The following is a 125938-nucleotide window of genomic DNA, read 5'->3' as shown; positions in this document are numbered from 1 at the left end:
GGGGAGGGGGAGGGAAGGGAAATATTTTGCTTGCTTTCTCTTAGTCTTCTTCAATTTCATTGAGATGCTACAGAGAACATATACTTTGCAGTCACCTTCTTCACACTAGTTTCTATACATACTTCTTTCACCTCCTTCTTAAATTATCATTTTTTCCTGGCTGAAAAGGACTTCTACTTTGTTTTTCCTCCTATGAAAGTTTTTGCAGAACTTCACAATGTATAGAGTGATTCCTGCTGACCCTATCTACACTTCCATAAGTTCAGTGGATCATTCACTGAAAGCAAGGTGGTTGTCAGTGCATAAAAAGCCAGTGGATATTAGATGAGCACATGAAAGTTAATTTAGTCCGCATTAGCCATGTATGTACAAACTAAATTGCTCACTAAATCAACACTGGTACAAAATCAGAGTAAGTGGGAAGCACAGAAGGACCTAATGAGTATGAAAAATACCACTGCAGTAGATTTTTTTACAGTCCCCAGGGGTCTTTATAAGGAAAAAGAGGGAACAAGAACTTTATTACTAAGTGCAGTTGGAGACCTGCCCCAGCCTATTCCCCCAAGACTCTGTGTTTCCTTTCGATTTGTGCTTTGTACCACCTCCTGGTCCTGAGTTATTCCAGTTTGTCTTTCAGGCTATATCATGTTTAGCATATTCTTGGAAGACTTTTGATAGAAGGTTTCCTTTTGTTCAGCAGAAAAAGCAGTTCCTAGTTTCATAAGCTTTCTCAGAACATTTGGTCTATCACCTTGTAATCTTTGGACTCAGTTAAGACATCTGAGCTACATAGGGGAATTTAATCTACTGTGTGCTGTAGGAATTCAGAAAGCAATTTCAATAGACACATTTGATCATGTTCAATGTAAAAAGAAATACAATGTTCAGTGTTTTTCAAACAGCACCATTTATATTTGTTCAGATACGGAAGCAACCTGAAGAGGGGAAAAAACACACAACTATATTTCAAGTTCAGCTATAAAATTTGAGTTGCCTTTGCTGACAAAGGGACAGAAATATGACTTCCTTTAATTCCATAATTCCTGTTCTTATCTGAATGGACACCAAAAACAAAAAGTAAAATGCTAGTTCAGTAAAGAGCTCCTATTTTCTCCAGTACAAACTGAACTCATCACTCTAAATATTTTACAAGACATAGATTTTTCTTTAATTTCTCTTCATCTTTCTCTTGAATTCATTATTTTTCTACTGGGAACAAATGTCAGATTTGTTAGAAGTTATTACTTTCCCTGTGGGTCACCTCTAAGCTTTTTTATCATGTACTTTTTCCTTATTCTGACAGAATATGAGGCATTATCAGATATGCCCTCTGCTTATTGAGTTCTGCCTGATACTATAATTATACTATACATGATCTAGTACTTCATGCTTACATTGTGCCTTACATCCAAAAATCTAATAATAATTCAGAAAGAGGTATAAAATACTAATGGCCTGTACAAAGGAAAAAGAAATATGAAATAAAGAGGATAGGGGAAAAGGAAGCAAATTTTTAATCTTATTTTATTTTGATTCTTGAGAAAGAAAAGAATATTCCAGTTCAGAGGAAAAGAAAATTAAAAATACAATTTCATTTGTAATTTAAAAAAAAATGAAGATTTGTAATGATAATTTTGATTTTCAGATACTTCCAACTTCTGCATTTATACATATCATTCAATTCATTCACAAAGGAAGGTCTCTAGACAAGTGTTATTCTTCATGTCTCAGAGGCTGCAAGAACTGTGTATGTCAGAGAATGTGCTAAGTCACACATTAAATTTGAATAAAAGTCTGAACAAAGAATGCAAGACTCCTGAATACAAAAACCAGCCTTTTACCATGCTACATGCAAACTGACACGTACAGTGCTTGTTGTAGCCTCAAGAGGTAATTTTAACTGTAGAACAAAACCAGGAAGCTTAGTCTTGAATTTTGCTACCTATATTCCATTACTTGATATCTCCTTTGAAAAGAGGACACACACTTTTATTCAGGATGAAAAATAATGCAAATACATCTGAGATACTAATATCATCTCTTAACAGTCTCTTTAGGTAAACAGAAGGCTATGCTTATAAAGTATTGTTGTTTCATTACAGATTGCCTATATAGTTATGGAAGACAAAAAATAAAACGACGTGTTGATAACAATACATCAATCTGTCATCACGTTTTTCTTGATTCGGACTCAAAATCTAAGGTGTAGCTGATGCTGCAAATGCCTTTCGCTGCAAATACCTTCCACTGAAAAAGGTGTGTTTTTTTTTTAAAGCCACCAGTTGAGAAGTTACAGCTTTCACTACAGACTTACCACACAAGGTTTTATTGAGGTGCTTTTGACAGCATTTCACACCTCATTTGCTGCCAAAGGTATTAGATTTTAGTCAATGGTCAAAGAGTAAATTGACTTTAAAGGGCTCCTTTAAAGCAGTGAGGCATGAGATTAGAACAATTTAGAAATTATCTTGATCTTTACTTCATATTGTGCTTAAAGCAGGGGTGCCAACCTCTTCGAGCTACCTTCCCGCTTATTTAAAAGGAAACACTTAAGGTAACTATAAGCATTGAAATGATTGCCATTTGTATCTGGCTTCTGGCAGTCGAATTATTTGGAAGAGTACTTTTGTTTGAATGTAGATTGGCTGTAACTACTTACAATGACAAGAAAAACTGGGCCAATCTGGAATGAAGGTTGATCACCGATGCCAAGTGCCCTTCCCAAAAGATGAGTTCAGCAAGACTCAGACAACTCAGAACAAATGTAAAACTGAGTCCAGGGAGACACATCTTGAACTCTAAATTGTTAGCACCAGGATCTTGTGTTAAAAAACTTATTCTCCCCTTTAATACCTATCTTGAAGTAGTATTACCTTCTCATTACTCACTTCAGAGAGAACACCAAGTTTCTTTTTTTTTTCTGCTCCTCTTTGTAAATGTTGCACAATAGTAAGCACTATTGCATCCCTATTTCTTCACAACATTATGATTAAATCCTTTCGTGATTTTCCAGTCCTTTTGAAGATGTATCCACTGCAGAGTCCACCAGGACTTCATATCCTGGAACGAAGTAGTCAGTATCCCTTGAAGAAAGTATTTGGTTCTTCCTCTCAATTATAGACATGTGCAAATCTTCCAGATCACTTAAACTGAGAAACTCAGTACTGAGTTGTTTCAACTAATGCTACAAGTGTGGGAATCGAATGCTTTTTCTGCATTAGAACAAGATAAGAATTTTCTTGATTTCATGGCCTCTGCTGCCATTTGTGTCCTTTATTAAAACTAGCTAGCAACAATTTATACATAGCCAGCATGAAAATATATGTTATAATTTGTCATACACATTGCAAGAATATCCTGCACAAATTAAAAGGACAAGTCATGACATGCCTTAGGGAGGGCCTGATGAAGGTATTGAGGAAGGCCTGGCACCTCTCCACCCGCCTACGGTGCTCTCTGTGTAAGAAAGGAAGCGTCCTCCAGACACAATGGAAGAAGCTTTGGAGAAAATCACCATATCAACCCGATAAAGAAGAGTACGGAGACATCTTGGAAACAGCAGGATGGTGACTGACTGGCACAAGATAGCACATGAATTAACAAGTGTCAGAATGTAATTAACAAATGTAAACCTTCGATAAGATCGTGAATCTGGAGTACCCAGCCAATGGGGAAACAGGGGAGGGGGTAGACAAGGGGTGGAAACAAGGTACAAAAGCTGTCATACTGTGTCCATAGGCGCGCTCCTGCTTGCAGGACACCTGCCATTGCAATTGCGAATTAAATCTGCTTTTATCAGAGATACCGTCCTGATAAATTATTTGGGTATTTCCAACACAAGTATTCAAAATTGCTTCTTCTAGATGAAGTACTTTCAGAGCATTGTCATCAATCATTGCCAACTTAGAGATAAAAATAAAATTTCAGATTGCTTGGTGTTCTGAAGTTTGAATGTATCTAGACTCCATGTTGTGAAGGGCATAATTATGTCTAGACATGCACAATAAACGGGCTGTGCATTTAGATGCTACAGGTCTGAGGTGAAAGTCTCACATCTCTTTGCTGCCTTAACTCTGTCAAATACTCATTGTTCATTTGGGTACATGCAGAAACATCAGTTTGTCTGCTATGGAATGTTGGAAGACATGTTAGTTTAAACTGTGTGCACAAGGGGACAATTAGGTCTCCAGATTTTTTGCCTGTCTCCTTGCAGATATTTTCAGTTTCCTGGAGGAATTCCTTCAGTTCAAGGCACTTAGTGTCAACAATGATAAACACCCCACTCAAACCATTTAGCCTCTGGGAAGTTGTCACAGCACCTAAACTGGTTTCACGACTCTGTGTTACCTAAAAAAAAGCTCTGAAGTGGCTAAAAACAGGAAAGGTCCTCCATTTATCTTCTCCTTTGTAACACTCATTTGGTGTTTAAGGACACACTTGTTCAATACCATCGCAAGACACTTTCTAGTAAATGAATTTCTGTGTCAGATAGCTTACTGATGGCAAACTGTCTTATTCCTTAAAAGCTTCCCGGTTGAACTATTACTTCTCTTCCTTGGCACCAAGAAACCATTGGAAAAGGATGGTTGTCTTTGTGGGGAAAAAAAAAATATATATATATATAATATCCCTTTTTTCACTCTATAGCAGAGTTGCAAGAAACTGTTTAGTTAAATCAATTGCCGGTAATTAGAGTACTACTTCTAACTGTGCCTAAATAATATTTGATTGGGGCTATTGTGTTAGCTCTTGCCATGAACTGTATTTCATTTCATCTGAATTATTCTAAGTGATCCTCTAATCCTCTTCACTTTCCATCGTTTCAAAGATGAATGTCTTAGCATTACACTTCTGTATTATCAAAACCTCCTTTTCTAGACTAATGTGTTGGCAAGAGTCATTTTTCATTGAATGTTAGGCCTGACAAAGAATTATTATTCTAATGTGTTGGGGAGATTAGCTCATTTTCACTCAAATTCTGCCTTCCCATTCATCACTCTCCTGCTGTTGGGACTTCCACAATGATTTATTCAGGCAGAAAACTCAAGTATGGTGGAGGAGAGATGAAAATACACAAATGGTATGGGAAATGCCATTTCTTTCCAATATGCTCTGCTAAATGTTACTCACAAGTTGACAGTGTGTCTCTTCCTTTCAATTGCTATGAACTGTGACCTTAGTGAAGTCTCTCTTCTTAGACCATTTTATCTGTTACTAGCAACACCTCTCTAATGTATGTAAAATAAAGCCTCTCTTCTCTACAAGTCAATCAAAATCTTTTTTTATTGCCGTATGTTGCTAGCATCAGCCCATATTGCTGATATATCACTGTCTTTTAATTAGATTTCAGCTTCTTTAGAGCTATCACAGAGCACAAAATACGTCCTTGTTTATCCCATGAATCATCTGGACAACAATCCACGAGGCTGTTAAAACTATGAATAAAAATAATGTATTTATGATAACTTACAGTGATTAACAGAAATCCCTATGTCATATAAGAATTTCTAGTGTCCTTTTCAATTGTATTATAGTCAAATTTATGCAGTGAAAATCTAGCCTGACTAGAAGATAAGGACTCCAGACCTTGTCATGATGTTAAATAGAAGTCATTCAGGATGATGAAAGGAAATAAGAAAAAAGGTTGAAAATGTTGACACAACAAGAACTAGACTGACTAAAAGAAGAATGCGGTAGGTTGAAATGCAAAGAGCTTGGGAAGCTAAGATAAAACTTGTGAAGGAGTTAAGGACACATCTTAAGTTTCAGCGAAATTTGAGCAGTGAATAAATTGGAAGTTTTCAGAGATCGCTCAAAAAATATTAAATAACATTTCTTAAAAATATGCCATTTGAAATACTATTATGGACAGAAAGGAAGCACAGGTTATACACAGCTCAAGGAATTTCCTGACACACGGCTCATTTATAGTCAAATCTAATAAAAATATTTTATTAGTTCACTGTATAGGAGTTTGTCTCTGAGGCGTCCAGCCATCCATTTTAATACAAAGATTAATAGAATATACGATAGTCAGACTTCAATTCAACTCACCAAATGTAGATGTCTCTAGAAGGTGACAAAAACTGTGCCCTAAACTCCTTTTACTTTATGACTCTTATCAACTATAAAAGGAGACCATGGTGACCTGCTCAAGACTGTGCTGTAGTGCCCTCATTAAACCAAATGAGACTCAAAACTGATGTAAGAGATTAATCCTAATGTGTACTAGAGCTCTGTCTTTGTCATCTTGGCAGCTTATGATATTCTTCACCAAATTTAGTAACTGAATGTTTTCCTTCACCTGACTATCACATTCTCACACAGGCTGTAAAGTCAATCTTCCTCCTTCCCAGTTTCTTCTTACTTACTTCCAAATTTGCAGTCTGCCGTACTTCTTGCTCCCGTAGCTTGAGTACAAAGTTGTCTTTTATTAAAGTGTGTGTCTCTGAGAGGACGAAGTATTCGTAAATCCACTGTGAAGAAGAGATTCCTTTAAAACAACCTTCTACAGCTGTTTCCCATTTCTGCTCCCCATGATTAAGTCTGGTTATCTTCTCATCATATCCTGCTGGTTTCCCTGCATTAAATGGAAAGCCCTCCCAGCAACATGCCATAATCTGGATGTTAGCACCTGCATATATTTAATCTTGAAAAGGCAGAGGCTGATTTAGAGTTATTTTTTAAAAATTTCCTGGATAAACCCAGATCAATACAGTGTAACTTCAAAGTTGGCCATACTTTGAGAATGCGTTAACCTAGCTCGTCTCCAGAGATCCCTTCAAGCCTAAAAAGAGTAATAATTCTATATTTCTAAAGTAAGGACAAAAAGTACAAGTAGCACAGAACCGCATTTCTCAGAAAATCACTTAATCTGGTCACATAAAAGCTAAGGAGGAATTCTTTATGAGGAGTAAGTTATCTTTTGGCAAGAAGCATTTTGAAATTTATACATTAGTTCCTGTATTCGTTATGCTGTCTTCAGTTTTGTCTTTTCTCCATTAATTTTGGACTTCATTGCCACCAGCTATCAGCAGAGAGTGGATGGTGTTCCCTAACATATCTATAGCACAAGAAGAAAGAATTTATCTAAGACATGCAAATGCCCAAAAGAATGATCTTGCAGAAAATCCTTTATTCTTGAGTATTTACACCTTGGTAAACAAAAATTGTAAGTCTGGCACTGAGGGCTTCCCCCGGGGTATTCCTTATCTGCAACATATTTCCATTCATCCTGCTCCGTTCTTGTTTCTCTCCTCAAAGAAAACTGAAGACTTACAATGACTACATGCAACCTGGCAGCTGGAAAAGTCCTGATCAGTTCAGATTGCATTCCCCGCCGGCTGAGAGAAAACATAGGAGTTTACAGATTGAGTGTTTGTGGCAGGGATGTTTCCCTTCTCCTTGCCTAGATGCAGCTGATTAGATCAGAGCACAAACAGAAGAAAGGGAGCACATCTAGCCTGACCTTGTCATCGTAAGTGGTTGTGGCATTTCCAAGAACGCTCACCCCACTCCTGCAACAGTAAACGAAAACAAGAAAAAGAATTCCTAGGAAGGAGACCCCAGACAAACATTCTTCTTCCTAATGACCCTATACTGTCCCATCTTCTCTGGTATCTTTTCTTAATACAGTAGGTAAATATTTCTCTTCCCAGTAAAGTGTTCATATTTCCTGAAAAATTGACCATGGTCAGGTAGCGGCTACAACTTATGTCCATACACAGCAAGTCAGAGGTTCAGGTTGGATATTAAGAAAAAATCATTTTTAGAAGGAGTGGTGGGGTATTGGAACAGGTTGCCCAGGGAGGTGGTGAAGTTACTGTCCCTGGAGGTTTCCAAGAAACATGTAGGTGTGGCACTGAATGACATGGTTTAGTGGGAGTGGTGGGGATGGATTAATGGCTGGACTAGATGGTCTAAGTGGTCTTTTCCAACCTTAATGATTCTATGATTCTGCAATTCTAAGCCAGAGATCATAGCTATCAGAGATCACAGCATGGTGGTGTGCTAGGCAATGAAGGCACTATCGTGGAAAGACAGTTTTAATAAAGTCAAATATTGGGTAAATATTGCACCATATGGAAAGGCTTGATCATCTGGAAGAAAAAAAAAACAGCAACGACTATTGTTACCTGTTTGGGGGGGATTTAATTAATTCCTCAGCATCTTACTTTAGCCAACTTTCTGATGAGTATATTGCACAGTGAAGTTGTGGGATTCATTAATTTGTGTCCTCTGTGACTCTCATAGATCACAACGAGCAATACACTGCCACAGGAATACTTAACATGTTTTACTAGAAATACTAGTTTGATTTCAGTGTTTGCTTAGGTGATTAGTAATTTATATTACAGAATCATAGAATTGTTTGAGTTGGAAGGGCCCCTTAAAAGTCATCACGTCTAACTCCCTGCAATGAACAGGGACATCTACAGCTACATCAGGTTATTCAGAACCCTGTCCAGCCTGACCTTGAATGTCTCTTAAATATTCTATGGCTCTGTTCCTCACAGAAGGAACTTGAGTACCTCAGTGTTGTTCTCTGGTAGCATTTGAAATGTCCCTGTGTATCCTGCCTAGCAGCCATTTATTAACAAAAACTTTCACATATCTCCTGCAGTACGCATTCTATATTTACTTGCAGATACCTCAAATAACCAGGAGCCTCTAAATTGCTTCTGGACATTTCTGTATAGGCACCTGAATTCCTCCACAGGTATGGCTGAAGTTTATTGCCACCTTAAGCTAACTCCAAGGCATTTCCTTCAGATTAATACAGCACAAAAATACATTTACTTTTCCTGGGATATAAGAGTAAGATGTGGAGAAAGGCCATCTTAGCCGCCACTCAGAAAATGCAAGGTTTAGTTAGGAATGTTTGCAAATAACATTGGAATGTTATTTGAGTGTGTGAAAATGGTCACCTAAGTTGCAACTCCAGACACAAATTCTGATTTATCCTCTGTTCCTTGTCTGTATCGAAACAGAATGGGGAAACAAGCTGAGCAGATTGCCATATTGACAGCTTTATTTTGGTTTGTTCTAAACACAGGGTTCACTGGTGTTGAGCTGCAGCCAGCAGCATGTACTAGAGCACCAGAAACAGAGAAACAGCATATGCAAGCCCATGGCTGGTCCTGCTCTCCAGGACAGAGTTTTTAGACTAACATGCATGCTTTCGTTATTCACAGTCATCTCCTGGCTGTTTTTCCCATAGTAAATGCTACAGTTGCAATCCATATTGCAAGCTTGCATGTTATTGTTTTAACTCTTTATCAGTAATGATTTTCAAGGAGGAATATGGTCTTGCCTCTTTATAGAATCATAGAATCGTTTGAGTTTGAAGGGACCCTTAAAGGTCATCTAGTCCATTTAGGTGCCCATGACCCCTGTCAGCACAGGAGAGGTTCCCATCTGAAAGCATCAGAGATACTAAAATACAATATGAATCATAGCACTCAAGTTGCAGGAAGACGAACAGCAGAGTTGTTTACTTTGTATGGTGCGTTATGATTTGGGCTTTTCCCCTCAATTCCTAATGTATCGAGTCCCTTTTAAAAAGTGCATGTACTATGCATTAAAACTTCACTTATTACTACTATTATTATTAACTCAAAAAAATAACTAAACCTTTGGGTTTTACACCTAGCCACACACCTACTTACTTATTCGTGACTGAAAGATTGACAGAATCCTGCTGGGATTGCTGAATTCCGTCACAGTTCCATCTGGTTATTCAGTTCACATGTCTTGTGGCAGAAAAAAAACCTGGTCTCAAGTATTGTTCTTTACCCCAAAATGTATGTATTCTATTTAGATCATAAAAAATATTCACAGTGTGTCTTGGACTGGTCAACTGCATTTCATCATTTTTTTTTAATAGTTGTTTCTAAGAAAAACAACGGTCACTGAACCACAGCTTCTAGGTATTTGTCTCTCTCCTTGTTAACATCATGGCCAAGCCTCACTGCCCTCACCAGCGATGCTCTCCGTGGTTTCATCAATGCTACAAGACAAACTGGTCCTCTGTGCATCATAGCCATTGACTTCATTAGGACAGTCTCTAAAGATGCATCAGTTTACATCAGATGACAATATGGATCAGCATATTGGGTAAGAAGATTCATTTCAATATTTTTATTCTCAAAGTGGAAATATAAATACAGAGTAAAGGAAAATAAAAAGAAGGATAATGTTTCCACTCCCAGTTTAGGAGAGAGAAGAAAAGATCATTCATAGAAGTGAGCTGGATGGAAAAAATGTCAGATCTAAAGTAGCACTTCAGCACTTCAGAATGTCAAACAAGACACGGTGAGGACCAGATCCCTCATCAACTTTATGGATAGCTGCTTTATTTTTGAAACATAATCAAAGGAAAAACTCCTGCTGCTGCATCAGCTTTGTGCTAGAGCACACCCCTGGCCTCCATCATGACTGGTCATGATACCTCACAGACTTCGTACCCACATCACCCACTTCAGAAGCACAATTAACACCCAAGGTGGAAAACGCTGTACTCTCTTTGAATCCCTTTCTCTTTGGTGGAGTTTGCACAGTATTCTGTACCACTGTGGTAGCCTTGTGGCAAGAGAACTCCCACAGGCCCTACAAGTCAAGTGTGATCAATGGTTCTATGTTAGGGTGAAGGCCGATCATGAGTGGTGTCCCCCAAGGCTCAGTCTTGGGACTGGTGCTCTTCAACATATTTATCAATGACATAGACAATGGAATCGAGGGCACCCTCAGCAAGTTTGCAGATGACACCAAGCTGAGCAGTGCAGTTGATACACTGGCGGGAAGGGAAGCCATCTAGAGGGACATGGACAGGCTGGAGAAGTGGGCCCATGAGAACCTAATGAGGTTCAACAAGGCGAAATGCAAGGTGCTGCACTTGGCCAGGGCAATCCCAGGTATTTATACAAACTGGGGGAAGAACTCCTTGAGAGCAGCCCTGCGGAGAAGGACTTGGGGGTCCTAGTGGATGAGAAGCTGGACAAGAGCCAGCAGTGTGCACTGGCAGCCCAGAAGGCCAACTATGTTCTGGGCTGCATTAAAAGAGGAGTGGTCAGCAGGGAGAGGGAGGTGATTGTCCCCCTCTACTCAGCTCTTGTGAGGCCCCATCTGGAGTACTGCGTCCAGGCCTGGGGCCCCCAGTACAAGAAAGACACAGAACTCTTGGAAAGAGTTCAGAGGAGGGCCACCAAGATGATCAGAGGGCTGGAGCACCTCTCCTATGAAGAAAGGTCGAGGGAACTGGGCTTGTTTAGCTTGGAGAAGAGAAGGCTCCAGGGAGACCTCATTGTGGCCTTCCAATACTTGAAGGGAGCATATAAACAGGAGGGGGAATGATTGTTCATGAGGGTGGATAGCAATAGGACAAGGTGGAATGGTTTTAAACTGAGACAGGTGAGATGTAGGTTAGATATTAGGAGGAAGATTTTCACACAGAGGGTGGTGACGCACTGGAACACGTTGCCCAAGGAGGTCGTGGATGCCCCGTCCCTGGAGGCATTCGAGGCCAGGCTGGATGTGGCTCTGGGCAGCCTGGTCTAGTGGTTGGTGACCCTGCCCTCAGCAGGGGGGTTGAAACTTGATGATCTTTGAGGTCCTTTTCAACCCAGGCCATTCTGTGATTCTATGATGATTCTATGATACGTCAGTCTTTATTCTCACAGTAACATCTATTTACTCTCCTACCCCAGCCCTGATTGTTTAAAGGATTCCTCACTGAGCATACAATATGTAAAGTCATAACTCAGATCTTAATCAAGCTCAAGGACATCAATGGAAATAATTGGACTGATTTAAGTATCTCGTTCTTGTGATCGATGTACTGAGCGCAGGGCTGGGAGATCTGGGCTGCGTTCTTGAAATTGCTCAGAGATTTAACTCCCTGCTCTCCACTGCTGCTAAAATGAGGTATTTTTTAAATTATTTTTTAGGGAGTCCTCAGTGAATATCCCTTTAGGGTTGTTACCTAAGCACAGTCCTGGAAGGGCTGCTCTTTTGCGCCTGAGCTCCCCCACCTGTGCAATAGGCTACCTACACTAAACCAATCAAGAAATTCCACTTAAAGTCATTTACTTGATGCTTAGATTTTCTTTCTTTCTCCTCACCGCTAATGGTGATTTAATTGTCCCCAAAGTATTCTACATTTGGAACAATGTTCTTTAGTAAGATTGGTAATACGGTTCTTTGCTCACTGGGGAGTAATACTGCAAGGGTTTCACATTCAACATTGCAATGTCTGAATTTCTGATGAGGCAAGGGGTCACTTACAGCATTTCTTCTCCCTGATTGTGTGTGTCAATTGCAAATGTACACCCAGTAAAGTAATGCAAGTCTGACTTAAAATTCATCGCTCCTCTATTTTTTACCATTGAAGCTGGAATATGAACTGAGGATGGCATCAGCACATAGAGAACAAGATCAACACTTTGAGATAATACTTATACAACATTTACCACATTATTTTCCCTGAGGCACTCTCAAATGATCCATGACTTTATAATGTATGTAAAGTGGTTTGAACACACACACACAGAAAACGACTATTGCTTTCTTATTATTGAATTTCGACTATTATTACCATAAGTGCCTGTATTAGTATTATTAGTAGTAGATGATAGTGCTTATTATGGAAAAATTGTTACAAGTTTTAGTAATTGTTAAAATTACTCCCACAAGACACTTTGTTCAACTGTCCATTCATCCTAGGTTACATAATGTTCCAAGTTTCGGGCTTTGTTTTCTGCCACAAAAATAATAATAAGAAGAAGAATAAAAATAATTGAAAGCACTGCTTATTCATAGTTTGGTGAATAATGAAGACACTGAAATGGTTGTACAACAGTTTAGTCAAACACAGATGTTAACCTTTCTCCTGCACTCACATACCTTTGCATCTTTATGATCCCATAAAGACTGGAAATTAACACTCTCAAACAATTTCAGAAGGAGGGAGGTTTCCATATAAAATAAAAGAAGTGATTTAGGTTCAAACAGCTCTTGCAGTGAATAAACCTATATTTAAAGTTTCATTTCAATTGTGTCAGTTCCCATTTCTCACCACTATTTAACTCCTAATGCTGTTCAATTTGCCACCAGTGTGTTCCCAATATTTATTATTTTTTCATTGTGTGTTTATATCAAGCATGGAAATATAACTTTGGTTCAGAGATTGCTTGTCACTTGTCTTACAGAGAACAATCTCTTTATTGCTGTGCGTGATTACCTCTGATGAAACTTGGGTTGAAGTGAAGAAAAACTGCTAACATTCCTTGCAAGATAATACATTACATGTAGCCTGAGTCTTAGGTTAACTTACGAGTGACTTCGTTAACCACTTGTTCATGGTAGAGAAGACTGGGCCTGTAAAAGAGTTTATGTGGGAAGCAGACCAATAGAGGTATATCCATCATACCTTAGTAAAGAGACTCACAGTATTGATTAATGAATCTGTTAGAAGAAAAACAAAGCAATCCTGTTATCTGCTGTGGTATTCAGCCTGGATATTAGGACATTCTTCTCTGAAAGAGTAGTAATGCATTGGAACAGGCTGCCCAGGGAGATCTGGCATTGAAGGACATAGTTTAGTGGGCATGGTAGGGATGGATTCATGGTTGGACTAGATGATCTTAGTGGTCTTTTCCAACCTTAATGATTCAATGATTCTATGATTCTAAGAAATTCACCTATTAGGCATTTGCTTGAGTCCACTGACTTCAAAGAGTATGATTTGTGTGGGCTGGAAGGGGGACATTTTTCCAAGCTGATTTATATCTCTGTTGTTCAAAAAAATCAGTTAGTTCCACTTCACTTCCTTCAAGGCCAGGAATGTATGGGAGAGAAACATGTTAATTCAGATCCATGCTCCATATATTTCCTACGTTTTAGTGAATAAGCCCTGTAAAGCACCATTTCTAGGTAAAAAAAAGCTCTTCCCATGTCTCACTATGATACATGAATATTCAAACCCAATTTTCTACAAGATATGATCTCCATATAATACTTCATTTTGCATCACATATAATCATTGGTGTTTCACTACAGGAGAGCAATGGGCATCTAATTGTGGTGCTAGAATGTGGCTGAGTAGAGGTACAGCTGAAGAAGCAGACCACTACATTTGTACTTACAGGATTTCCAGATTTGTGTTGTGGCATTCTGATGAATTCTTACTAGAAATTATGCACTGATGATTCCCAAAGAGTACTGTAGTAAAGAATTACAGAAGCACTTTTCATGTAGAATTGCCTAATGTGTCTATCTCTTCTTGTGCAGTCTCAGAGATTTGAGCTGAACAGACATACAAAAACAGCATGGTTCACTGCTCTCAGTGATGCTATTGGAAAGGGTGAAAAGAAATGCAGGAAACATGGGAAGAATTGCTTTCCCTTCTTTCTCCCATGTGAATTAGGCCAACTCTTGACTTGTTTCTGCATGTGAAATTGCACATTATTTTCTACATGCTAACATGGAGCAATTTTTGTTGTATGTTAATCTAGCTGCAAAGTTCAATCTTGATCCAACTGATGTTATCTTGCAAGTTTATAGGAAGAAAAAGAGAATGTAAGAGAGATGCAAAGAGAAGTGGAGAAGGAAGGAAAGAGGAAAAGGAGGAAGAGGAAGAAGAAAAGAAGGCAGGAAGAAAAGAATTTTCACTATTAAGTTCTTCAGCAACTAATATCTGTAATGATTTTTCATTCCAAAATTTGCTTCAAAACATTTCAACTCCAAACAAACAAACAAAAACACTAAAATGTCTATTGCAGTCAAGCAAAAGGGTTTCGTGAAATGAGAAGGTTTATTTTTTAGGATTATTTAACAGCAAAGTCTTTTCATTTAATTGGTCCATTTTGATATATTTCCCCCTTTCATTTTTTCAGCTTGACTGGGAATTCAAAATGCGTATACTCACTGAGCTATATGAAAAATATTTGAGGTGTCCAGTCAGAATAATAAGGATCTACAAGTCAGCTTTCATCTTACGTGCTCAGTTACATCTTGATATGCAGTCTGTACGTTAAAATGTCAGAGGTATCTAAGAATATTCACAGCTAGTTCCTAGAAAAGTGTTTATTTTTATTTTAGCAAAAGACTCAATTTTGCCTTAAAGCAATTGATGCGTGTATTGTTGTACAGGTGCCTGACACAGTTTCAGAGATCTTGGCCATCTAGAAGACACATTTCCAGGTACCTCCATCACTATGTGATAATGGAAAAACTTTAAGCTCCTGTAGAGCTGTTTTTGCAGAAATTAAAACAATTTGGCCTGTTTTAATTCCCCTTCTCCATTTGTGTAGCTGTTACATGCCTACCATGTCACTTCAGAAAGTACTGTATTTTCTGCCCCAGTGCAATTTTAATGTTGTTAATCCCAGCAAAATCAATGGCTGTCCAACAGACTCTGCATCAGGGAAAGCCTAAAACCTCTATTTGTTTGTTATAAACCAATAGTCTGGAAATCATGAGAGCTACAAATAAGGATTGATGTGCTGTGCAGTCTGGCACAGAAAGAAAAATGGCTTTGTATCAGTAGGGGGAAAGCATGGAATGAAAAAGAGCAGCAGAGGAGACACTTATCAGAGAACTGGGACTGGAAACATGATGCTGTGACCCTACCACCTCATTGTACTGGTTTATAGTTCTGGCCCTTCAAAATGTTGCCAATGAGATTATATAAATATATAAAAATATATTGGATGGGGCAACCTAATCTAGTGCCTGATCTAGTGGTTGGCAAACCTGGCCATGGCAGGGGGATTGGAACGAGATGATCTTTGAGGTCCCTTTCAACCCAAGCCATTCTGTGATTCTTTGATTCCATGATTCTATGAGAAATGCATATTTTCCCTTGCATGTTAATGCAACAGAGACTTAATGATAGAAAAAATTATTTTTAATAATTAATGTTTACTTAAAAAAAAATCAATTCAAAGTCTAGCTCTTGCTGGGAGAGACTCTAAAACACTAGTAATTTCTTATCTGATTGATCTGAGGCTTTCCTCTCTAAACCTACTATCTTCCAGTTTAAAGCCATTTCCCCTTGTCCTGTTGATAATATCATAAGTATTGTTCAGTATCTTCAGGACCTCACATGATCAAACCTGTGGCTGGAGAGGTGGCTGAAAAATCCCTTTATACAACAAAGACAAAACACAGTGGGGGATTTCCAGTCTACTTGAAAATGTTCTGCATGGGTGAAGTCCACCCTCTGCAGCCTTTTTTTGTGAGATTGTAGTAACCAACTGGAAACAAAGCCATGTCAGTTTTGACTTTAAAACACATTCTTATGTTTAAAACACACACTCATACACACATACCATTGGGCATGAGGCCATGAATCTTGTTTAGTAGGTGGTTATAGTTGTATGTAAAGAGTGGAGATTAAATTAAGCATTGAGGGACGGTAGTGCATCTTTTCTGGGCAATTACACATACCTTGTATAATCTAATGAGCTGTTACTGGGCCCTAATGGAACATTTAAAGAGAGTTATTGTATTTTTTCACAGTTTGCTGGATTGGAGAAGTTAATTGATTTACCAGGGATAATACCTCTCTCTTTTCCCAGGCTCCCACCTTTTTATTTAAAAAAAAAAAAAAACATACAGAAATAGAAACTCAGGAAGGAGAAAGACTAGAATAGGCAGCAATTTAGTCCACCATAATTAAAAATAGATCAGTTACACCATATCATCTCAGCTAGCAATGCACAATGATAACAGTAATACTCAGCTCTGCAATAGCTCTGTAAATCAATAAATTATTTGAAAATGCTCTGAAGATCTTTTTCTCAGTCAGTACAGCTCTACAGTTTTTACATAGGCTGTCCTGTTGCTTATCCTGTTGCTTATCGTGTTGCAAGAAGTACGACGAGAGGTATTGGTGTCAAGTTGCACCGAGATTCAGGTTGGGTATTTGGAAAAATTTCTTCTCAAAAGGAGTGGTGAGGTATTGGAACAAGCGGCCCAGTGAGGTGGTGGAGTCCCCGTCCCAGGAGGTGTTCAAGAAATTAGTAGATGTGGCACTGAAGGCCATGGTTTAGAGGGCATGGTGGTGGGTTAACATTTGGACTAGATAATCTTAGTGGTCTTTTCCACCCTTAATGATTCTATGATTCTATGATTCAATGAAGTGACAGGGTAAAAGCATAGAAACAACAAAACTCTGTGATGAGATTGAAAAATAAAAGGAGGAAATGGACTGGGAAGAATCAAACTGAATAAACAAAACAGAAGATTAAAACACAGAATTTGATAAAACAGAAAAAAAAAGAAACCTGAAGATTATATGATCAGTTAGCTGGGTGGATATATTAGGATGGGGCAGACTGACAGGAACGTCAAGCTTGGTTTTGGAGCTGGGATTAGAGGTCTGAAGCCATAAGGTTTCAAGATAAGGGAGAACATTAATAATTGTTCAAGAAAAAGGATAGAGTGATAAAGACCAAAACTAGATAGGAAAAAAATGGAAGTGGCGCTAATTTTGGAGAAGATGTGACACAACTAACAGGCTTGAAAGGAGTCAGATGATAAGATCACAGTGAAACATGGTCTGGCTTGTACAGAAGGAACTAAACTAGATTAAAAGGGAGAGGAGTTGCAGGGAAGTACAGGAATGAAAAATAAAGAAAACTCAATGGGGAGGAATGTTCAGATGTGGAGTCCTCAGTAGAGGAGAGTTGTGGACCTGCTGGAGCCTATCCAGATGAGGGCCACAAAAATGATCCAAGGGATGGAACACCTTCCCTGTGAGGACAGGCTGAGAGAACTGGGGAGAAGGTTCTGCGGGAGATCTGAGAGCAGCACTTCAGTATCTAAACAGTGGCTATAAGAAAGAAGGGGACAGACTCTCTAGTAGGGTCAGCGGTGATAGGACAAGACAAAGTGATTTTAAACTAGAACAGTGGAAATTTAGGAAAAGTGAGAGAGATGAGGAACTGCATCAGGTAGGGGTCAGGACTAATTAAGAAAGAAAATAGGAATTCAGCTAAGAAATCTACCCAAGAAATTCTGAAACTGAAGACTGGAGAATGGGAGTGAAAAGTCAGGTGAGAGTAAAAGCAAGTAAGAATGACGAGGCTAGGTGTGAGAATTTGCAACCATTCATATCTATTCCCATTGATGGATGTGAAGGGATGTCCAGTGCCATGCTTTCCTCTGTGGCCAGGGCAGACCTGTGAAATTGTCTCACCTCATTTGGTAATATGCTCTGTCCTTCTGCAAGTGTAAGTGGCAGAGCTGGTGTGTTACCCCCGCAGTCAATGGATGAGGGACCAGTGAGACGCTTGTCAGATTTGCAAATGCAATCAGTCAGACAAAGAAAAGAAAGCTAGGAAGCCACATTTCAAAAACATAAGACCATAAGTAACAATCCCAGATATACCATAGGCATTTTAAAGATTTAAGAAATCTGATTTCCAGATTGGATCTGTCAACTTGAGATAGATTTTGTTGGTTGATGCTGTTAAGGATACTCACACAACCAAGAAGTATTATTTGTATATATTCATTTCTTTATTTGCAGAAATGTTGTCCATTAGGAATTTCAGGTTTGGTAATCTGGCAAGGATTTCCAGATGTCCATCAGTGTGACCAGATAGCCAGGTGAGTAGATACTAAAGAAAGATATTGTATACAGTTCAGTGAGGATGCAATTCATTTCTCATACGCATCTCAGTGAACATCCACAAATTCCAGAAAAATAGTGCCTCAGTCTGTTCTTCAATACACAAGAACAAAGAAACCTTCCATAAAGGGGTTTCTTCTTTGTCCTGTACAACTGTCTTATTCTAAGATGAACTTTAGTCACTGCAGTAGCTGAGGCAGAGGTCCTTTGGAGATGGAAACTGTGATCATCTGTATGAAGACAGTATCTCACTGCAGTGTGACTGCAAGGGTAAGGTGAAGTGCATTGAGTAACCTTAGATTAATTCAGTCGTTTTCAAGTTTCGGAGTTAAGATTTTATAACTTTAATAATGCTATTTCATTATTCCGTTTTTGGTTTGCGTGGTAATTTTTTGCCTTTTTTTGTTCTTTTTGTTGTTGTTTTTTTTTTTTTTTTTTTTTTTTTTTTTTTTTTTTTTTTTTTGGTTTGTTTGCTTTCTCCTTGTGTAGACTATATGAAGAAGATACATCTGCATTTCTGGGTGTGTATGTCAGTAGTTCATAGAAACAGTGCCATCTACTGTCACAAGAATAACTCATATTTCCCTACAATTATTTAAGACCAATAAAGCTACTGCTGATTAACACCTCCAGTAATTGTTGACTATCCAGTTTTCATGCTTCAGGGATGGAAGTCTATAGGGCCAAGATATTCCACCTGAACCTTCTCTTGAGCACTGAGATCCATATCTCAGCATATCAAATACCTGTCCTTTTTCATGCTACACTTTCACTTCCTCTCCCCTCAGATTATATGCCCAGTCTTTTAATTTGTTTCAAAAGTCTTGGGATACATACGTCAATCTTCATTGCCTACTGACTCAAAAAAAGAGGTTTGCTTTTGCTCTGGCCCATTATAGCCAAACTAGCACCCTGTGCGGAAATTATTTGCTTTGGTTTTGTCCTTGCTCTGGCCTGTTATAGCCAAACTAGCACTCTGTGAAGAAGTTGTTTGTTTTGGTTTTGTCCTTGCTGGTGAGATTTTTATTTGCAAGAAGCAGGAACAGAGATGGAGAGAGAAACAGACCATAAGCTAACAGTGCCAACTTCTTCATATGTATGGGCAGAAGTATATAGTTTCAATGGCAGTTTCTGCCTCTGCCTGGCCAACATTTTCTCTTCTGCCAACAACAGCAAGGTCAGTTCATAAACACAAGCTGGTAAGTCAAGGTGGTGCTAGTCTTACTTTATGACTGCTGCCTGCAGAGACAACAATTTTCACTCTGATAATTCAATCTGAGCTTGCATCACCATCAACCAGTCAGGATGTTTGCATTCCTGACATGAACTCTTCTGTTATTTGGGTACTTTCTGCAGGGAGTTGGAGAAGGGACCAAAGTGAGATGTTATTTATTCCACGTGCAGGAAATGAGAAGGACAGCTAGACTGCATTCAGCAGCAGTGTAGCTGAGTACAGAAACGTGCCAGAACCATCCTTGTTTGTGACCCTGGTTTGCCACACAAATGAACATGCATTTGTGTAAGCAATAAAAATGTAATTAAAAATCAGCAGCACATTAAACTCACGTTGAAATCCTCAGAAATATTGCTGCCATTGGGCAAAGAGGAAAATACTATAACAAGATACTAGTAGTTAAAAGCCAATTAAGCATGCCTATTACTTGTCCATTATCAGCACCAAGTACTGTAAATAAAAAATACTAATTGCTACAGGCCGTGTTGTTAACTGTCAAATAAATCCATAAATGTTTCTTACAATGTTAATAATAGTCATTATGCAGTTCATGTATTTATTTTGTTAAAAAAAAATAATAAGGCCAACCAAATTCCGTTGCATTTTGGAAATCAAAACCCTTTGATCCTGTCTCTATCTGAATTCCCCATCTTAAAAATGGAGACACTCAAAATCATGTATATATTTCTAAAATCCTGGCTTTATTGATACTTATCATCCAAGTCAAACGCTTCCAAACAAATGCTTACATTTCCCATGGTGGTGAGGATCTGGCAGTTCATTTAAACAGGAGTGGTAAATGCCCAGATCTTTGAAAATCAGGCCACATATTGTGGGTAACTACATATAGATTTTGAAACTTCTGAGAGAAATTTAGGCAAGATGTGCTTCCTACTGAAAAATCAGTCTTTAGGATGGGTAACATAGTGTTAATGAACCAGATCTGGAAGGGCTTTAAATGTCACCACCCCAGCATTGGACTTTAAGAAAAAATCAATTGAAGCAACACAAGTTATAGCCATAGCAAAATCTCCTTTTATAGTCCTTTCAGCTGAGTTCTTTTTTAAGGTCTTTCAGATACATTCCTTTCTTAAGTTTGGGAGGAAAAAAGGGAAAGTAAAGCAATAATGGATTTTATGCAGGATGACTGAAATAATCCCATAGCTGTTACTACTAAGTTGTTCCAGGGGAGGTCCAGGTTGGATATTAGGAAAAATTTCTTCTCATAAAGAGTAGTAATACATTGGAACAGGCTGCACAGAGAGGTGGTGGAGTCACTGTCCCTGCAAATGTTCAAGAAAAGGGAAGATGAGGCACTGAGAAACATGGTTTAGTTGTATTTTGGTGATGTGTTGATGGTTGGACTAGATGATCTTAGTGGCCTTTTCCAACCTTAATCATTCTGTTATTCTGTGATTCTATACTTTCCCCTCTATCCTTAGCCTGAGCAAACCACCCAGGCTCCCTCTATTTTCAATTGCTGGAAACATGCACACTTCTAAGGAAGACAACCCCCAACAAAAGCTAGCCACTAAGGCAGGTAAAATGAGATGTTTTTCATCTCCTTCGTTTTATCTTAATCAAGGCTGTCCTAAGGTGGTGTGTGGTAGCTACATCCACACTATCCACTGGTCCTTGTTTGGGGCCTAGTTCTTGAGCTCTTTAAATTCTTTAGGAGACTGAGGTAGATGAGACCCAGAGATGATCCAAGACAGTTTAACAGAGTCATTGGTATACTTCTGCTTGAGTCTGTGCCCAAACACTGCTAGATTTATGCAGCCTTTGAGTCCAGATCAGTGTTATCCCTAAAACTTTAAATCCTATCCCTAAAATTAAGTCTAGGGCAACAATATAAATCTAGGAACTACAAAACAAATTTATGTCCTTACTGCTTCAAGTATTAGAAGTTTTTCAAGCACTGACTAGGTAACTGGAATGCATTTATCTAAAAAGTAAGATCAAGATCAATTCTGAAGTATGACTTCACTTCAGAAGGATTGGGTCACTATCCACAGTCCTAAGTACATGGTTACTGTGCAGAGAACCCAATGGTTTACTCAAAACTATGACAAGTTTCATAACCTGTGCCTGCTAAACCTCTTTAATTTGTAAGCAGATTACAAATTCAATGCTGTGATACGCTGAAACAGCAGTGTGCATGATTTCCCACTACATTGGTAGGTTTGCAAATCTAAAGTCAGGGTGGATTATGTAGTTTCAAAAGGTCTTTGGCGTAAGAACAATGTAACAATAACAAAAAGAAAACAACAACAGCAACAACAACAAAAACAAAGAAATCTATCTGTGAGATTGATTGGACATCCTCTGTATTAATGTTCTGAGGATACTTCATTTTGGAGATATGCTCCATTAAAGTTGGTGTTAGCTTCTTTACAAAATTTATAAGGATGAAAACATATTTAATGTCATGGATATATCTGCAATTCCCTAAAACCAGGTTAAGTTAATCCACCGCATAGGCAGATTGTTTCTTTTATGTTGCAGTTTATTTATCTCTAAATGATTCTGACAGCTTCAGTGTAGACATCCATTTCCTTGTTACTTGGAGCAGAGAACAAATGACAGGATTGAAGGGCTTTCTGTGATACAGAGAATAAGAGAAGGAGAATGGGACAGAGCAGAGGCATCATTATTCCTGAAAGACAAAGAATTCAGAGATGTCACCCTGACTTGTCAGACTGCCATGAAGTGGCCTTACCAAGGATGTGTTAGACAGTCACCCAGTTCATTCACTTTAATATCAGACATGAGGAATGAGTTATTACTGTCTTTGCCTATGGTCACTCTCAGTATATTTATTCTCTACTCATTGGCATTTATCATCCCATTGACTTTTCTTTCCCCTTAGAAACACCTTCATGAGAAATTTATACATATTCATATACATATTTTGCTCATAAAATTACAAAGATGGACTACCGGTAGTTGTTAAACCTGACTTAGCACTCATTTAAATCACTAATTTCTTTGCTGGAGGGTATATACACCCCATACTAGATTGCCCAAGTAAGATCTAGTGAAATTAGAATAAGTGTAATTGGGAATGATCCTGCTAAACCAAGTCACTGCAGTCATTCACAGACCTTGTTGAAGATTTTGGTCTTTACTCCTTCCTCCAGTAATTGAATTTCTTTCAAGACATACCCAACAGATTCCTGATAAGGGCAACAGGCCTCCTGATAGCATATCACAATAGCTATATTTTCTGTCAGGAAAAAAATATAATAAATAAAATTAAGCTTTAGTTAACTTCTCCTATCTCACTTTTAATTGAAGATATGCTAACACATATCTTGAGTAAATAAAACCTTATGGCTTTTTCCTTATTTAATTTATGAAAGTTGTCAAAATCAGGAATTGCAAATAGAGCATAAAAAGAACAAAATTCAATTATTTTTTTCTGAATATCATAGAAGAGAATTCGGTTAGAGGTGGATTTCAATAATTGAATGCAAGTGTTTGTATAATTCAATTTCTGAATTACAATGTTACAAAGAAATTCTTAAGTTATATTACCAAAAGGAAAGTTAATTGAAGAAACAACCTTCCCTCCAAAAAAAACCCGACAAATCCAATGACCAAATACACTGGTTGGCAGCATTTGAACTTAGAGAGGAGTCTGACTAACTGTAGCCATTGTTTCAATTTTCCTGATTTAGATATGTGTATTATTTTGCAATTATGACATTTATTTAACTTTTGCATGTTTTTCAATCCTTCTGAAAGTAATAAGACTTAGATATATGCAGAAAATAATCCCCAGTTTAATGCTTTCCTGACAAGGATTTAAGCTTGTACAGAACAATTTTTCCTGGGGAAGATATTTTTAAGGCAAGCAGCAGAAACTGGCACATATTGATTTATTAAGGAATGCATATGTTCTTTTGTCTCTGCAACCTGTGATGCGGGTTCATAATTACAATATTAGCCTTCTATAGATGCTGAAGCATCACTGCGTTGCTGTAACTGCTGTCTATAACATATACATATAAAAAAATATGAAAAATAACAAGGTTACTCAACGTTAACAATACAAAACAATATACTCCATAAAGCTTCACCTTCAGGCCCCGGGAATCTGAATCTTTGTCCAACTTCACACACAGCAACGTCCAATGCAGTGCATATGTGAAAGTGTATGCTTTAGTGCTCTACAGGCCAACTTTACAAAGGCAGTGAAATGCCTCTTTTTATCCATGGAGAGATGTAAACTTGTTTTCTCTCTAGGCTGCATCCATTGGCAAGGAATTGTAATCGTGGGCAGCTGTTCCACCCATCAGATATATTTCTTCGTATGAGATAGGTCAGTCCTTACTGGTGCTTCCTCTCTCCCCGTTGACTAAAGAAGGAGAGAAATTTGTTATAGAATAATAGAATCTGAGAATGTCTCAAGTTGAAAAGGATCCACAAGGATCACAGTATCATAGAATTGTTTGAGGTGGAAGGGACTTTTAAAGGCCATCTAGTCCAACTCCCCTGCTTAGAGCCCCATCTGGCTTTCATAACGGAAGTGTTCCACCCCTTGGACCATTTTTGTAGCCCTCCTCTGGATGCACTCCAACAGGTCTATGTCTCTCCTGTACTGGAAATTCCACATCCGGACACAGTACTCCAGGTGAGGTTTCACCAGCACACAGTAGAGGGGCAGGATCACCTCCCTTGACCCGCTGACCACGCTTCTTTTGATCCAGCCTAGGATAAAGTTGGCTTGCTGGGCTGCAAGGGCACATTGATGAGTCACATCCAGTTTGTCATCCACCAGTACTTCCAAGTCCTATTTGGCAGGGGTGTGTTTTATCTTTCACCCCCCAGCCTGTACTGACAGCGGGCACTGTCATGACCCTGGTGCATAACTTTGCACTTGGATTTATGGAACCTCATGAGGTTCTCCTGAGTCCAGTGCTCAAGTCTGTCTAGGTCCCTCTGGATGGCATCCTGTCCCTAGGGTGTGTTGACCACACCATTCAGCTTGGTGTGATCCATGAACTTGCTGAACACACACTTGATTCCACTGCCAGTGTCACTGATGAAGATGTTAAAGAGCACTGGCCCCAGTACTGACCCCTGAGGGACACCACTCATCACTGATTTCCATCTGGATGTCGAGCCATTGACCGCCACACTGTGGGTATGATCTCGTAACCATTTCCTTGTCCATTGAACAGTCCACCCACCAAATCCATATCTTTCCAATTTGGACAGAAGGATGTTCTGGGAGACCATGCCGTATAGGCCATTCAATTATCAAAAAAGTGCAAAGTTTAGATGCTGGCACCAGCCATGAAGCCAAGTGTTGAGAGACTGGATCCTTCCATTATTTTCAGTGTCCTTACCCCATACAGGAAACAGAGAAGAGAATATGACTTCTGTCCATTATTCCTTCTGCAGATGTCCCAAGGCAATGATGTTCCTTTTGATGGCCCTTGAACTATGTGTAGCTGCTTCATCAACCCCCACGTGGAAAAACAGCAATAAGTAAGGATCTGTTGGCCATATCAGGCTAGGAAGTTTCCTGGTGATGTCGTTCACTTGAGCCCCAGGGAGGCAGCCATCCAGAAGAAGAGAGTCTTTTTTGGCATGTTGGATTTTCAGTTCCCCTTAGAGAGGAAGCTCCTATAACTAACTCTCATCTCTTCTTCGTTGAGGATGTCCAACTCCTGGCTCCACACAGAACCACTCAAAATTCAAAACATATTTCTGAGAATGTTTTCCAAATGCTTCTTGAACTTCAGCAGTCTTGAGGCCCTGCGGACACTGTTCCAGTGCGTGACAATCAAAACTGAATGACTTTTTCCTAATATTCAACCTGACACTCAGCTGACACAGCTCCATGCTGCTCCCTCTGGTTCTGCTGCTGCTGGCAGAGCTGAGCGCTGCCGCTCCGCTCCCTGTGAGGAGCTGCAGCTGCCACGAGGCCTCTCCTCAGCTCCTCTGCTCTGGGCTGGACAAATCAAGGGACCCCAGCTGCTCCTCATACATTTTTCCGTCTATCCTTCCTATCTTCACAGCTCTCCTTCGGATGTTCTCTAATAGTTTTATGTTCTTCTTATATTGTAGTGCCCATAAACACACCCAGTGCTCGAGGTGAGGCTGCACAGTGCAGAGCAGAATGGGACATTCCCTCCCCTTGCCCTGTGGCAGTGCTGGGCCTGATGTACCCCAGGGTATTGTTGGCCCTTTTAGCTGCCAGAAGATGCTTGTACTGTCTTGTACTATCTTGCCTGAGGTCTCTTATACTAGAAATGTATATGTTAAATTTGGATAAATCTCTGGAATGAACAATTTTCTGAGTCTATACTTGAGCATCCAACCAGGGAAGACACAGCAGAGGTGGAGAAAGATCTGACATCTTTTCTTATTCGGGACCCCTGAGATGCAAGGTGTAAATATAATCCTCAAAGGCAAACACTCAGCTCTCCATTTAAAACTTAATGCTTTCCCCAGCTGAAGAGAATTCATGCCTATGAATTCTCCCACTGTATCTCACTGATGAAAACACATCCTTTAAAAAAGTAAGTAAAAGTGTATTCACTATAAATAGTCCCTATGCGAGAAATATTGCAGCAGAGGTATAATTACACTACCTTTTTTAGATTAATTACGTTATTATATCATCCCAGAGGTGTTCAGATACCATGGTGATGAGTGTGGGACAGATTATTTCAGTGTATTTTGAGATAGATAATATATTTGTATTGCATTTTTCATGCTAGATGAGTCTCATGAGCTTTACATAATAATATACCCCATCTCCTATGATGGGAGAATGAACACCAATGAATCCATTAGTATTGCATTTAGAAGTCTTGCTGGATCAGTTTCTCACCCAAGCACACACCACATCAAGACTTTCCTACTTCTGGAGACTCTGGGAAGCCAGAGCACTGAGTGACCTTCATCTCACCTGATGATGTGAAAGAGACTCACCTTGTAAAGTGAGACTTTATTAACTAAGAGCCTCCCCTATGGGATGATGGAACAGGAGGAAGGCCAGAGTCCTTCTGTGATGAGTGTACAGGGATGCAGATTTCATGTTCAATGCACAACACTTGTTGGGCCTGGAAAAATGACAGCGGGAGAGGATTCAGGGAGTGGATCATATCCAAGCATCGTGCTTGACATTACTCAGAAAAACACAGTTTGGAGGAAAGCTCTACTTATCCAGACAGCTATGAGAACTAACAAAAGGCATAAATAAATATAAGGAGTTCTAGATCGAAGAAAGAATAAAGGCTTGGAAATCTTCATTGTACCATACTGTAGTATTTATATGAATTAATACAACAGTCAGCGAAAGAACTTGATAATTCTGGACCAACGTAAGCTGTTTCCAGTACACAGCTTACATGCTGATACTTTATTTTAAAGCATTAGACTGACGCTATTTTATGCCAGTTGATTACAGTGCCATAAAGTTGTCCTGTAATACCTTAGACTTATCCTGGAAAGGACTGGAAAGCAATAAAGGAGAAAGAAAGCATTGATGCTATTAGAGAGCTTTGCATAGGAGCTGACACTCAATCACACTTACCCTAGAGTGTCAATATGCATTTGATTAGAAGGATTTGAGTAGGATTTAATTGTAAAGTCAATTTGGGTTTAGAGAAAGCAACAGAACAGTGGAAGCCAGCATTTGGCTTTTGAATAGAGGAAACATTAACTTTTTAATGGTTGATTCAAAATCAGGGCAGATTTTAAGCAAAGGAGTATTGTGTAAGCCTCTTTCTGAAGCAGAGATGAAGTCTGGATATAAACCAACCAGAGCAAGTTCCTACTGATTTTTCAAGCAGAACCTGACAAATACACCAACATACAGACAAATCAGCAATTCTATCACATTTGCACAGCAAGATGATTTACAGCACTGTGTAATCATGTATCATTAACGCCAGCCTTTGGCTATTGGTGTTCTAAACAGTCAAGCATTATTTCATCTGATTTAGACAAAGTAACAGCAAAACTCAGATCCATAAGTGAAGAAATTTCTAAAACAAAAGTAGCCACTTCTTCTCTGTTTCAGCTTTATCTGACAGCAATATTGACAGCATAAATTTCCCATGCATTACAATTTTCTTCTCTCAGATGCAAATTCACTTTTTTTCTACTTCTCTTTTCTAAATTTAGTCACTTAAGGGAGAAGAAAGACAGTAACTTCAAATATAAATAAGCTTCTCAAAGACTGGCACTGAAATAAGATGAATATTGTATTTTAAATTAAACACATTGGGCCAATTTTTTTTTTTTTCGAAAGGGAATAAAACATATAGCAACATGATATGAATGCAGAAAATGTAAAAATAATATTAAAGGGCAACGGCTTCAGTTCATGCAAATTGATTCACATTGCTACCATGCAGATTCATACCAGCTCTGTTAGGACCTCACTCAGCACACTGAAGAGATTAAATCCACCACCAACAGAAATATCCCTGTTATCAAAACGGGGAAAATATTACAAGAAATGTTGATTCCATAATTTGAATTGGTGCTATATTTTCATCTGGAACAATAAGTTCATCTCTATATGTCCAATCTCAGCATGAGATTAGCCATAAGTAGATAAATAGATGAGAGCTAACTAAAGAAAGATCAGAGCCCTGGCATGTTTTCGTGTGAGGAGAGACTGAATAGCAAAGAGACAATTCATCTGCAAATAAAATGCATTGAATTCAACCAAAAATGAGGTGAAAGGAAATCACATTTTCTTTTGTGTCAGGAAGAAGAGGCAAGATGGTGCTGCTTGAAATTAAAGTGGAAATATTTACATTTGAGGTAGAAACTATCTTGCATCCAGTGCCTTATTAAATGGGAGATCTCACTGCTACGTGGAATAACAAGAAACAAGAAAGCCTTTGTTGGTAGCCTCCACAAATGCAGATATATATGTATGTTACTACCAAAGATGCCCTTGATAAAATTATTCACGGTAGATGATGCTGATGGCTATCTAGGTAAGTCTTGCTTTCCACTGCTTATAACTGCAGACTTTCAGTTGTTAGAATTGGGGATATATATAATATATATATAATGGCAAGCAAAATAGCTTGACATTAGGGATCAAGAAGTGGGCATTTATGGTGGCCAAATAAGGTCTTTTTGTATTGCGTAGAGAACGTTCCCTGCAGCTGATCCATCTCAAACAGCAGCGTCACTTAAGCTGGAGAGCAGTGGCCTTGCCTCTCCAACAAGGCTACACGAAGTTTAAAGGAATAATCTGTAAAGATAGATCTGCACAGATCTGTCTGACACTCCTGTCTTATTTAACCTTACCTTTCCCTCACTCTGATATACGCTCTGGCTTTGTATCACTGATTATTTGTGAGTAACTTTAATGAAGATTCATCTGAGGTTTGTGTTCCTGTCAAAATCTATCCTCAGGGCTTGTTGGACAGTGAAAGGAAACAGTCAAATAAAAATACATGAAAGTAGCCACGACATACAGGAAAGAAGCCCACTGATTAATCAGAACTTTCCTCTTGGGAAATTTAATCCATTTAAACCCTTCTTTTCTGGCGGCTGAAAGAATTAAAAAGAAATCACTTTGATCAAAGTTTTGAGAGTACCTCTTGTCACTTACAATCAAAGTTCACATTGCTTCCTGAGGAGATCACTACTGACATAAAGGGTTGGTTTGGGCATTGGATTTAAAATTTTATAAAATGCTGTATGTGTAATGTATCTAATGGAATGCTGGGCATACCAGAAGCGCACAAGAGCATCACTATATTCTACACATCACCTTCTGGGCACTGATTATCCTAGAGTTGCTTTGAGTGCTAACGAAAGCAATTTCAAATGTTCAAAAAATAAAATAAAATATAATAAAATAATGAAAGAGCGAGATTAATGGGAAGGAAACAGAACAAGCACTGATGAAAATTATTTGAGAGGAATTACAGAAAAACAGATTCATCACTCCTCATCACTACAGGTGCACAATTTTTTTTAAGATTGTTCAGCACAAAAAATGAAGGTACACAGTTTTTAGTGCTTTCTAAAAGTTATTAGTTAACATTTTTCTCACCTGGCACTGTCTACAGTTTACAAGGCTGTAAGGGGAATTGATAATACAGGCAGAGGGATAAGAAAAATATTTGTAGTAACACCCTATAAACCCCCTGAAAAATGTTTCCAGGCTTTGTAATGTGACTTTTTACCACCTTTTCATCCTCCATAGAGGAGCAAAGAGGGTGTTCGCCTGAAGGGTGGATAGTAAACTCCGGGGAGCTTTTCAATTTTCCTCCTCTCACACACAATATTCTTTGTTTCCTATTAGAAGAAAAGTCAAAAGAACAAGCTAAAAAAGAACTATAGCCGTGCTGTACAAGGCTCCCAATCATAAAAAAAACAACAATGGAACCACCTCTAAACACTACCTCATACTATTCCCAGGGCTCAGCAGCTCTTATTAGGAACACTTTTCACATGCATAGCTGAGATGACATTAAAGTGTAATTCCTTTTCCACATTGGTATGAGAGTCTGGAGGTCTGTTCATCTGTTCAGTCCCCTATGAATTTCCCTTGGAAAAGGGACACAATGTGTTCTAAAGTTAGAGCACCACCAGAAAGTTTGAGGGAGACCAAGGATGCATCCAGCCTAATCTCCATTTACAATTAGCTTCTGATATTTAGGAACTGAGTATTAGAATAGGGAGTCTGTAGAGAGGTCCTTCTGCAGCAGATTGCCACTGCTCTTCGCAATCATTTTAACAACTTTCAGAGTAGGGTCTTTTTTGATCCAGTATTCTTAATGAGCACTTTTTGATTTATTTATTTTGCTTTCATACACAAGTGTAGCTCAAACTGGAGAGGCTGTGCTTAAAATTGTTTTGTGAAGAAAGCCACAAGAAAGCTGAAGTTTACTCTGAGACATCTGGTTGATCATAGAATGGCTGTTCTCTCCATCACCGTCATGATCATCCATTTCTTATTTCATTGCAAGTAGACAATTCAGAGATAATTTAGGGACAACATAATATAGACATATCCATGGAGTATTAGAGAAGGTTAAATATCTCCCTATTAAATTATTTTATTTAAAAGTATTACTTCCCAGAAATTTATCCATACATTCATATTTCAATTAGTTATGTTAATAAACTGAAAGGTTAATGCTAATAAAGGTTAATAGGTTTTTGTTAAATAACATGAATTGAGCTAGTATCAAAGGCTCAGAGATTCATTTCACTCTTTAGCCTCAGAACTTAAGCTAGAACAATTCTCAAGTGTTAAGCAATTTTCTATGAGGCAAATTAACCATGTTCTTTTGGGGGCAGGGGGAAGTTTAGACTTTTTATCATCAATTATATTCTGCCCTATTTAAAGAGCTCAGGTTATAACAAAATATATTTCTGTCCTGCAGTAAGAAATGGATTTAGAGCTAGTGGTAAGCCAAGGGAGAAATAAGTGAGAGCAACATATGGGAGATGGATGAAGGGAGCAAAACAAAAATAAAAGAAACAAACAAAATACAAAATAAAACCCACAAAATTTTCCCTTAGTATTATTGTTTGGAAGTGTCAATCATTAGCTCTTTCAATTCAAAAAATATATATTATTTCTAATGTTTGGAAATATATACTTTTTTTTGTACTTAATTTTTATCTGTATTTTAGATTTTATCATAAAACATTTAACTTACTGTACTACTTTCATGCAAAAAAAATGGCTGCTAAATTCACAATTCATGGCTGCTAAATTCACAATTCAGGAAATTTAGAAATTCTCAGAAAAAGAGAATAGGTAGACATATAATGTGTGCAATTATTAAATAATTAAATAAGAAAACCTACAAGTCTGCACGTGTCTTCATATATACACACACCTGCAGGTAAGTTGAAATATTATTGTCGGTAGTCACTGTGTTTTACTTAGCAAGTGGCATAAGCACGTGTAATGAATGTGCACTCGACTCATGAAAAATGTCACTAAAAATCACATGACAATGTTAAAAGTTTAGATTCTTGTGGGGACATATTACTAGATGTTTAGGGCCACATGCAGCCCGTGGGCCAAGGGTTGAACACAACTGACATGAAAGAAAGTACTTCATTTTATACGAGTAGTTAAAATCTTCAGTTCATTGCCATAAAGCAGAGGCAGACGCACCTGTGGCTGCTTCTCTCAGCCAATGAAATCTGGGTTGAAACTCCTCCTTTTGTACAACCTCTGTTTGCTGAACAGTCAGAGTTCAGAAGAGTTTAGGCTGAGTCAGGAATGTATAACCACAGGAGGAGACCATGAATGTTCTAAGCCAGGAGAGGAAAACGGGAAGGATCAGTCCCTGATGTCAGACTCCGTGCACACAGAATAAATTGATCTAGAGAGATGCACAGGAAGAGTAGCAGAAGCAACATCATGCTTTTCCTAGATGAAAGAACAATGGTTCATGTCTCCACTAGACAGTGGAGAACAGTGCTGATCCCTGACTCAGCTCCAGAAAGTCTGCAGTGTCCATGCAGAACTCGAAAGTATGCACAGTTGCCAGTGTGGTTGCATGAGCAAAGAGAAACATTTCTGCTATTAAGTCTTTCCTCTCAAGAAGACTAATTAATGCATTAATTAAAGTCAGTTAATTTAAGGAGATCCTGCAAATAAAGAGGCTTCTACATTATGTTTTTTCAATCAGTGAAGACAGTTCTAAAAATACAAGGAAAATTAAAAAAAAAACAACACTTTAAAATCAATGTAGAGCATTGTTTGTCCTTGGTAACTTTAAGACAATGGGAATCATCTTTCTTTTGCAATCCTCAGCTTTTCTTTCCTAATTTTCATGTTTTTTTTTTCTTTTTTTTTCCAATTTCAGGATGATTCCTTAGTAAAAACTTCTGAATAGAGAAATTTTATAACTGTTGCTCCCATAAATTTTACTTAAGAAAAATTTAGTGTTGGAATATGACTAACGGTTTCTGAAATACAATTAAAGTAGAATAAAAGGAGAGTCTACACCACATAACAATAAGCAGGTCCTTTCCAACTCAAACGTTTCTATGATTCTGTGGTTTATCTAATGGCTACTCTTGTGCTGCTGCTGCCCCAGATGTGAATTGCACCTGTGGCCACAAAAGCACAAGTATGAGTCACAAGCAGCTCTTTGTCCATCACTATACTTATCAACTTGTAAGTCCTTAGGCTACTCCACACCAGCATGGAGATAAAAGTCTATTTCAGTGAGATAAACAAGAGCTCAGTCTTGCCATCAAGACCTATCTGCTGCTAAATCTGAACACCCTTAGACCTTTCCTAAAGAGTAGCCTTAGCCCAAGCTCAGTCATCCTTGGAGAAGGACGACGTGATGCTTTGGTACGTTTGGTACCTTGGCATGGATCAAATTTCCTAATAGTACAGTATAAATATATTATAGATGTTGTTGAACATAATGCTAAAACACTGATGGGCAGGTTGCTTTCAGTTGATGTTTTAACCACTCAGCCCCCTGCTCCTTCATTTAACTGTTCACTGAAATAACTTAAGAGCAAATCCGTCTACATTCTTCTCCTCCAAACATGGCAAAGCTCAGCTCACTCTGTAAGACCAAGGAGAGCAGATGTTTCCAAGAGAGTGCAATTGAACAGAAACTATTGCTTGTCAGTAGTGGGAATTCCCTGAACTTTTTCCTCAAAGGAAAGTGAGGAAAAGTGCGCGTCAAAGTGAGAAGGATCCCAGATGCTGCATACTGTAGCACTCTTTGTTTGTTTTTCTTGGTATTTGCAGGAACGTGAAAGTGAATTGCTGTGCTTGTTCAAATGGCACGGAATCTAAAAGCAATTTGTGATGACAAGGTCACAAGGGGCAAGTGGAGGCTTTTCATAACTCCACAGAGGGCTGGTAAGCATATCTATATTGTATCCACGCACAGAGAAATATGGATTATTTTACTGTTAATCATGCAGCTGCAGAAAAAATATAAAATAGATTCAGCACTGCAGTGGATAATGTGTGAAATGATGCTGAATTTTCTAGGCAACCTATTTCCAGGCTTGTTAAAGGGGAGCAAGAGCAGCAGCAGAAGAACACAGAACTTATAAGAGCGGAACAAAAACATGACACACGAGAAAAGATCCATGCCTGATTGAATCATAGATTCTTAATCGAACTGACGAAAGAAAGCAAAGACTGCCTGCAAACATTTTAGTGATTTTCAATAAGTATTTATCATATTTGTTTTAAATGTTAACAATAATTTAAATGCACATTTACTCATTCAATGACTCAAATTTCATAAAGATCTATGGAGGGATTCCTAATATTTCCCAGAGATTTTGGCCAGACACCTGTTTGCTTAAAAATATTTCACACAGCCAGAATAGGCTGCTGCAGCTGAGCAAGGAGAGAGGTGAAATCTAGAGAAATCACACTAAAGGGGTAGCTTATCTGAAAAGTTCCTTTCATGCCCTTCATGCAGCAGAAGCTGGACTTCACCTAATGTTTTCTTTAGCAAGGCAACCCACAGATTCCAGGCAAGAAATGGTACCGCTCTACTTCAGGAGGATGAAGATCATACTGACCCAGACAGCTTTTTTTGTTGTTGCTCCAATACATATGGTTATCACAATATGAATTTTCCTTTCCCTTAGGAGAACAGTTCCTCATGAAGCGACCATTATACCAGTTACAGTTAACAGCCAACAATTAAATGGCTGCGCTTCTTAGAGTATGCTTATTAGTGATTACATCTTGACTCTTCACAGAATCATAGAACGATTAAGGATTCTTTGAGATATTTATAAAGGTCATCACAGCCATAAATCAGACTCTCTGGAACGATTGTCAATGTGTTGTTCACCTGTCCTTATGTAAATTTTATGTAAGATTGGGCTATATATCAGTGTTTGGGGTTTTGCTTTTTTTTTGTGTGCACACTCCTCAGCACTGTTGTTACGTATAAGATCCTTCAATTTTGTAGCAACATATGGTCTTAAACTATTTTCATCAACTGTTATCACAGTCTTCTAGGAATCTTTGCAGAGTCCAAACACAGGTGGATGCATTCTGAAACAAAATCTGTATCATGTCTTGTCCAAAGTGTTCGAAGTCTGGTTTCTGGGTGGGGAAGGTCCCTGCAGAGGATGAAAGTAAGTGATTCAGAGGAAGGAAAACTAAAGAGTCGGGAGAAAAAAAGCCAATTCAGTGTGACACACTGATGTTATCCCCTTCTAACAACAAATATGCCAGAAGACAAGATGTTGTTCCTTACGTACTCTCTATAGATTTTCAGGAACAAGCGATTAACGCAGTCATTACTATCATTTATTAGGGGCAATAATGCATAGAGGTCCAATCTCGGGTCATAAAGACACACTTAGAAGTAAGGGGAAGAACTGATAATAATGAAGAGAGACATACCAGACATGTTCAGAAAAGTTTGTAATTCATCTATGGTATGGAGAAAAGAATATCAGCAGATGTAAATATACTAAGCATCGCTGAAAACTACATCAGCTATAAATCTGTCCCAGTGATTCTACTAGTGAGACAGTAATACAAATAGGCAAGTTTGAATGCTTTGTTTTGAAGCTGTGTCAGTAAGAACATTTAGTGATTTCATCTGATGCTGTGCAATTATTGACTAATTTTAGGTAGGAAAAGGCTTTTAGAGTAGATACTAGTACCATTATTTTGCACACAGTTTTACTAATTTCAAAGTTTGGAAAGACACTTAGACTTCAGCATGTTTATTTTTTAAGTGCCTCAGAGTATATGATTCCTCCTCCTCAGAACAGGATGAATTAAAAGAAGAGCCTGCTGGGGATCCATTATTAGAACAGGGAACAGTTAGTGCAATATGCCATTATTTCCCAATGCTGCAATATTTGCATCCTCAAAATATCATAATCACAGAATCATAGAATCATCTAGTTTGGAAAAGGCCTTCAAGAACATCAAGTCAATCACCAACCTAACCTACTGAGTTCAGCCACTAAACCAAGTTCCGTAGTGCCACATTCACACATCTTCTAAATCTGGAATCTCTCATGATGGAGATTCCACCATTATCCTTGGCAGCCCATTACAATTCTTGACCACTCTCTAAGCGACAACATTCTTCATGTTTGAACTAAATGTCCCCTGGCTCAACTTGAGACCATTTCATAGAATCATAGAATCCTTAGAATTGGAAGGGAGCTCTGAAAGCCATCTAGTCCAACTGCCCTGCAATGAACAGGGGCATCCAGATTTCCTCATGTCCTATTGATTATCACTTGAGACACTGACACCCTCCCTGCTGCAACTGGCAGCTGCACCCTCAGTCTCCTGTTTTCCGGAATAAGCAACTCAAATTCTCTCAGCTACTCCTCTAGTCTTGTTACCCACCCTCTTCCCCAGCTTCATTGCTCTTCTCTGCACATGCTCAAGCAACTCAACATCCTCTTGTAGTGAGAGGTGCAAAACTGAATGCAATATCTGAGGCATGGTCCCTTCCCTAGTCCTGCTGCTACCCTATTTCTGATACAAGCCAGGATGCCATTGCCCTTCCTAGCTTCTTGGGCACACTGCTAGCTGGTCAGACAGCTGCTGACCAGAACCCTCAGCTCCTTTTCTGCTGGGCAGCTTTTCAGCCACTCTTCCTCAATGCCATAATGCTGCATGGAGTTGTTATGACCCAAGTGCAGGACCTGGTACTTAGTCTTGTTGAACATCATGTGATCCAGCCTATTCAGATCCGTTGCAAAGTCCCCCTGCCTTCAAGCGGATTAACAGTCCCGCCTAATTTGTCATCATCTGTGTATGATACAAATAGTAGTTGTGGGAGTTTTCAGATAAAATGGAAGCTGGATACTTCATGCAACTAATAGTGACATTTATTAAATGAATGAGAAATTACCATCTGTCATCTTTCTCTCCACCTAACAAAAGATGAGAAAAGGTAAGAAATTATCGGTAGGTAAATTCACTAAAGAGGGTATATCATTCCTGGAAGAAAAAGGTTGAGGTTTTGCTACCTCCTGTTCACTAAAGTTCTGATGTGTGCAGGAGCTGAGTTCACTCAACCTTATTTTGAAAACCCTGAAACCTGTCAGAAAACATTTCTCAGAATAGGGTCCTGAAGTAAAGATAAGCTGTCCCAGTATTAGAGCAACCAACCCAACTGACACTCCACAGCTAATATTCAATACATTAGATAACCTCTATTTAACACACTTGATATCTTACATGGAGACCTCTATTTAACACACTTGATATCTTACATGGAGAAGAGATGGTGGCCACTGCGATTCACAGGAGCCTTTCAAGTAACAAGAAGATCAGTGTTATAAAGGCTTCATTCCACATGAGAAAATCCAGAGGAATATGCTGTTTTAATGTTTCCAGCTTGACTGTCTGCAACATCATTCTGAACTAATACGCAGCTCACTGTTTTGTGTCTGTGCAATTATATACATATCAGATTTTTGAAATATTGATTTATCATCCCAGTAATGCAAAAAATTTCTTAACTGACAGAAATATGTTCTCAGGAAAGACTAGGTTTTATGATTCTTAGGTTGCACATATATGAAAAGGGGAAATAAAATGTCTATGATAATTTTTTTAAGGCAGACTTCTCTCTAAAGTCAGCAGATGGTCACTTCCCTCTGGTGCGGGTATTGCATTTGATTCAGTTTTTCAGCTATTTTTATTCACACATTAAAAAGGCACACAACACAGTCAAGTTATCCAGTCTAGGATCGGAGTTGTCATCATGCTCCCAGCTCATGGTGAGTGAATGGTTATCAACTTGACTGCACCTTAATGCTTTTAATTTTGGGGGTTTCTGATTTAGGCCATTTTTACACAACTCATTGGAAAGTGACACCATGGAAAGTTACGCAGGCAGACCTGAAGGTACATAATTCATAGCAGAGGAACAGGATCATTGTTTAGACTGGACAAGAGGAGGCTCAGAGGAGTCCTTATCACGCTCTACAACTGCCTGAAAGGAGGCTGTGGCATGGGGAGGTTGGCCTCTTTTTCCAGGAAACAAGCAATGGGACAAGAGGGAATGACTTCAAGTTGTGCCAGGGGAGGTTCAGATTGGATATTAGGAAGAATTTCTTCTCAGACAGAGTGGCTAAGCACTGGAACAGGCTGCCCAGGAGAGTGGTGGAGTCACAATCACTGGAGGTGTTTAAGGAAAGGGCAGATGTAGTACCTGGGGACATTGTTTAACGAGTAATATTTATGGTAACCGGATGATTGGGCTATATGATCTTAGATGTCTTTTCCAACCTTAATGATTCTATGATTCTGCAATCACGTTAAGAAAGGAATACGGAAGGAAAAATACAACCACTTACCCAGGTTCAGGATGTGCAATATCACTAATGAATGACAGTCCACCTTCTAGCTAGGACACATCACCCAGCTAGCAGACCTCACTATCCCTCATCTTGACTTGGAGTTTGCCATCTGAAAGTGAAGAGAACATATGAAGTTTTCATCCCACCACAGCTCCTATTTCATGCACTTAATTGGTAGGACAGCTGAAGAGAGCAGTGACTGCTATAGAAACCAATATCCTCAGGGCTTTCAGACATGATAGAAAAGGTTGATGTCGCTGCTTTCAATCGCAGTGTAGATTTTCACACCCAAACTTTGTTCTCCCTTCTTCAGCACATGGAAACAAACTGGTTTCTTGAGGATATCATCAGTCTGGTCAATTTTATATACTTACTTTAGAATGAGATGAATCATCTCTCTGACTTCACTAAGTCAATTGACTCACTCTCCATTCACTTTAATGAAAGTTTGGGAGGGACAGAGTTCAGGTGTAGACGCCTACACTCTATCTATATTTCCATAAATGATTCCTCCATCTGGATATGCAGTCAAGAAACAGTCACTACCCAGTGAAATATCTCTCATAGGTATTATGACTTTGCTTTTTCTTCTGCCTATTTCACTCACCTGGGTCAGGCAAGCTAGGAGTAAAAAGTCTGTTCTCACGGAGTCTTTTGAAATTTCTGCATGTAAATAGCCCATGAAGTACTTTTATTCACAGTAGAAAGGCAAATAGCCAGTACAGAGGATGGACACTGACAAAGTGAAATGTGATTAGAAAAGAGTAACACATGGATCCATATAAATGCGTTATTTCTGTAACTTTACTACCTTGAGGGAATATACACATTTAACACAGGCTCCCAGAGACTTGGAATTATATGCTGGAGAGAAATTTAGAAACAGGTTGATTGCACATGTTTGTCCCTGAATATTCCTTTCCTGATTACTAGGTTAATGGTTTTGGAATTGTAATTTTTGCTACAATAATGAGAATATTAAAGGACATATTTCATAAAAATTATGTCTATGTCATCAAGATTTTAAACCATTGATTCTCCACCAGCACAGCTTCTGGGATGACACTCTCCAAAGCTGTTGAACTGTCCACATAAGAATAAAAAAAAAGCAGGCTAAGGGAAAAAAAAGACAGAAACAAGATCATCTAAACATCCTTGTTATAGGTTGTATGAGGAAAATCTAGCAGAGCTCATTAGGAGGGCTTTAAGCTAGGTCCGAAGGGGGGCAGAGGGGATAGTTATCCTTCCCATAATAAGGTGTGGGATGGCATAGCTAGATTAGAGGGTCAGGGTGCTATCAGGGGCCTTGAAGGACCTGCTGCCTTGAGAGGTGCTGGCAACACTGCAGCACATACAAAATCCTATGATGATCACAGAATCATAGAAAGGCCTGGGTAGAAAAAGACCTCAAAGATCATCGAGTTTCAACCCCCCTGCTGAGTGCAGGGTCGCCAACCACTAGACCAGGCTGCCCAGAGTCACGTCCAGTCTGGCCTTGAATGCTTCCAGGGACGGGGCATCCACAGCTTCCCTGGGCAACCTGTTCCAGTGCGTCACCGCCTTCTGTGTGAAAAACTTCCTCCTAATATCTAACCGTCATTACTGATTACTTGGTGACCGTTGCTCATTGAGAACTGTCTGGATTTAATTGATTTTCTGTGGATTTTCATGTAAAAAAGTCAGACATTTTGGGAAGCAACAAGTTTGACAAATTCCAAGCCACTACAGACTGTAAAAACTTATTAACAGGCAATTTTTTTAATATTGAAAAAAGAAATCAATTTTCCTCTAGCTTCCTTGGTGAAAACTATTTCTCTATTACTGGATGAAAATGCAAAAAACAAAGACAAAAAGACAAAACATCTCAGAATGAAGCAGAGAACTGGGAGAGAACATAAAAAAAAAAAAAAGGATCTCTCCACATTCATTAAAAAATCTTGGGTACTAAGAACTTGAAAAGTAGCAGATGTGTTGAATGACCTTCAGCATAAGATGTGTTTCTTATAATAATGATAAATTATACTTCTCTCAAATGTGTTTATCATACCACCTTTGATTACTCTTATGCACCTCCATGCAAAAAGCTAAACATTTAGAATGTAAGAAATATTGAATACATTTCAGTTACAGAAATTAATAAAGCAAAAAAAAAAAAAAAAAAAAACACCTGGAGTGGAATATATAATATCTCTGACTATATTACAGGAAAACCAGTAACTAGCACAGAGATTTCTCAAGCAGGCTGGCACTCTGTTCAAGATGCAAGTCAAATTACTGGAGAGGAAATCAGAAAATTTCCTTCAGGAATTAAGACCATGGAATTAAATAGCAGGGGTGATGTATTTTTGGTTTCATTTACTTTGCAAGGAGAAGCAGCTTCTATTTTATTCCATCACAGCAAGGTCATTAACAGTGACTTTTTAACTCAGATTTCTTTTAGCCTGTTGAGACATCCTAGAGATTCTTAGTTATTTTCAAAATGATTTTGACTAATTACATTAGGTCTCATGTTGGAATCTTAATTGTATTGTAAATAACTGTCTTTTTCATGCAAGAGTATTACACACTGCTGTTTCTAGACTTTATCTAATGACATTTGGTTCTTGATGTTTTATTAATAACTGCAACTGTAGAAGTAATTCATTGATTCATAATGGTTTCAACATAGATACTTGATGCAGCCAATCTGATAGCTGTGCTTTCACCACCTGGGTGATGCTAACATAGTCATTTAACATATGACCATCCTCACATCTCCACATATCCATTCTCTTGAGTTGACTGTGTCCAGGCAAGGAAGACAGTTGTATGCAGAGAGATTCAAAGACTCTTCAAAACCTATTTCAGCCTCTCATTGATGCAGTGTAGATCAAAAAGTGGGTCTGCCATCCAGCTCTCACGAAATAAACTTCTCTTCATCCCACAGTGAATCCATTAGACTGGAGATAGACTGGAGATAGATGCAGCAAGGCTGGCAACTAGCAGTGAGATCAGAAGAGATATGAGGTCAGGGTGGCCAACTCTGCTCTGATATTTACTCTTCTTTCAGAAGGAATAGTTTTCTCAGTTCTCTTCAGAGTAAAAGAGATGATAACAATCACTTTCTTTCTCCAGCTTCCCACCTTTTTTAATAATGCTTTTGGCATAGGTGCCCTGACAGGCACAGCATCCTGAAATATGAGCTAGTTGCAAGTTGGGTTTTCATTGCAGCTAAGTCGCTCAGGCTTTTCTGAAATTCATAGAAGAACAGCATTCATCACCTTCATGTGCTATGTATCAGAAAGGAAGTTGTTAGTCTGTAACTGGCTCACAGGAATGCTTTCTGTATCAAGACTCAGGGATGCACTGAAAAAAGAAAATTCATTGCAATAGCTTGTTAAACAGTGGAGTAGACAGCAGTTATGCATATGCATAGCATACCTGCGTATGAGCCTTTCCCCAGTCTTTCTTTCTCATGATCTATAATTAATGGGGCAAATTTCCAACACAATTAAAACTTTGGCTCCTGTGTCATTCTTGTTCTTTTTCCAAGTGGTGAACTGACAGACCACTAAAAATTCAGGCTGCTATTGCTATCAAAAACATAATTTCATAAACAAGTCTTCCTCCCAAGAGAAAGGAGAAAAAGTTGATGGACTGCAGATATGTAAGGTCAACTCAATCACCATTCTAGTGCATATGAGAACAGTGATCTTTGCAATAAGTCAAAGACTTTGAAAACTGTGTTAGCATGCACTAGGAAGAGGATAATTTTAGAAGCACAGATGACTTGGCTATTCGGAATAAAATCTTTTGTAAATGGGTTCCAGTTAGCCTTGAAAGCTCATTTCAAAAAGTCCTTCTGGTTAAACAGAAGTAGAAATTCCTGATTTTCAGATTCTCTGAGATGATACCATTTTAAACAATTGGAGGATATAGAACATAGATTTAATTTCAGGCATTCATCTGTCTAGTATGCTCACATTTGAAGAAAGGTGTATATTTATGAGGGAAGAGTAAGCAGGGCTTTTTTTGCCTAGCTGCAAAATCTGCTTGCTCACCACAGATCATGTTATACAAATGTTCAGTGTGGACTTTTCATCAATCAGAGATCTCTTTTCTGTATGTGCACAGGATTTTCATCCTATGTTGTCCCAAGTTATTCCGAAATTCTGAATGGAAAGGTAAAGCTGTAAGGCTTTAAGAGTTACAGCAGTATCTAAGTGAATGCACAGAAACATTGATATACTTTGAAAGTGGGTGGTTTACCATCAGGTAAATGAAGGGATAGAGTTCACCCTCAGCAAATTTGCAGATGATATGAAGCTGGAAGGAGTGGTGGACACACCAGTTAATTGTGTTACCATTCAGTGAGACCTGGACCTTTGATTTTATGATTAAGACTTAGAGTGGAACGCTGTCATTCTACTGCCTGGGCTTTCGATCATGTTCTCCTTCACATACTCACAGCTCACCAGGAATGCCCGCTATTTTTCAGTGTCTATGCCAAATCTAGTAATATTTTGTCTTACATCATACCTCACAATGTTAAAAAATAAAAGCCAACTTCTTAAGAGTATTAAGGAAATGAAGAATTATGCCAAAACTTGTCTGAGTTTCTAGGGAAAGCAGGACTCTCAATTTTCATGATTTTATCCAAAATCATCCTCTTAAATTTATATTTAGGTATATCATCATGGAATCATACAATATTCGAAATTGGAAGGGACCCATAAAGTACATCGAGTCCAACTCCTAGCTCAACACAGGACAACACAAAAGTCAGACTGTGTATTTGAAAACATTGCTCAGACACTTATTGAACTCTGTCTGCTCGGGGCTGTTACCACTGCCCTGGGGAGCCCCTTCCAGTGCCCAGCAACCCTCTGGTGAAGAAACTTTTCCTGATATCCAACCTGAACCTCCAGTGTTGCAGCTTCTTGCCATTCCCTCAAGTTCTGTTGCTGGTCAGTATTAATAATAAAGAATGCATTTAGTTGCATAAAGAATGCTGGCTTTGAACAAGAAAGTGTGAGCAAATTCTAAGTTTTTCTGGCACACAGAAGGAACTGAAGTTGCAGGAGACAAGACTTCTCCGTTCCTACTTTCAGAGGCCAGAGAAGAATCTCAAACATGAACCTGCTGACAGTTTTCTAGCATCTGTAATTGATGACTGTGGTTCCCTCTTCTACACTGCTCCTTCAAAGCAAACTCCTGTAATAGATGTGCTGCTGAAAGCGCAGACCTCTGATGATGTATTACTTACCTGCCAAAGGTTGTCATGAGAGGGCACTAGGAAAAGAAATACTTTTGCAGTTCTATAAAAGAGCCATATTCAATTTAGGTTCAAAAAGTGCTCTTTCTCCTTCTCTATATACTTCTTGTTTTAAAAAGATAACATCAGCTGGTGCCTTTAAAAAAAGACAGAAGAAGAAAGAGAAAAAAAATAAACAAAAACCCATGCATTCCTAAGGAATACAGTATAGGATATGATTTACCATTTAACTGTAAGCTCAATACACTTCTTTTGCCTCCTTCCAGAACTCAGAGAATACACGACAATATTCTAGTCCCAGTGAGTGGGCTAGTTTAAATGTTAAGACAGAAACTTTGGTTAATAGATTTTAAATCTCAGTCTCTGTCAAACCAGTCCATAGCTGAATAATATTATGACCAAAAAAAGCCCCCCCCAGAAAACAAAGCAAAAAACAAAAACTCACAGGGAGCACAGATGTATTGACATTCTAGTGAAACACCCAGTTTTACACATGCATGTATTTCAGCAGTTCAGGAGATTTTCAGTGACAAGGGAAGGCAAATCTCAGTCCTCTATTATGCCGAATATTTTCTTCCTCCCCCACACTGTAGGTCTCAATCAAGCAATTCGTTTTACCCTGCTTCCAAAATTAGTTGCACGTTATGAACTTAATCATTTTATTCAGGACCAATTTTCATGCATATGGTTAAGAAAAAAATAGTTTGATGGTTCAAAATAACCCCACAGCTATACTGCAAGATACGCCAATTTTATCCATTCTCAAGCACAATCTGGATGCTTTTGTACTGCAGTACAGACAGTGTAAAACAGCAATAAGGAGAGCAAGGATGCAAGCATGAGGCCACACAGCACAGTGTCATCAAACTCATCCTCAAAGCTCTGTTCTTCACCACATGGATCTGGTATTAGGGACCTCTTGTGTAGTTTGGGGCTTAGTTGAAGATAAAACTTATATTTGATAATGGTGTGCCTATGTGTGTCTGTGTCCTCGCACAGTGGAGAACAGGTACTGGATTTTAACATATGAATAGCAACTTTAGGCAGACTGGTGAATCTTAGAGCACAGTATATGTCTGCTCTTATTTGTGAAGAACAGTTCTCCCTGATTTTGTCAACTATCTATCACAGCAGTGAGTAGATACAGAGAAAATAGTCTCCCTTACTGAAGCAGAGTCAGGGAATGTTTTCCTAAAGGATTTCCCACATCACCTGAAATGCTCTAAGCAGTGGAAGTTCCTTTAGATATAAAAAAAATACTAGTCTAACAGTCATCATTTCTGAGAAATGTCCTTCTATTCAGCCCTCAGCAACTGATTTTCCTGTCCCTTTATTTCTGTGTAGAGTAAGGACCATATTCTTCAGTAACTGTTTAAATAACATTATAAGAAACTATCAGTTTTGCTTGTTTGGATTCTTAGTTGGTTGGTTTGATTTAGTTTGTTTTTGACAAGTGAGACTTCACTACCAAAATCGTATGTCATTAGAAGTTAGCCACACAGACTGACTTTTTTGCAAATAATAGCATACCAGCTCCAGAACTTTTACAAATTGTCTTATAATAAGGCTTCAAGATAATTACTAGAAAAATAATCAAGAAGTTATTCTGGGACAACTGCTGGGAATCAATGAAGTATACAGATGTCGCTGCATTTTCAAAATACATAGCAGTTTAACTCTTTAAATGTGAATTGAATTTCTAATGTGGATACAACCACTTTGAACTGAGAAAAAAACCTGAAAAGATGCAGCACATCGAGGATCACTATTACATGAATCATAGAATCATAGAATGGTTTAGGTTGGAGGGGATCTCAAAGATCACCTAGTTCCAACTCCTCTGCCATGGGCAAGGTTACACCCATCAGCTCAGGCTGCCCAGGGCCCCATCCAACCTGGCCTTGAGCACCTCCAGGGATGGGGCATCCATAACTTCTCTGGGCAGCCTGTGCCAGTGCCTCACCACCCTTTGAGTAGAGAATTTCTTCAAACCTAAATCTCCTCTCCTTTAGTTCAAAGCCATTCCCCCCTGTCCTATCACTGTCAGATCATGTAAAAAGTCAGTCTTCTTTCTGATTACAAGCTCCTTTTAGGTACTGGAAAGCCACAATGTGATGATCTTACTCTGAGTCTTCTGCAGGCTGAACAAGCCCAGCTCCCTCAGCATTTCTTTGTAGGAGAGGTGCTCCAGCCCTTTGATCATCTTCGTGGCCCTCCTCTGGACCTGTTCCAAAAGCTCCACATCTTTTCTGTGCTGGGACCCCAGGCCTGGATGCAATACTCGAGATGGGGGCAGGGTATAGGGGATAATCACCTCCCTCCCTCTGCTGCCATTCCTCCTTTGATGCAGCCCGGGGTACACTTGGCAACAGTATGAAATTAATACATTAACATTATTGCATTGTTTTAATAATAATGTTATTGAATCCTACACTGAACTTCTGTACTACCAACATCTAAACCAGTTTACACTAAAGAGAAGAAACAATAATTTACTTGGTAGAGAAAATATTTGACTTCATGGATCTCAATGATTTATATCCATTGGTGAGATAAACAAGAGGAGGCTTACAGTGAAGAAATTATTAATTTCAGATTCAGTATCCCTGAAATATGATGGTTCATGAACTCAGTATCTCGTGGCACAGAATAAGCCTCTGGCTCTGATGAATTTGAATCAAGATTGGAAATGCATGTTAAATAAAGGATACCAAGTAGCTACTGCTGAAAACCGTAGGTTTAAAAGCTGTGCTCAGAAGGACAATGATTTGGAAAGGTGGATCTGTGTTACACAGTCAGGGTATCCGTGCATGTTCATTCTGTCATAGAATTATGGAAGCACAGAATGGCTGAGGTTAGAAGGGACCTCTGTGTCCATCTGGTCCAACTCCTGCTCGAGCAGGCGCACCTATAACAGGGTGTTCAACAAGTCCAGGCAGCTTTTGTAGATCTCCAAGAAGAAGACTCCACAACCTCTCTGAGGAAACTGTGCCAGTGCTCCACGAACGAAACAGCACAGAAGTGTTCTGCTTTGTGCCCATTACATCTTGTCCTGTCACTGGGCACCACTGAAAAGACCCTGGCTCCATCTTTGCACCCTCCCTTCAAATATTTATACACACTGATAAGACACATTGATTTGATCCTCTATGAGTCTCATCTTCTCCAGAGTGGTCATGTATTGCTTTCTGTCTTATTATCCAGAAAGTCGTGATCACTCAAAGATGTATGCTTGCCTTTTGCAAGTGCCTTGGCTACAGTATGGCATTCCCAGTGGCGCTAGATACCCACGTGTTCAAGACAATACCTTCAGATAGAATCTACGTAAAGACTGTAGCACCTAAATTTAAGGGGCTATGTGTGTACTTGGTGTCTAAGGTCCTACTGTGATAAATGAGGATATAACATCAATGAAGTTCAGAGGACAGTTCAGGTCTCTTAAAGGAAGACAGCTATCAGATGGACACCTGGACTGCTCCCTGGGCTGTGCATGTTGGACTGTCATAGCTTCTTTGGGGGTGAGCAATGCTCCAAGATGTATTTACATTTTTCTTTCACTTACCAGTAAGGCAGGCCTCACCAGTTGAGAAGCACTCCCTAAATTAAACAAGAACTTTCAGCCTGTCTGAAGTTATTCCAGCACCTTTCTACCAAGCAGCTCTGGGGAAAAACATTTGCAAAATCAGAAGACTGAAAGCTTTATCAGAATCCCTGGATAATTTTAAGTGCACGGGCTGCCTGAGAATTTATATTAAGAGACAGCCCACCTGTTGGTTCAAGGATGATGCTCAGGATAAAAGCCATAGGTCTTCCTAAGTGTAGACAAGACCTCTACAGAGCATACATAAATTAGAACTATCAGATGGGCACAGAGAATTATTAGTTCTAGACAAGTTTAGTGCAGCGGTTTAAGCCCGAACCTTGGGCAGTAACAGGACAAGTAGCTAATCAGGTTAGCCTGAAGGCCACCAAGGAGCATTGTGGGATCAATTGGCTCACTGGAAAGAAAGGGAGTCAGTAAATCATAGATTCTTTTGCTGCCTGGGACATTGCACATTGCTGCTAATAAACATGCTATGGTGTGAAATATAGTATGGCATATGAATAATAATAACTTCAAGCCAAAAAAAAAAGGCTATAAAAAGAAGGAAGAAGTTGAAGGAGAAATGGCTTAAGAAACTAACTTTTTGTTTTTGCATGAACTTTTTCAGGTAGATAAACGGATGTCATGCATTTGAGCAAGTAGACATTTATGTCTCAAAGAAAGAGCACTTTGTTGAGGATAGTAGAGACCATTATCATAAGTAGCTGAACTCTGTGATTCCATACAGAGTAGAGCTTTATACTGTGGCTCTTGAATACAAGCTACCCATATGTGTTTAAAATGGAAGATATATTTTTAAACAAAAAGAAATTCAATCTGTGCTTGAGGGCACAGAATGACATGGGATTTCATAGTCTTTCAAAATGGTACTTAGAAATACTGCTGAAAACTAGCAGCATGGACATTTACTTCCATTTACCTCATATTTCTTCATTTTTTTGTTGTTGATATCCATTCAGAGCACTGAGTATTAGATATATGCATACTGAGTCTATTAAAATGTACTCTAATGTTAAGTATTTTCTCTCTGTGAATATACTCAAAAGCCATGGTTAAAACATATCCTAAATTCTTTAAAACTAAATTAAATTTCTCTATTTACGCTGGGAATCATACTCAGAAAGGAGAAGAAATCCCATGTTTGTATATTGCTCATTATGGATTTTGAATGCCACAAGGATTTTGGACATTTTCAAATTTAGTTTCATGCATTTAATCTGTTGAAAAATCAAAATCCTCTGAAGAAGGGAAAAGGAAAAATTATTCAAAGAATACTTTAACTGCTATATCTTTATAATAGCATGAATTTTAGACACATAATAATGAAAGTTACAGAAGGCCTCAGGAGATACAAAAGTAAAAGCAAGCTGAACCATAGATTAACTGATAGTGGGTCAGAATACCTGATTTACAGTCAAAGCAACAGTCCTATTGTAAAGTATGTCGATTACATCCTATAACAAATTGGTACATTTCCACATACATACCTCTATATCAACATTTTCAAATACAGAATTTTTCTCTCAGAAAATTTTGGAACTCTTTCTTCACTTTCTTTTTTAACTAAATATACGAAGAAGGGGAGAAAAAAGTGGATTAAAAAAAAAGAAAAAAATGGATTAAAAGAGTGGCTTGAGTGCTGAAATTTTCTTGGGAGCCAGTGACAGTACCTATGCAACCTATACAGATTGTTTGTTTATTCCAGAGCAGTTATCTGTTATATACATCTAGCCTGGCTTTCAGAGGAAGACAAATTCCTGCTACTACAAATCAAACTTTCTAAAAAGAAAACGTGTCAGATATGAAATGAGAAAGAGAAAACTCCAGGTTACCAGCCTACATCAGCATTATTCTATGCTATTAGTGATCTTTTTCATATGCACAATTCTGTGAATGATGCAATGCGACTGATATCTATAATTGCAATAGATATAGAACCAGTACTTGTTGCACAAGTGTGGCATAGATTTCTGCAAGAAAAATATAATAACTTCCACTTAACATGTCCAGGAGAACACATAAAATGACAGAAAGGGTCAGCAAGAAAAGTCAATGATAAGAGTGATGGATTCTTTCTGTAAGAATCACATGTTCCAAGCACTGAATTAAGCTAAGCAAATATGGAACAACCAACTGTAATTACTCTTGCTAAAGGCATAGAATCTGATTGCAGAATTCAATGCCACAGGCTTCACTGCGCTCACAATTTTATTTAGCCTATTTAAGAGAAAGATACATGCTTCCTTTTAAGATCAATATTAATATTATTTATTTTCATATACGCTTAAAGAAAATCATAAAGCACTTCTTGGAAAAATTGTTCAGAATCTAAAAGGCACGAAACTAATAAAAACTGTAAAATGCATCTTTACAAAAATATATGCAACATTTAAACATATATATATATAATTTTTAATACTTGGTATAGAAATATGTTCTATATAAATGCATAGTATATAAATGTATATATAAGCTCATATGTATATTTACATACCACATGCAATTCATATGCATATATCAATATATAGTTTATGAAATATTTAAACATATATAAAATATTCAAAAATATCCTAGAGATTTATAATTCCTTGCTGTATTTCAGAAACTGTTCCAGAACATATCGTATGAGACAGATACCTGATCTAGCTCCATTTATTTGTGGCAAAATTTGTGAGCAATCTATTTCATGTACTTGAAGCACGAAGATCTTGCCTGCTTATCCAGCTTAAATGTTCAGTTGACTGCAATGCCTCAGAACCCAGACTGGATTTTCCAGAGTTAGTGTGAACATGTGAATGAGAAACTTGTGAAATTGTTCAAAAATAATAAATGATCTGACACTTGCACTGGACATAATGAGGAAGACCTATGCAACAGGATAAACTTGAACCCATTTCATTGCGCACTTAACTTCTCCTCTACTATTCTGGAAGGGAAATTCTCTTCCACTGTTTCATGGAAGGACCAAAAAGAAAAAAACAAACACAAGAATAAACTAGAGGAATACTGAATTTTTATGGGAAAAATCTAATTCAAGAAAATCCCTGTGACATTTATGAATCACAGTGGAAGGAAGAAGAGATGGAAGAGAAAGAAATCGTCAGTTGACACTAAGTATTGCATTGTCAGTCAATGCAAAAGTCTAAACCTCAGAGTGTTCCTCTGGTTTTGGAAACTGTCTCTAAAGCAACATATCCTGCATATCTGACCATCTAAGAAATTTAGAAGTGAACTGGGAATTTTAAAGAATGTTTAATTCATTGGTCAAATGGGTGTCTGAATATAGAATATATTCAAGAAGAAATCCCTGAACATTTTGATAGATGAAGCACCCGTTACACACTTGCTAAGGTTTATTCTAGATCTGCAAAAAGTTTGAGTTTGAGGGTTGTTCTTCCCTCATCCATGGTCCTTGTCTGTCAGGCTTTGCTGTCTTTTGGAGGAAAATTAATTATGCATGGTTTTTGCTTATTATTATCATTCTTATTATCACTCGTGTGTGTTTGGACTTCATGACAAATCTTATAATTCTCTCCACAATAGAAAGTTCAACTAGTAAAGAACAGGTGGAAATATGCCACTTTCTAAGAGGTTTGAGGATGTTTGAATCAATGGTGTAGAGTTCTCATACGCCACTGAAAACAACCCGGTGACTTGCACTACCACTGTAGAAATAGCTTACAGACAGAACCAAACAAAATAAAATCCTTTAGCCACAGCTTCCAATAAATGCTTGTCCAGTCTCTTCATGACAATTCCCATCATTTTCAGGACTATTACACCATGAAGAAGAAATGTGCTTTGAAACTCTTAGATATCTACAATCCTTCCATGACCTAATGAAGAAGCAATGATGGAGCAGGGGGCTGAACAGCCTCTCATACAACAACTTCCTCTACCTGATCAGAACCTGCCTTATTTTCTATGGCACGATGGAGAGGAACAGAAGTGGGCTGCATAATACTCAGTTTTGAATTGTCTGACAACATCCATAAAATATTATAAATAATAGCCAGACAACTGGGCCTTGATATACTGCTTGAGATCCAGACAAAGTGACTTGTTCTGAGCTGAAGTCCAGGCTGTTATTGCCTCATAAAATGGGGCATTCATCTCTTCTGTATAATTTACTGACTATCAAAAAATGAATAATAGAACAACACCAGCCTTTGATTGCCATCCTTGGGCCCAGTTCTGTGGCCATTCTGATGGCAGAGTGGTCGTGGAAGCCCATGATTAAGTATTATGAGAGCAGACCCCAGTACTACTAAAGCTAGATTTATTCTTTTATGACTGGTTTAAAATGCATACATTTGACAGTGCCGAGGTTATTACTTTCCCCATTAAAGGAATATCATTGTTTATGGAGTGCTTACATCCAGGACATTACATTTATGATATCCACCCTCCCTCTGCAACAAGAATCAGCTGCAATGAGACTGAGAGGAGAGGGGGCAACGGCATTTCTAGGGTACATACTGGCCATCCAACCTCTGTTTCTTGAGTGATCAGTTCAAAGAAATATTTTCATTCAGAACTCAGGTTTACTCAATGAAACTACAGCAGGGTGAAAAGAATTAGCAATAACTCTTTGTCAAAATGAAATTTTGCATGCTGTAGACTTTTGCTGGATCTGTCAGTTATTAATGCCTACATATTCTGTTGACTAGTTGAAAAAGGAGTGTACTTACTAACCTCATGGACAACACCAGTGTAGAAATACTTTAGAGACTAACACTAGAAGTCAAAATCAACTTAGTGAACCGGGTGAGTGGTCCAAGAAAGAGATTCAGTAAGAACAAAACAATACTGTTGAATTTGCACTTAATCTCAACTTTTCTGAATTACCAAAGCATCAAGTCTCCAGTCCAATTTCGTCACCTGGATCCCTTACAATTAATAAATACTGACTGCTCAAGAAGGCAAATCAAGCAACTCGTTTAAGATACCTGTGATAGGAAGGAATAATGTTAGCCCTTAAGATAGCTAAGTCTTTGCAGTGATTGCTGAAAGCAAGGATGTTACACTAGAACAGATGCTGGACTCCAGCTACTTTAGAGCTACTATTGATAGATAAGGTGAGAAGTCTACAACACATGGCTTTTAAGGGAACACTGAAAGAGCTGGAACTGGTTTTGATGAAAATAGAAAGATCTAACAGAAAAGACATGATAACCAAAATTTAGTTAGACCTAAGTAAAATTTTCCCTTTGATGAGGGTGGCTAAGGACTAAGAATGATTGCTTGGAAGTTATTTGAATCTTGATTGCCAGTGATTTTAATAATCTGGTCATGTACATATTGTGTCTACAGGCGGTTTCATTTCAAAAGTTGGAAAAGACCAGTGATTCTTGACATGTTATAAATCACATCATTATCCTTGTTTTTTAAGGCAAAAACAGTTCGTCTTTTGTCGTGTTTCCGATGTAGTTTACTTACACAATCAGATGAGGATGTATTCATAACTGAAAGCTCAATTATTACTTTTAAATCTTCACCTTCATTCTGGTTTCATTGCATATGTCTTTCACTGCATACAGACATGTGCAGTAGTGCTTAAACTACTCATGTTTGTTTTCCATATCACCTTCTGTTTAATAAAATTGAGATGTCACAATCCACAGGCAGAGTAATGAAGGACTACATGACCTCTAGAAGTTCCTTTTAGATCTGCCTTACTGCAAGGTCAGATTCAGTAAGTAAGCACAAGAGCAGAGTCTTTCAATCAGTGGCATCACAGAGGTTTTTGGAGTTTGTCATGTGCTTGAAGACTTCACTGAATAGGAGACTAAAACTGCAACATTTAAGTGGTGAATCTGGATTCACATTTGATCTATATATATATTAAAAAGGTGCGTGAAAGTAAAATTCCATTCTCATGCCAAAAAAATAGCTATTTCTGGACCTTTACTGTATTTTTAATCCCTCTAAATATTTCATCTTTATAGATTGTAATATTTATATATTACAACCCTTGTCATCCCCTTCAGTTGTGTCAGGAAACTATGTCTCCTTGTACAAAATGAATTGCTTTTAAATTCTTTCTTTAAGGGAACTCAGACGCAAATAATAACGTGCACTCCTTCTAAGTCACAGATAATAGGCTGACAAATTGTTTTTCTTAGCACCTGTTTTGAATTTCTTGCCCTGAAGGATAAGGATTCCTCTGCATAATACAAGATGGGTTCTTGTAAAACACAGACTACTTCAAGAGAGAGCTATCTCACCTAACTTTGGTCAACTAGTATTTCTGTGTCTAGGATAAAATTAGCTAGGTTTCCCATATGCTCAGTGCAGAAAGACAACGACTTCCAGCAAGTGTTTTAGCCTACCAGATCTGAATTATCCTCTGGAGATGTTCCCTTGACAGCAGACAGAGATCACAACTAACTTAGACATCTTTATTTCCTATCGTGAGGTGGGAATGCATCCAAGTCTTAAAGGAAGATTGTTCCCTAGCTTTTTCAGATGGTTAGTCATGTGGGAGTTAGTAGTTACATTAAGTTTTCACAGCTAGCTTGTCCCAGACCGTTGATTTTAATGAAACTACGTGAATTTATCACCTGAGAAATCCAGCTCTATTTGCCTTCATCTGCATTTCCTCTTGCTGGATCTCATGCACTCTGTTGACATCAGTCCATGTTTTTACTCCAATAAGAAAATGTGTCTTCACAAATCAGAAAATTCCAACAGAAAGATTGGAAAAGCACCCTTAAATCTGCTCTTTGAGCCTTCTTCATTTCAAGAGCATAAGTATATGCTCCTCAGTATTCAAACATTTCTTGATGTTCAGATGGAACCTTTTCTCCCCCAGGTTGTGGCCATCGTCTCTTGTCCTGTCAATGGCACTGCTGACTAGAATGGTTCCATTCTCTGCATCCTCCCTTCAGTATTCATGGACACTGATAAGATCCTCCCTGAATCTTCTCCAGGCTGAACAGTTGCAGGTTTCTCAGCCTTTCCTTATAGGAGAGATGTTGCATTCCCTTCATCATCTTCATGGCTCTGTGTTGAATTCTCTTCAGTATGATCATGTATCTCTTGTACTGGAGAGCCCAGAACTGGACACAGCGCTCCATGTGTGCTCCCAGCAATGCTGAACTGAGGGGAAGGAACATCTGCCTCAATCTGCTGGCAGTATTTTGCTTAATGCAGCCCCAGAATATCATTAGGTTTTTGTTGTTGTTGTTGTTGTTTTTTCCAGCAAGTTCACATTTTCAGCTCACATTCAGCTTGGTGTCCACCAGGACACTCAGATCCATTTCTGCAGAGTTATTTTCCAGCTTGGTGGCTCCCAGCATGTCCTGGTGCCTGAGGTTCTTTCTCAGGTGCAGGACTCTGTGTTTCTCCTTGTTGAACGTCATGACATTCCTATCTGCTCAACTCTCCAGCCTGGCAAGGTCCCTCTGGGTGGCAGCATGACTACCTGGTGCATCTACCACTCCACATAGTTTTGTGCCATCTGCAAACTTGCTGAGGGTACACTCTGTTCCATCCTCCAGACATTAATGAAAATGTTAAACATTTTCAATCTTCCTGACTGTCTTCCACATTTATCAACTTTGGCCAGATATATAGAAGGGCCAAAATCACAATGAAAATGCCCTTCCAAAATTGTGGAAATAGGAGAAAAGAGAGAAGTTCTATAAATGCACTTATTCAGAGAAAAAAAAATATTGTCTTCTCACCCTTAATTAGAAAATCTATGCAGGGAAGGAGCTTTACGAACATCCCAACTATCAGAAAAAAATAATCTCAATCATCCCTTTTGCTTTTTTAGGAACGAAAAATCTAGGACCTAAATCAAGTAGAAAACACGCTTGTGCAGCTTTATTGATGTAAGCATAGCCTGTTTATGCATGTTTTCCACATTTGTCCATGTGTATAAATAACATTAACTAATCTTGGAGTGAACCTGGCACATAGCTCCAGTTTTAGGTTTTGGCATGCTATGAGATGTGAAAATTGCCTCTCTTTGAAAAATATTTTTGAGGATCTGGGATGATGAGGCATGGTAAATTACAAAGAGCAGATTAAAGCTGAATGTCAGCATGGAAATGATGGTAGAATGAGTTCTGGAAAGCGACAGAGGTGTAAGATACAAAAATAAAAAATGCTTTCCTGCTGCTCTCATTGCAGAATCACCTTAACCATAAATGTGTAAAGCATGCAAAGAGTTAGGGTGCTGTTTACCATACTGGGAAAATTAGATGATCCTTCCACAACATGGCATCTGAAACCTTGGAGTCTTTCAGAGCTTTTACAGCCTTAAATCATCTTGTCCACTCAACACTGTATCTCTTCATCTTACCCACCTCATGTTCACTGTTAAACTCCAGCACAGCCCTGATCCTTCAGCTTCTTGCTCATACAGCACTGAATAAAATGTACTGAACAAAGTCCTAAATCACAGCATTGGCTAAGTATTCAAATGGACTGCCTTGGCTTTTGATTTCTGTAAAACAAATAGTAGCCGAGGTGATCTGTGAGTCTTTTGCAGACATAACAGAAGTACATTTGGTCTGAACTTCTTTCATATATGTAACTGCATTTGGAAGCCAAGTAGGACCCTTGACATCCCAAAGACTACTGAAAATAAAGGATTGCCAGACTGAGGCTGTCTCCATGAGTCCTCTGTAGGATGCAACTGATACCCTGCTGATTTGTACAGAAAAAAATGGATTACTGAGTGCAGGGGTATGTTGGACCCCTTAAGGGCAGAGGTATGATGGAAGTGAATCATTCAGTTCTCAGGGCCATGACAGTGCTCTCCTGGATGCATGCATACAACACTGGATATTTGGGTGTTACCGTAGGAGCGTGTTCAGTTGTCACTGGAATGAAGACACTCTCCTTCAAAAGATAAACCACTGGCCAGCAGTTTGGAGCGGTGCATTAAACACTGTGAGCATTCATATAAAGCATGGATCAGGCACTGAGCAGCCTAATCTAGCTGTAGATCTCCCTGTTCAACACAGGCAAGTTGGACTAGATGGCACTTAAAGGACCCTTCCAAGTGAAATAATTCTATGATTCTGTGATTCTCAGCACTGGCAATATGTATCAGCAGTCAGTGGGGGAACTGCACAGTGCACATGTCTGACATCTCACTGCACAGCTTGTAGCTGCTCCTGATGCCCTCTTCCCCAGACGGAACAAAACCAACCACAGTGCTGACCCAACCCAGCATCCTGCAGAGATGAAGGGTATACTGGCAACAGAGGCAGTGAGGAAGACTTAGGCAGCCCTTGGAAATCTCAAGAGCAAGGACAAGTTGTGCTCTTGCAATTTTCCTGTGATGGCCACTTCTCACTGACCTGAATCTTACGACTTAGAATGCGCTCCCATTATAGTCAATTGTCAGAAGGGAATTTCCTGGTTTATATTTGAAGGAATTTTTCCCTTAGTGGGGCTGATGAACACAACTGTCACTCTCTTCCTTTCCTGCTAAAAGCAGAAATCAGTTTGTTTAATTACTGAAATAATTACAAATCTGCCTGCTCAAGATAGATTTATTTTTTTTAATTTAAATAAATGAAAAAATTTAAAAAAATGATTTCTTCATTTTTGGAATCACTTCAGCTTACTTACTTCTTTCATTTCTTCACTGATTTTTAAAACACAAAGGTCAAGTGAGGCCTGAAGGCCAGGTTTTCAATTACTGTTGGATTGTACAAAGTAGAACTATTAAATAAGAATTAAGAAATATAAAAGACTTAATTATGTGTTTGAATAGATTTTGCTTTGGGGCATATATTTTATCTGATTGTCATTTTTTATGAGATTTCATCAATAATTATTGACGTATGGATACAAATATCTACCAATAGATGTGATTTCATCTACAAAGACTCTCATTCAACACAGAAAATCACTCTTCTCCAAGAAAATAAAAAACCTTCCAAGTATTTATTCTCTGAAGATATTGTTTTTTGTTTTTTGGGTTTTTTTTGTCACTTCTGTGTATTTTCTCCACCTTGTTTTTCATTGGAAATGTTCGTTTTGGGAAGGCATTAAATCTAGATAAGTTATAGCTTCATTTAAGTTGTTACATGAAAAATAAGGTATATTGTAGCCCTTTTGGTTCAGGCTGGGTTTTTATTATAGGCAAGAAAAATATATACTGAAGGCCAATGTGCGTGTTTTGAAAACCATTGTTTTACCATTCATCTGGTTGTATTTTTTGGCATTGATTAGCTTCCAACTGAAATATTTTAGCTGCTGAAAACAAACTACAGAGCTCTTAATTTTCAGTGTTTTCATGGAAAACATTTTGCAATCAGTTGTAGTGTTATCCTGCTGTCTTTGTTCATAAAATTGCTTCTTTCTCTTAATTCCAAATAATTTGTAATCTGTAAATAAAACTGTGTAAGAACAGCTCAGCTGAATCAGTCAGCAGTCCCCTTTGTGCAATATTCAGTCTCTGAAAGGAGAATGTAACAGATGTTGATGGAAATATTAGAAACTAGACAAGTATAGATTAATATTTCCCTGTGCTTAAGTCAGATAATTAGATCTGCATGAGATTTCGATGAACCATTATGCATGGCAACTGTTGATGTACCTTTCCTCTGTGAGTTTCTGAAACAGACTGCTCAGGGATGTGGTGGAGACACCATTGCTGGAGATAATTAAGGGTAGTGTGGATGTGGCACAAAGGGACATGGGTTAGCTACGGACTTCTAGCGTTAGGTGGATAGCTGGACTTGATCTTAAGATATTTTATAACCTAAATGATTTTATGATTCTACAATTTTTTTTTACTTTTTGAGTCCACGTATAAATTTGGCGTCCATAACAGCTTCTGGTTTGATTTCATGACTGAATTAGGTATTTTGTGTAAAACTATGTAAGTTATTCATTTTGTGTAAAAGTGCATAAAATTCGGTATCTATTTTATTTATTTCAGGGCTGTTATTTGAATATTTAGGAATACATGTGGAAGTTAAGCAAAGACTTTCACAGAAAAGATGAATAACTGTCTTCAGTTGCATTTGCAGTCGCAAATGCTGCAGTGGGGTTTTTGATGTGCACAAAATATTTACTGAATTAATCGTTTTGCCATGCTTTCTCTTCCACTCTTACATCTTGGTGTTATTATTCACCATTCTCAGGAAAACTGGGAAAGATCTGTTAAGCTCTATAGTCTACATTTTTGGGGACAAAACATATTTGCTCCAAGAGACAACTAATTATCTCCCTCAGAAGTCATTTGTCCAGTAGCCTTGATTTCCTCATAATTAGTCATGTATGCTACTCTTTTAAAGTCATAGATTTATTCAGCCATATGAGTAGGCTAAACTCACTTTTCTTCTCCACCCTGCAAGTTACCATAGTGCGATTTTTAATTAGCCTAGTTCAACTTGTTTCCCCAGATAGCAAAAATAACATTTCATCATGGCTGGGATGCATCAAGTTCATCATGCACAAGGAGAGGTGATGCTCTTGGCAAGATTTCATTAGATGAACTGGCATCCTGGTGAGTCTGGAAGAGTTGTAAATTGTGGAAATGTCCTGGAGTGTATCTGAAAATGCAGAGACTTGTTTAGCTATCCTTTTTGGACTTGCATTGTACACAATACCAAAACTTTGTGGGGAATTTCAGGCAAACATTTTTAACTTTATAGTTTGACTATTATTATACACTTATGCAACTGCAGAAAAAATACAACATTTGTAAGTCTTAGTACTAGTCACTCTGTCTCTTGTATAAATAAAAGCCGCTAGGGAACTCTTTTGACTGATTATTTTTGGTAGATGGATCATAAACCAACAAAGTTCCAAAGTTTCCTTCTAGATTTATAGGGATTCTGGACTCATGAAGGGGTCCCTTCATGTCTGCAAAGAGTTCAGTTTATGGAGCAACTTCTAAGCAGAGGTTTTAACATTTCTCTTCCATTAGGTCATACATTTTCACAAAGTATTTAGGGATTTCATGTCTCTGAATTCTGTGTTTCTGTTAAATTCATTTGAATTGACCCATATTCCAAATGTTGCTGAAGGAGGTAAAGACAGCAATATGACTTACGTTTTACAATGACACTGGGGTTGTGGTCCATGTCTGCACAATGTAAATTAGCAATCTGAATTGGCATAGCTGGTCTGGATTAAATTTGATAGAGTTGAGGAAAACTCATCATGCAGCTGACATTGTTTTAGTACATGAGTAACAACAACAAAAACTATACTTCTTCAGTAAAATCCATTCCCCACAACTTTATTTGGAAAGGATGTCTGGGCATTTTACACACAGGTCAGAGAGATGAAGAGGAGTAGGAAAATCAACTACGAATAAATTCGACAAGAAAATGTTTCAGTAGAAATTGCAATTTAATCTAAACATTTCAAAGTAATGTGTCCTGCTTCAGTGGCATTTCTAAAATGGAAATGATAAAATGAACCATCATCACTTTATGTTCTAGTTTTGACAATGTCAAGTGTTTTCAAATGGGTAAAAACACTACTTTTAATTTCCTTCTGAATGGATATTAAGAGTGCCTGTAGCCATTTCTACTTTGCAGAAGGAATTGAATAAAATATACTCTGAAATAATATCTTGACAATAATTAAACATAACTGATGATACTAGCATCATTTTTTTTTTTTTATCTCGTGGGGAAAAGTAAACTTTTTTTGGAGGAAATCAAACTTTATAATGTTCTCCCAGGTAACTAGCAATAACATGAGAGGTAATGGCCTCAAGTTGCACCAGGAGAGGATCAGACTGGATATTAGGAAAAAATACTTCTCAGAAAGAGTGGTCAAGTATTGGAACAGGCTGCCCAGGGAGGTAATGGAGTCACCATCCCTGGAAGTTTTCAAGAAACCTGTATATGTGGCACTGAGGGCCATGGTTTAGTGGGCATGGTGGTGATGGTTGGGGTTGGACTAGATGATCTTAGTAATCTTTTCCATCCTTAATGGTTCTGATTCTACAGAATTCTGGAGAAAAAAAAAAGTCAGAAAGACGTTTTCTGATCCACTGTTGATACTAGCCAGGTGAGAGCTAGCATCCTTTCAGAGAATACTGGCAGCAGAAGCAGGGTTCATCACAATGTCCCTGCAAAGGCATCACAACTAACGTTTGGCTCTTTGTGAGCTTTCATGACTTTATGGATCCAGTGTTTCAGTTTCTTTTAACTCTTAGATGTGGCCTTGAATGGTCCTTAAGAAAGTCTTGTAGAAAGTAAACCTGAAAACACTAATGGGGCATCTCCCTGGAGAATATCAGGCTGCAAACAGTCAACAAGATGCCTGAGCAGCTGTCCTGTTATCAGGATGTGGCTAGAAATGATCCACACTGCACTTTAGAATACTCAAATCTTCCTTGAGATCACTCTTTCAAGGGACACAGACACAACCAGTGAGACACACTGTCTTCATCTAAAGCTGTTTGAAAACAGAAGTGTCCTTTCATTAACTCAGACAACTTCAGCTCAGGCTCAAGCTAGCAACAAGATGTCATACTTTCAATTTGAAGAGCAGAAGTGTTCATCATTTACACTAAGACAGCTCATGCAGCGTCGTTGGTCTCCTCTGCTTCTCTGCGGAAAGTGAGAGAGCAAAGACATTTCACCTAACTCTGTTCAGTGTACACTTGCACCTCTTTCCAGCCCCTCTCCTTTTTGCCCCTGTAAATCCAAACTAATAGTCAATGTAATCAAACGGGGCCCCTACTAAAAAGTTCCCAGCAGTCTTAGGAGGAAAATTAAGCAGCAAGTACTTGTATTGCTGGCTGTGTTTGAACAGCAATCTGTGCCTTTAAAAATAAAATAATGCAGCCTCGGGCTGTTTATCTGAACATGATTGGAGCCAGGGGATTTGTTTGGGAATGCACAGTTATAAATAAACACACTGAGATTTTCAATGCATGTCAGATTTTGTAGTCATATAACTGATCCCAGAGCACTTAGATAAGAGGGATGCTCTGATAACCAAGTCTCTCATTGTATTTTCAATTTTGCCCTCATTATTTTTAAAGAAAATTCAAAGGAGACAATTGCAATAAATGTGATGAAAAGTCCGTTGAGATACAACAGTGAATCCAATCCTTCTGAGTAGGCTGGGCATTTAACTAATGCTGCAGGAGATAATTGCCAAGAGTCAACTGGGTGAGAATTTGGGCGTAATTGCTGGGATTTATGAGTATTTTAGGAGGATTGGCAGAGATGGTGTGCACAGTTCTATTTTCACAGTAGGCAGACCTTGCCTTGCAGTCTCAGAGCTTCCTGGCCAGCTGCCAGAAGTAAGAACTGTCATGGAAGATACTTTTTTTTTCGAACGTATTTTCATTTAAGAAGAAAAATGAGTATCTTACTCAACAGTTTTAAACCTAACACCACGTGTGGGACATAAATGCATATTGGAAGCAGGGATGAAAGGCCAAGTTCGCGGCACTGATGATCATTTCATTTTGGAGATGAGTCTTTCAGATGGTGCAGACGCAGCTTTCAAGTCAACCAGTAACACACTTAAAAGCCTCATGACTCCATAGTCAGTGTGGTGGACAGTGAATAAACTGCAGTTGCCACAGTCAGTGCTGGATGTCCTTGATTGTATTGTTCAGCTGCTCCAATGTTCTCATCTCTGGCCATGGAGAGCTGCTAGTTCCTCTCACTGCAGGAGGACGACGCCTCCCAAAGCTGTGGGAGCACTTCCACTCTATTTTCAGGTGATGCTGTCTGAAGGCAGCATACAGTTGTGTGAGGGGCAAAAATAAGTACAGCAATGTCCTCTTCTGGGGAACTGCAGATGCATACCTTGCTGCTTGATTGTGGACAATAAAATACACTACTTTGAAAAACGGGTGAGAAAATATATTTATCACCACACTGGAAGTAGAAATGTTGTAATTTAGAATCAAAACAGAAGAGTTTATTTCTGCAATCTTCTTTTATTTAAACCCTAAAGAGGTTTAGATTACACGCCCCAGGTTCTTCTGTATGGGAGATCCTTTATAGCAATATTTTGGCTAATAAGCAGTCTGCCTCTTAACCCAAGTCAAAGCAGAAAGGAAGAGGAAATTTAACAGTGCAGTATACTAATAAAGAGGCAGGACTATGCATAAGTGCCTGCTGAGAGGCACTTACTCATAGGCAAGCAGGAAACTGGTATGGGGAGAGTGCATAGGACAGAACAAGAGGATGGAAGGTCAATCTGCATTACCTGTGTTTTATATACTCTCTCTGGGAACATTAAGATGAACTCTGAGGCTCTCAATCTTTTTTTCACCACAAAATAATCAGAAGGCTTTTCCCTCTAACATTGGAATGATCTGGCATTAAGTATCTATTCCTTCAGCTCATTGGTGAAAGATGATATTCCGAAAAGGAAAAAAAAAATTTGCAGATATCAGAAGGAATGAGGAAGATGTAGACAAAGATACCAGCATACAAAGCTTCAGGAAGAAGAAAAAATTCATACTGAAGACCCTTTGCTCATCCATCTATGCTTGCTAGGTAATTTAGGCCTCAAAAGCATCATAGGTGTCACAGTGAAATAGCATTACTTGTTACTGTTCATAGTGAATAATGTGGCCTTCCAAGGCCAGGGTCATTATCTCTCTGAGCCTGCTTGTGGCAAGGTAGAGGAAAGAAATATACTGTCTATCTAAGAAGACCAATATTTTCATTTCAGATGTGCTTTGTATGAAACAGCAGCTCAGTTTTTTATGGGATGCATCATCATTTCCAGCAAGTCTTATATAATATTTGCTTGGAGCTGGCAGAAAAACTGATACTGCTGAGCCAAATCCCTGGAATTGGACAAGTTAATCACAGCAACTGTTGCAGTTTTCCATATCAATCATAGGACATCCACTAAGGATAGCAGACAATGACGAAAACAAAGGAGCCAAATATAAAGTCAGAGCCAGGATGATGGTGTTAGAACTGAGCTTTACATTTGACCAGTCTTTAGAAGGATGCATGCAACATGCTGGGGGTCCATCTTAGCAACATTCATCAGATATCTGCATCATAGGCATCTACAGTAAGCTTAGTTATCTGATCTAACGCTGTAGCTAGAAGACATAAAATCAACAGAATGGCAGGAGTTCAGGGTACAAATCTTCTGATTTAGTGTAGGTACCTATGTCAAGAAGACTTGAATTGCACATTGAAATCTATTGATTCTTTTGAGTACAGACTCAGTTAAGGTACCTAAACAAAACCATCTGGAGCTATTTGATACATCCTAGCATATTGCACTTGGAGCTCATTTTATGTTCCAGAGGAGCTTGGATATCCAGGAAGTCTGGTGTCCTCTCTGTCCGATCTCTCAGGTACCTTAAAGTGTTTCAGGTATTGCTAGACGTCACTGTCTAGCCAACTGATCTGAGCCCCAGCTTTTCACTGACCATAAAGGGTAAATGCAAGTGATTTGTTTGGATGTGGACATGTTTCAGTAACTGTTCTGCTGTACTCCACCTTCTTCCTCATGACACCTAATGTCAGGACATGATTGAAATATCTCCTGTTTTCTCACGGTGAAGGCACTTTCACTCCTAGCTGTCAATGAAAAACAACATTTGAAACATTTAAGTTAAATGGGTCGCCTAATAAATATGAAGGTTATTTTGATACTATTTGCCATGGGACAAAAACTTATTATTCTTCAGAAGTGTTTTAATTAAATTCCTACTGTTCTCTCCCATTTCCTCTCATCTACAAGTCAACTGGTTTGGCTGGAATAGAATTAATTTTCTTCATAGTGTCCTGTATGGTTCTATGTTCTGCATTTGTGATGAGAACAGCATTGATAATACACAAATGTTTTAGGAGTTTCTGAGCTGTGCTTGCAGTGAATCAAGATCTTTTCTGTTTCTTACACTGTCCTGCTGATGAGTAGACCAGAGATGAACAAGAAGTTGAGAGGGGGGCACATCTTGGACAGGTGACCCAAACTGATGGAAGGGATATTCCATACCATATGATGTCATGAGTGGGACAGGTAGCACATTCAGAGTTGAAGTGTTTGACTTTGCAAATAATCATTATAACCTGCTAATAGCTAAACATCTGCCTGCCAGTAGGAAATAGTGAATTTCTTTCCTATTACAATATGCTTGCACATTCAGCCTTTCCTTTACCTATAAAACTGTCTTTATTTCAGCCCACGAGTTTTCTCACTTTTCTAATTCTCTTCCCCATCCCATTCGGTGAGAGTGGGTGAGAGGCTCTGTGGTATTTAGCTGCCTACTGGGGTTCGCTCACAACAACAGGGAGACAAAGTTTGCCTCCCCTAGGTAGCAGATGGTCTGATTTACTCATCACTTTCTTCTCATGCCATTGTATTCATCATTGTTAAGTTAAATAACCCTTCAAACATGGCCTAAAGTAGTTATGACCAATGAGATTTTGACTTTTCCCTTGCTGGATTATAAGCAGAAACTGTTCCCATGTTTAATGAACTGTAAATCAGTTAGTCATCCAGAGGAGAAAATATCCTAAGAGCAGAATTACTACTTTTACAAGTAAAGCCTTGTAGAAGTAGGTCTCTCTGTACCTCACATACTTAAGTACTAGAAAAAAAATAATAGACTTTTCAAAATGTAGTTGGATTCAGCTTTAAAACTGGTGAATTTGGAGCAAGCCAAGCTATCATCTCATCCTAGCTTCATAACTTCTATTTCAATGCCCAATTGTAGAAATGGGCTGAAAAATACCTTTATCATTTTGCCCCCTTTCATGGAGCATGCACTGAATGCAGAAATTCATTTTGCATTCGGTACAAACATGCCACTCTGAAAGGACTTTGTCAGCATCCTTAATTGCTGGGCTGATCCCACAAGACTGATGGATTGTAGGCTCCTATATTTCTAGAGGAAGTATGAGAACAGATGGGATTTTGCCAATTTAAACTTCAGTACATATTTAATGCCCTATTTATCTCTTCCAGTGAGCCTGAAATTGTAATAAATGAACTAGATTTTTACTGGAATCTGTTAATGTCATGGAAAGTATTTGTGAAGAACAAAAAGCTCTATTAGCCTACACTGACCTGCAAATAAACAACAGGCTGTAAGGAGTGGTTACCCACTTTCTAATTTGCTTAACGGCCTTTTAATGAGTTGGCTGATGGCTGTACAGTAAATACACTGGTCTAGCACCCTTGAGGCCTCTATTGACGCCATTTCCTCAAGCTTTGATACATATCCTATTCGTTTTGTTCTTTTTTTCACTTAGATTAGCCTAACAATACATCCAACCAGTATTTAAGCTGTTTCAGATGGTGGAAGTACAAGTAACAGTACTAAGATATTCCTGTTACAAGTCTAAAAATCTCAGTGCTCGATTCATTTACCTACCAGATTGAGTTTCCCTACCTAAGACTAAATCTCCATCTCCATCTAATGAGTTTCTCTACCTAAAGTCTATTTTACACTTCATACAGAAATGTAGTCTATTTTTACTGCTGCAGAGATTCTGTTTTACTCTGAAGGGCCCATCGATGTAAAAAATATAACGTAATGCAATCAGTGTTGTCTGGGAAAAGAATCAGAGCAGGCTGCATGCACCAGCAAGACAAAGAGGGAAACAGATTGGGTTACTTTTAAATTTGCCAGCTGAATCTGCAACAAACTGTAAGCTCAGCACGGATACCTTCAGATAGTAAAATAATTCTTTATTTTAGCCTAAATCTCTTGGACATGGAAATCACAAAAGAATTATCCTTCTGGTACTACTGGGTAAGAAATTCATGGAAGAACGCCCTTCAGTTTGGTGCATAGGGGCATACTGAAGAATCACAAACTCATTTACTTCTGAAAATGAAAAATAACATAATGAAAATGGCATAATAGTTTCCCACCAGTTTTCAAAACTGAGCAAGCTGGATGAATTCCAGATTGAGTACTAAGTGACAGAAATATTTCCAACATTGGACATCTTTGTAAGCAAAATATAGCACATCTTGTAAGTTTTAGGTCTTCATGTTAAGAATTAGTGTTGATTACACGCAGGCTTTATGTGCTGTGGGGATACACATAAGACACACAAATTACACCATTGATGTCTTCTACTGAGTGAAAGTCAGACACTGTTTCAAGATGATTTACCTTTCAACTAAAATAAGAGCAGGAGCAGCATAGGATCCCCAGCCCCCAACCTCAACCCTAATCCAGGCTGAGAATTTGTTGGTTCATGGCACCTACTGGGTTCCTTTCTGTCCACTGGGTAGACAGCACCTTGAATCCCATAGGTGTTGTTATGTGCTTCATCTTGGGAAAATAGTTCAGGTTGGATATTAGGAAAAATGTATTCTGTGGTCAAGTATTGGAACAGGCTGTCACGGGAAGTGATGGTGTTACCATCCTTGGAGGTGTTCAAGAAATGTGGAAATGTGGCACTTGGGAACATGGTTTATTGGGCATGATGATGTTGGGTTGGCAGTTGGACTTGATGATCGTGAAGATCTTTTCCAAGATATTATTCTAACTTTAACGATTCTATGATTCTGTTTTTTGAACCCCTAAAAACAGTCATTTCTAAATGTCATGATTTATTTATGCAAATTACAAAATGTTATTCCAAATGGTTGAACGATTACACTGTCAAAAGAAGATAAATCTCCAAAATCTCCAACTAAGCATCATCTCCTCCACACAATGGAAGAGTATTAAAAAATAACATTCAACAGGTCAGTTGTTCTTCCAGACCTTACTTAGGGCCTTTGTTAAAGATTTAGTGCCTGAACACTAAACCAAAAACACTTAGCAAAAAGTCTGCAAATAAATTAAATACTAAGTCCCATTTAGTCTCCAAATAGTCTATGATTAAATGGTTTTTATTTAAAGAGCAGCCATACCAAACTATCTTATGCGAAATTTTAAAGGCTAATAGATTCAACAGGCTTTAAACTAAAGAGAAAAAAGGAAGAAAGGAAGTGTTTCTTTTTTCAGCTAAGATAAAATGATTTGTATTTAAAACATCGATGTACAAAATACACTCATTTTTCCTTTGCTTTCAGGAAAGGATAACTACTGGAATAATAGCACTTAAATGCTAATGGGATGAGAAATAAAAGAGTAAAGAGAGCTAAAAATACTGCTAAATGATGGAGATGTTGATCTAGAGGTCACTGATTTAATCAGCTTTTATGATTTTTACAAACAATGCCATTTATAGGTAGAAGCAAACTTTCTGGGAGAGAGAGAGCTGGAAGGAAAAGGATCACAAGATATGACAATGGTATTTAAAATGTCACTGAATGACATCTTCACAATGTAGACTTTTGAGGAAAAAGTTGTGAAGAGGAACATAAAATAAAGCTTAGAGCTACTCTCTTTCTTTGAGGAGCTTGCATAAAAAAGGGCTTTGTTATAGCTACACCAACATTTGCAAGGTCTAGAACTCATGGTGATCTGTCAAATGAATCTCAAGTCATTGGCATAAAAGTCGCTGCTGATATTTTTTGCTTGATTTGTGTTATTTTTGATAAATTCACAGGTAAGGTAAATTGATAACTCTCTATTAGACTACACCATCTGACAAGCTGACATGAAGTTAAAAACAATCTAGAAATGCACATTTTTGTAGGAGGTGTTATTCTTAAATGTTAGGCATAAGGCCATTTGGACAGGTAGAATTTGTGTAATCCATGGATCTAATATTTAATCCAAGCAGCTCTCAGAACTAATGCAGGGCCATGATGTTATACAACCAAGTTATGAGTCAGATGTTGGTTTTTGAGGTGGAAAATGTAAAAAAAAAAGTTTCTAAAGTCAAAATGGACTAAATATTGGAGAGAATATACTCAGAGCAGTTCTGTTAACATGGGCATCTCTCCAACATCCTGTGCTTATCAGCACACAGAATGTTGTTCGGTCATAGATTACTTCCATTTAACTTTGAGTACATCTCAGTTCAAAGGAGAGAAATATGCACTTCAGAGTGATTTATATATTTGATAGCTTCAGTTGCCCATTGGAATGACCTGTTTCTATCTCCACTTACTGAAAAAGAAGCATGAGGGAAGGAATCCTAAGACTAGGAAAGATAAAACAGAGGCATGCAGAAATGGAGGCTTCAGCATTTCCGTCAATAGTTTGCTGCATCATACGAAAATTACGAGTAATTTCTTTTTACTCTTTGACTTCAAATTCCAAATTTTGAATCTTGTGAAACAAAGCAAAATGCATTGAGTGTAAAACGTAAGCTTAGAATATACAGGACAACTAACTTACAAGATCATATCAACCACTTACAGCTACAAGATCATGGCCAGCAAACTGACATATGTTTCTAAGATGAAACTATTCAACAGCAAAAATAACCATTGCAGTTAGAAACAGAACAGTGCAGAGAAATCCATTTATGCATGCATAAATTTGGTAATTCTGAATGCTAAGAGCAGAGAGACTTTAGAGATAAATCCAGAAAACCTTTCATCTGAGGAAGGCCTTTGTGGTCACTGGAACACAGTATCTGATCCTAAGATATCTGGAATTAAAATAATAAAAAGTATGTATGTAATGCTGCCATTAATGATAAGTGTCCACTAAGATATACTTTACATAGTTAAGTGAAAATATATTGATGCTAACTTTGAAAGAAAGAAAGATAAAACCTGAGGGTAAAATTTTGTCCATATAACTTTATTTCCTCTAATCATGTTCATACTCAAATGGAATATCTAAAGAGTTGTACTGTCATCTATCTGGGTGACTGATAGCATGTAATGAGGAAGACCAATCACTTCATCTAGATAGTGCCTATAAAAAACAGTGTGAGCTCAGGTACTTTGTGAACATAAATCACTAACAAGGGTGTGCATGTGATTATTATAAGAATAGAAGAAGGACTAACACTCTTGAATTAATTTCTGGCTCAGGATAATCCTTTAGTCCTTTAGAGAATAATAAAGAACGAAATAAATGAAGGGGGATTTTGTGACCCACAGTAAGATACCTTTCCAATGGTTTGTTGCGTTAACTATCAATAAAGGCATCACAGCAAAGAGTCATTTCATCAATTAAAATCAGGACAGAATACAAAGAAACATTAACTGGAAGCAATGCAGAAATAGATTATATCAGAGGGGGGGACTAAGCTTAAAACATTTAATTATGTTCAACCCACAAATTAAATGATCAAATCAGACGTTAAACCTTGATCTTTGCTAAGTTAAATGTATAATTCAACAGGAGTTTATGCGTAGTTATTCAGCTGTAGTAACCCACTTTCTGAAATTTCATGTGCTTGTACAAGCCTTGCATATCTTTTAGCAGGTAACTAAGCATTGGTTGATGATTCATAGAGTGAAGTTTAATGTAGTAAGCTGCCTTGCGTTCCCTTACATATCTTTTATCTTCAACTGAAAACCTAAAACAATGTCTACTATCTACATGTTAGCAAGTTTGGGGATCTAATAGTATTCAGACAGACTAGGCAAACCTGTAGCTCTTTACCAGATGCTTGGTCTGTTCAAGAAACTGGTCCCCAGCTCATAAATACACATTAGAACACATTATTTCAAGTAACTTTAACGGTCTAAGTTAAATTTCTAAACTATCTACATACGTAGGCCCTTTTGTAGTACTGGAAAGACATACATCTTCTTGGGTGACTCATCTCACTTGTGTTAGATGTCTATCATACACTGAGATGAATCACCATCTGAAACTACCAATCTCTCCTATGTGATCACTGAGGAAATTTAAATGACTAGTTAAAATTTTTCATCTACTTAGAGTGGGACTTTTATGGTCTACAGCCATGTGTGTGTTATCCTACTGTCCATAGCAGTCATTCCAGATTGATAGGGATTACATCAACAGGAAGGATCTTTGCTTTTCCCTATCTATCATCTTTTCCTGAGAAATGACTGACCATGTATGATAGCGTGATGGCACCAGAAGCCAGCAGACCTAATTTGAGTGTTTATTCAATGAGATAAGAAATACCCAATACCTTAAGTAAAGCAGAATCTACCAGATTTTACAGTCTATCCCCAATATCTTTTCCATTCCCTCTTCCTATTAAAAAAAAAGAATGCAGAAAACAAAAAATAACCCTCAATTCTGCTATAAGAAAAGGGGCAGACTCATTAGCAGGGTCTGTTATGATAGGACAGGGGAAAATGGTTCCAAACTAAAAAGGGGGAGAGTTAGGCTGAATATAAGAAAAATATTTTTTACTATATAGGTAGTGAAGCACAAGAACAGGTTGCCCAGAGGGGTGGTGGGTGGTCCCTGGGGATACTCAAGATCAGGTTGGACAGGGATCTGAGCAACATGATCGAGATGCAGATGTCCCTGTTCACAGCAGGGGAGTTACACTAGATGATCCTTAACGGTCCCTTCCAATCCAAACAATTCTATGATTCTATGATTTGAAATCCAGGATAAAAGTCTCATTAATTTCCTTAGTGCAGCAGTAATCTAACCTGCTAGTTATGTCCTGCCAAAGTATTTGATCATGTTCTAGAGGAGGGTGAAAAAAATTCTTCGTAATTTTCATACTTGAGATTAAGGTTTCCTCTCTTTTCTGAGGCTACCGCCAAGAGGACTCTTGAGTATACAGCAAGGTTTCAGCTTTTGTGCCATTAATATTTTTCTCCCAAGGAAAACCTTCATTTCATTTAGAGTCTAGGCTGGGTTTGAATCAGAGACTTGCAGGTGAAGCCTTATTACTGACTACCTCTCAACTAAGCTTCAGTAAATGTTACCCCCAGCTTGCAGTAAATGACTCAAGTAAGTGCCTTTAAGCACCGACAACACACACACACACACACACAAAGAAGCTATTCATGAAAAACTTTTAAAAAGAATGCAGTTAATTTTAAACACAAATGGCATTTAAAAGAAACAACGTTTAAACATCTTACTTTTAAATCATCACTCATGGTAGAATATTACTTGTTGGTAAGCCTGCATTCATAGACCTAGGAGACAGCTCTACTTAACATTAAGTGGAAAAGACTGCTTTCTAACTCATGTGATTTTAGTTGTTTAGCCTAAAACTTCATGGAAGAAAGCAGTTCTCAGGCTTCAATGTGATTGAGGCAACTTGAGATCATCCATATGCTTTTACAGATGTGTGCCATTTTGTCCTTTAGAGATAATGGCAACGACACTGTCATCTTCATCCTGTAATTTGCTTCTATTTGATTTTTAATATGAAGCTCAATTAAGACATAAGCGTGACTAAAACAGGCACAAAAAAAAATACCTTGAGCCTCCATCTATCCCCCAGTTTTAAGTAAGAGAGAACACTAATTTAAGACTAAAAATTATTGATGCCTTTTACATGGTTTCCTATTAATCAGCATCAGAACGAGAGCAATTTGCAAAATTCATGTGGCATCTATTTAACTTTTTCTTCTAAGTAAGTAAATGAAAGAGATTTACTAATTCCAGTAGACACTTCATGAATTGGTAATGGATGTGAGATACTGAACACAGAGGGACATATTAAATCTGTACAAAATGCAAAATACTCCTCAGATCTCTACTAAATTCATTTAATCCCTTTTTGCATGTTTTAAGGCTCATCAGATTTTATAAATATTGATACAGAGTAGTGAAAGGTGACTGCAAAGCAATGTTGAAGTCTTTGTGTGTTTAAAGGACAAGAATCACAGAAAAATATTGCTAAGTATGCCTAGAGTGTCTGCTTCAGAGTCAGATTTTGGGACATTCTCCATTATCACTGTGACTCTAAATCTGGTTGAAAAGGCCAATTTCAGGTAACACTATATTTTTGGCAGGGTTGGTAGGGATGTCTGTTTTGAAAAATTCTTACATGACAACCTTGGATTTGAATAGCTTTTTTCTCTTTTTTATAAGATATATTAGTTTATGGATACCCAAATGAAATTTATTCAGACAAAATGTTTCTGAGGTAACAAGCAGCACTCGTTAAATGAGAGTTTTCAAGATTTTGAGGCCAAAATAATAAACATTCAAAATTTCTGTTGAATCAATATGAACCTTTGCCATGAAATGTCAAGTTGACCAAATAGTTTCCACTCTATCACAACAAGTTGAAGCACCCACAGTCCACATATCTTGGCCTCATCTACCATGAGTGGTCTGCAAATTACGGTGCTAGAATCATGCTGTGTCCTTTCTGCACCTTGTACCCTAGGGAAAACAACATTTTACTTTTGTTTTTAAAAATACTTAGTCATTGGCCTTACTTTCCTGACCTCTCTTTGTTCCCTAGTTGAGTTCTCATTCTGCTAGGAAGAAAAGCTCATTCACTCTTCTTATTTTAGCATTTTTGTTGCTTGTAGTATCAAAAACACTAATCAGAGACAGAAACTCCTAACAAGAAAAATGGTGATTGGTAGGTCAATAGCACTGAATCTGAGGGTCTGTGGATGCCACTGTAATATAGATGATAAATGAGCAGTGCTTTTACAAAGGTGAAGTGTCAGTGTCAGTGAGGGGAAAAGGGTGGGTTTAAAATTGGAGAATGTACTATGGCATGCAGCAAGGCTATTTCTGGCCATTGGATGGGACAGCTATGTTCAAAGTGTGTTCTTTGGAGGGCGACAGATGAAACCTTTCTGCTGTAATCAAAATATTAGGAAGTTCTTACTTGAGTAACTTTACAAATTAGCCTTCAAATACAGAAAATCAACAAAATCTGGGTTCTACCCAAGTATGTACCACAATTCCCAAAGATTTTGATCTGCTTCCAAACTCATCAGAAAACATGATGGAGTTTTCATTCCTGCAGACTAGAAAAACTGCTTTACAGTTAAATTTGGACCAATTGGTAGCTTCAACATATATAAAGATGAAAAATGAATTTCTTGCAGAGATAGTAAAGTTTGTTCCAGCACAAAGCAAATGTAATAAAATAAGTGTTGACTTGCATCAATAAGTTACTTCTTCCAGTTGTCTCCAGACCTTTTTCTCCATCCCAGTTCATACAATGCTGAACTACTGGTGAGCCTGAAGTGCCACAAGCTAGAGCATAGTATTTCAACTTAGTCCAAAATCAGAGGTGGTTTTCTTGGAATTCCTGCTGGCAACCAAAGACATTTAAATATGGATGAGATGCATTGCTCAAAAAGGAGGAAAGGATGGCTCACTGAGGGTTTACATCCCATTAGCTGTACTATGATATGCCTGCCTGCTTGTCAGATGGAACTGGACTCTCACAGTGCTTTGTGGGAATGACTCTGCAGTGCTTTAGGGAAATACTATCTTTGGGGGAAACAAAACAAAATCTGTTTTCCCTTTGCTTATAGTATCTCAGCCTTACTCAGTTTCAGCTGACAAGAAACAGAGGGAGTATTAATTCAATTTTACTCTATGGTTTTATTTGCTATTTGTTATATTCAACTATGCATTGCTGTGGTGCCTAAACATTATTCCAGCTTATGCATTATTTACTAGTTAGTATTTCAAAACAGATGTCTCTAAATAAAATCATTTATTTCCTCTTGCTTCTCTGCCCGAGAGCCAAATTTGAGGAACAGAACTCCTCCTTAATAATGTGAGGTAGACTAAAATCATGACATTGGGACCATGGAGCTGCTCTAAGAGCTGGACCCATGGACACTAAAAACTTTGCAACAGCACGTGTCAGGAGCAAGACTGTGTCAGTATTTCCCACTTCAGAACTTTCTTACATCTCCTGCATTTGATCAGCCATTTTATCCATACCTACCTACTGATTTCAAGGATTATGTACTTTTCTTTGCAGAGTTGTGTGGCACAGAATCCACGTATCAAGAAAAAAAATACTACCCTGCTGACAATCAAGTGCCCATCAAAAGAGGCACAACTGTGATTAACCAAATGCAAAATGGATTTAAACAGTTTATTTAATCTCATATTAGCACAAATTGTCTAATTGTTGGATTTTTCAAGCTGGTGTTGAATAGCTCAAAAGATATTGGGATGGGCTCTTTGTGTTCCTTTCCCCTTCATGGGTAATTAATCGTATCACATTACTGATCTTTCCATTAGGCGAGATCTGTGGATGAGTGCAAAGTTTCATAGCAAAAATTTTCACTAGACTGAAAAGCCCCTGAGAACCCTGTTGCATCTCCTAATTCTTTGGAAATTACAATTGAGAAAGGAAAGGCTTAGCTTACTGTCTGTATACATATTGAAATCTATAGAGTCCATAGACCCCTGAAAAGAGTTCCAGAGAGAATCTAAGATTAATCATGGTCTTCAGTGGTAACTTGATTACAGATAAAGATACTAATTCAGCATGTATTTATTCAAATAAATATATTTGATTGCAGAGATAATGGAGTCTCCCTCCTTGGAAATCTTCAAAAGCCATCTAGACATGCTCCTGGACAACTTATGGTAGGTGTCTTCACGAGACCATATGAACATAAGGATATCTCAACACGCAAGTTACAAATCATTGAGAAGAAGGTTATAAATGGGACAATGCAAGTGTCACGTCCTTATTTTAAAGGGCCCAAAAGAGAAGTCACAAGGAGTTCATGGCAGATTCCCATGAGACATTATAGAGTGCCTGTTGGGAGTATGCAAGAGACTGCACTACAGTTTGAGTGGTGGTAGGAGGGCAGGTCTTACAATTCAGCATACTAGAAGGAGGAAAATACAAGTATCTAGTGAATAAAATAGAGGATGACAGTAAGGCAAAAGTAGTGAAAAAAAATACATACTTTGGGCACTACCACTTTGAGTACAGAGTAAAGCCTGAAGTGATTAATTCATGTGCCAATAATCACAAAGCATATATGAAGAAAAGTTGGAAATAATACCCTGCTGACTCTACAGCCAGAGCTGTATCAACAAAGCCATTCTGCTCACAGCTGTGCTCTGCATCTTACAATTTGCATACCTTCCCTGTAGATTTCCTTGCCCCTGCAACACTTGGCAAAGCACGTATTTTGAATTTCACGGCATTTTTTCAGAAGAAAAAATGGAGGAATTTAGTAGCTAGCTGGAAAGGATGGCATTAACAAAAAAAGAAAGAAAGAAAAACAACAATCAGGGTACCTCATCACTAAAAGCAAATTACCTAATTATAAAAGAGACAAGATTGAAGTTAACTACTTGCTCACAGATTTCTCATCCTTCCCCCTGCTAACCTTTGATACATGTGCACCAACAGCAATTACAAAGTAGTTACCCACAACATTCACAAAATAAAACAAATTACGAAGGGGCCCAATATGGGCAGTGCATGTCAGACTTTGCCCTCCAGTGAACTGCATAACACTCTGCAGCATTTGGCCTCTCTCAGCAGGTGCATTAGTTAGAATACATGAAACTAATCAGTTGGAGTGAATGCACACCAGTAAGCATGCTTGGAAGACTGCAGACATTTGACTTTCATGAGAAATGAGGAGAAATAATAGAAACTTTGACTGCTTTGCCTTGTCTTTTCTCCCCTCCAGCACCATCTAAGCAAAATGGAATCAAGGCTTTAGTCCCATACAGAGTGATGCAGCCTCCCTGAACTTCTATATTGTTTCTATCATGCGTGACCATAGTAGCAAAGATACCTGGAAGGGACTTATAGAGTAAGAGAGTTACCATTTTCTGAAAGAACTGCTGAAACTTTAAAGGACAGTGTTGTTGCCTCCCAGACAGCAAACTGAACCAATCATGGCAAGAATGATCGGAGGGAATGGTAATAAGTGTTGGAATTAAAATCCACCCCAACTGAAGCAAGACTGAGATGTCTGTGTTTCAAGGGATGGATGGCATGGTTTGCTGATATGTTCTCTTTCTTGTCCTCTTGACTTTCTTCTGCATGGGAGCTCTGAAACCACCACAGAGGGAAGAAAAAGGATCAAAAAAGGCTCAGGCAGAGTCAAATGAATGACTGGTGCTACGTTTGACAATACCTCTGCCGTTACTACTTTTCATTTGGTGACTACCCTTCCAACTTCACATATTAGAGAAACAGTTAGTGGTCCACGTATTTATTTGTGTTGTACAAGTACTGGTTCATTCACCTTTGCCAAAATGATTTAGAATTAGTCTCCAGCAAAGACTGGATCCTGCAACTGGTACAGCTGGAGACGAAAGAGAAAAGATATTTGCATCTCTGTGCCACCTGGACAGCATGGTGTAATACACTGAGAACCTCAGAGAGATCATGAGAATGTATTCAGCATATGCTGAATGTTTTAGCTATATTGTTCTATAGCAATAGCTATATTGTCATTCTACCATCAATTAAAAATCAAAGATATCAACATAAAATACTGTAATCTGTGAAGCTTCCTGGATCTATTTTGCAAGGGGAGCAATACATTTTTTTGGAGAAAAGAAAGGCTGTTATCCTTCTCCACAGATACACGCAAGATAATTCAGTCACTGAACAATGATATTTCTCTAAGTGAAGATTAAAGTATGAATATCATTATCTAAAGAAATTAGTTGTAAATATTTTACTAATTAATTGCATCTGAACTGACACCAAGATTGGAAGAAATGTCATGTAAGAAACCCTTGTAACTACAATGTAGAGTCTATGTAATCTATTTATTTTTTTTCATCTTAAAGTTAGGAGCTTAATGTAAGCTTCATCCAGAATACTTCTATGGTCAATAGAGATGAATAGGCACCTATGGAGTGTGAGTCGTTTTATCTATTTTAGGAAGGGATGAATCATCCACCAGAAGTGAGTCTCTTTCTCCATTTTTGGTTTCAGATTTGAAGAGCACAGTGAGCTACTGAAAGATGTGTTCAGGTGTTTCTAAGTGCATAAGATGCCATAATAAAAATATTATCTCTTCTTAAAAAATCTGTCTTGGTTGTATCTTCAAGACAATCATGACAGCAACAATAATATTCTCTTCCTGTTGACTGTAGAGAGAATTCAGCTTAGCCTAGAGCCTTATCTTCCTGCTAGATAAAGTTAGCTGACATGAATCCCATGTAAACCACTTACAAAGTATGTCTAAAAGTTACACATACTTCTCAAAAGTCTATAAAGGATGCTTTGAACTCCTTTAAGTACAGATATATCAAGTGTTTATCTGGTTAGAAGATATGTAGTCCTCTTTTTCTGAAAGCTGTCTAGGAAACATTAACACTTTCTTATCAAGCTTTGTATACAATTGACTTGAGATTAAAAATAGAATGCTTTGAAATGTCTTTGTTTGTCTTGATGGTGGTGATGGGTGGCTTTTTTAGTTTGTTTGTTTTTCCTTCCCCCACAGAACTGAAAGTATTTTCTGTCTATTTCTGAATAAACAACATAAGAAATTTAGATTTATTGTGACATTGTTTAGAGAAGGAATTTGTCAAAGAACTAGTATTACATTGTGACATCCTTTAATCCATTATCAACTTTTTCAAAAGGCTTAGGAGAATGCTGACAAGATGTTTCTGTGAGTTAATATAGCATGTCTATCTTATGTAGTCTATTTGAGACAAATATTCTGATGGAAAAATATTAATCCTTAACTGCCTAAATATGTCCAGGGAATTGAATTCTGGGGAAACATCTAATGTAGTCCACTGAAGTGAAAAGATCTAGATTTCAGATCTTGGATTCATTTTTTAATTTTTAATTATTTGTTTTTTGTCTATTGAATTTGCCCTAAATGTTCTTTGTATTTATGGCCACAGCAGAGACTAACACATACATGATTTTTCCTGAGTTTGATCACAATTTCATGTGTGGATAGAGGCTTTTGTCCATCTGCCTATGTCAATCAGTTAGACATATCATAGGTCTGCCATTACAATGAATAGTCAGGAAAGACTCTTTGACTAGAGTAAATCCATAAATCCCAACATCTACAATGAAAGCACTAGATCTACTGAATAAAGTTACATGTTTGTTAAGCATATCCAGAGGAACTGCAAAACATAAGTACAAGGGAATACACTAAAATACCATGAGTCTGTTTCTTCAGTCCTTTTTCAAACATGAGTCAAATATGAAGTTGGTGTGAAGTTGTAGTACAAATAAATTCTTCTAGACTTGTTAATGAAAAGTGCAACAAGTTTCAGCAAGTGAAAAGTGACATATTTCCACTATCTCTGTGGGTATCATGTCAATACATACTGAATGAAATATTGACATAACATACAGATATTAAGATATGGTCTGATCTCTGATAACAAACACAGGATGCCAACCCAGTGAAAAACTGTAGAAACACCATTAAAACCATTTTAGCACTTTGGAAATGGAAACTGCATTAAAAAGTTTAAGTGGACTAATTACTTGAATTACATTACATTACAAACCTAAGCTGGGTTTTTACAGCCCTGTATTTCAGTCGTTCCTGTTTCTTGCTAATGAAGTTAGCTATAAAACAAACCGGATGATGCTCTGACTTTTACTGACCTGCCAAACATAAAGATTTTTACTACTCAGAGCAAGGGCAGAATGCAGGGGATGACTACCGAGTTAACAATCTCTGTGGAAACCTGTGCTCTCTATAATATAGGGAGAAGCGGTATTTGAACATATCACAGAAACTTGGCTCGATTTACAGTCAGTCAGTCCATCCTCCAATCCAGGGAGTAAACAAGTCATGTGTTGGCACCTGTCCCAGTGCCAAATGGCTACACACATGATAACACTAAAAGCAGGACCAAAGTGATCTCTTTGTGGCCAAGAAGGCCAATGGCATGCTGGGGTGTATTACAAAGAGCATAGCCAGCAGGTTGAGGGAGGTGATCCTCCCCCTCTGCTCTGCCCTGGTCAGGCCTCACCTGGAGTACTGTGTACAGTTCTGGGCTCCCTTGTACAAAAAAGACAGGGATCTCCTGGAGAAAGTCCAGTGGAGGGCCATGAAGATGATAAAGGGCCTGCAGCACCTCGCTTATTAGGAAAGGCTGAGCGACCTGGGTCTGTTCAGCCTTGAGAAAAGAAGACTCAGAGGGGATCTGATCAATGTCTATAAATATCTAAGGTGCAGAAGGCAAAGGGATGAGGCCAGACTCTTTTCAGCAGTGCATGGTGATAGGACAAAGGGAAATGGCCACAAACTGAAGCATAGTGTGCTTGGTGCTTCTTATGCACCAATATGCGAAGGAACTTCTTCATGGTGAGGGTGACGGAGCACTGGAACAGGCTGTCCAGAGAGGCTGTGGATTCTCCTTCTCTGGAGATATTCAAGACCCACCTGGACACCTACCTGTGCAGCCTGCTGTAGGGAGCCTGCTTTGGCAGAGGGGTCAGACTCAATGACCTCTAGAGTTCCCTTCCAGCGCCTAGAATTCTGTGATTCTGTGATTCTTAACAGTTATATGAGTCAATTTTTGTGCAACTACGTGGCAGGACACTAAAGTTCACTATATGTGATTGTGCAGACTTTATCTATGACACTGACACTGATATTACAATCCTTATAATACACTCTTGATCATTGTGCCTCTTCTATTATTTGAATGGCCAAAGGGTGATGTAAGTAGAGACTGGGTACTAAAATCTATTCCTCAAAGTATAACTCTGATTCTATTCAGGAACTTCCTTCAGAATCACTGGGGAGAGCAAAAAGAAGTAAAACAAGGGTTAAGGAAATCCAGGATTTTTTTGCCTGGGGGCAATGGATGAATCCCATTCCTCATCTTTTGAGGACTTTATAAAATACAACTGCAGTAATAAGATCTCAGCTTTAAGCTATCAGACTCAAGTAGTGTAAAAATTCATACCACTCATTTAGTGGGTGAGGAATTCCTTACTATAGGCTGATGACCATCACTGGATATTTTTTTTCTCCACAATGTTGAGATAATGGAAAATGATCAGGAGCTTTTTGCTTAATCTTAACACAGAAAAGGTAAGCCTAATATAAACAGAGGGGAATACGCTGACATCAGTGTGTGCATGTTGGGCCATAGCCAGATCTTTTTATTACCATGGCATTCATTAGCAGACTTGGAGCACTGCTAGTTTTGCATGGACAGTGTATCCATTTAGAACACTCTGCACAAGGTAACAAGAGTGATTTTCTTTTCAGGAAATGGCAAGCTTTTCCTCTTGGGCATAGTATAACTGAGAGCAGTTTGCAGCCTGTAGCTTTTGGATGATGCTTCATATAACCTTAGTGAAAGCGCCATCAAACCTACCCTTGGCTTCTGGTGAACTACAGTTGTTAAAAATGCTGATGTCCTGCAGAAGAAATCTGCATAGTAAAATGTGGCCAAGTTAGCCTTCAGATAATCGCTGAGAAAAAAATGTTATTGTGAGCAATCTGTAATATCGTAGTTATATTTATCAATTGTTTTTTTTACAAAAGAAAAAAAAATCTTCTATCAAGCAATTGAAACATGCCAGCGGATGTTTGGTAGTTACCACTGACTAAACTATGAGATGAGCACTGCTACTAGCTTGAAATCAAGTTCTCGTTTTATGATTTCCAATGCAATTTTTGCAGGATGTATTTTACGTTATACTGCCAAGTTTCTGACCACTTCTCAGTTGTTTTACAAAGATCCAAAGTTTATCCATGTAGTTCAGGCACAAGCAAAAGCACTCAGATAATACTCTGATAAGTCAGCATTGCTACTTCTCTCGTAGAGAAGAACTGAGGTTCAGAGAGGCCAGACACTCTTTAGAGGTTGCTGACAGTGTTTTGAATTCAATAGCAAAAGCTCTCAATACACTCACCCAATCAGTTAAGAGAAAGAAACTGCTGACTCCATGCTCTCTATGTTCCTCATGCTTAAAGATTTCCTAGGAACTATCGTCTTCGTTTCATAGAAATGGCCATGAATCGTGTTCAGAGGGGTTTGTTTTTAACAAAACAGCATTAAATTAGATGCAGTACTGGAATTCGGACAATTGTTTTTGTTTTCCTACTGGTGTAAACACCAGACTAGTATTTAATCAACTGAGCATCAGATCAGTGACATAGGAGAAATAGAAAAGGATGTTACAAGAAAACAGCAGTCAAAAGATTTTGCCCAGGAGAAAGAAACTCAGAAAGCAATGATAATTGTTCATCTTCCAGTAAATTTTGAGAATCAAGACCATGACTTCTCTTGAATTTATAGGCAGCTCAGATGAAGGATCTAAATTGTTTATTAAAATAAAGAAAGGGGGAGAAATTTTATTTCACAGTCTCTCTGAATAGATGATTTATGCTTGGGAAGGGATCCAAGACTTTGCGCCTCTTGCATTCTTCTGAAAGGAAATTTGCTCAAGCCTGCTTGTAGGAAGAAAAGCGAAGTCATAGAATGTCTGCTGCAGAAAATTACAGGAATCGTGTGCAGAACTTACTGGAGAGATGAATATGTGGATGGTTGTAAAAACGCACACAAAAGCTATTTTTCTTCCTTGGACTGTGGTGCTTAGCAAACACTAAGCCAATCATGTTTTGGTGTTCATTATCTGCAGGCAATTAATTTAGTTCAAATGCAGACAAGTAGAAGTATCTGCAAAATTTTCCCAGGAAAAAAAAAAAGAACAAAGAACAAAGGAAGTTATAGGTTTTGTGCTTATCAGTGTAACAGATACTGTCTGGATCAATGATGTTGAGAAATAGGGTGACAAGTGTTAGCCCTTCCTATGCGCTTACCTTCTGTAGTAAGAGATATTGTATACGTCTTTATTTAGACTTTTATGTTCTGACATCTTACAAAAGTATTGCCTTGATGAACTGACAGCAACATGATTAAATTCCTTTTTGCCTAATGACTATTTTGGGGTTGGATTAGGAGGTGACTTCGAAAACCTCTTTGGCACTTACGTAGATGGGATATGCCTAAAAACAAATGTGTAACAATGTTAATCAATATAAATATCATAACAGAGAGAAGCAAGATATTAAGGACCATCTTCTTGGGTTAAACGACACTGTTTATTCTACAGTTAATTCACAGTCCACACGCAGCAGCTGGGATGTGATGGGACTATTGGTACTTCAAGGTCTCTCCTGAATTTCTGTAAGCAGAAAGATCCCAGCCTGTGTGTTGTGGTGGTTTTAGGGCTGGACAAGACTGTCCAGCCATAACAGAGCTGTGTCTTGCCCTAGCTTTTACCTGAGAGAAATTGTTCCCCATTTTTCAATAGAATTGCTGAGATCCTAAAAGCAATTACATCCAAAAGAAATTTCCTAGTATTAACTTACCAAAAAGGATGGCTCTGGTGATGACAGCTCTGCGAGTTCTATGTTCACAAGTAGGCCATTTCAGGACTGGAAAGATTCGGCCTGTTTGAAGATCTAAACACAATGAGGTTTAGAAACTTAATTCTCTGATTTTTGCAGTCTTGTTTTGTTGTTAGTTTTGTTTGTTTGTTTTCTCCAGGAAAACAGCTGCTGCTTAAACTCAAATAAGCAACCCAACAGCTCCACTGATCTGTCTGAGTAGATGCTTCAGAGGAATGTGGAAAGAAATAACTACCTCACAGTGAAAATGTCTGCCCCTCAGGGAAACAAAAGGAAAAAAAAAAAGAATTTGGTTGAAATATAAGCTTTAAAGTTTTGAGGCTGTGAGTTTTTTTCTCATTATTTACCATTTAAACACTGATTACTCTTTTCATCCATTTAAATGTTAATCCATTATTAAATGGGTTAAAGAAGCTCTGAAAAATTCATGACAGACTTTGTAACTGCCAAAATAAGACTCTCAGAAAGTGTATTTAGGAAGAAGGAGTCTAATTAGTTCATTGGTTAATGAAGTAAATCGAAGGAGATTGGCTATGGAACCAATCTCATTCATTGCTTTCACTAACTCCTAAAATGTGGTAGGAAGTTTCTCTTCATGGTCTGATTATTGTTCCTATGAAAAGCAAGAGGAAAAATGTAGTTAGGGTCTGGGCTAATTGGTAACATATTTCGTAGTATGCTGAATCTGTCCTGGCAGACAGGGTATGGAACAGTATAGTGACGAAGTATCGTAAACATGGTATGGCATAGCCCTCTATGTTATAAAGGGGAAAAGGAGGCAGTGCTCCAATTCCCACTGAATTCCAGTTATAAAAGGTTGCAGCATGATTAGCTTTAAAACTGTTCTCCTTTGTGCTAAAATGATTTCTCAGAATGAATACTGTTATTGACTGCTGTTGTACATTTCCAATAATCAAAAATTTAAATTAATCTGCAGGCTAAATGTTGTTCTCTAATCAAGATCAAGATACAATAATTCAATGGAGTATAGGACTTAATTTCCTTTAACAGTCCCTATTCAGCCAGTGACCTTCCATACTGGAACCTTAACAAGCCACCCACCTCCAGAGCATGTGTCACATATACAGTATCAAAAATTTCTCCTACATAAACTAGTGGAAAAGCCATGTAATCTACTATCATTGATTTTATTATTCAGTTACAATGGGATATGGAAAATGGATGTAAGGGTTTGGCCAGAAGCAGCTGCTAACTGGCCCTGAGCATAATTCAGCCTGTATGTCAGGGGAAGCCCAAGATGATGGATAGGGTAGCAGCCACATCACTGTACTGTGCAATGCTGGGTAGAGAAATTACGCTCAGCTGTTGCACAGACTAATGTAAACACAACACTTAGGAAGGACCTATGCTCTTGTTTTAGCAAGAGAAGCTTCCCAAATGCTTGGTACGCAATCCCATTAAATAAGAAGCCACATTTCCTGCTTGAGAGTGAATCTTTCTATCACAAGATTGGAGTTTGTGGCTGAATAACAACAGTAAATGTTATGTTACTGGGTGATTTTTTCTACACAGATGGCATGCACACTTAAAGTTTTGCAGCCCAGCTTCCAGAGGATTCATCAGATTTAAGTATTAGTGCAGCACTGTATTTAAGTGAAAGGCCAAAGAAAAGGAGCATTTATCTTATCAGGATATTGACTTTCTTGCAATATCATTGTACCACTTTCTGAGGATGTAATAACACAATGTTGTGTTTGCATAGCAACAAGGTAAAGATTCCTTTTTTAAATGCATGATTCCCCGAAAAACCTGACACCATGGCAACAAATAGTGATTCCTCTATCAAACATACTTACGAAAAGCGTTCTGCTAGATTTAGGCATCGTTATTAAAATGATGAGAGATATTAACAAGCTTGCTCCCAGTTTTCTTACATTCACAAGGATTATTATCACTACCTTGTTTATTAGCTAACTATTTATATCTGCACAGACTCCTACAATATTCTTCCTGCTAACCCTTCTGCTATTCTACCATCTGTCACTTCAGTACTTTAGTGGAAACAGCAAAACTTAAAAAAACAGGAAAAAGAAAAAAAAAGCTAAAATTCTGCTTAAAGCAGACAAGGTCTACCCATTTGGGCTTTCAGTTAAAAAGCATGTGCAAGCCTTATGAATATACCTGAGGATAAGGTAGACAGTATACGCTCATCTGCATCAGGAGGAGAAGTTCTTTCATTAGTTTATTAAGTGCTTTACCTTCCTGCACTTGCTTTGGAAGACCAGTGGAGTTTTTTGATAAATGAAAAAAAAATGTCTGAAAATCATCTTATGTGGTAGATAGCCAGTGTTTGGCTGACGATTTTCACATGCTATCACAAAAGGTTTTATTATTACTATTATTATTACTTCTCTTATTTAATATGTACTTCTCCCCTCTATTTGTATATGTGGGGAGGTGCCTGATTCTATCAAGAGCTGGACTAGATGATCTTAGTCATCTTTTCCAACTATAATGATTCTATGATTCTTAATGATTTTATTGGCTGCGGATTCCCTCTGAATGTCTCGTGTATCAGCACTGGTTGAGTACCACTGGTTTTACATTCAGCTCAGCTGCAAAAAGGAATCATGCAGATGGTGAAGAGGGATTTCAATGAGGAGAATTTTGAGTAATGCTTAAAAATGTGATCTCCCTCCAAATGATGTCTACAGTCTGCAGAGCCTACATGAGGGTGGCAGGTTCTGTAGATCCCTGGTGCTTGTTGAATTTTGATTATTTGTACTAACAAGTGATTTGAGGCCAAAGACATAGAAAGCAAATGAGAGGTCATTGAAAAAAAAGGGTTATTAAAAAATTCTTCATTCTTAAAGCAGCATTTCCAAGCCTTCCAAGAGATAATATCATGGTATTTCATTTTGCTTTGCCTCTTTTGACCTCCTCTGCTGGTCAGCTTTGAAATAGTGACAAGGCAGAGAAGGAAAGAAAAATAATCAGAAAAAAAAAAAGAAAGCAGAGATCTTAAACTTTCTACAGAGCTGTCATTGTTTAACAGATACTTCCCAAAGGTAAATGTGAGATAATATGAACTTACTCAGCCCTCAGTGGAAGTTGTTTAAGCAAAGATGCGTCTTCCTGCCTCAGCCTGGCACTGCAACTGCATGTGCAGTCAGTCACTGAGATTTAGCAGAGGTGTGGGAACTTAATACTCCATAAAAACCTTCATTGTGAATCTGTGCTCTTGTTCTATTTCTATCCCATTCTGTCACCTCCCAGCTAATCTCGCGTGCTTCCTCAGTGAACAGTACCGCTTATGATAGGAAACACTGATGGAAAATCAGTGGTGGTTCATTCCTCAGAATCAGAAAATCAGAGAATTAGAGTATATCAAGTTGGAAGGGACCCATAAGGATTATCAACTCCAAATCCTGACTATGTGTCAGGTTCTCTGAACACCGTGCAACTTGCCTCTGTTTATTTATTATTATTTTGCTTTCTTTTTTTGTACAACTTCCTTCTAAAGAAAGCGTCTGACTTTTAGAGTGGACCCAGTCATCTGCATGTATGCATGCCCTGCCCCATTCATGCACTTCTTCATCGTTGAACAGTCTGATAATGAGTGGGCTTTGTTACACACCCTCCAGAAGAACTTTCCCTAAAACAGTTAAAGGAAAATCTGATCCAATTCTGAACGTCTTTGAAAATAGTTCTAAAACATAATCTTTCTCCCAGAAAGTGGAATTTCTGTAAAGCTGAGCAAGCCATGCAGGCATCATGGTATAAAAAGTGATCATAAATAAGTCTGCTTTTTATTATAATCCATTTAGAAAAATCTTTTATAGAGCATTCATATCTCTGCTCAAGGCAATCTTTTTACCGGTAGGTACAGCTGTTAAATACATACATGGTGAAAGCAAAAGGACAGAATTATCTCAAATAATGAGTGGATTAATTGGCAGTTTCAGCCCTCGTATATGTATATGACCACTGCTTCCAGCCAAGACTGATCAGACATCACCTTCAATTAAATATCACCAGTCAGTCCTACCAGCAGTGAAGTTTAGAGTCTTGTACTTGGCTACTGTAAAGTAAGGAATTCTGAAAGGTCAGAAGAGAACTGGCCTCCATATAAGCTTGTTAAGCAAGAGGCAATTCCATAGCTTTAACCCAAGCCAAATTAGCATTTCAATACAATTGTTTCAAATGTGCAATTCCCCAGAATTCACAAACTTCTGTAAAATGAAACATTTGCCAGATTTCTAAAAGGAATATTTCCATGGGGATTAGATCAAAACACTATTTAATTTAGCACCTGGCCTTTTACCATAAAAATGTTTGCATCAAAGTATTGCATATTCAATACATTTGTAATTTTTAATCATTGAGTCTTTCCTGTACTGAAGTTTTTACTCGTTTTAAAGAAAAAATAAGCGTGGGAGTTATAAAGAGGATTTAACCAGTACTCTGAGTCTCACTTGAAAAATATCATTCAGAGATTTTTAGGAGAAACTGCAGTTTCAAAAGCATTTTATTCTGTGATGCATTGCTCCATTTCCCTCCCTCCATCTGTAGATATGAACCATCTTCCTCTCCTTTGCTTAAGCAAAACATAACAGTTTTGCTTTCTCTGAATGGTGCCTGTCATCTTCGAGTATGCTCACCAACCTTGCCAAATTACACTTCTGAGATGGTAAATGCCCCCAGATGCCACTGACCAAAGCAATCTGGAGAGAAGCAGATTTAAGAAGAAGATTCTAAGATTCTATGATTCTATGAAGATTCCTTGGGTGGCCAAAGAACACAATAGAGGTGGAATGTATCTCACGCAACTTTGCACGTTTATAATGCAGGTATCTACACACAACCTAGTCATCCCGGGCTCACTTTGCAAAACGAGACAGAGAACTATACCTTTTCAGAGTGCCTTTCAGCTGAACAATTTTGCATGTCAGCTTTAGAACAGGATTCGTGACTGAAGGCAGCTACTGGATCAAGTGTGGACAAGGGAGGGAGGCCTCATTAATGCTCTTTCTCCTGTACTAGTTCCATGGAAATAATCTTGATGTACTTGGACACAGAAGAGGAATTGGGACCCTGATTAATTAGGAGTAGAGAGCACTGAAATTGTGCATCCATCAGTCTCTGGAGTTTGCACAAGCCCTGAGGGAAGATGAGGACTTTCTTCTACATAGATCTGTGTGTCATACCTATGGAGAAATAAATTGAGACAAGGTAAACAAAGTGTTAAATACTTCTTTTCTACCTGAAGTTAATACCAGGTCCACCGTGGCAGTTGGGTTTTCATTCAAGAGAGGCTGTGGATTCTCTGATGTAAATCAATGTAACTTCCTCCTCTTTCTTTCCCACACAATGCAGATGGTAATTTCTTGCTTCATGGTTAATTTATTGGATGCTCTTTACTATTCTACTTTGCTATGATAAATTACCTCCCTAAATCTTTTCTTCTTTGTGCATCATCAGTTTCCCATTCTCAAAATACAGTACTGCGTATTTCTCGGTGCCAGTGCTTAACAGAGCTGTGTGCAATACTTCGTAGCACTCCTGATAATGTAAGTGTGGTATTTGGTTTAAATATTACCATCTGGCAGCAGAACGTATATATAGATCTATAAATATGCTAGCGGGTGCTAATAAAGCCCAGTATAAATCCAGCTTCGTGAGTCCTTTGGATAGAAAAGAAAACAAAACAAAACTATGTTGGTCTCCCAAATAATATGCAAATATGAGATTTCTTCACCTCTGTGCTGATTTCAAATGTTAACCTCTTCCAAAATCGGTGTGTAATCTGCCTGACGCTCTGCAAATAAGCACAGAACCTCTATTCTGCCCGTATCTCTGTGATACCAGGTTGTTCAGTTCAGTTCTGTCATGGCCTGCCTTTTAATTTCTAAGCAAACAAGGTCAACAAAGCTGGCAGCTGCTAGTTAATTCACTATAATAAGATTTTGATTGCTTTCCTGGAGCAGGAAATATGCAGGGAGACAAGAACATTATACTTTTGAGTGAAAGTAAAAGACCTATTTCAAGGTCTTCTTTAAATGTACCAAGCCGTGATTAAGTAAATAATGAGACTTTAACTTCACTCAGCAAGCTGTCATAAACAAGCAGCCAGCAAGAGGGGTTACTAAGAAGTAGAGATCTCTTCTGTTTTCATTTTTCTTCTTGTTTTTAATGGCTGATTTGACTGGCATAGAATCACAGAATGGTTTGGGCTGGAAGGGACCTTTTAGATCATCCAGTTCCAACGTCCTTGCTATAGGCAGGGACACCTCCCTCTAGAGCAGGCTGCTCAAAGCCCCATCCAGCCTGGCCTTGAATGCTTCCAGGGAGGGAGTATCCACAACTTCACTGGGCAACCTGTTCCAGTGTCTCGACACCCATAGTAAAGAATTTCTTCCTAATAGCTAGTTTGAATCTACCCTCTTCCAGTTTAAAACCATTTCCCCTTGTTGTGTCACTATCTGCCCTTATGAAAAGTCCCTCCTTAGCTTTCCTGTAGGCCCCCTTCATGTACTGGAAGGCTGCTATATATCCCCCCAGAGCATACTGCAGTATAATGATTTGCTTTGTCACTGTAATTAAAAGTAAATAGGTATCATTTTGGAAAGGGAAGAGGGAAGATATTCTCCCTTACCTACATCTCAGTCAATGGTACTCCATGTGAAGTCTGATCTTGTAACCATCACAATAACCCAAGAGTTTTTACTGAAGGTAATACTGTGCATTATCTTCATCATGAAGTGCTACACTATCACTCCCATCAAGTACTGGAAGGCCACTATGATGTCTCCCAGAGCTTTCTCTTCTCCAGGCTAAACAAGCCCATCTTCCTCTACCTTTCTTCACTTGTCCAAATGCTTACCAAGCTCTGGCAGCAAGGGGCCATGCCCCCTGCCTTGGAGAGCCTGTTCCATGCTCACTGCCCTCTGGTGAAGAACCTTTCCCAACCCCCACCTGACCCTCCCCTGACACAAATTCAACTTTCTGTCAACCTGAACCAGAGGGAGAGTGAAATCTGCAGCACTGGAAGTATTCATAACTCATCTGTACCACAGCACAGCTGACCACAAGCAACATTTGCTACAGTCATATTTTAAACATGACTGGGAATATTCAGATGCCCATTCCAAGTAAAGGCTTAATTCTGTAATCTGAATTTCTGAGCCTCCGTGATTCCCTCCAGTGCAGTGATGCATGGCAGAATCATGCCTATGCGTATAGCACATGGCTTTACTGAACATCTCGCTGCTACATTTTAGTCAGATAGTCTGTTACTAAACCACTGTCTTTGCAAGGACCATTTAGGAATTTCCCAGAAGGTTGCATGGCTTCATAGAGAGTTTCCAGAGTCTTCCTCTAGGAAATGTTTAAATGGGGTAGACTGTATTGCCCCTATTAGACTGCAACTTAAGTTTTGTCTGAGCCCTCTGAGATTCACGGTGCTGAAGAAAATGCAGAGACGTGTACATTGAGTTGAGTACTATAGCAAACAGGACACAGAAGGGGTTTGAGTTATTTTCTTTAAGGTACAGCCAAAAGAATGTAATGTAATGGTGAGCTTGTTCATAATTAAACGTTTTTGAACAACAGAAAACCAGCTACACATTCACCTTTAGAAAGTTTAAGCTTGCTTTTGAACTAAAAATTGTGCAGATGAAGTCTTCAGTAGCTGTCTTAATATTTTAATGCAACATGAAGAAACAACACCATAAATACTGGACTGTTGAATATACAGACCTGAAACTGTGATTTGAATCCACTTCACTAATTCTTGCAGAAGATTTAGGGAGACCCGTGTCTCTCTGCTCTAGTTACTGTAATTGCAGACACTATTCTTACAAGGTATTAAAATAACATGTAATAGGAAGCCTGCACAACCATGTGCCAACTGTTTGGCTTTGAAGATTTTTTTTTCCAGTCCAAAAGAGAATTTTTATTCAAAATTTCAGGATCTTAATTTTGTTCCTAGGGCAGAGCAAACTCTTCCTTCAGAGGACAGAATGTATTCAGACTATCTGGGATCAATTTGAATGATCTCTATCTGTACATGTAGCAAGGAAAGTCTCATAGCACTTTCTTAAGCTCTTGCTGTGAATATTTCCATAGACACTCCGCAGCTTCTTTAGGGAGGTTTCGCTGCTCCCACATATGCAGCCTGGAAGTCAGAGGAGTGGAGGGATACTGTCACCCAGCCTTTTCCAGGGTTTTATCTGGAGATACTGCATGATATCTAGCATTCTTTGGGCTGAAGTACCTATGCAGGACTTAATCCATTGAACAGCTTAAAATTTTTATTATACCTTTAATTTTCTTTTGTAAATCAGTTGAGGATGCAGATCCATTTCATGAATAAACAGCCTAAAATGATTCTATATGTCGGATAAAAATATGTTTGATAACAATTAGGGAAACTTGAGACACACATAGGTGAAGATAACAGATACAGATGTTGTTCATACTGTCCTATATAGGGCCAAGGCAGAATTTCTTCATTTTAAAATAATTAAATGCTTTTTTTTCATTTATGACATTGAACTATTTGAAATGAACCGATGTGAAATAGATCCCAGCAAAAGTTGCTACTGCAGCATGTACTGCTGCCAGTCGCACAACAGAATATTAACAGAGAATCATCAGTTTATACCTCAAAAAGAAATCAATGCATTGTGTAGTTAAAAAGTAAAACTATTGCCTACTTTGTTTCTCCTATCAGACAAGTAAAAGCAGGATTTGATGATATTCAGACACAATATTTGAGGAAAGAATCAGACCATTACTTTTTTCTGCCTCAGTTGATCCTCATTTTCTAAGCATCACTTAGCCACTGATAAATATTCCCGAGCGCAACTCTTTTTGATTACAGAAACCGAATGTGTACCAGCACTCAGCATAATGTTTTTAATGTTATTATAACTTAACCCTGCCCTTTGTTGCTACTAAAATCTGTTTCAGCAAACTACTCAGACTATCTAAATGGTGGCCTTCCAGGTCATCTTAACCAACAAACAGGGTTTCAGTGATCTTTGCTAATAAGGTACCTAAAATATAACCCTCTCCTATATCTTCCCTGCTTGCACTGCTGCAAAATTTGAAGATCTGACCACCTCTGCAGAAATGAAAGGCAAAAAGTGCAACTACTGAATAAGTTAAATGGATTTTTAGAGTTCTGTCTGCGTTCTTATTCCTTTTCTGGTTTCCAAGCAGACTCTGGAAGGCCCAGAAACACAGATGTTACATTCTGTGGCTCGATGACAATCGGATATGCTCATCCCTATGCTCTGGAAAGCCTTTCCTAGGAATTTGGTGCCTGAGAGCAGAAGATGACCCCAAGCAGTTGCTTCATGAAAATCTATGATCTTGTGCATTCCTTTTCTGACACTGCAATAACCACAGCAGAAACACTAGAGAGCATTTGTTTGTGTGGAGAGGTATTATTATTTCATGTTTTCCATTCTTCTTTTTTGTTGGCATTGTTTGTGGTTTATTTTGTGTGTGTGTGTGTCTGCAGGCAATTGTGAAAAACTTACTTGTGTGGTTTTTTTTTTTTTTGGACTGAAGTAAGCAAGCAAGACAAGGAGATCTGAAGGAGATCTGTGAACAGGACATCCTGCTTCTCAGATCAGTCTGCCACTGAGTGAGCTATCCCTCATGGTCTTCTTTGGATAGAATCATAGAATCTTTGGAGTTGGAAGGGACATTTAAAGGTTATCTAGTCCAGCTCCCCTGCACTGAACAGGGACATGCTCAGCAAGATCAGATAGCCCAGGGCCTGGTCCAGCCTGTCCTTGAAAGTCTTCCAGGACAAGGCATCCACCACATCCAGTGCCTTACCAACCTCACTTTTTCCTTTTATCTAACCTAAATCTACCCTCATTAAGCTTGAAACCGTTTCCTCTTGTTCTGTCACAACAGACCCTGCTAAAGAGTCTGTCCCCTTCTTTCCTGTAGCTCCCCTTTAGATACTGAAAGGCTGCTATCAGATCACCTCAGAACCTTCTCTTCTCCAGGCTGAGCAGCTCCAGCTCTTTCAGCCTGTCCTCAAAGGAGAGGTGTTCCATGTCTTGGATCATTGTTCTATACCTTGGTTAACCTGCGTCATTGCACTTACAAAGGCAAAGAAGAAATAAATAAATTATAAACAAAATAAATAAGAGTAACAAAAGATCACCAAACTTCTGTTGTTTTTTTTTTCCAGAATTATCTTTTTCCGTCTGAAATTGGCCTTTTGTTTTGTTTCTTTATTTTACAAGACAGGAGCCATGTGAGACTATGAGAAACGCCAACATCTTACTTTAGTGTTATCTGTAGGACTTGAATTGTAACTCCCTGGAAAACTGCAAGATGATAAAAAAAAAATACTTCTGACCTGGCCCTGATTTATTTTTCAACATTTGAAGTCCAAACTAAACCATTAGTCTTTTTTTTTTTTTTTTTTGCTTAATTGCTGGGTGACATGTTGTGGATAGATTAGAGACTTGGGAGAAGCAAATGCAGCAATTTCTCCTTCAGATGATGCTCCTTCCTTGCTGAAAGTTTTGCTCAGTTTCAACTCATTATATTGCATGATTGCTATATTTTTACAACAGATGAAGCAGCATTATCCCATTCCCACATCAAACCTCCAGATACTACGCCACAATGAATAATACGGACTGTGAGAAAAAGCATTTTTTTAAAAGCTGCAATACTTTATTCTCATTTGTTCCTGCAATTTAGGGAACATACGTTTCACAGCACACTGGGCTATTTCTAATATGCCCAGCTGTGCAGGTTGATAGGCTAGAGATAAAAAGATGCTGCTAATGAAAAACAGCTGCTCATTAGTCATGAGAAAACTGGGTAGGATGTTTAGAGATACAATTATTTTTACTGTGCTTGTCCCTTTTACGGTTATACAGAAATTATATTATTATCAGATCATGTTAGACAGCGTCTCAGGTTGAACGTTTTAAAAATGAATGTGGTTCATTAACAACATGATGAATATTTAAGCAGGATTACAGAGCATAATGAACTTCCTTTAATTTTTTTTTTTAATGGAAAAGCCCAATAAATTTGCTAATATTTCACTAGCTAATGTTGCAATTAAGAGTGCAGCATCTTTTTCCAGCTTTCTCAACATCTCTTTTTTTACTGCTGACTCTGAATTTAAGTCTGATGCAAAGGACTAAAAAGATGCTTCTTTTTTCTTTTCCTTGAGCATCAGTCAGAAACAGACTAATACATTAGGTCTAAGCAGTCATCTTATCTATGAGAAAATCCTCTTGTAAGGAAATGAAGCATAACCAAAGAATCTGATCTGATGCTCCGCACCTCAAAAGTAAAACAAACTTGAAACCTCATCCTCTAGGATACCCTTTCTCTGATCTTATCAGGTTTCTCACCAGGTTGACTAGAATTTCATAAAAGAACAAGACTTTCATCTTTAAGACCCTTTCACTTTATCTGAGGAAAAAAAGCTACAAAAGGAGGAAAATGAACACATTCAGGAGCAGAAGGAATGAGAAAAGTAGAAAGAAACAAGTGAATATCCTTATTGTCAAAAAATTATTTTATAGATCTGATTATTTCATTTCCAGAGCTCCATTTACCTGAGGCTTGGACCCCTATGCTAGAAGGCTGGCTGTGGAAGTTTAAATCTTCATGCCATGAGTGCCGTAAGCTTACTGATTTTGAATTTCCTTAGATCAGACAAGGCAAAATTTCAGGCAGACTCAAAAACACACATTAGATAGCTCCACAGAAAACCTTTAAAAGGATTAAGCGTGGCCGAAAATATCCTCACCAAAAATGAGTTTAGGGTAGAAAGTTGAGCCAAGCCAGTATCAAAGTACCAGAATTTTGAGCTGCAGCTTCTCAGAAGTAACATAGGAAAAACTGGAGGCTCTTACGTATTGTGAGAGACATTTTTGGTGTATATCATGTGAGACCGAATCACAGAATCAATAAAATTGGATAAGACCTCTATGATCATGTAGTTCAACCATCCACCTACCACCAATATTGCCTAATAAGCTATGTCCCTAGGTACTATATCTACCCTTTCCTTAAAACCTCTAGGGAGGGTGACTCAACCACATCCCTGGGCAGCCTGTTCCAATGCCTAACCACTCTTCCTGAGAAGAAATTCTTCCTAATATCTAATCTGAACTTCCTCTGGCACAGCTTGAGGGCATTCCCTCTAGTCCTATCATTGTTACCTGGGAGAGGAGGCTGACTCTCACCCCACCACAACCTCATTTCAGGGAGTTGTAGAGAGTGATAAGGTCTCCTCTGAGCCTCCTTTTCTCCAGACCAAACAATTCCAGTTCCTTCAGCTGCTTATCAAAAGACTTGTGTTCCAGACCTCTCACCAGCATAGCTGCCCTTCTCTGGACGCGCTCCAGGGCCTTAGCATCTTTTTTGCAGTGAGAGGTCCCAAGCTGAATACAGTACTCAAGGTGAGGCCTCATCAGTGACAAGTACAAGGGGACCTTCTTATTCCTGCTGACTGCACTGTTTCTGATGAAAGCCAGGCTGCTGTTGGCCTTCTTGGCCACGTGAGCTCACTCCTGGCTGGTGCTCAGCAGAGTGTTGATCAAAATTCTTAGATTCTTTTCCTTCACACAGCTTTCCAGCCACTCTGCCCCAAGTCTTTAGCGTTGCCTTGGATTACTGTAGCCAGTGTTCAGGACCCTACACTTGGTCTTGTTGTGCTTCATCCCACTGGCCTCAGCCCACCGATCCAACCTACACAAATCCTTCTGTAGGGCCTTCCTACCCCCAGGCAGACTGACACCTCCCCCCACCTTGTTGTTGTCTGCAAGCATACTGAGAGCGCACTCAAATCCCTCATTCAAATAATCAATAAAGATATTACACTTGACCCCTGTACTAATCCCTGTGGAACACCACTCATGACTGGTTGTCAGCTGGATTTAACTCCATTCATCACCACTCACTTGGCGCAGCCCTCCAGACAGTTTTCCACTGATCAAAGAGTGTACCTGTCCAAGCCACATGATGCCAGCTTCTCTAGGAGAATGCTGTGGGACACAGTGTCAAAGGTTTTGCTGAAGTACAGGTAGACTACATTAAAAGCCTTTCCCTCATACACCAAGCAGGTCACCTGGTCATACAGAAGATGAGGTTGGTTAAGCAGGACTCGTCTTTTGTGAGCCCATGTTAGCTGGTCCTGATTCCTCAGCTGTCCTGCACATGCCATGTGATCTCGCTCAAGATGGTCTGCTCCATAAACTTTCCTGGCAGGAAAGTCAGGCTGACAGGCCTGTAGTTCCAGAATCCTCCTTATAACACTTCTTATAGATGGGTGTCACATTAGCAAGTCTCCAGCCATCTGGGACCTCGCCGGTTGACCAGGAATGCCGATGGATGATGGAAAGCAGCTTGGCAATCATGTCCACCAGCTCCCTCACCACCCTCAGGTGGATCCCATTTGGCCCCATAGATTTGTGACAGTGCAGGCAAAGCAGCATGAGGAAAATTTCCATGCTAAGTACAAATCAAGATATCACAAAACAAACATCTCTATCAGCAGTAGGACTAGAACTGGAAGCAAGAATTCCATGATCATGTCTACTCATTTATCAAAAATATTTGAAGTTTACCAACACCTGTCTGCAGAGGAAAAACAGTGAAAAACTGTATCATAACAAAACTTCAATATCAATACATGCCTTGAGCCAAATTGTTTTTATCCCTTGTATTCTAGGTAAAATAAACAAGAGAAATTATCTGCAGTAACTCAGAATCCTAACCTTGGGACAAAGTCTTTGTGCAAGATGCTGCACAAACGTAAAATAAAAGAAAGTTACAGTCCTAGAAATCTAATAGACTCAGTAGATAATAAAAGACAGGTAGAAATGGAGACCAGGCAAGGATGAGAAGTTGTTATTTATTTGGAGATGAAAAGCTTGTTGAAAGACTACTTCTTGTAAAGTTCTTTGTGAATTTCCAAACAACTGAGAATTCTGAGGGATAAGGAAACTGTTTTACAAATGCAGAGGAATAATTCTCCCCAAAAGTGTGGGTCAAACCACTGGCAAATGCAAATCTGAGAGAGAATGCAGGATTTGCATGGCATTATTTCATTTCCCCGTGGCCATGGCTTGAACCAGTGATGACTTAACAAGCTGCACAATGCATTGCTGTTATCTGGATAAGTGGTGAAAGTTTTGATCTCTGGGACCACTTCAAGCGTCTTTCCTCAAGGTCTTGATGCTCCTCCACAAATGTCACCAATTTGCCACCACATGATGAGTTGTGGGGCAATCCAGCTTCACTGGGAATGAAAAGGGCTAAGACTAAAGCCTCCTCATTGCACAATCCTACCCAAATGATATCCAGGTAGAAAATACACACCTTAAGTGTGTATTAAAGGACAAGAGCTCACGGCCTTAAGTTGTGCCAGGGGAGGTTCAGGTTGGATATTATGAAAAATATATTCTCAGAAAGACTGGTGATGCATTGGAATAGCCTGCCTGGGAAGGTCATGGAGTCACTGTCCCTGGAGAGGTTTAAGAGATGTGGAGACTGAGGGACTGAAGGACTCAGTTTAGTGGACATGGTGGGGATGGATTGACTACTGGAACAGATGATCTTAGTGGTCTTTTCCAACCTTAATGATTCTATGTTTCTATGAAATCTGGCCTTCCAGCATATGGTAAAGTACATCAAAATAATAATAGAAAGCAACTACTGGACTCATTCTTGACACTGCAAACCTCACAAACTCATCATTTGAGAATCTCAGACACTGCACAGAAGAACTCTATTAGATTCCCCTCTGATCACTATTTCTGTGCCTTTCTTTACTCCCAGCTTCAAAGGACTATGCGAAGCTATTGCATTCTCACTTCATGTACTTGATAGATCCCTAGCCCAGAGATATCAGATTCATTCTGCAAACAGAAGAAATCCCACTGGCCATAATACAGTATCTGGCTATAAACAGACTAATAGATTATTCTTGCTGAATTGGATACAAAAGGATGCTCTAGCTTGGTGTGCCCTTTCATACAACAGCAAAACAAGACAAAAAAAAAAACTGAGGAGCATAATTTTGCATCATGCCAGCTTGAGCAGGAAGCTACTTATTGCTCTGCTATTAATTAAAAGTTGTTTTTTTTTTTTTACTGTTTCAAGAAAACTGCAAATAATAATAAGCTACTACAAGCCTATTCACTCTGTTCCTCTTCAGGTGCTCTCTTGTCTCACAATTTTGTAGCCAGATAAGTAGTCAGCCATGAAGCTGAAAATTTAATGTGACAATGGCCAATCAGAAAAACAAAACAAATTATTTTGCTAACTTCTACTCTATGAAGTAGGAAACAAAGCATTTAAGGTAATAAGCAGCAGCTGACTTTGATTGTACCTCTTCACATCACTTGGGGAAGGAGAAAAAAAAGTGAGTAATGTGGAATAGGGAGTGTTTTATTCTCTGCACTTTTTTTTTTAAATTATTTCTATTTCATTTTATTTTTTGGGTAAAGTAGGGAGCTAAAATTCCCTGGGCAGTTCTGGGGCCTCCAGGAGATTTTATATTTCTCACCATCATTAATTCGCAGTCCTCATGATCTGGTCTTTTGTTGTTGTGTCCAGTTTTACATCAGGACTTTGTCCTGGTATCTTGATTCCATCATCAATTCATCCAGTCCTAGAATTAGCCAGCTTTCAAAGACTCATGTCATGTTTGGTCATTACCTTGTGGAATTAAGTCATCCATCTCAAAGGGTAGCAAGTCTTCAGACTGCAGGCAATGTTAACTGAAGATGGCAAAAAAGTTACCACTCCGTGCAATATTACAGGGAAAACAGCAGTGAAAGGTCGGACAGAAATCATGAGGAGGAAATGGACACACAAAAGTAGAAGATGACTGTACGAGAAATTATTGAAGAGAAGCTGACTGTGTTAGTTGCTATCTTCTGTTTTGCCCTGCTGGAAATGAGCATTCATAGGTCATGAATACTATCAGGAATACAAAAATCTGAGTTTCAGTTCCATTTAACAGATAAAATTCAACCTGAGGATCCTTCCCATGGGTAATAGCAAGAACTGTTAAATTTGAATTCAGATTCTCTATATCGGTGCCCATGTTTCCAGCTTTTTTTTTTTTTTCCTTTCACAGTGGCCTGTTTCAAATTAGTTTCACCCATTTTTCCTTCCTCTGTAATCACTGGCTGAGGTGAACGGAAGCACAGTAACTTCTGTGGAAATTTACTCCTAAAAAATGGAATTCATACATGTTTTTTTTTTTTGTTCATGATGTTTTTTGACATGCTCTTCCATGTCCTAGGCAATTGAGTTTGAGTTTGTAACATGCATATACTGATGTAGATACAAACATGCTCAATGTAATGTAAATACTCATTGTATATGTTTCTACCTGGGCATCATTTGGAGAGAATCAGGTCTTGACTCTGCTTTTCCATTCTCGGTGTAGCTGGATTATTCCTATAGAAGAAAATCATGCACTTTGATAGAACATTTTCAGTAATCACATTATGAAGCAAGAAAATGTCAGAGGTAAAAATGGCAAATTTGTAGAGCATGAGGAGATAAAGATTCCTGATTCGTTTATTTACGCATGTAAAATTTTGAACATACGTAATAGAGGCTTTCAGCAAATAATATGTTTCAATTTATAAATGAAGGGCATTTTTGCAAATGGACTACTAAACAAAGCTATCAAAACAAATCTTTTTTTTCAGGTAGACTATGTGCACTATTTATGATCCCAGAAAAAGCTAAACCAACCCCAACTAGTACACTTGAAAGAAATGGTTTTGAAACTGATTTTAAAGACTTGCTCCTGGGGTAATGTAAAGCTATCTTAAGAAAGAAAATGAGGACATTCCAAAAGAAATACAAGTTATACTCTTTACTTTAGTAGTGAACTTCATATAATAATATAAATGAAAGGCCAAGAAAGGGGTGTTTAAATATAAATTCCTGGTTTGTGTTTAGTTTACTAGTCTGAAATGCCTATTGTGTAAACATGAGGGCTATTAGTTTTAGTTTTATTCCTGCAGTGCAAGGTCCAAGTGCCTGAAATAGCTAAATTTTGCTTTCAAAAGTGACTTAGATCTGAAAATTCAAGGGAACAGAATACATTTTGGAAAGGAATCAATGCAATTCTTATGAAAATTCTTTTTTTTAAGCAGTGAGGCATGAAATTGTCATTGCAATACTTCTGACAGTTGACATGTACAGAAGGGTTCAGTAACAAGACAGACAGGATGAGAAGACATGCCTGTTGATTGGAATTATTTTTTTTATTTTCCCCAGGGGTTGCCTAGGTTGTCTTGTTAGTGCACCAAGAGTGCTTTCTGACAAGTGTCAGCTTTTCAACCCTAAAGCTCTCTCCAAGGGTATGTCTTCAAGGAGCTCGGTCTTGCCATTTTGCTTGCTCCCTTCTCTTTCCCCTGACTACTTCCCTTGCAATTAATTCTCAGAGGCCTCAAAAAAAAAAAAAAAATTAAGAAAAAAGGTCATTTGATTTCCCATCTGAAAAATGCAGCTTAGTATGTTTTAAATTTGCCACCAAAACTCTGAAAGTGCTCCAAAAAGCAGATGCCTCATATGGGTTTCTTCCTTCAGATCACCATAACTCCTTTGTGGGTCAGTGATAGTGCTCTAGAACAGTCCTGCAACTTGCAAGTCTAGAGGAGGGAGTTCAGTTGGGTTTCTCTGGATTGCATTTAAGTCAAACAGGAAATTTTGATTACTACAAGTCTCATTTGATCAGTTGAAGATGCTGCTATAATCACCTTTGAGACTAAGGCACCTAAGACACAACTTTCACCTGCAGCAAGTGACCAGCCTCTTTGGGAGAAGAGATTTATAATGTGAACAATACCTTATATAAATCCACAAAATCAAGTTTTGTAATTTTTTTAAGCAATACTCAGATTTGTCATTTTTATGCAACCAGTTCAGCTGAAACAATCATGAACCTGCTTTCATACAATGAGACATTTTCACCTCATTTCATAAAGTGTATTCTGTGCTTCAGACATCTGCGGCCTGCTTGGATTTCCCCCTCCCAAAGGAAGAGGACATGATATAACCTACAGTTATGAACTGTAATGGCTGCACTTCGATCTGTGCCTACTTATTCAATACACTTCCTATTTCAACAGAAACCCTCAGAATTAGAAGTAAAATTAACCCTACTTACTGCAGATGAGAATACTAATTGTTTTGGGGTGGGTCACTAGGAGCGTGTCACGGTATTATCTAAGGGTCTGCGTCCGTGACAAGGGAGACAGGCCCGGAAGAAAAAAAAAAAAAAAGAGAGAGAGAAAAGAGAAAAAAAAAAAAAAATTGTTGGCGGGCAGGGGCCGGCCCCGAGCGGTCCGGCGGCTAAAGCGGCAGGGAGGCCGCGGACCCACACCCTGGGGAAACAAACGGAAGAGGGGAAAGGCAGGGAACTTGTAGGCGGATCTAACACAAAAACAGCAGCACCAATCTGAGGAGGAACAACTAATTTTACTAAATATATCGAAAATGAGGCTAGTAGAATTATAACCGAGAGTTTACAGGCTGAAAATCTTACACAGTAAACTGCAGGAGGACCACGTACGTCTCCACCGGGCAGGAAGTGAAGAGACCCCGCGTCTCCCAGGCGGCTTCACCACCCCTCCCACGCAAAGACCCCTGGGGAGTGCACCTCCTCCCCTCCCCCTCGGAGGGTCACACCAAAAAAGGCAGTTTGCAGTACCCAGGGAATTAACTCTTTAACTGCCTGTGCCTTACATGATGTAATGATGTGGAATACCGACGGGAAAAATCACAAAACCATGACAGGGTGAAAGGAGAAAAGTAGGAAAAGGGGAGAGGATAATCAGAGGGAGATAGCTGAGTTTGTTTTGAAGCTTAATTGAGTTTTATTTACTGATTTTAAGAAGATATAAAGTGCCACAACAAATAAATCCAAATACACTTTCAGATAAAGACTATTCAGTAACAGGTTAAATGGATGATAAAACTTCACAATATAAAAAGAAAGAATAAATAAAATGAAACTGGAGTGAGGGACAGCTTGGAAGAAAAAGGTATGCTGTATAATCTTAGATGATGATTCAGGGAGAGCAGAATGAATAATCACATACCATTATACAAGGTCTTGGTAATTGTGCTCTTCTACCTTTATATATAACCTGAGCTACACTCTCTTCGCTTATTTCCTAGTCTCTGTACCTGCCAAGTTCTCACCCAGCCTCACACAGCTGAGCATGTAGTAGAAGTAACTTCAGTGTTGCATCTCTGGGGCAAATAAATCAGCTGAGTTCTTGGGTACTGCTGGAGGTGGATGGGATCTCTATTAAAAAAAAAAATAACACCGTTTGGTCATCATATTTTTTTTTTTCCAGCTGATTGCAAATGGCTTCTGAAGGAGTTAGTGTCTCTACTTAGTCTAAAGATGGAGAAATGGTGTTAGAGGAAAATAAGATACCTGGTCTGCTGTATCTGGGATAGAAAAAGGGTTAGACCTCAAGAACTAAACTCTCTGGCAGTGAGATGGCTTCCCTGCTCTTATGTACGCCAAAGAGCCCAGCTCTGCAGTATGAGTAGAGTAGCTATACCTAACAGCACCAAGCAACATAGAATAGAGTGATACCGCTGAATTTTCTCCTTGTTTTTAAGATGACATGTGAGACCATGACGTGTTTAAATGTCACTTCTTCATAATGTGTGCTAGGATGGTACAAACTTCATGGCCAAGAGAACATCTCTGTGTTGCAGCTTCTCCCACACCAAACAGCAGCTTGGTTCCCAGCTCAGTCTGGCTCATGATGTGGCCAGAGAACCACAAAGTTCTTTGAAGGCAGCAAACCACGTCGAGAAGTGCTGGAGTTGCCCACGAAGCACCTGCAGCACAGACACAACCTCTGTCAAAAGATGCTTTGCTGCTGATTGAACCACGGTCAGGTTCTACAGTGACTTTATCTAAAGGGAAATAACTGCTGCAAAGCACATCAGTGACACTTTTCTCCCTCCACAAACAGATAATTTCAGTGAGTACTTAGTGTTTAAGGTTGGGTAAAAGTGCCAACAACAAGCAATAGATACAAATCACAATAAAGAAAATTATATTGTAGAAGACGCTCTCTATGGAAATGGTAGAAATCCGATTACAAGAGTCATTTAAGTTGCAGCTAAAGAAAATAGTCTGGAAAGCACCCAGACACTGGTAGGAGAATGGCCTAAATGTAGCTAATATTTCTTTTTCATCTTTTTCCCACTCACTTGTTTTTCCAGTCCCCCAGCATCTACAAGGCACTGAGCACTCTTCAAAAGTAAGAATGCCAATTTTCTCTTCAGCTGGGCACGTGCAAGCAAAAGTCAAACAGGAAAAAAATCCACACAGCTGCAATAGAGGAGACTGAAAACTCAGGGACATACCCAAGTTCTCCTGCCTATACTTCCTGCCAGAAAGATTCACAGCAGCAACAAAGACTGAAAGAATTTCTGAATCAGGGGGTTCATCATTTACCATAACTACATCGCTTCTGCATAGGAGCTGACCTGTGCCTATTCAGGCTGACATGTGAAAAGGAGAATGATAGCAGTTTGCCCTTTTAGCCGGAGGTATCTTTTTTTGGTTATTCCCAAACCAGCTGATTTAACGCTAAATACGGCACTGCAAATCAATTTACCTTTTCCAACTGTAGGAGCAGTCAGTGGTGCTAGTCTGAGAATCATACAGAATGGGCAGCAATGCAATTTTCTGCCCTCTCTACGCTTTTTCTTCCAAAGCACAACAGTAATACAAGGAGTCACCTTGGCTCCTAGCAGCTTGTGCAATACTTTCTGACTTTATTTGGCACATAGACTAAAAGAAAAATGTCACTTAGGTCCTTTTGGGATATCTGGCTTAGAAAATTTATTGTAAAAATATATGGTTCCTTTACCTATTTTACTGTTTGTATGTCGTGGCTTTTTGTTTGTTTGTTCGTTTTCTAAAAACAATGTAAGTCATTTTGACAGAAGGAAATTTGAGTTCACTCTCAGATACTCTGGCTGATGTCCAGATTGTACTTAGGTAGCAGAAGTAGATACTAGCCACAAAGTCGTCATATCTCTCAAGGATCTTCTTTGATTGCACAGAACAGAAGAATTTCATCTAAAGAAATTTTTATTGCATTAAGGTAGAAGCCCACGTCTTCGAAGATTTCAAAGAGGAGAGGGACAAGAGAGGAAAACAATTTAACACTCAAAAGTGCCTGCAAGCATTACACCTTACAGAGGTACCTTGTACTGTCATGGATTTGCAACCATTTGACCCTTTTATAACAAACTGTCAAGGTTTTGTGTTTTGATCTCCTAAGAACTGACCTCTGGTCATAGGTTTTCAGCTGAGAATGTGCTTGTGATAATGCAGGCACCCTGCCCAGTGCAGCTTGCACATGTACACAGGCGGAACAGCCTCTCCTGTCAATGAATGATGCAGAATACAGAGGATAGTTTTCCTACCTCAGAGGGCAGTTTTCAATCTGTCCTGTATGCCAGAAAAAAAAAGAGATCCCTCTTATGGACCAGTTGGTTAAATGTGAGCATGAGGCATTTTGTTTTCAAGTCCATGAACTTAAGAGCTATTAAAAGGAAGCTGCTTATTGACAAACTATCAAATAAATTTGGAATGCATCCTGCTGTGTAGCCATCTGATGAAGCTGAATGGGAAACCTAATCACCCTGGCAATATACTTGCTGTAAAATATGGCCCTTATTGCAGCACTCGAGGTTTATTCTGCAGTGGGGTAAAGAAGGTAAATGTAAAACAATGTATTTCCCTCCTGCACAGAATTGCACATGTACGTATTAGATACAACCCAGCCACAAACTCACTTTTTATAGACTGCCGTGCATTCCAGCAAGCTTGATAGCAAAACTGAGTTAGCATCGTGTAGCAAGAAGAGGTTTATGACTTCCTCGAATTTCTGTTATTTTGAGTTATTCTTCAAATAAGGAGTGGATTGTCAGTGGGGTATATCAGTTAATTAGCCTTGCCAGTTTACACCAGCTGAGATACCGACCCAGTTGTTGTTAATAATTCAGAGCCTTTCCATGCTTTGTGTGCTAGAATGGTGTAACTATCAGTAGAGTATTGCTAATAATGACATTTTGTACTGCCGTGTGACCCACTAGGATAAAATCAGAGATGTATTTTGATTAGCATCACAGTTCACATGACATTGCTTGTGTCCTCTAATTGGATGAAAATGACTGAGAACGACTTCCAATAGCAAAAATGCTTTGGAAATAATATTTCTAGCTGAGACTTTTTTTCTCCTTCTTAGTCTGTATAGCACCCAACACAGTTACAACCCTGAACATATCTTTAATGATAGAAGCAGTCAAATAATAATTTCTACCTGAAATATGCCCAAGAGCAGAGGGCAATCTGCACTTTAATCTCTCAAAGTGAAAGATGTATTTCATTTATTCTTGCAGTGTGATACATTATTCATTATACAAACCTTCTCCACTGTTTGCTGAAGTATCAACTGTTTTCTTTAACACTGCTGTAGTAGGTAAGAAGCAAATGAGAAAAGAACATGAAGGCATTAGGCACATTTTAGTCATAGATGCCTAATATAAACTGACAGCAAGAACAAACACTCCTGTACATGTAACCGTACATCTGTCTCCAGTCCCATATTCACAGTCAATAATACTGGCACTTAGGTCCATAAACTTCTAATCTCAGAAGTCAGCTCGAATGGAATACCCAAAAATCACAGTGTCCATGTAGAATAGTTCAACAAATTGGCTTATTTTTATTTCTTATAAAAAACTGAGAAACCGATAATCAGGCCTCAGGGTCAGTGGAAGAGATGGCTGATATTCTGGGATTGTTCATCTGGAAAAGAGGAGGCTCAGGGAAGATCTCATCACTCTCTACAACTCCCTGAAAGGAGGCTTTAGTTAGGTGAATGTTGGCCTCTTCTCTCAGGTAAGTATTGATAGGATGAGAGATAATGGCCTTAAGTTATACCAGAGGAGGTTCAGGTTGGATATTAGGAAAAATTTCTTCTCAGGAGTGGTGAGGTATTGGAACAGGCTGCCCAGTGCTAGAGTCACTGTCCCTGAAGGTATTCAAGAGATGTGACATCGAGGGACATGGTTTAGTGGACATAGTGGGTATGGATTGACGGGTGGGCTGGATGGTCTTAATGGTCCTTCCAACCTTAATGATTCTATGATAAGCCAAATACAAGCCTACTTTCATATTGTCTGAAATCTGCTCCAGTTTCCCTCATTCACAATAATTTCTCCTTAAACCTACCTGTTGTTAAGCCAGTATTTAGTGTTGCTACCACCTGAACACAGAATACATGCTAATGTACGTCACTGAGATGACAGTAATCAAAGTCTGGCATCCATGTTTGTGTGCAAAAAAGCAAGGCTCATGAAGCAGGAGCTCATCATAACTCTATCAAACACTGTAAAGGAAACCTTTAGTTCAATAACTTCCCAAATCAATCTTGTGAAGAAGCAGGGTGAGTTTATACCAGGGAAGGAATACTAAAAATATGCTTTCTTCCTACACTTTTTTAAATCTAATAATCGGTTACCAGTCATAGTCAGGAAGGAATAAGATAACTGAGTACTGCATACCATATGGCCATCCTGATGTCTTTTATTCTCACATCATGGAAAGTATATTTGGTGCTGAATTAAGTGGCATTTCAGCCTCTGCCAAGTTTGTCTCAGTTAGGTATGGCCATCTAATGAGATTTTTAGGACCTGGCCAAATTTCCACCTACTCACATGCAACATGTGCAGGTAGACATTGACATCTACAAGGCATTTTCTGATTCTTCCATGGCCAGCTGGAGACAAGTTCCTATGTCAGCAGAGACTAGGAAGAGATTCCTGATTTCCCTAAGTAGTTCCATGTGTTTGAATGAGATACAAAAGCACACTGACCATAACCAAATCTCTTATTATTTTAAAGTGAACTTAGATATTGGTACCTAAGATGAGGTGAGATGTATGTTCCCCATAATCTAATACAAACAATAGAATGAGGGAGATATTTCCAGAAATCAAGACATCCCACCTTTGCTGCCTCGTAATAGATAGAATAAAGTTGACGTATTTCTTTTGTATCATATAGATATAAACTGATTCATAATTATTAAATGTATTTTATATTGTCTCATATTTATAATGAATATAATATTTTAACGATTAATATTGCTTGACAATTGGACTAGATTATCTTAGAGGTCTTTTCCAACCTTAATGATTCTATGATTCTATTTTAATAAAGGCCATTACGGATGTTCTGGACAGTTTTAGCACTGAAGATGTGCCTAACTTCTGGGGAAAACAAAGGAGGTTACAGACTGAAAAACCCTTTAACACCTAGTCTTTGGGTTAATACGATGAGCTGATGAGATCTTTCCCCACTTACTGAACCTTCTGGGACACATCTGCAATGAAATGCATAAGCTTTTCTCTAAAAGTACTGCTATGGGCTAATATAGACTTCCAGTTCTCAGGAACTGAGTGTGCCTGTTTTGACTTCACCAGATGCTGGTCAAACACAAGTCAGCTATTTCTGGGAATCATTTACAGTACCATCACTGAGCCTGAGTTAGAAATCCTGGCTGAGAGGCTCAGTTCTCTTGGATAACAGCAAAGAATGAGCACAAGCTCCGACCACCATCTGCACTGCACCAGTGGCTATCTCATCCCCAGAGGCAATTTGGGCTGAAAAAGGCTCTGACATTCTCTCTTTGAGTTCCTGGTTGCAGTGCTCTGTGTCCCAGTAGTAAATCCCAGTCCTGTAAATACTCAATGCCCACACACTTGGCTTTTATCTCCCAGCAGGTACCTGCACACCAGTAGCCCCTAAAGGAAGGGAATTTTTTACCATCCATCGCTGGATATTGACTTATACCACAAAGCATAAATTTTACAGCCCCTCCTGGTCACTGGGAGAGTGTTTCGTTTCTGTCTGGTGGCAATTCCAGCCGAAATGACTGTGCATATCCAAGTGCCAAGGGCTGTTGCTAAAACTGTGTCCTGCGTGTGTCTCAAATAGGAACCATATTTTTCCTCCACTGAGGCGACAGTCTCCACAAGTAAATTAAGGAAGCTTGAGAGCATTTTTCAGCACTGGGGCCAGTGATGATATATGTTTGTGCAATTAAACTTTTTCAGTCTGTGAAGTGGCTGCATCCAGACTGCCTGTTGGGAATGCTTTTGGGGCTGTGCCAGCTCTCAGTGCACAGGAATTGCTAGGACAGTGCTCAGGCTAAAACCACACCAGAGACCATACTAAAAATATGTATCAGCAAAGTCCTATTTGCCTGGAAACTTTTCCTGTGCATGTAAATTCCCTTGGGTAAATGAAGAATATCTGAGGAGTGAGGAGTTAGGCGGTACTTTCATAGGTCATCCATTTACAGCATTTAGTCTTTGTAAAACAGCCTTTTTCCCATGTAGAATACAAAGTGATCAAAGTATCTTGAAGCAAAGTGGATTTAGAAGCACACGGGTATGTGCCTGTGCCATTAGCATGCAGAAAGTCTTCTCTGTCATCAGCTGTGTTATAGCTCATTGGAATTAAAGCTCCATAGAGTGAAATTTGGAAAGAAAGTGACTATTTATTTCATGTCAATTTTATTTTAAAAAAAATGTTGTTCTGGAAACTCTCACAGTGATAATTGTTAAATAATGTAAATTGATAATAACGATTATTTTTACTCTCTGCTGTGTCTTGAGCATTCTATACCGTGATATTATTAATATTCTGTGTGTTGTGTTGTTTTTTCTTTTGAAGGTGATGGAAATGTGAAGTTATCTTAACAAAGTACAGAGTCATTCATTGCTATATTTAACCTTTGTGGGGATACAGAGCAAATGCTCACTCACTCAGAAGGAAATAACAATACTTCTTATTAAACACAATTGTTTCCATGGGATTATAAGGCTGAGTGTGTAGAGACAATAAAGTTCTTAGCCGAAATGTCATTTCATCATCTTGCTTTATAATCGTCCATTGTACAGCTACTTTGCTCACAATGTGGGTGGCAGATCTCTATAATAGGGCTTTAGAATCCCTAAATTTGCTAATGAAAAGTATTAAATCCCTTCTTGCCAAGACAAATCTTTAAATGGGAAGTCTGGTAGTGCTGCTGTGCTGCAAACATTATATAAGAAGCTAGACTTCGTTCGCATGCGTTTGGACACCATGGTTACCAGCAATACTATGCATGACAGTGGGGAGCACAAATCCTGAGTTCTTGTCACTGCCAGAGCTGGCAGGATGATCAATGATTTGTGTCCTTTTTCCAGACATAGGATTCCATCTCCGTGGTGAGGCAATTACTAAAATACCAGCACAGTCCTCAGAAATTGAGGTGGTTCACTCTGAACTTAGGGGCTCACAATCACATTTGATTAAAAAAAAAAAAAGGGAAAAATTGAGAAAACAACTTTCATTAGTGCTTCCGACCAGCAATGCTAGAACCTGCCCTCAACCCCAAGTTCTCTCTGAACTTAGGGGCTCACAATCACATCTGATAAAAGGAGGCAGGGTGTTTAGATCATGCCTGCCAATTAAAAATCCTGCATGCTAAATGATAATTCTGCGTCAGATTGGAGGGATCAGGAATTTCCAAGATTAATTTTAAGGCATCAGCTTTCCAGTAAACATTTCATGGAGGAAAACTGAGAAAATATAATAATAGAATCAGAGACATCAGTCAAAAGAGTCTCTGGAAATAAGAAAAGATTTAGGTGAACATCACTCAGGGTAAAGAAAATAAAGAGATCAGAAATAGAGTCATAGAATGTCCCAAGTTAGAAGTGAGTAATAAGGATCATCATGTTCAATTCCTTCTTAGAAGTGCATCATTAGCACTTGCGGAGAAATGATATGCATCTTACACCATCAGATCAGGGTTTTTTTTGGTCCATAAGATGACACAAGATACCCACAGAAAGGGGAGGAAATCATTAACTTAAGCCTTTTTCATTCTGATCACTCAAAGAAGTCAATCAGCTGGTGGTAACTTGGTGCTTCCAGAAGTGAGCAGGTCCTTGTGAGCCCTGCTGCTAACCAGCTCTTCATAACACTTGCAAAGACAGTATCTTTCTTCCAGAACCAAGCAGAGTCTGAACTCAGATCTCAATAGGTTTATGGGCTGCTACTCCCCAAATATGACATCTCAACTCACAGCTCTTTCTGTCTCTTTGGGGTGCCTTCTCTTCTGAGTTTGGTAACAGCCTAGCTCCCAAGCTCAGAGTCACATCTCTGATTTTAATTTGTCTTCGTTTCACTCACCACATATAATATTTGGATATCTTCTTGCATTATGTTTCAAGTTTAAAGGCATCCATGAGAACTAGGACCATAAAATGAGAGACTCAGAATGGAAGAGACACATCTCTTTCCTTCAAATGCAAAAATCTCTTTTAGCAGGAGAGGAATTGCAGCCCCTCAAGTCTATGAACTATATTTCTATAAATCGTAGTGGGAGCCTGGACAACTTAATACAGAGAGAGACATATACTTTAGAGATGCCTAACAATAGGGGAGGTGAATCCCATTCCCAGTCCCTTCTCTGCTAAAGAAGTGTATCGGTTCTTAAGAAGCAACTCCCTCTCACTCGCTTTACTTTACAATTGATACCTATTGAGATAGCCTGAAGAATGTGAAGCAGCCCTGGCAGAAATGACTCTCAGTGAAGTTGCAGAGAGTATTCAAGAGCTTTGTGACTACAAATCTCTCTTTGGAGTCAGATGTGAATTCAAGTTCCTACAGAGAGAAAGCAATGAGCTACTGTACCCTCTGTGAATGCTCAAATTAGAAGGATAGAAAACACACCAATCTCCAGATTCTACTGTTATCAAAGAAATCTTTCCAGTATCTCATTAATTTATCTACTTAACATCATTTCTTTAATCTTTATTTATTTAACTCTTTAATTATGTATACCCTTTATATAACATTGACAAGCATATATCTGAATATAGGCGATGACCAGACAGTTAAACCCAGCTACACAAAATACTGATGAAATGGGAAAAACGCAGTGATAAAATTGCAGTGCATTCAGAACAGTTACACTGGGCTGGCCAGCTAGGAATAAACAGTGTTCTGTGTGTAGAGCTACATATAGATGCAGCTACATTACAAAAATGAGCAAGTGGAAAATAAGACAAGCTTACTCTTCCATCGCACATCATAGTTTTTTTTTTTCCTTCAGAGCCACAGAGTGTATATCTGTGCATAAACTGGGAATGATAAAAAATCCTTTTCACTTCCTGATTGCTCTCTACTGACACTGAATGTGATATAAAAATAGCCCATAATTTTATAAAATTCAACAAAGTGTGGATTTTTGACAGCAATTATTTTTGAGTTTAGGATTATTTTCTTTTATTTACAGTCAAGAATGAAAAAAAGGCAGAAAAAATAAAAGTCTTTTTTTTTGTACATAAAACCCACAAGTTTCACTGCAGCAAAATTAAATGATGCAGATTTGACACAGGAGCAAAGGATGTCATAACAATATATGTGTATTTTTTTAGGAGGGTGGGAAATGAAAGAATGAGCTAATTGCATTTTTATCTTAAAAGAAGTTAATAAATTACCATTTCAAAGTGGGATTTACATATTCCATCGCTTTGCAAAGATTAACTTTTTCTTTGATAGTTTTTTTTTTCTTTCTCGTTTTATTATTCTGCTTTTTGAATGAGATACTCAAATAAAATTAAAAAAAAATATCCAAAGCCCATTCCCTTGCAGTCATTAAAAGATCCTGTGGCACTTTCCACAAGAGCAGAAAGTGTTTTAAACATCAGTGTCCTGGCAAAAGTCCAACTTGGGTAATTACATTCCATCCTGCCTCAAAGAAATCCTTTTCCTCAAGCTATAATTTCATTTGCAGACATTGTTCCACACTCCTCTGACTGAAAATGATTGCTCCATGATCTCGGCTCCCACATCGCATGGAGGAAATTGCTGCATTTTAGTGCAAGTAACTGTTTCCTATGGACTCACTGCCATTCAGAACTCCACACTGTGTACTGAAGTCCAATAAGCTGTATGCAAGTTATCTGCTCACAGTATAAACAGAGTTGAAGCCCCCAGTATGCTCTATACTGTTGACTTCTGCAGTAAATACACAGAATATTGCTTAATAGTTCAGAAAACCACAAATGCAGTCATTTGTCCTTTGTGGTAAATGGGAATCTTGTGGCTGCCACTGTTTGTAGCAGAAAAGTTAGAAGTAAATAGAGTCGATAGATTATATTACTAATTTTATTTCTGATAAAGCATTGTAATGAACGGTTCGCGAAGACAAAAGGTCCATAGTACTCTTCAGAGGAAAGTATTTTCCTGTAAGCAGGAAGTGTGTTGTGGTACTGTTGCTTCCTGTGATGAGATCTGAGCCTTCTTCATGCTGAGCATGAAGGGGGGAGATCAAGTGCCATTTCAGACTGTTTCCATGGAATTCAGGTTGGAGATTATACTTGGAGATTATATAACGTCTCCTGTCATGCAGTGGGAAAATCTCATCTATTTGTAGGCAATTAAAAGATCTACATCTAATCTGAAGTAAATTTCAGAATCCCCCAATAACTTTCAAAATTTCCCATTTGTAAATCGTTCTTTCTAAAGATTTTTGTCCAAGAATAGGAGTATCCTCTCTTATCCAAGACAGTCAGTTTCACATTGCTGATGTTGCATGAGATGAGTTGTATGCGGAATGGAGAAACCTTGGATGTGAATCAAAACGCAGCGTGTTAAAATGAATAAACAGCCTGTTGTAGCACAGCATGAGTAAATGGAGAAAACTGGCTCCCAACTTGAAGAAAATAAACTACACGGGAGTAAAACACAGTCCTCTCCAGCATTTTTACGAGCCTGTTTAAGAGAAATGGTCTACTGAATGAACAACAAAGCTTGTGCCCACTGATGCAAAGGTCCTTCAGACAACTCAGCACAGTATCCTCTGGGTATTGTCATTCCTCAGCATACCAAGGTATCAACCAGGGACTGACGTACTCACAACCAAAGGGATTCAACATCCAAAGTAATATATACAAATGGATAAAAAGGTTCTCACAACCTTCAACGGGTGCTACACTGGCATCAGATTCTTAGCTTTGTATCTTAAGAGGGAGTTTTCCTTTTTCTGGATGAGGCTATGCCAGGGGACTATGACTTTTCCAGCCTGGAAAGAGATTATGTCCTTGACTTGAAGTCACTATTTTCTTCCTCCCTAATTAAACAGAAAACTCAGTGCAAAAGTAAGAATGAGAGAGCAAGAGTGAGAGAGAAAAGAATTAAGGAGAAGCTGACTGGAAAAGCCAAACAGTTCAAGTTTTTTAATTTAGCATTTAAAAGATTTTCTCTGAGTCTGTTTCTCAGAGATATGACTGTTAAAGAAAATGGATTTTCCTACTTCCAGACAACTACAATAGACATATATATTTATACACACCCACAAGCGCACACACAAAAATGTACAGAGAGGAGGAAGAGAAAAAATTACACTGAAAAAGATGTTGAAGTTGTATCAAAGGAATGAGAGGCAGAGAATATCTTTTTTGAGAAAATCTGCTTTACAAATCCATGACTAATCCCTGCAGAATACACAAACACACACACACACTTGCATAGAGAAAGGTAAAGAATAAAGCAACATAGCTATATTTGGAAACATATTTGGTTCTTGGCATGTATACTCAGGATTGCAGCAAACCCTTCTAGGGGTAAGCTGCCCTTGTTTTTTAAGTATGTTTTAAAAATATATATATTTTATCACTCTGTTAGTAAGATAAATAAATGAAGATCCAAACTACACCAAAAACTAAAGGCATGGGCTTCTTGTGGAAGGGGAGGTTGAGCTGAAAGACTAGACAAATCTTGAGGAGAGAAAGAGAGCTCACCATAGAGGATAGGATGAGAGGGGATGGTCTTAAGTCGCAGCAGAGGAGGTTCAATTTGGATTTTAGGGAAAATTTATTCTCAGAAAAAGTATTCAAGCATTGGAACAGGCTGCCCAGGGAGGTGGTGGAGTCACCATCCCTGGAGCTTTTCAAGGAAAGGGTAGATATGGCACTTAGGGACACGTTTAGTGGGCATGGTAGTGGTGAGCTGATGAACTAGATGATATTAGTGGTCTTTTCCAATCCGAATGATTCTATGATTCTAATGAGACATTCATGGTGTCATTAGTAACTTGAATCCAAAACACTGTGAACACACTGCAGCAGAGTAAAACCCTTTCCCACAGTTTGAATTCTCTACAAAAGAAATCCACTGCCCCTATCAGATAAAGGCAGCGTGACTGGTTAAGGTCCAGGAACATCACTAGACCAAAACTCGATGGGCTGATCTTGTGCACAATTGATATGCTGGGGAGGGCAACACTGAGAATGATGCATGTATACGGTGCAGTCACTGCCACTGATCCCACACATGGCAAAATATCTCTGCACAGTTGTTCATCATTCACAAAATTCACTCAGCTGTGACATTGTTGCTCCTTGCCTGGGAGAAGTCCATCCGTAAATCCTTCTTTTGTCATCTCATCTGAAACAGCCCAATTTCAGGAAGAACTGAAAAGCAGAGAGTAAAACAAAATTCAGCATCTGCATAAAAAGGGTATGCCAAGATCTGGAAAATCTGGCCTTTTCAGACAGGTCTGGAAATGTAGGTCACCTATTCCTGGGCTTGGAAAGCATCCATCTCAGCCTTTTTTTGCTGCTAAATTTCTGGCTAGCCACCCTCCTTCTCCTTTTAGCTCTTGCATTTTAAAGCTCCAGCTTGCCTTTTCCCAGCCAGCTGTGTATATGAAATGACTTTGGGACATGCTGGCAGGGAGTACATTTAAAAATAAACATGATGATATTCACCAGGAAGACACTGCAGGCTGGAGACTCTTTTCTGGGTGATAAAGATTTAATTATTGTACGCTGGCCCTCCTCACCATCTTCCCAGTTGTAACAGGTGCCAGAGTTTGATCATTTTTCTAGCCTTTTCTCAAGGTAATTAAATCTTTATCCTGAAGATGAGTATACATGGGTACATGAGTCTCTTCCAGCTTTAAAGAGAGATCCTTTTATTTTTTTATTAACTCTACTGATCAGCAGAGGAATTATACATGAACTAAGCTGGAGAGGCTATAGGAAACCCAAGGTTTTATCTAGCACTGTGTCTGCCTGTAAAATAATCCTATTTTGGGGAAATGTGCAATGATTTTGCTTTTAAGCATAGAGTGTGTTCATTTTGTCATCCTGATAGCTTTATTCCACCCCACCTTGCAATTTATTTATAATTCTGATCGGAAGAGTTTCACATGGGAATGAAAGATGCAACAGCAATGAGGACAAAGCACCAGCCTGCAGCAGGATTTCTCCTCAAGCTCATTAAGTGACTTCTTCACAGCCCTCCATGGTACATTTTATAATTGATCTAAAGTCTCTTTGTCCACTGTGTGCCCACACGCTCCCCAAGTGTGTCCATACTTCCTATCACCAGAAGTTTCACTGCATGGTTTTTGAAGAAATACAGTAAGGAAAACAGTGCCATAAGACATCTGGACTCCAGAAATGTACTTTTACTGGTAACACTTGGAAGACAATAAAGTGAATATTTCTGGACACTCTAAAGGTGAATGACTGGGAAAATGTAGTTGTGAAATTCACAGTGTGTAACTCAGGACAAAGACTGTTTTGGGGTTTGGGGTACTGGTAATAGCATACAGTAGTAACACAACTAAGATGGGTATCAAAGCAGTTATCAAGGATACTGTCTCGACTTGGCAGTAAACAAAGAAGTATCTGACTTAGCTAGCACAAAGTTGATTATGTCACTTCTTTACAAGCTACAACACCCTACAGTACCCTATGGTATGCAGTACTCCAACTTAACTGCTCGCTGCTTTCTTTACATAAGTACATTGTTCATTCAAAGAATGGCTTGATAAAGGATATCATTGTGAAAGTTACACAGGCTCAAGGAGAGCCAGAATATACATATGAAAGAAAAGTCAATCTTGAAATAGTAAATACTCAGCAGAAATCACAGTCAGTTCAGAAAATCCATGAGAAACAAATGACTATTCCTTCAGAGGAAATGGCATATCTGCTTGTTCTCTTCTAGTGCTCTCAAAGACAAAAAGATGAGTTGAACTGAGATTTGATTTGACTCAGTTTGTCCATTCTTATTTACCCATGCAAACTCAGCTATTATCAGAAATTAAGTAGACATCCTTACATTACATTGCTTGCCCTGTATTAGAAAAGGGAGGTGAGCTGATTTTTTGGCAGGTCAGTAGAAATGTCTCTAGTCATGGTATTTCATCTTAATGAAAATGTGCTCAAATCTTTAAGGTATATGACAAATGAGGGCGAGTGATGGTTACTTCTTTCCAATTGTTCTATGCTTGGAAAGAAAAATCATTGCTACAAAGCATTGACTTCAGAGGCAAGCATGCCTGGGTAGTGAAGTCGTGAGGTTCAAAGGACAGTTACGTAGAACTCAGAAAGTTCTATTGCATTTCTGTACCAAGATGCTTTTGGTTTCTTTCATGTCTCTCAGTAAAGAGAGTACTAGCTACTGAATCAAGACTATGACGCAAATCAGTAAAGCACCAAGGAAATATGTTTGGTATTTTCTTTCTTCAGTGTAATTGCTGTTGGGTCTGCAAACTCTAAGCAATAGGACTGTATCTTCGGCTGCTGTAAACTGACTTAAGTGGATTGTTACTGCTTACAACCTAACTGAAATTTTGTTCATCTGATGCACACTCAGTAGCGAGGTACCATATTGTACCACCTTGACTTGCTTCAAGAGATGTTTCTCTGTAAAGTTTCTGACAATTTCCTGAGACCCTCAGGGTAATGCAGGTATATATCAAGCTCCATGAAGCCCCATTTTAGTTTCTTCTTGCACCATTGTTCCTACTGAAAATCTGTTTCTGGAGCATGAGTATGTTAATGATTACGAATGCTCTTCTAATCACCAGCCTAAATTTATTCATGGGCAGTTTATACCTCATTTGCTCTTCTACAAACTTTGTCTCTGCATTTATTTTCTTGCTATTATTCCTTCTTGACTTTGTACATAGTTCAGACCTTATAATGAACACACCCTCTGTTATGCACATCAATTACAGAAAGCACTCTGAGCAACAACTCCAATCTGAGCACACAAAAGGGACTTCAGGAAGTGCTTAGGCACCTTCTGATTTGGAGCCTTAAATGGTGGGATTGTACCAATAAAGGTATGAAATGTTCTTTACTAACCATTACATTCTGAAAAGGGATAGAAATTGAAATAAAGCAACTGGAGCTTGGGGAAAAGGGGGAGATACTAAATTTCTTGCTTCCCTTTCTTTTCACTTCTTAGTTTAACTGTTAAATGTCACTGATTGTTGAGAGGATGAATAGTATGAGATCTTCTATCCTTGTTTTCCTAAGTAGCCACCACTGGCCCATGTCAGAAAAAAGATTTCAGAGTAGATGAACCTTTGGTCTGACCTAAGCATGGCCATTTTTATATTATTCAGGTCTACCAGCTCATACCATTAAATCAAACAGGGAAATTCTAATTCAATTCACAGCATAGAAGAGATTTTCTTCTGAAAAAAAAAAATCAGTTGAAAGAAAGTTGTCCCGTTTTAAGGAAAAATGACAGTTTTTTGTTTGACGCTATTTATGCTCCCTAAAAGAATCACCGTTTGTAGGCTTGGTCATAAATAGCTCTCAGTTGAGACAATGTTTTATTACAGAGCAGGGAAAGTTGTCATTTTCACATGTGCTTTCCTCCGGAGGTGACTGGGAAATAGAATTTCTGTCCCCTGGGAAATTTCAGCCTCTCAGAAAACAGTTTTCATTTGTCAAGGAAAATTTCAGAATTTACCGCACAGTGTAAATTGCCCATCGAAACTAATTCAACCATCAAACATTTTTAAGTTTATGAAGTAGAATATTACAGCTAATCCAGGAAAAAAAAAAAAGGGAAAGAAAAAAAAATGTTAAACATAATTTTGACACAAAATTAGAATGATTAAAATCACTTAGCAAAATGAGAGAGCTTTTGTGAAAATAAAGAGTCTATCTGTTTTTATAGTTCAAAATTGTGATATTTCAAGATAAGAGGTTTTACTTTCTTTTTTTTTCAATTTTCTTTTTCTTCTGGAAAGAAAAACTCTTGGTCAAAGGCTTTCTACCAAACTCTGTTCATGCACATGGTTATCAACAGACAAATATACAAAAATGGCATAGCACTAGAGGTGATCAGCTGTAGAATTATGCAGGATATTTTTGGCTCTGACCACATCTTCTTTTGTAGTTTAATTTCATCGAGCCCATAGCTGGTTTCTGACCATCAGATCTAGCAGTGGAGCATCCTCATGTCCACGTTGTTGCAGGGCAGGCTCTTTGGCGTGGCAGACTGCTCAGCAGTAGGTGTTACATCACTTCAGGTGTCCTCTGAGCCTTTCTCTGGGCTTCTCTGAACTTAGGATCTAAAAGTACATGTTGTGTACTTTATTTTCAGCCCAGAGGATCTGAAATAATTCAAGAATTGTATTGTAGTGCATCGTGGTTGCCTATTTCTAAAGAAATATGAAAGTATGTGCCAGGCAATATAGCAAGAATTGGACTCAAGACAGTGCTGGGTGACTGTGTATGGAGAAAAAAGAGGGCAAAGGAGAATGCGAAATAGTGCTGAAACCCAAACTTGACTGACTCCTACATCATCCTATGGGTCTTCCCCCTGGTGTAATCTCCAGATGCTGACTGCATTCCTACAGCCCATTCCTCAGGCTCCATCAGACGCTTCCAGGAAGCACCCTCAGACAAACGTGTTTCATCTTCCAGCCATCCCATTGTGTAATAAATCTTTCTGTGAGGAATCCTTCTCAGATAAATCTTACTAACCTTTTTTCTGACTTTCTTTCTTTCACAAAGCCTACCACCTATTTCTTTGCTCCTGAATCCAGCAAATTCCTGTGTGATTATAGTTAGCCCTGAATGCTTTTTTTTTTTTACTTTTGGAGAGTTCACCTTTCTCCATGGTCTGCTGCTTAAACATAGGGTGGCTGCTCAAGGCAAAAATGATTACTGGCCTGAGGAATAATATTACTGAATGACAGAATAACAGAATAATAGCATTATCCCTGCAGCACTGGCAGCTGCTGATGAAAGAAGGGAAGTATACACGCAGCCTTCACTCAAATTAACACCTTCCTGAGACATATGTAATGTCCCATTGTAAATAATAAAATCTACTTCAATAAAATCTGGCAGACATTTAAGAAAGACATCAGCATCATGGTATTAAAGCTGATGTCTAAATCAAACCCAGACCAAGCATTTTACTTCCATCAAATATCACATGGAAAAACTTCTGGGAAGGTGAACTCAAGGCAACATTTCTCACTGATCACCAGGGCTTACAAAAGGAACGACAAGAATGTCATCAGTTTTGATGATGTGTACAGAAGACGTGTGGATAAACAGGCAGCAGGACTTCCACAAATTCGGAGAACTGTAGAACTGTAGAATCATAACATAGTTTGAGCTGGAAAGGACACTTAAAGGTCATCTACTCCAACTCCTTTGCAATGAACAGGGACACCTACAGATTGATCAGGTTGCTCAGAGGTCAGGCTCCCTGCTGAACTTGACCTTGAATGTCTCCAGGGATGGGGCATTCACCACCTCTCTGAATAACCTGTTCCAGTGCCTCATCACACTTACTGTAAAAAAACGTTTCCCTTATATACAATCTTAATCTCCCATCTTTCAGTTGAAACCATTTACACCTGTCCTGTCACGATGGCCTCTGCTAGACAGTCTATCCCTTTCTTTCTTACAGCCTCCTGTTAGATACTGGAAATTCTTTGAATGTGGTCACTTCTTGTTGTATCTGGTTGCTGTACATCCGCTCAGAGCCCACCTCTCTCCTCTGTGTGCTCTCATGGCTTCAGACAGTATTTAGAGCAATGACTCCAAGCTTTATTCCTCATCTTGGCTTCCCCTGCTTTGATTTTGAATGTTCTGGCTCCTACTGGTGTCAATTAATGGAGTCTAAGCTGGTTCAACCCCTCCTTTTCCCGAAAATAAATATTTTCATCTTTGCTACTGCCATTTCGTGAGATAAATCAGATTCTGGTCCTGATATCTCATTCATTATGGCTGCTGGCTGACCAATTAGGCACTTCTTAATACCACCACGGAAACAAATTTTTGTCTCTCTTTTTCATTCTGGACTTCTAAATATTGGAGATGATTACTGTTCTGTCTCTGGGCCACCAACAGAAGCCCTCAGTTGGATGTAAGTTATTCACTCACACCTCTGTCTGCATTCTGATGCATCTCCTTCCTCCATAAACTGCTAACGCAGAGGGGGACTTTGGCCAGAATCGTGTTTGAAATGCTCAAAACCCACTGAAAACCTGTTCTGAATGCCACCCATTAGGGAATAAGCCTATTGTCATGTGGTTATCAGCAGCTGACCTAGATATTTTACCCATAGCTTGAGATTATAATTACTTTAATATCTTATGTCTGGGAGAGTGACTAAGTGCTAAAAAGTAGGCTTTAAATCCCAGATGAAAAAGACAAACCCTTGGTCTGTTTAACTTTCAGCAGAGGCCAGGATGTGTCAAAGTGACAGTGATGCTGCAAGGTAATGATCCCTGCCTCCAAAACCAGAGCAGATATCAGTGGCATTTCCTCAGGTGGTATCAAGCACAGAGATTTCATTAGACAGCTTTCACCATCCTCTTCCTTCAAGGCAAAGGCTTCAGCTGTCACTTCAATGCCTCTGTCACAGCATCTTTTCTTTTACAAGCCCTTTTCTTCTCTTGCATGGAAACATGCTGTTCATACAGGTGATCCAGGCTTCCTCAGCAGAAAGCAGAGGGGATGCAGCTCGTTTTCTTCTGGTGTGAGTGCAGGAAGCTGTTTGATGTAGGATTGCTGCACACTGCCTCTGAATATCTCTTGGGATATCAGCTCTGGGAGAAGAGAACTACAGCACAGTCCACAGAAAGGCTGCTTTCAAATCACGATATTTCTGGCAGAACTATTTCTAAGTAGTTGGACACAGTTCCCAAAAGTTGGCATGAAACTGTTTTTGTATGGAGGATGTTGCAGTAATGAGGAGAAGGCTGCTGTCTGTTACACGGTGTGAAAGTACCTAGTAGAAACAGTGGCCCCAGCTGGGATGTTGGGATTTTAGAGCTTTTTTAAAGAACAAGAAGAAAATAATTCTGTTGTCACTCACACGAGAAAAGGTATAGCTCAAGGTATGAAGCAACTTGGACAAAATTACACAAGTTTCTGTGGTAGAATAGGATCACAGAATAATAAAATCATAGAATAGTTTGCTTTGGAAGAAACCATTAAAGGTCATCCAGTTCAGCTCCCCTGCAATGAACAGGGACACCTACAGCTACATCAGGTTGCTCAGAGCCCCATCTAGCCTGACCCCAAATGTCTCCAGGGATGGGGCATCCACCACCTCTCTGGGTAATATGTTCCACTCCCTCACCACCCTTATTGTAAAAAACTCTTCCTTATATCCTGTCTAAATCTCTCCTCCTTTCAGCTGAAACCATTTCCCCTTGTCCTATTACAGCAGACCCTGTTAAAAAGTCTGTCTCCTGTTTGCTCCAACAGGTCGATGTCTCTCCTGTACTGAGGACTCCACATCTGAACACAGTACTCCAGGTGAGGTCTCATCAGTGCAGAGTAGAGGGTCAGGATCACCTACCTTGACCTGCTGGTCACACTTCTTCTGATGCAGCCCAGGCCGTGGTTGGCTTTCTGGGCTCTGAAGGCACATTGCTGGCTTATGTCCAGCTTCCCATCCACCAGTACCCCTGGGTTCTTTTGGCTGTGCTCCATACTTACATCTCACAGCTCGTACTGATAGTGGGGGTTTCCACAGCCCAGGTACAAGACTTTGTACTTGGATTTGTTGTACTTCATGATGCTCTCCTATAACCACTGCTCAGCCTGTCCAGGTCTCCCTGGACATCCCCAGGGATGTTGATCGCACCGTACAGCTTGGTGTCCACAAACTTGCTGAGAGGTCACTCAGTCTCACTACTGATATCACTGGTGAAGATATTAAAGAGTAGTGGTCTCAGTACTGACCCCTGAGGGGCACAATTTATCACTGACTCCATTTGGAAAAAAAAAAGTCATACTCACACCTCTTTGTTTTCTGGTAGAAAATTCAATTCCTTGGCCATCGCTTTAGGCCTCTATATCTTGCCTTGAAATACTAACTCCTGGCAGTTCTTTAAAACAGAAAAGCCCAGGTCCATCTTACTCTCCTGACAGATTCACACATGCACTGTCAGCATCATACTTTCAATGGAATTGGTTAGACTTAATGCTATGGTTTTAAATTGAAACTCAGCAAATGGAAGAGGGAGATGAAATAATTTGAGCCTTAGCTGTGTTGTGCTGTAGAGACTATTTCTTCAGACTGCTACTTTCCCAGGGGAGTCAAGGTGTTACATGCCATTTCATTTCAAGAAACATTTAGATATAGCATTGAGAGACATGGTTTAGTGGGGTTATTTGTGGTATGTGGATGGTTGGAGTGGATGATCTTGTAGGTCTTTTCCAACCTAGCTAATTCTATGATTCTATGATTCATATACATTTAATTTACAAAAGAAAGATTCCCTTCAAAAATATGTATATCAGAAACTTCAGAATGTTTGCCTATGTGGAGAGCATTCATTGTATTATGGAAATTGTATGTGGAAAGTATTCATTGGACTCACTCCTCAGTCAGGAAAAATTTCTGGGGAACTTTTTTGGTGAAAAGATTTTTTCTACTCCTAATTAATTTTCTGTCAACCACTAGCAAGGCAAAAGGATAAGTAGATCTCTTTTTTTTTTTTTTTTTTTTTAAGCAGAGATAAGGCTGAGAAGCTGAGAACACAGCTTATGCTGACAGGCATTAGGCTCTATTAAACTAATCTATCAGCCTGAGTGATGATGGCCCCATGGAAGCCACAAACATGTCAACACTCAAAGCATTTAGAACTGATCTGGACAGAGCACTAGGGAATATTTTGGCAGAAACAATCTCATGCTCAATTAGGGAATGAAATAAATGGACTAGGGATGGTTTTGTGGATGCGTTTTGCTTTAGTGTGGCTTTTTTTTGGTTTGGTGTGTTTGGTTCAGATTTGGTGGTGGTGGTGGTTTTAGCTTGATTCACTTTATGTTTTTTTGTGTGTCTTTTAAAAGTCAAGAGACACATCAAGAGAGGTGCTGAGCTCCTGCAGCTTTCACAGAAAGACTGTGAACATCATGATTTTGTAACAGGTCCATTAGCTAAGGAAACCTTCCATCATGGGGTTAAGCACATCAAAAGATCCAATGGAGGATATTTTACTAGTGGATTTAATTGGCTTGTCACAGAGCATTTACTAAAGAAACTGAGAAGAGCAGACAGATTATTCACTCCTACGATATTTGGGGCCAGTTTTCAGAATGTACTTCAGCACGTAACAGCTCTGTGTGCACATATTCTGAGCACTAACATCTACAAATCCTGTTGTTCCCAGGCACAAACTCTGTCACCTGCAGTGCAACTGGGATGCACATTTCTCATTTAAACCAGGTAAAGGAAGATGCACAGGGATAGCTGACACTGGTGTCTGAAAGCACTGTATCAAGAGCACCTCCAGTATATTATCATTATTTCAAAAGGAGTCGAGGGAAAACAATTCCCTCGAATTTAGCTGTACAATTAGAAACAGTTCCCTCGGATAGCTGACTTCCCAATCTCATTATTCCCTGAAAGAAGGGGGAAAACAAGCAGTTTAAATAGTTTTTCTGGCAAGGAGTTTTGCTGATGAAGACAGGCTGAGTTAGCCTTGGGGCTCCTCAGTACAACCCTACATAAAATAATGGATGCCATTAAAGCAGGAAGGTTTTTCCATTCCGATGGTGCTTTTCCTCACCAGAGGAGTGATGACACTTGGTAAAGTTCACACATTTTATATCTTCTGAGTTTATGGCAGCAATGTTGGAGGAGGTCTCCTCACAATAGACACTGATCCCTTCATCAAGGCCTTGGCCTCCTATCAGTCAGCTGAGAAGAAAAATGTAGTTGTATCTGTACCTTTAATTCATGTACTGTCCAGGGCTGGAGAAGATACAACCTCTTTTTGTTTTACTCACACTGAAATACATGGGGAACCTAAGAGGAGTGTGTATCTTCCACCACTGGCTCATGAATAGAAAAGTGGCATTGCTCTGCTGAGCGACGTGGTGTTCAGGAAATGAGTCTGGTCAATCTACTGTCTGCAGCAGAAACCCAAGCCAAAGAAAATTTCTGGAAGTAGAGGAGACAGTTTGCATAGATGACTGATGCTACTTATGTTTTTCTCCAATTTTAATTTAATTTATATACTCTAATTCAGATCTGTTCTTCAGGAGCTGCTCACCTTTAGGCAACTTTGTAGGATATTTGTTGACACAAAAGCATATAAATACTTTTCTAAATAAGGATTATAATTTAATTTTGTATTGATTTAGTACTGAGTTTTTCTTTTTTTTATGCCTGTGGACACTCCCAACTGAAATAGTAAACCTGAGTTTGGTTTCTGCTGTTGCACATGAAGAGGGGATCATGAATCACGACTATATCCTTCAGTACTTCCTCTACATAGGGCTGTAGGACTGAGAAAGATCATTAGATAACTCTTACAGTTGCAAACTTTTATGCTTGTTTCCAAGAAATGCAGCACAGTGAATTCATCTTCCACACCATGGCATTGGGTTTTTGAGGTCAACAGCAAGCTCCGGGTAAAATGCACAAGACTTTCAGTTATTTTAAAGAAGCCGATGAAAAGAACAATTTTCTAGTACCCTAATTTTGAAATTAATCCCACTCCAGGTGTACAACATAGCACAAAATGACTTCTATGTTGATTTTTTTCCCTTTTGGGTATGACATGTATAACTAGACATGGCTCTCTAGAGCCATTTGAAATGTTCAAAATTGTTTTTAGGAGATCAGAATCTCTCCGCTACGGACGTTCCTGAAAGATTTTTCTCATTCACCCCTTCTGCATGCTAGCCATGCAGAAGTGTCTCAAATAACCTGAAGTGACCCAAAATAAATGCTGACGTTCAGACAGATGAATCAAGTCCCCTAAAGAAGAACTGGTGCTCTCTGACCCTTTGAGGGTGTTTTGAGTAGAGCCAAATTCTCATCTTGGAGTTGAGATCCAACAGAGTATTCTCTCCTCCCCCCACCCCCACACACACAGGTGCAGGAGGGAAATCAACCTCTTATACAGGTAGATAGAGATGGTTTTAAATGGTTTTAAACTAAAATAGAGGACATTTAGATTAGATGTTGGGGAAAATTTTCACTGAGAAGGTAGTGAGACACTGGCACAGGTTGCCCAGAGAGGCTGTGGATGTTCCATCCCCGGAGGTGTCCAAGATCAGGTTGAACAGGGCCCTGGGCAACCTGGTCTAGTAAAGATCTAGTGGTTGGCAACTCTGCCAGTTGGCATGGAAGGGCTGGAACTAGATGATCTTAGAGATCCTTTCCAACCCAAGCCGTTAGATGAATCTATGTAATTCTATGATTCTGTGATTCTGCAGTTCTGTGATTCTGCCATTGATTCTATGATTCTGTAATCTTCCTTCCAGTGCCATGCATGAAGAGTAACACCTGGAACGGTCATGACTCAGATGTAATGTACAGCAGTAAAGAAAAATGCTCGTCTACATTTGTTACTAAGTTCACTGAGAGGCAGTGTGGTTTCTGCTTGCTTCGCAATTAAAGAATACTGATCTTTTCAGCTTCTCCTTTAACAGTGAGATATTAAATACAAAAGAAAAGCTCTATTTACATGACACACTCTGTTCACTTCATCAGTGCTTCTGACATTGATACTCAGGTTTGATCTCATGGACTGAGGATGCCCCATCTGTCAGAGAGGGGGAACAATATACAGGACCCAAGGGAATAGCATGGAACTGCATTAGGAGAGGTACAGGGTGGATATTAGGAAAAGACTCTTTACCAGAGGGTGGTCAAGCACTGGAACAGATTCCGCAGGCAGTGGTCACAGAATCATAGAATGGCACAGGTTGGAAGGGACACCAGGGATCATCAAGTTTCAACCCCTCTGCCACAGGCAGGGCCCCCAACCTCCAAATCTGGTACTAGACCAGATTGCCCAGGCCAACCTGGCCTTGAACACCTCCAGGGATGGGGCATCCGCAGCCTCCCTGGGCAGCCTGTTCTGGCACCTCACCACTTTCTCTGTAAAGAACTATCCCCTGGCATCCAATCTAAACCTTCCCTCCGTGAGCTTAAAACCATTCCCCCTTGCCCTATCACTGTATACTTGAGTAAAAAGAGGATTCCCCTCCTCTTTATAATCCCCTTTTAGATACTGGACACAGTAGACGGATGGCAGCATTCCAATCATGTGAGCTGCCACACCATGTCTCCGTGATAACAATGAGATCACATCTCTGTAACACTAACAGGTCTCTGGTTCTTCTAGATCTTCTAGTTTATTCCCCACACGGTGTACATTGCTTTACAGGCACTGTAAGAAAGCAGAGGGTGCAGGTATTTCTAGAGGGATGCAAGAAGGTTTAAGCCAGGCTCTTCGGGTTACTCAGCCTTTCATAGAATCACAGAATCACAGAATGCATTGGGTTGGAAGGGACCCCGAGGATCATCAAGTTCCAACTGCCCTGCCCCAGGCAGGGACACCAACCTCCAGATCTGGTATTTGGCCCCTTAGTTCTTACCCACGAGCTATGCAGCAGATATATTCATCATCCCCCCCACCCAGTGGAGCTCCATACATTCGAGTTGCTCTCTCACATAAAGAGCAGCTC

At 38.8% G+C, this 125938-nt stretch overlaps 1 long non-coding RNA gene across 2 annotated transcripts; it reads right to left on the bottom strand.

Annotated features, from left to right (window-relative positions):
• On the bottom strand, window positions 31545–100702 carry LOC110394967. Of its 2 annotated transcripts, XR_002436065.1 has the most exons (5): window positions 100599–100702; window positions 98427–98494; window positions 82022–82114; window positions 38169–38280; window positions 31545–34949 (listed from the first exon to the last, which is right to left on the bottom strand). It is a non-coding gene; the product is annotated as an uncharacterized LOC110394967 (long non-coding RNA). The 2 variants fall into 2 exon arrangements; XR_002436066.1 differs by lacking the exon at window positions 82022–82114.

Source organism: Numida meleagris, chromosome 2, assembly GCF_002078875.1.
Source record: "Numida meleagris isolate 19003 breed g44 Domestic line chromosome 2, NumMel1.0, whole genome shotgun sequence".
Taxonomy (NCBI): domain Eukaryota; kingdom Metazoa; phylum Chordata; class Aves; order Galliformes; family Numididae; genus Numida; species Numida meleagris.
Note: the sequence above shows the minus strand (reverse complement) of the source record. Positions and strands in the feature narration are given on the sequence as shown.